The following is a 143159-nucleotide window of genomic DNA, read 5'->3' as shown; positions in this document are numbered from 1 at the left end:
ACATACATTAAAAGCACTTGAGAACAGGATGATCCCTTGTTAGACCTAAAGTGGGGACATTGCTTTACTTCTGTATTCGGAATTTGTTTCATAAAGCAAATAATATATAACATCCTCATTCATTTTTCATACTGCTGCTCGTAAGGGTCACAGGGGTGCTTAAATATAATTTCATCAAGATTATTTTTACCTCAATTTTTTATCTGCATGAGCGGGACCTTGCACATTAAGCTGCATGTCTCCACCATTATTATAACATTTGTGTTTTTCCATCATTTGAAATTTCTTAAAGCTCCTCCTGCAGAAATTTACAGTCTGCCTTGTAAAGTCCCCCCCCAACAAACACACACACACACACACGCACACACACACATGCTGTGAGGTTTTAAGGATTTACTATCATAATTATCTTTATTATTATGGTTATTAACATCATTATTGAAGTTATGTGTACAAACATCATCCAAAACCGTTGATTGTACCCACGAAACCTCTTTTTCGTGGTTAATCATTCAAACTAATCCCTCCCAACTGGAAAGAAGTCCTTTTTTCATTACTTCTTCATTGAAATATTAGTTACGCAAGCAAAGACACCTCATTTCTTACACAATGGAATATAAATAAATAATTTCCTTTTGATGTCATGGCTGACATTTTATAAGCAAAACTTTTTTGACATGCAAATAGCGCAAACTCCTTTTGATTCACTTCATTTTCGCTAATGGAGATGGAAACTTTGCTGAATTGGAGTGACAGTGCAGCAGTTGTGGAAATAACCTGCAGCCTGGAAATAAAAAGCCTGTGGCTGATGATCATCTGGTAGCGATCAGTGCCTGGAATATTTGCTGGACTGTTCCCGAAGTATAACTATCTACCAGAGATACTCCATCTGGCTCCTTACTCTGCTCCAATACTCTTAAACACCGTATCTGTGTCTCAACTGCCAGTGGTCCCCTTTGAGTTGGTGTTTGTGGTGCGTGTGTGTGAATTCCTGTGAAACTGTCCGTGATTTCCAATGCAAACCTCTCAGGAATCCATTTAGCCTCAATAAGTTGACTGTAACCTCCAAATCTATGTGATGACAGATCACTGTGTAAAACCAACATACAGCTTTTCACAGGGACCCCATGCCAACCTCTTGAGTCCCGGTGATGTGTGTATTTGTACCGATGAAGGATGGTGTCAGAGCAGCACAGTGGCACTTAAGAGCTGCTTATTAGTGGCCACAAACAAGCCTCTTGTCAGCAGCTGACTGGCTTCTGGTTCGACTCATTGCATCGTCCGTAAGTATAGAGTCATAGTTTGTCATAATTTGCGGTGGCATGCTTGAAAGTAAGACTGAGACATTTGGCTGATTGAACTTTTTTCATCTGTTTGATTGTAGATCCCAACCCCTCTCTTTTTTTCTTCTTTTTTAGGGTTCCTCTACAAGTTTTTGATCCGCACGGCCAAACCATCTCAACTGAAAAAGTAATACTTGTCAAAACTGGAAGCGGAGACTTGAAATTATACGAATTCAGCTTGGAAGTAAAAGTCGGAGTTTTGGTTCCCCAAACCACAGCACTGCGGAGCTCCGATGTGCCCGGACCGAAAAATACACCTCGTATCGAAAATGCAGTCGTGTAACGACGTCTGGGTCCGACTTTACAAGGACAAAGTTTGAGGTTGGTCAAACGCGGCAGAGACTACGTTATTAAACCCACTGAACCAAAATGCACTTACTTTTGCTTCAGTGACCTAAACCATCGCATACGACCAAATGTTTTGCGCTTGTTAAAGAAATAATAACCCGTTTCAACCGAAGAGACGTTGCAGGCCATGTGAAAAAACTGCAACAATTCAGGAATTTTGAATTCCTCATGCCAGGTTCGAACAGCTGCAAAACAGTCGTGGAAGCGGTTATCGGCATGTCGTCTGGTCGCCCACAGCAGAGCGTTACCCCTCAAAGCGCTAGTCAAAGTTCGCCCCCCTCCTCAGCCAGCTCAGCATTTTGCGATGTGACCGCTGGCTTATGAGACCGGCTGCAACAGCTTGATGTCTGATAAATGTTCAGTCATGCGCAACTTCTTGCTGTAGTGCCGGATGCCGCGGCGCTATAAGGCCCAAACAGGGATTACCGGGGTGGGATTACTGGCATTTTTCCGGCAATGACACAGATCAAGTGACTTTCAATGTAGTCATTTATTTTTACATCGGCGAAGGAGCAACCGCCTCGTCTCGTGTATTCAAAATTCAGCTTCACTTGTGCAGTTTTTATTTTTTCAACTCGACACCAGAAATCGGCAAGACACCGAGCGTCGACACCCGGCAGTGGAGTTGATGGGTTACGATAGCAACAATCCTTTTCTTTCATTCCAATGTCTGAAGTCAGACAAAAAAAAAATATGGAAACCAAATGGACTCTGTGTCTAATTCCACTTGAACTTCTCTCCCTGGCTCCCTGTCTCTTTTCATGTGAGCCGCCACATCAAATGACTGGGCTCACCTTCCAGGGGAATGTCTGAGAACGTGCATCATTAGCCCCGTGTTTGATGACATAATGTCTCCAACCGTGCGCTCCGCCGCGGCTGCTCACAACAACTATAAACAGCCGGTTGCATCAAACACGTACCGGCATGGAATGCGATGCGCTGAAACACGGCTGCCCTTCTTTCCCGTCGGGGCAGATTCGACCCGGAGTGTTTGTGTGGCAGTAACGATGGCATTCCTTGTCTTCCGTGCGTCGTTTCAACACGTAAACATGTTTAAACAAACCGCCGCGGGGCAGGATTACAAAATTGAGAAAAAAATAAAAATAAATAAAATGGTGGCTATCTTATCAGCACATTTTAGGAAGATAAAAAGAAAAAACAGTAGCTCGGAAAATAAAAGAAAAACAATAGCTAGGAACGCAGTGGGAGTCTCTGCTTATGACAGGATCAGTAGGAATTTACCTCCTGCTTTTGGAAAGTGTATAATACCACAGTGATATAATGGAGTCGGGAATGTTTGTGGCGTAAAACCTTTGCAGGCCAAATTGCAAAATTTCACTCAGATATGGATAATCTAAGCAATACAAAATGAACGGCACTGAATAAAAGTGATGATCTCTTTGGAGTCAGTTGGACAATGAGGCAGACAGAGCTGCAGCCTCTAAAAAAAAATAAATAATCATAATTTCCAAAGTGTAAGCGCAGTATTTTGTACTCACAAGAACGGGCAGTTGCTTCTGAAAAGGGTACATTCCCAGCTGGACGTGGACTTGCTAGCATGTCATTAACCTTTCAGAAAACAAAAAGGTCATGGTGAGACGGCTTTAACAAGGCAAGTATCCTGAAAAAGAAAAATACTGTCAAGAGTGAGTAGATCATGCTTGTGTGATCGGGATGTACAAATACCAGGTTGAAATATCGTGGTCTTTCTAAATCTGGACGAGATTTACCTAGTTGAAAAAACAGGAATAAAAGAACGAAAAAATAATGGACATGCATCCTGGTGCATGTTTGTATGCTGTGAGGTTCATGTTTGGTGAGGAACTGACGTCATCACAGTCAGATTTACAAACATATGAACCTTACAGAGTAGCTTATTCACCTTTTTATTGGCAGCAGTTGACGTGTTTTGTTTAAAATATCATATCAGCATTCGTTACAGTAGCATTGAAAAAAAGCACATGTAAAAAAAACGTTATTATTTCTTACCTTTACTTATAAATGAAGTCCATGCGCCGCTCTTTCTGAAGAAAAGCATTGATAACTTGCTGGTAGACGTCTTCCGTTTCTTTCTTCAGTTTTAAAAGTCTCTCTGTCTCAGTGGAAATCACTGCCAGTGAAGACAGTCGTCCTTGATCGGTCCCGACGGTATGTTTGAGTCTTTTCAGTGCAGAGAATGAGCGCTCCACCGATGCTGTCGTAGCCGGAACGGTGACCACCGGCCGAAGCAACTTTGTCGCCTCAGGAACAGTTTGAATGAGATCCTTCAAAAGTTGAGAAGCTGCCCAGGAGATTAACATTCATCCCTCACCGTTTGTGAGCTATACAGCCTGATGAGATCGGCAAAAAATAGCTGGATGGCTGCACTTGACTTACTAACTGTTTACTGTAGCTTGCGATTGCTAATTCTATTATTCTGTAGCCGAGAAGTAAGAAGGATCCCTGGGATCAGCGGTGCCCCCGACCATGAGGCACCGTCACTGTGTGCCTCACTTAACGTCTCTTTGCACTCGTTTTATGATTACGAGAAACATGTCACAGTTCCAGATGAAAAACATTAGACACCTCAGCTAAACTATGGAAATTTAGTTCATATATTAAAAGTGTTTTTTTTAATAGTGACACCCACAGAGACAGCAATACGGCCTCAGTGCATAGCATTGAAGCACAGTTAGCAGAATCATTGTGCAATCCACAGTGGGCTCAGCTGGTTACCGCATTAACGCACGTCTCTTCTTCATATTTGAAAGGTAAATGTGATTTTTTTTCAGCAATTTTGAAAAAAAATAACTAAAAAGGGTAAAGTTAAGTGGAAAATAACTTTATAATACAAATCACTGAATTAATATAATCATCTAATTTATCTTTTAATTTTGCATTTTTTCTTACCATGATGACAGGTGAGGCCCGGCCTCCCCTGCCTCTACTGACTGCACGGCGCTGATCTTAGTTTCACGTGTGTTTATCTGTCAGATGTGTGCCGTGCCACCCGAACGACTTCCATTGGAAAAAAATAATCACCATTTATTCCTGGAAGATCGCAGTGTGTGGCTTTGACCCCACCACTCTCCACCCACTGGAGCCGCAGAACGTGATCTGCACCGTTTGTCTCTGGGTGACAGATGGATCCACACTGACTCCCGTGCACTCGGATTCTGCTGCGCAGAGAAATTTCATGGGCAAAATGAAAAGAATAATGTGTGGATGATGTGGGTGTCCTCTTCAAACCAGCTGCATGTGTGTGCGTTGAGTCATACATGTGCCTTTGGAGTCGTACATATGTGTGTGTGCGTGTGTCTGTGTCTGTGTGTGTGTGTGTGTGTGTGTGTGTGTCTGGAGTTATGCGTTCTGCAGATAAGAGGCCAGGATGTGAATGTGTGGTGATTAAAGAGCAAGCTGCTATCGGCAGAAGGCTTAGCGTGAGTGTCATTGCCAGGGTGGCGTGTATCCTGCTCCTTAGCCTGAAATAGTGTGAATGCACGCACACACACAAACACACACACATAATGAATGCAGATACACACAGACATAGACACACTTTATAACTTTCTAAATACATATATTTTGAAGTCACTGTACCTGATAATTTTGTGTCCCATTAGCTATGAATAGCAGAAAGAGTGCGTGTCTGTTAAAATATAATATATAATGAGGAATATATGATATGTAATTAAAATGTGGTAAATGAAGTAACAAAGCTGTCCTGTCTCACCAGCATTGTTGCCCAGACAGCAAAAACCGGTGGTTCCTGAATTTTCCAGCCTTAAAAACCTACAAAATAAAGATTTCACAGGTAAGCACATACACACCTTGAAACCTTCTAATTTGCAAGAAAATTAGATTGATTTCAGATTCAGTATATTGGAAATTCCTGTTTCCAATCCCATTTCATTTTTGTCTCACAACAAACATCCGGGCTTTGAACCCAAAACCCGGGAACCAACGTGCATCCTGACCCCGACCTCTCCGCTAACCTTAACATTAAAACCAGGCCTTAAACCTGCCCTTTGAAGGGTGAGGTCTGATTAAAACATCCTCTCAGCCATAGTTTGACCTCAAATCATAGGTAGCAAACGTACACGCACGCACGTGCACAGTGACTTTCAGCCCTACCGGGGGCGCTGTTCACTCACTGAGAAGGCTGATGCTGCTCCAAGTCCAAAGCAGGCAGAACCCAAAAATGACCAGCATGAATGAACCCAGTCTAAAGATTTTTTTTTTTTTTACTTTTCGGTGAATATGTGTATATTATTACGTGCGCGTATGTGTGGTGACATGTAGGATGCATGCCTAAGCAAACACACACCACACACATAGCCCACCATGGTTGTTACCGGCGAGGTATCGGTTACAGGACTGAGAAATTATTTGATTATAAAATAGCATTGACTGTGTGTTCTTAGTCGCATGTGCCAACTCCTGAATATGTGTGCCAGCGAGCACGTGTGCACATGTGTGTGTGTGTGTGTGTGTGTGTGTGTGTGTGTGTGTGTGTGTGTGTGTGTGTGTGTGTGTGTGTGCATTCCACGGTGGACCCTGAGTGGATCAAAGCTGCTGACACCCCAGGCAGTGTCCTCCTGAGGGAGCCAGCTGTCAGATCTGGGATCAGAGATCAGCGGCGTCTGTCCTCCCTCACCCTGTCCACCCCTTCTCCTCCACTCTCTGTGGGGTCTGTCACAGCAAGTTAGCACTTTAGCACAGCCAGAGGCGCTGATCCCCAATCAGATTAGCACACTGGCTGCGAGTCCCGTCCAAGGAACTGTGTTATGGTTGGTGGGGATGAGGATGAACAGCCAAAGACATTTAAGAATAACTTTTCTGGACTAGAAGCAAAAGAAATCTGGACTCGGATGCGTGGAATTGCGGATGGCGGAATTCGACTTTAAATGAGTAATCATTGCATAGTTAGACGATTAATAAATATAAAACTTTTAAAAGTATAGAAGTGTGTGTTTGTGCATTCAACTGCACATTTGTAGGAATATGGATGATGCGTCGAAATGGATGTAAAAGTAGAGGTACTACTAATATTTCCAGCAAATAGTTTAAATTTTTTCCTGCATTCACCGATAAATTTCAAATGTTACCACACTATGAAGAAGACCTTCATTGTAACATTCAGTTATACATAAAGAGCATCATCATCCAAATTCAACCCATTATGGATGAAACATGAGCAGAAGGCAGCTACTGAACAGCGCCAGGGGTTCAGTGCCTTGCTCAACAACACTTCAGTAGGCTAAGAGGAGACAGTCATCAAACCAGGAGTGTTCAGTTCCCGGGTGGATCGCTCTAATCGCTTGCACTGCACTGCACCGCCCATTTGTATAGTTGTTAATTCATTTATTAATTATCCATTTCACTAATCCTGCACAGCAGCCGACTGAAGCCTATTCCAGCTGTGATTGGGTGAGAAGCGGGGTTCCCCCTGGACTGGTCGCCAGTCAATTACACGTATAGAGACGTACAATCATTCTCTCTGGTCCACACATCCAGACCATTTAGGGACTCCAATTAACCTGCAGGACATTCTGGACTGAAAAAGGAATCCGGAGAACCGGCGGGAGAGCATGCAAACTCCACACAGAATCGAACCCGGGACCTTCTCACTGAATCAGTAAACCAGTCCACCAGTCAATAAACAAATTGGAGCGTGCTGTATTGGATGATAGGGAGAAAACTTAATAGAGTCGGACCCGAGTCACGTGTCTGATGACTTCGAGCCTGACTTTCAACTCATCGAGACCTGAAAGACTTGATATTCTGCGCGAGTGCGAGATGTGGAGGAGCCAAAAGTTAGAGGGGAAAAAAATGAAAATTAATGCAACATTTTATAAAGTATTTTGTATGTCTAATCACCACTTGCTTGACCATATCAGTTTTTTTTTTTTTAAACACTTTTAAGACTACAATTTATACCGTCAGCTGTCTGCATTGACTCGACAGGCTTGGGATGCTTCTGCAAGTCAACCCATCGCTGTGATACAGGAGGAAAAAAAAAGCTAAAAATCCTGTCCTTGACCAGAAAATTGTCATCTAATAGCTGCACGAGTAGCTTCATGAACCAGGGGGCGGGGAGAGACTGGCGCTCGGCTGTCTTGTGAGAAACTCTGAACACGCGGCACAGGAAAGAACAGCTTCGGGCAACCTGACAATTGGCAAGGGAATGTTAATATAAGCACAAAGATCCATTACGAATCTGCCATATAAAACACGGCACCAGTGGTAAAAACCGTACTGTAAAACTGCCCAATTCCATTGGTCACTGGCCGTCGGTGTAACGGTGTCAGGAGTGTAGGCACCCCTGACCCGCTGCCAGGGCTCTGGTCAGCCCACCCTTTGTAGGTGTGCTGCCAACCGTCGCTTGGCAGGCTCTTTTGAAGCCCTTCTCTACGTCTACAGCGGTCAACAGTGTCAACAGTGCCGTCAGACCACATGCACATGCGGAGCCTATGAATCAGAGTGACTGCAGCATCTGTGTGCACGTGTCTTCCTAATGGGGTGTGATATGAGTTTGGGAGATTGTGCATGGGTGTGTGTGTGTGTAGCTGCCACTCTTGATTTTTCACATGCTTGTTTTTTTTTTTCTCTTTGGCTCACATTAATAACAAAAAATAAATTATTTTCTCTCATTTCATCTGGATTTATGTAAACACTCGAATACTTTGGGTGTTTTTTTTCCATGCAAAAGCGCCTGAGATATGTCCGCCCTCGAAGATTTCTGTCTCCACCACAATATACCTGAGGCGAGTGAAGTTTAATTTATGTTGCTCGGAGCATTTAAAAACACACCAAACAAGCTCAACAGCAACGTCTTGTTCCACAGACAGCGTTCCCATTAGTCTCAATAAGCCACAAACTTCACCGTCAACACTTCTCATGTGGTCTTTTCCTTTGGCGGGACCTCGTTCCAATGAAAACGGCTCACTGCTCGGGCCGTGAATTGTAAAGAAACACAGACACGGATTGCCTCGTGCCTCCTTTTTGTCCCAAGCATTACACGGGAGAAAGGAGAAGATGACAAATTATTAGATATTGTCAGGGAAAAAGAGAAGGGGATTCTGTTACTGATCTTATTTATGGGGATGCTTGCATTTTTTTCAGATTTTTTTTCTATACGACCTCTTGAAGGACCCCGTTGACGTCAACATTTACAGTCTTCATACGTGCAAAAAGTGTAACTGCGCCGAGTTCAGGTCAAGCAAACATGTGACTTCATGGCTGCGAGTGAAACACAAATGAAATGCGCTACTCCCAGGCTCCCATCTCTTTGTGTGAATAAATGTACATTAAGGATGAGTTAATGTAGCAAAAAGCCTTTAAAACAATTGTTTTTTTCAAGAATTATTTATTCCTGGTGCTCTTGTTACCAATGGTGTTAATGTCTATATTATTTAACAGTACATAAAGATGCTCAGCATTTATTAATAAGGTTAAATCATTAGATACAGTAAACAGGTTAACTTATTCAGGAAATGCAATTAAGGTGAACCAGTAAGTTTCTTGACTTTTTTTTTTTTTTACATTTTGCAACGTTACACAGATTTGATCAAGCAAAGATTAAATCTGATTAGGCTGGAATAAATGTCACATCAGCCAAAAGCCCTCGAGTGTTTATGGGATTTCTAGTAATCTGATACAATTGGTATCAGATTGTGTTGTTTGGAATGACAGATTACATGTTATTGTAATGCCAGCATCCAAAAATGATTGACCAATTAATTTTAATTTTATAATATGATATCAAAACTAGTGGTTTTAATGGCAGTGCTGCTCCTGAAGGCGTCCAGGTCAATGCAGAGGCAGAAGTGGTGACACCGGCTTTGCAACTACTGTTTTTCCAACCAGTCTCACACCATATTTATACGGGATCATATTGAATGAGTCAGTTTTACTTTTCTTTTTTTTTTTTCATAGTTAGATGAAGATGATTATTTGCAAAATCCAAAAATGAACGCATGAGCACTTCGACATAGGCCCAAGAAATATGGCAGACAATGTGGCACCTGTATCAAATACTAATAGTGGAATAACCCAGAATGATATAATATTTCATATATACATATACTTGAAAATATACTTGTATTTTTTCGGTATAATTTTTTTCTTCTTTCTTTTCATATTGATGCTTATATTATTATCAGTACTCCACGAGCAGGAGCCGCCGCAATGAAGAGCAATTTCTCCCGCGGGGATCAAATGAAGTAATTCTGATCGTGGGGTCTGATTGGACACGTCTTTCTAGACGAAATGGTCAAAATCACGTGCGCCCGCGTGGAGATGATGCATGAAATCGACTCGCGCAACACCCGCGCAATGATTCCCAGTACCCGAAGAATTTTTCAAAATTGGAATAAGGACATTGGATTTCAGAAAATGTCAAAGCTAATATATGGTTCATATACTTTAAATGTGGTTGATCTAATTGTTTTCTAGATTTCTAGAAACTCAATCACTGAGGAAGGAGATCGTGTATTAGGGTCGGGGGCGCCCAACATATTCGCTCCTGCCCTTTTGCACCTTGCACTAAAAGCTCCCCTGAGCTTTCACTTTAGGAAGTTTGAATCTCAAATCCCCTCCTCTACAAACACACACTGGGAGTCTCTCTCTCTCTCTCTTTCTCTCTCTCTTCTTTCTCCCTCCTCTCTTCTCCAAACCAAAATGACACACACTCTTGCTCTCACATAATACTGCATGCACTCACGCATATACACACACACACACAAACTTGCTGCACATGCATGGAGCAGGACCAGCCCGGAGCGCCGCACAGTAGTGAGGCGACGGTGTGTGATTAAGAGCGGAGGGGTGGAGAGACAAGGAGAGAGAGAAAGAGAGAGAGAGAGAGAGAGAGAGAACATCAACTGTCCCTCTAAAGCAGCCGGAGGAGTGCACCCGCGTGGAGATGATGCATGAAGCGAGGCTTTTCAACTGAGGACACTCTTATCAGACCATGGAATCCAAAAAGTGGAGGTAGAAGAAAGAGAAGACGGGTCCAAAAAAAAAAAACCAAAAACAAAACAAAAAAACCCAATATTCATTTAAAGGATTACGGGACACTACACGAGCGCTTGTGTCATGGTGATACCCCGAATGCTCATCTCTTGTTGACAAGAGGTCTCTCCGTTTCCCTTGGATACACAGTTTGTTTTTCTAAGTTTTGTGATTGACGCCCGAGGAGAAAGCAAGCATGCAAAACGGACATTTCAGTCACATGTTGAGGGGGGTTTGGTTGCTCTGGCAAGGTGAGTTTTTAATTCAAATATCTCCTTTCATTTCTCCTGACACCATCATCGTCCTTTACTTGGTTGATCACAATATGAAAAACATTTTCTTTTTTTATTTTTACTGTGATCGATCAATGCTTTTTGTTAACTTATCGCAAAGTTTGTGCGATTTGATGTTTCTCAAGTCGAGCGCGCCTGTCAGAGCGCAATTCCAAGTATGAGAGCAACTTGCCGGGGTGTAAATCTTGTTATTACAATATAATCGTGAGAGATTTCCTGCCCCAAATCCAAATCTTTCGGTGTATTTTTTTTTTCTTGAAGTACCAAAACAGTAAGATAAATGCAGTCGGCCGTGTCAGAAATCAGCTTAACTTAAAGAGCACATGGCAGGGGATGAAAAAGAGGGGGTGCAGAGGAAGTCATTATGTAATTTGTCACAATTCAAATAATTTTTTTGCAAAGATCAGGGAGGACTTCTGACAAATAAAAACACGTCGTTCTACCGATGTTGGACTCGTGAATAGCCGGTCTGCCCCCCCGCCGCCTGTATGTCTTCAGAGTTGGTTTCCCCCCCCCGGAGCAGGGAAGCGTGGCCCTGGAACTAATGTTGCCATTATGTTAATGGTTAGAATAACAGGAGACAGCCATCGCTGACCCTACCTCGAGGCTACTGCGTGGATCTGATCGTCCAGCCGCCGCAGCCTTGGGTGCGGAAGCGCGGCGTTTTGGCCATCAGGCCTTGTTAGGGTGACGGGCATCAGGGAGACGGACAGGAGGAGGCATCTGCCCGCTTCCAATCATCATCCGGCACCTCGGCACCAGCCCCCCTTCAATTCCTCCTCTTCCTCCTCCTCCTCCATCCCCGGCTGCTCCAGCGGTGCACTGGTGGAGGCTTTTTTTTTTCTGTGTTTTCTTTTTCACCGCTCACGTCGAGTGGAGGAGACAGGCGCGGTTGAGTTGCTGGCCTTAAACAGATGCCGTACAGAGCTGAGCAGTTCTTCATCCCAGACAGAGGAGAACCAGTTGAAAGTATTTTTTTGCCAAAGCCAAACTTAATGGAATGTAACATTTCTTTTTCAGATTACTTTTTTTTTTTTTTGAAAGGAAGGTTACTGTCATGCCTGACAAAAGTTGCTCTTTAAAAACCGTGTTTCGCGTGGAGCCAATCTCCGCCCGCTGAGCTTCCTTTGAATGCAAAGCCTGACTTAAATCCCGCAAGCTTAATTTTTTAAGGAAGACAAATGTGACTAATTCGCTGTATGAAAGACAACAGACAATATTTGAACTGAAGTGGGGTTCTGGTGGGATGGGAACACACCATCCCACCCTGTCATTACCCAAACTAAAAATCTTTGATCATATTTATTTGAATAAAATTTTGGCAGCATTATTTCTGTTTTTCCTCACGAGTCCTCCTCCAAAATGTAACTTTCCACCGCAGCCTTTCCAAAACCCACCTACTGAATTAAGGTAAAAACGACATGGCATTGGCCCCAAAAAACACTACTCTAAGTCATTTTATTCTGAATTAAATTGCATCTTATAGCTCCTAATCCAGAGTCTAAGAGCTCACTTTGAATTCTTATTGTCATTTGCAGAACTCATATTGTCGCCTTCTTTCGCTTTTTCAGAAAACTGTACCATATGTTTGATAAGAAGTCGATTTAAGCCAAAAGAACAAATTTTTGCTAAAAAAAGGACTTAGGCAATCATTAGAAGAAGGAAACGATACTCAAAACCTTCACCTTAACGCTTGTGACAGTTGCGTTTTGAGTCTGCGATCGAACAAGTGACCGGGAGGCGAGTGTTTTCTGACCCGAGTGAAAGCAGGGGGCAGCGGCGTCCGCCGGTCGAAACCCCTTCTAGATCTCTTGTCTAAATAAACGAGGACGTCGGATTAACCAGCTTACGCTGTGATGAAAAGACAACAGTGGCCCTCCGGGGCGCGCTGGCCCTCAGACAGAGGAGTAGCCGTGGAAGCGTGAGACGCTCGCGTTAAAGCCTGAAAAAAGGACAACGGTGCAGGGGGAGGGGACTCGCAGTTACAATAACACTACAGGCCTAGCGTTCTGTGATAAACCTCTAAATCAACGTGACCTTTGTCTGACTTAAAAAAACCCTGCATGTGTGTGTGTGTGGGAGGGTTGTGTGGGGTGGGGAGGGGGCGTCCTGCTCCTTGTTACGATTACCAAGAGATAATTTCTGTCAGTGGCGCCAGATCAATGAAAGTGAGGTGACTCGAGTCCTTGCTGTGCAAATCGAAATACTTACATTACAGTCTCATTATTCATCCTAAAAAGTTTTTTGGGTGGGGGGGCTGGTGTTCACTGAGTCAGGGAATTTACTAGGGAGCTGGTATTGGCCTCATCTAGGTGCATTGTGCGTAACAGACAGAGATGGGGCAGCATTGGACCGCCCCATTGGGTTGGGGTGGAATCCTCCTCCGGAGGTCACGTGGGGTCGGATTCTGGAGCCAGGCTAATGTTAGCAGTGGATGGCTAACGTGCGTGCATGCATTTCAATAATGTTGTCATTTACTCAGAGTGCCAAATTGGTAGAAAAAGCTCTATATTCAAAAATTGAAATAAAAAAAAAAAAAAAAAAAAAAAAGTTTATCTTTGCAAGAATCTTCAAAATGCAATAAGAAAGCACAGATAAGATCCAAAAGTGCCTTTTTTTTTTTTTTTTAAATATGTGTTTTTCAAGCAACAGAGAAAGGGCGCAAATCGCGGCCGGTTATATTTCTTGATGCATTACAGATAAAACTGTCAAAAAAGAAGATAACATGGAGCAGGAACATATTTTCCATCAGTATGTGGGAGGTGGGACCTTTCGTTTCCAGCTGTTTGAAAAAAAAAAAAATTCATAACCAGATTAGGATTTTGCAAGATGTTACGGCCTCTTTTGACCTGTCGTTCCTCTGCCTCTGTGGAAATGCGAGGAAAGCAAACTCACGCACTCCTAATAGTTGATAGATTAGTGAAGGATCCCTCATGGCCGGGAGTGGATGGAGGTGGAGCAGAAGCTATAAAGATGTGAGAAACGGTCTTAAACTACCTAAATCAGGAGGACGCCTCGACCACTCAGGGTGCCCTAAATAAGCAGCAGTCAGAGAAGTATGTGGAACACAGGGGATCTCCGAGCTACCATAACGCTTAATATCCAAAGAAACATACACTTGCATCCTTCACATGACAACAAACCCTCCGCCCTGCCACTGACGCCAACGCCGCTCACCCTGCTGACCGGCTTCACTCCCCTCTTCAGCCACTGACAAACACACACACAGAGGAAAGAAGCGGAAAAACAGGCGGGGAAAGAAAAGAAGGAGGAATTTGAAATCCATCCAGGAGAAATGAGCCGTAAACATCACGGCTTTTCATCGGTCGGATGGGTGGGAGGGTGATGGTGGGGGGTGGCAATCAGCGCGGGGAGAGGCAAAGCAGCAGGCCGGGAGGGTGAAGGCACACCTCCGAGAGAGCCTTCAAAGCGCGGTGTCTCACGGAGCAGAGAAATGATGGATAGAAACTGTATGGGACAGAAAAGAATAATGTTAGTCAGACTGTGTAGATTTGAGAGCTATTGTTATTCAAATGAATACATATATATGAATATAATTATATCTGTGTGTGACCGTCAACATTGCACAATTGGTCCTATCCTTCCATTCATCAGCTTGCCCAGAAAAACCTAAAAACTTTTTTTTACTCCAGACAATTTTCAAATTTTGGACTTTAAAAATAATTGGATTCAGACTTTTTTTTTCAATCTACAAACTTTACATGCGTGAACAGATTTATTTGAGTTACAGCCTTGATAGTTCCACACCAAAATTAAGATTTGGGTTTAAAACGTATTGTGTTAGAGGGTTGCGAAAACATACATGCCATGTTTTCATTGTCTTTTTTTAAAAAAAAAAAGAAAAAATCCTCAGTGGAAGCCATGATGCATTTTTGTCAAATAAACAAGGGGCGCTGAGGATTTAAACCCCTGCATTTAATCACCCCCTCTCCCTCCGCAAGCCCCGAAAATAAAGTGCTTGGATCTTCTTGTTTTTACAGGAATAGCCGAGGAGGAACACAAAGCCGTATTTTTGACTCCGGTGATGCGGATGAGATATGAGAGACGGAGGGGGTGTGAGGGCTGCCAAACCATAATCGCAAATGCAAACAAACAAACAGAGCGCAGCCCGGAGGTCCTTTATAAATGGTATCCCTTCTGCAGTACAAATCAATGCGAGCAGTGTGTTTTTGCACGTGTGTGTGTGTTGGTCTGGATACAGGATGACTATGTGAGCCTAAAGACAGGTAGATTACTTTGGCCGGTCTTCAGTCGGATGGGCCCCGGGGCCGGCGGTGGCAGTTTGTTGTGGATGGTGATGGACTGACTCACAGACGGCTGCGCTGCCTCCTTGTGGCTGGACCATGATGGTGCTTTTCTGTTAACGTATCAGTGTCACTCACGGCTCCCGGCCTTCAGCCGTCAGTCATAGCCGCATATTGTAATCTGAGCACTGAAGACGGATTATTACGGGGGACAAGACTATATCACTGCCTAACCTGTCTTTATTGATCCATGTTGTAGGTGTTGACCTGCGACCCTTGAGTCAACTTGATTTAGGGACGTAACGTATATTTACGAATTGGCCAATAAACTATTCGATGACAATTTCACGACACAAAACAAACCATCTGCTTTATAGATTATCAAAAAAAAAAAAAAAAGGAAAAGCACACACATCGTTGGATATGTGTTACAGCGAGCGCAGTCAAACATGTGTTTTCATTCTCGTTTCCTGGAGCTGAATATTCCGGTTTCACAGCGCCACGGTAACGCAATAGCTGCGATCGACTCCGGCGAGCCCGTTTTTTTTTTTTTCAGGTTCACTGATGAAAGTGTGAATTTTCGATGAGCCCGGGCAATGATCTGATTCAAAGAGGCAGCTCCGTCGGGATGATTTGTGACATCATAAATGGTTTTGAGCAGATTCTGGAGTAAATATTCAGCATACATAAGTGTTACAGGCGATACCCGAAGCCTCCGGGCCACAACACTGCAAATGAGAAGCTGAGGTTTACTTATCGTGACTTTTACTGAGCTTCTCAATGAAAACCATTGGCTTGCTTGCGTTGCTTAAAATAAAATACGATATCATCCTGATCAACTTGGGAGACCAATTTATCTTTTTTAATTTACTTTTACTGCGATAAGAAAATAAAAATAAGAAGATTTTCACAAGCATTATTTACTTTTTTTTTTCAGATTATCATTATTATTTTAACATGTCTTTTAAACACAACAAATTATATTTCCTTTGGACAGAACTGTGACACTGGACTTATTGATACTGATTAATTGAGAAAAACCATAACGTCTGTTTCTTGATAAACTAAGACAAACTAAAGGCAAAACTGAATTTCGCTTTTGAAGGAGGAGAGTTCTGGAAAAAGACGTCCAGTTGCAATCTGACATTTACTAGGAGACCTCAATCTCAAAGCTAATAAATATTTGGTAGCTGTCAAATTAGGAAGTAGAAGCTATTATTTTCTGCAAGAACAAGCTCAGACACACATTTTGATTTTTGTTACCATTTAACTAAACATTTTGTGTGTGCGTGTGTGTGTGTGTGTGTGTGTGCATGAGCTTAGCAGGGATATTATATGTTTCGTTTGGGGAACTTTTTAATCCCCAAAGATAATTCTGTCCACCAGATGAGAAAAGCAGCAAAGTCTTAACTTTAAAGAATCCATGGCAGTAAAAAATTCTTGGCCTTGATTTTTATTTTCTCTAAAGTGATTTATCGGCCCCGCATCTTCAATTGTGTTGCCATTCCACTTTGCGTAAATCCTCGTCGTTGCACTTTGAATTTCTCCCGAGAAATTCACGGACGCTTCGCAGCACACCGAACGTCTCAATCCACGTGATATACTCCTCGCATTCATTCACATTGTACTCAGATTGTTTTGGAGAAGGCATAAAATTTAAGAGCCGCCCGCACCTTACGGGGACAGGATTGGCAGATAGCATTGGGAGGAATTTCAGAGGCAATAGTGGATGAAATACATCAGTGGGAGCAATTGCAGAGTATAACTAATGATATTTGACTGCATGCGTAGGAAGCAAAATAGTCCCCCATCTCCCCTAGATTGAGATTGGGGGTTGGGTATAATGCATTACAACATCGCCTCACTTGTGGTCGGAATAGGCCCTTTTGCAGGAGAATACTTAAAACCTCACGATGAGCAATTTTGTTTTACTAAGCTCTGCTTTTATGAGAGCTCTGGTAGTAAATGCAACCATATGCCTCCATTGGAATGAGATCCAAGAGAGCGAAAAGGGGGCTGAATGACAAGTGACCTCAAGAAACACTCTATAGAAATACTTTGGCAAAAACAGAAACTCAAATATAGAAACCCAAATGACTCCACATCACATACTGGAAGTTTTGCCTCTGCGTTCGCTCATCGCGCCCCCTCCGCCCCCTCCACGCCCCTTCGGCAACATGTTGCATGCAACTACAAAGGCCGGATAACGCAAAACAGACCGATTGGACGACTTGCAAAGAGCGGGGGAGGGGGCAAGGGGGGGATTAATTAATCCTGATTAGTATTTCTGCTCAGAGTCCCTCCCGCGGGAGTGCAGCGGGGCCCGATAGGCCCGGTTCCCCCTTCTCCAGCTGCAGGAGCGGGGAGAAACCAGCGAACACGTCACCGCCGCCGGGCAAATTGCAAACATGTTTTCGGTACACATGACAGGAAAAAGCCGTATTAATCATATCAGTAATTGACAGATAGCTTGAATTTGGATTAATGCACCCTGAGTTGAAATCTGGTCTGTGGTCGGAGAAAATACATCGTAACCATCGAGAGCCTTATCCTGCCGTGTGTGTGTGTGTGTGTGTGTGTGTGTGTGTGTGTGTGTGTATCAGGTGGAGGGTTGATGCTAAAAGCTTCAGCTGCACACATGTCTGCGGTCGTGGTCGGCATATGGGAAGCATTCTGAGTAAGAGAAGCAACCGAAAAAAAAAATCCGTGACACGAACAGGCTCAATAAACGTTCATCATCAGGCTCCTCCAGAAAAATCCATCAGCAAGTCGCACACTTTTTCGTTCAAAGCGCCTATTTTCCTTGATCTCCCCGTACTCACTCGCGAGACAGCCAACTGATCTGTTGCTCATCTGCTGACTTAAAAGTGAACACTCCAAGAACCGAGTCGCAGCTCAACAGGTGAAGGTCTCCATTCGTGTATTTCTAAAGCCACGAGAGAGCCGAACGGACCGTCACACACACACACACAAACACACAACCCTGAGAACACTGTGAAAGCAAAGAAACCATGAGCTATAAGGGAACAAATGAAAAAAGCAGATGCCGATTCAGAGAGCAGACGCGCGATCACAGGACGGAAAAGCCTTGCAAGAACACACACGTCTCAGGGATCTCGGTGACTATTTTTTTTCTCACATTGCAACCACAGGGGTGCAATTAGAAAAAAAAATTCTCTTTGCCTTTGTCCCGCTTGAAACGTCCGCCCCGTTATAGCCGACGAGGGACAACGGATCAATAGACGCCATATTGCTTTCAGTTGGACTAACTTCATTTCTGTGTTTGGGGAAAACTAGAGCGAGACCATTCATCATTTTAATTGTTTTTTGACACTCACTTTATTATCGGCAGATGTTATTGCTCGAGCCGGCCGCTGCTGTCTATTTGCTATATCCGAAGCCTGGAAGCACGTTTACATAAATACGTGCTACGCATTTTTTCATTTCAGCGGGCTCACGAAAAACACACCTACGCACAAACCCACTGCCTCCACGGCCAACCAAAAATGCTAGAACGGTAATGGTTGGAGCGACAAGCCAAAACCTTCTACGGCCGACATCCTTAAACACAGCTACGTATGGTTTCTATGGCACCCACCCGCCACCCACAACAACGACCAAAATTACAGCCTTGGAGCAGATTGAAGTCATCTAGAATAGAGTTTTCATAAAAACCAGGAAAGCATGAGAATATTTCCCTCCATTTGACGAAATGAAGAGGCTCGATCGTGGCCAGGGACCTTGTTTTTCATGTTTTCATGTTTCCAATAATGAAAAGCTGTGTTCACTTAATTGGATAATCGTGATGAGTTGTTGTTTTTTTCCCTTTCCTCTCCAGTTATGTTTGTGGCCGGGACTGGAAGTAAACTGTGGGAGGTGCCCACATCCTCCTTCACCTCCCATAACCGCAATGAAAGCCGTCTGTGGGAGCCTCACTGTCAGTACCGCCATCCGCAGGACAAAGTGAGGATCACGGCTGACGTGCCCCCGAGACTGGACGGAACATGGGTGTCAACAAGGTGTGTTCCTACGGACATGCCATGAACACCAAATAATGCGCCTAAAAACTGAATATCATTGGCAAGGAAAAACTGTGTTGATGAGAATTGTGTTTGTGCTGACATTACAGCTATAAATGTTCAGAATTTGCATCGTCCTATAATTTGTATATAGTGAGGAATGCGGAAACGACTGAAATAAAATATATAATCCGGTGACAAGGTAGCGCATCAATTCCAGCAGTGGGAAAATTCCTTGATATGGTTCTCATGAAAGAGGAAAATCTGATTGAGCTCATCCTGCATGGCCTTAAATCTGTGTGCACGATGCTTTGGGATGGAGACTAACAAGACTATCCAAATCATCCAAAATTTTTTTAACAGCATAATTCATCCCTATCCTGAGCTTGAGCTTATAGATCTAAGGTATTGTTTGTGTTAGCTGTATTTATATCGATCTCCTTCTCCTAATAGCGGTTGAATTATTCATTTGGTCATTATCTATACCGATTACCGCCACTCAGGTGGGCTGGAGTCTATCCCGCCGTGATTGGGTGGGGAAGTAGGGTTCACCAGCCAATCACGGAGGCCACAGAGACATGCAACCATTCAGTCATCATGATGCAATTATTTTCTCTGATTCATTCATCATATCCAGATACAACCGTTCACTCTCTCATTCACACATTTGGGCAATTCAGGGTCTTCACCGAACTTATATATGTTTTTGGACATTGGGAGGAAACTGGAGAAGTCGAAAAGAAAACCACGTAGATGTGGGGGAGAACATGCAAACCCCGCACAAAAAGGTGCCCTGTCAGAATCAAACCAGGAAAATTCTTCCAATATATTGCTTAATCTCTGAAACACATCATCTCCAGGTTTGCACGGCTGCTGATTAAAACTACATTAAAATTATAAATCACCGTACTTTGGTAGATAGTCAGTGGATTCTTCTACTCGATTTATTCTAACGTAAGGACTTCTGTCTTTGTGATAAATAAGCTCGCCAAGAAATATGTTCTCAGATTGACTAAAAAGCTACAAATAGTGAATAAACCGACCTCTCTTTCCTCAGATGTGAAGTTCGCCCGGGTCCAGAGTTCCTGATCAGGTCCTACACCTTTCACTCCACGCGTCACTTCCAGGCCCTGCAGCACTACTACACGGACAGCGGCTGCGACGACCCCGCCTACTCTCTGACCGTCAGGGGGAAGCTCCGTCTACGCCAGGCCTCCTGGATTACCGGAGGGGGCACCGAGAGTGAGCACCACCTCAGCAAGGTGGGCATCGTGGTTCACAGCCCGGCGGCCAAGCAGAGGCTGATGTCCAGGCTGCCGACGTCCTGCGTGAGCCTGGCCCTGGGACGGGCGGTGCCAGGGAAGGTGCACGACATGTACAACACCCGGGCCGGGAGGGCATGTCTAGAAGCGCTGGGGTTCTCCATGATGGAAATGGATCTGATCAGGGTGGAGACACGGCACCATAACCATGGGGGGAAGATCCAGGAGCTCTTCTTAGGAGATATACACACCGACTGGACGCAGAGGACCTTCTACAGACCGACGGGTTACCAGCAACCACTACAGAATGCCATGGTGAGAGAAGCTTTAAGCAATTTTTTTCTAAATGAATAAATCATCTGGCCCGATCTTTGAAAAATACTTCTCTAAATTTCGGAGAAATTGATTATCATACTTTATGTGAATACCACAGTGTTTTCAAAAAATAATATTCCATCAAAGAATGAAATGCCAAGTGGCAGTGATGCTTTCATGGGCATGTTACGATTTCACCAATGATTATTAACCAATCATTCACAAACACGCAAACTGTAACCACTATGACAAGCTGTTGAAGGTCCGATGGTTCCATTTGTCTTTTCAGCACCACATGCACCCGTGCCCTGTCTGCGCCCTGGTGTATCGCTCCACGGAGCAGCGCCCCCCCCAGTTGCCCCGCAGCCCGGCGGCTTCCTTTTCCCTGCGTGGTCAGTGGGTGAGCCAGCAGTGCGAAACCAGTCCTGCCGTCCTCTTCCTGACTCGAGAATTCACCTTTGACCCCGACCTGCACTCCTGGGAGGGCATCTACCGCCACTACACCGACCCCGCTTGCTCCCAGTCCACGTTCATCCTGAGGGCCTCCGGACACTACGCCCTGGGAAACCCGTCCGCCAAAGTGTCCGGAGCCAATGAGTATGTGTTCAAGGTCACCCAGGTGAAGGTCACAGCTAAGGAGGAACACACAGCCAAGCTGCTGAACAGCACCAGACCGGGAAAGTGCGGTCAAGCGGGGCGTTGGGAGGTCGGCGTGGAGCAGGACCTGACCCTGACCGCCGGTTGCACAGTGCTGGGCATCAAACTGCCGCACAAGGAGTACGAGCTCTTCAAGTTGGAGCTGGACAACAAGAAACATCCGTTGCTGTTCATCGGAGAGAGGCCGACGGACGGCTCCAGCCCCGACAGACCGCAGAGGAGACCCACCTCGTTTCAAGCCCCCTTGGTACTCTGCGGCGGGGGGGAAACTCAGGTGTCAGATCGCCACGGCTCAGGTTATAACAGCAAGCAAGTCCAGTTAGTAACCAATGGAACAGTGAGGCTGACACAGCTGGTGTTACTGGTGCTTGGATCAGCCCTGTGCAGCTGGGTCTGTGTTTATTAAGGACGCAGTTCAAAACCAAGCCTCTCACAATGCTGAAGTCATTGCTGGACAATTTTTCCTGGCAGCACCCACCCCTCTACCCCCCCGTTATTCTTCTGAAAATGAGATGTCAGCCCCAGGGATGCGCGTCGGTCAGGAAAAGTCATGTGACGTTCAAGGAATTCAAATCTTTCTGGGAGTTTACCTATCGCATTGGATCACCAGCTAGCTTCCAGACGCTGCCTTAAGGTTCACTCCGGGGACTCTTGACTATATCTCAACGTCTACCTAAAATAAAAACATATACGAGAGAGGTCGTGTATTAATAAAAAAAAAAATCTATATAAAAATTGTATCTCGGATCAATTCCTTTCTCATTTTTCTCGTCGAACTCTGTTTTCTTGCAATGCCGTTATTCCAAATCAACGTAACAAGGCTGTTCAGTCTTCGCTTCGAGAAACGTACCCGGCAGATCTCGGGGAGGGACAATCGGTACAACTCATGCACTTTGTAGAGAACCTTACTCTTCATTGTACTGGAAGGTAACACAGTCCAAAATGCCAGTTTTGTAATTACAATTCTAATCGTTGCCATGTTCGTTGGTTCAAAAAGCCACTGTGGTGTTAAATGTTGTGTCCCCTTTTAAAACCAATTAAATGAATATTTATTTTTCCCACCATATATACTGTTCTTTTTTGATAAGGAGATATTTTGTCTAATATTTGATGCAGTTCTGACATTTAAGCAGCGACTGATTTCTCTGTGTATTAAAAAATTAACTTCCCATAACGACATCTTGTTTGATTAGTCCGGTAAAATCCAAACATGCCGGCGGATTCTGTTTATTTCTCTGCATTTCTGAGAATGTACGCAAGCACGGTTTCCCATGAAAACCAATCGGATATAATTTTGTTTATTGGTTCGTTTCCATTTTGGATTATAAACCCAAGAACTGGATGTATTTATCATTAACTCGTCATTTTGTTAAAACTGCAACAAATAACTTTGAAAATAAATTATGATTTATGATATGGTGGCGGTTAAAATGTGAGTAATTTTAAGGCTTAAAATTACAGTTGAAGTTTCTATAAAATGTGACAAGTTATCATTATATTTCTTTTTTTTTTTCTTTGTTTGTTTTATTGTGGAGATTAGGGTCTTTTTCCTTTGCCACTCTAACAAAGAGAAAAAATGGAAAAATAGATTAGTCAATTAATTCAAAATCAAATGAATAAATAAACTCAATTGAATCAATCAAAGAAAAAGAATAAAAGAAACATTTATAAATAGATAATAAAATACAAAGATAAATTAAATTACAAAATGATTAAATGAAATGAATGAGTAAAAGAACAAATAAATAGAACCATTTGCATGCAGCAGCAGACATTCCAGGGCTGTAAACATACCATAATATCAGATATGATGCCCAGGCCCAACGCCAGTGAGATAGATCTTTGCGTCACTCTGACAGTAAATGAGCCAAGAGATGCAGCGGTTGTCAGAAAGCTGAAATCTCGGTGTTATGACTGGAATCGCAGAAGCGGCTCTTGTCACGGAGAAATATCTTCTCACCTGCCAACACAGCCGTAGCTCTCTCGGCTCAGCCCAGGTCTCCGTGTCACCGAATTTAAATTGAATCATGTAGAGGTGGTGAAATATATCACAGTCATAAGATTATACCAATGTTTTTCTACTCATGCAGCGTCGCTCTATCGAGTATTATCATTAATTGAATACATGTCCGGCGTGAGTTCACCATTTACGTGAATCTTCTTTTCTTATTTTGGTTTGAAAGATTTTGTTTCCTATGAGAAAGGATATTAAACAAAAGAAAAATATTTGAAACATGTGATTACCTCGTCACAGCAGGTCAGAGGTCGATGAAGAGCAGCACCGTAAAGACAAAACAAGGACAGACTGCATGTAGAAAAGATTATCTCCAACCAGAATTATTATCAAACAACATAATTACTGAAAATGTGTATTATTGTTTTATTAAATGGATATTACACACATTTTGGACAAGCGTTGAATGCTTAATGTGCTTAGAAGAGGAGTCCGCCCAAAAATAACGAGTCTTTATCAATTTTCCCTGTTAGTTCTGACAAAATCCAAGTTTGTTTTTATCACATAATTCAGGTTTACAGAGCTAAATGCCTCATCAATAATCATTTTCCAAGAAGAGAAAAGGAGAAATAATGACATATTTTATTTGTTTTTTTCAAGTTTGTTTTTGCGTTTTACCAACTCACAAGGCACCTGCTCGCTGGAGCTCCACTGCCCACAGACTAAAAATGGAGATGAGAGATTAACTCAGTTTTGAACAATGCTTCCTTTCTCCTGATATGAGATTGGATGAATGTTTGAATCAACTAAGTTGAATAAACTGTAACGAAACAAATGGTGAATTGTTGGCGTTGATCCGCAGCAAGTCTACCACACCTCGACTGAATCCTGAATAAAACACCTCGTGATAAAATCGTGATAGGCCTAAAACCTTTCTTTTTGAGAAAGCTTATAGTTAGCGCTAGGCTAACCCCTAGTTATACTCTGCAGAGGGATATCACTTCTATCATTTCTCCCACTCTTCCTATCCTGATTTCATGTCCCTTCATCACAACAGTAACCTCATATGCCATCCCAAGACCCTCTATCGCTCTCTTCCTCTCTATCTCTGTCCTCCGCCTTGCTATGAATCTTTCCTGCCGAACCGGTCGAGGCAGAAGGCCATCCGCGTTGAGCTGGGATGTGTTTCTGCACTGATAAAAGGCCACATGTTTCCTCGGGGGGAGTGAGGGGGGGGGGGACTTCTGCAACGATGACTAAGGTGTTCCATTAAATAGGTTAATAAACAGCTGACTCGACAATTTACATTTGTCTTGTCAGAATTACACAGACTCTGTTTACTATTTAAATTTGGTCTAAGGATTTGGTCTACAACTTCTTTGGGAAATGCATTTGAATTCTTCTGACTTCTGACCTTGACAATGAATGCGACTAGATCAAAGTGATGCCCTTCCTTGGCCTTTGCAAGTTACAGAATGACAAAACACATAAGAAAAACAAAGGGATTTCACATAAGAGTCTATGAGAAAACCTAATAGGATTTCAACCTGACGGAAAATCGCCCAAAAAGGGGCGGTTCTCCACAAAGAGGTACTCCACACTGATTGGACATTACATTCAGAGGCGGCTATACTGATATAACAGTGGTAGAATGTGATTTTGAACACACCGCCAATGGTCATGAGACAGCTTTGTTGCGCTGCATGAAAAAAATCTTGACTTGAAACTGGTCAGGAGGCTGAACATATGTGCTTTAGGCTAAATAAGTGTTTTTGGCTCCACACTGTTCAGCTTCAGGGACAGAACAAGAGAGCAGGAGGTCCGAAGGCCACACACTGTTCCCATTAACTCCTGTGAGATGGCAATGGCTGCTGAGGGCCCCATTAGGTCATCCCTCATACTTGGATGGGGAATATCAGCCCGTAAACCCCTCCCAGCCAAAGGAGATTGGATAAGTGTCATTTATCTGGACAACAACGTGCTAATTCTGTCACTCAGTGGACTCTGGATGCACCCGAGTTGCGTGTTGGAGATGACGGATGATGAAAAAAAAAATTGTGGGGAGAGGACGCAGATTTTCATTGTGGTTTCTGTTCTCCAAAGTGCAGAGAGAGACTGTCGGAAAGGGAAGGAGTGCAGAGCCAGCCTGTTAGCAATCAGGCTTGTCTGCCTGATGAGTGCATACATTGAAACACAGAGGGGAAAAAAAAAAAACATAAATCATAAATCCCTCCCTGATATGAGAAGTGGACTAAAAAGGAATCACAGGCGTCATTACTTTCTGGAAAGGGTGAGAGTAGATCATTATAACTGTTTGCAGAGACCAATAGAGCTCTGCACATCTGTCGGGACGATGCAACCGGCTTGTTGCGGGTTTGCAAAATGTACTTGTCTTCCGAGTAAGATATGTGGATCGATTCCGTCTGCAATCAGATAGACAATATTCACGTAATTCTAAATGCTTCCCATTTGACATGAATGAAAAAAAAAGATGTAAATCAAAGCTATAAAACATACTACACTTGCCTCAAACCGGCAACGGGAACTATGAGATTAAATCTCACTTCATCAGTTGAGATTCCAATCGTAGCGGGAAACCGATCCTGCCGACAGAGGACATTTCATAATTATTCACCAAAGACGTCATGGTGGTCTACATTAATAAATAAAAACAGGCAAGACGTTTGACTTCAATGTCAACGCATATCTCTCTGAAGAACACTTAAAACCGACAAAGGCAAAGGTAAAACTCTGCGGAACAGTGCTTCCACAGAACATCTGTGAAAAGTCTGAGAGAGCGAGGACATCAGAATTCTGCAGGCACAGGTTTCGAGCCTGTTATTGTTATTTTGTATTAAAGCGACCACCCGGGCCAATATTCTTCCCCAGATGGAAAAGATATCTCACAAAATGCTCGTATGTTTATTTTAATCTTGTAAGTAATCTGACTGTCGAGCCGCATACAAGATTTCTCGAAATGAATTGTAACATGAAGCCGAAATAACTCGAAAATATAAATGATACACTGAGATAAGCTGGAAAAAAAATGTGTAGAATTTCCCACGATTTAGTTTGACATTTGCTGCTACTGAAATCTTGGCGATGAATATCTCGGACATACATGTGAAAAAACGAATTTTGTTGCAAATTGTGTATTTTTAAGATGTATTTTTTGCACAGTAAATTTATCCCTTCATGATTGGTGGTTCTTTTTGAACCATCTCTTTGTCCTTCTCTTTCAAACCCAAGGCAGCCCACATTGAGCTGGGTTCTCCTAGGTCTATGTAAGAAGGGAGGGTGAATGTTGGGTTCCGATGAATCCTCTTAAGGAGTGTGGTCCAGACCTATATATATATGTATATATACACTGCTCAAAAAAATAAAGGGAACACTTAAAAAACACATCCTAGATCTAAATGAATGAAATATTCTTATGAAATACTTTGCTCTTTACACAGCTGAATGTGCTGACAACAAAATCACACAAAAATGATCAATGGAAATCAAATGTATTAACCCATGGAGGTCTGGATTAGGAATCACACTCAAAATTAAAGTGTAAAAACACACTCCAGGCTGATCCAACTTTGATGTAATGTCCTTAAAACAAGTCAAAATGAATCTGTGTTGCTTCCTGAGTGGACACTATGATTTTACAGAAGTGTGATTGACTTGGAGTTACATTGTGTTGTTCAAGTGCTCCCTTTATTTTTTTGAGCAGTATATAAATGTGTATATATATATATATATATATATATACACAGTAGTGCCTCAGCTTATGAACAACCCTAATTACAAACAAAATCGGTATACGAACAGAGTTTTCGATCAAACTGTGAATCGAGCCGCGCACAAAAAAAAAAACAAACAAACAATCACCCGGACATTCAGTAGTGTTGTAGCATAGTTGCGGTCATGCATGGTACTCCACACTGGTTACACCGTTATAACACTATTTTGTGTTGTTTTTTTTTCAGTAAGTTAGCCATCATTATGGCTCCACAAAAAGGAAGGACTTTTTAAGTGTTAGTGATAGCGGTGTTTAAAAGTTAAGAATTACAGACAAAGGAAATAATAGCTAAATGTGAGAGCTGTGTTCGAGTTACAGATCTTACCAAGCACTACAACATGGTTAAGTCCGACATCTGTACAATCCTGAAGAACAAAGTTCTGCTTAAGAAAGCTCCCGTGAATTAAGGGATGACTAGGTTGATGAAACAGTTATAATTAGTTTGGATTAATTCAAGAGCTTGCCAGAGATAGCGTTAGAGAGGGTCTCATATGTGAGAAGGCTTTACTTTTGCTGATTTCGTGAAGGAAACGCTGAATAGAAGCCCTGGCAAAAAGTGAAGAAACACCGAAACGCAGTAATAATTAAGGTTACCTTTAATTCCTTTCTGTATTTATCAACCCATAAAAAAAGTTTCAAGAGAGTACGGTATGTTTTTTGGGGTCTGGAGAAGAGATCAATGGGATTTACAATGATTTCAAAGGGAAAAATGTATTTGGTTCACAAATGGACTTAAAAGGGCAAAAGAAATTCGTACGTGGAAATACTACTGTAGTTTGCTTTTTAATATATTGAAGTGATTCACAAATTAATTTCCATAATCATATTGCATGACAATAAATGTAAAACTGAGATAGATCCAGACAGTGGACAGCTTGTAAATGTCACCACCGGGTCCCTAGATCACATATCCCCCTCCAGCTTGGAGGTAAAAAATAGAAAATCATAAGATGTCACGTGACTTGAACAGGTCACACCAGAAAATTAGTAGAATGTAGATGCAGCTTTGGGCACCACTGGAGCCATGTGAGCTCCTCTCAGCAACGGGAGTCTCCTGTGACCAGAGATCACTTGATTTCGGAGACCCGCGAGGAGAAGGATCTCTGTAATTCACTGTAATATCATTAATTTGAATAATAGCAGCTATGCCAGATGTTGAAGTAGCGGTTGGGTGCATCCAAATCCAGACTCCTCAGGTCTCGAGGATGAAATACCTCCAGGGAGGTGGAGGAAAGGTGAGAGAGGGCTCAAACCCTGAAAGAAGATGGAGCTGAAAAGTTAGCAAGATACATAGATGGGATGTGATTAAACATGGGAGGAGAAGGAGAGGCCGCAGTAAAAGGTGAAAAGCATCTCTCTGCCGAACACATCCGAAACTTTGTTTAGGAGTAGATTTTTACCCCTTAATAAAGAAAGGCTGTCCTCCTCCTGGGCCCAAATAGGGCAATTCTATAGCAGTGCAAACCGAAAGCCAAAAACGCACTGCCTCAAATCCCACTTTGGGAGCATCTGCATACCGCGAGCAGGCCCCAGCTCATGGACAGCAAAGCTCTTGTGGGGATTAAAAGGCACAACGTGATCTTGCGCCTGCTCAGTTGAAGCTTTGCAGGTGAGAATCAACACTGAACACTCTATTTTATAAAGGGGGGAGCCGGCGGAGAGAAGATCAGACAGGTGAAATACGATCGCGTTTTACAGCTTTCCGTCAGGCCACATTCTGGATCAGATGCAGAGAGCCCTTCTCAGTCTCGTTGGAGTGGCCTGATAATAAGAATTTGCAGTAATCCATCCTGGGAGTCACAAAAAACTTTGGACTAGCTTTTCTGGATCTCTTTTTCTTATAAAAGACAGGAACTTTAAATTTAAGCTTGACTTTATTAGTCGTCCCAAATGGGCCGTATATGCTGCAGCAAACATGAAAACCACCTGCCGTCGGTCGCCGCGCGGCTACGTGCCAGGAAATCTGCGGTGTAGCAAAGGTGAAAAATTGTAGACTTGGAGTTTAGTTTTATGACAAAACTGAAAGACAAATCCTGATAACCCCGGGGCTCATCGCCGCGGTGATGAAGTGTTTCTGACGCTTTAAGTGCAATAACTTCACATTGTCTGAAGTTAATGTGAAGCTGCGAGTAACCCAGGTCTTCCACATCCTAACTTTGAGTTCAGGTAGCTGAATGGAATCGTCTGGGTTCATCGAGTTTAATTAGGTGTCGTCAGTCGTAAAATTTTAATTTATGGGATGTTTTTTCAAATGAAACTGCCGAAGGGAACTGTATAGTGAATAACATCAGTCCCGGCAAGGATCCCTGTGGAACTCTAGCAGAACTCTGGTGAGCACTGAGCTCTTGCTGTTTTCGCTCAAAGCCGAAACAGATCCGATAGAAGGGACTCAAACCGTCACCAAGCGTCTCCCTTCCCGATCAAACATTCTTCTTTCAAGAAGTGAGAAAGTGACGTCAGTACGCAGGTGTCCACCACACCTGGATCCAGAGCAGGGATTTGAGTTATGGTCAGTGTTTTAGCAGCAAGGAGAAGCCAACAGAGATTAATCATACATAATAAAGATGAACCAAATACCACTAAAACGGGCTGAAAAAGCAGCCTCCCTTGGAAAACAATAAATCTTTTTTTTTTAAATTTTATCACTTATGGTTTCATGTATAAAGCTAGCCCATTTCTGTGAGCGGAAGCCCGATGGTTTCCATTTCGCATCCGGCCCGTTGACTTTTATGCGTGGTTCTTAAGCTGTAAGACATTTCTGTTTGACTTTTGAAAAAGGGAAGAAAGAAAAAAAACACAATACATCTAATATGTTGGGTATAGGCAATCATATATGTATATAAACAAGCCAAGACTCCAGGGTCTGAAAAGGCTTTTCTCATTTGCATCACAATCGAAAAATGTACAGCTGCGGATCTGTAGGTTTACAGAGACTAAAAATTCAAGCACAGATTTGTTTCGACTCTGTGATACAGTCAACACTTGAGCAATCCCGAGCCCTGATTCGTAATGATAGCCTTAATAGAAACCTCATTTAAGTTTAAGCATTACTTTGTGTTTTTGATCAGGGAGACCATTTGAAACTCAATGAAGGGGAAAGAAGCAAAACAAATCACAGATGTTAGTTGGGACACAAAGGGGGGGGGCAAAACTTTGTGATATCTTAGTGCCCTAATATGATGGTTTAAAGAGGAGCTTTTCTGCATAAATCTTGTTAGTGTGCTTTTGTTGCCCAGTCTAAACTGGATCTGCGCAAAACCCAAACCTTTTAATACGACTTTGAGAAGAATGTTCCTATAGACGAGAGAAAAAAAAAAGGAAAAAAGAAAACAAGCCCTAAGGAGTTTCCTTTCAGCTAAATCAAGTTTCCAAACCACAAACAGTTCGGTGGTTTAGTCTGACAAATGTTCTGGTAAGAGAAAGACACAGCGCTGCTTTTGGAAACAGACTCAATAGAAAACACAGCAGAGGTATGTTTTTTTTTTCTCACCATATTTTTTTTCTCCCATCTCCATCCTCCCACATAAAAATCTTGCATATGCGCTCAATGTACACACATACACACACACACACACACACACACACACACACACACACACAAAAGTGACATGACATCATTGCAGTAGTACAGTTAACTTCTAAGCTCATTCAAATTTCAAGCGCTGTTCAGAGAAAAAAAAAATTCTGTGAAAATATGAGTTGCAGCTGCCCTCGTAAAAGATAACATCGGCCATACGCTGTCTGGCACGGTCTAAACAAATGGCTTTCTATTGAAAAACGTGTCATACTGGCGACGAGAATGGGTAGATGAAACCTTGTGTTTTGCCCGCAGAGCCACATCTCGGGGTGCCTTGATCCCATGCCAAAAGAGAAAATAAAATAATGAAAAAAAAAAACCTCCCCCTTTTTGCAATGACTTCACGCTCGTATACCAAAGCAACTATCAAACAGATCTGGCCTCACCGAGGAGGCGAGAACTTCTAATTTTCCCTCAAAGATTGTCCCAAGCCGGGGCATTGTCTATCAGGACATTGTTGGTATGGTACGGGGAGTCCCACTGTGAGCATATTGTTTTGCTAGAGCAGGATAGTCTCACCTGCAGCCATGAATCAGAAGATAGTCGCATCCCAGCTGTGTCCCCTCCTCTTGAAGAAACATGTAAGTGGCACAGTGGTGCAGTGGTTAGCACCTCACAGCGAGAAGGACCCCTGGTTCAATCCCGCCCTTCTTTGTGGAGTTGGCATGTTCCCCCATGTCCTCTGCATGGGTTTCCTCCAGGTTCTCCAATTTCCTCCCACAGTTCATGAACATGCATAGGGTTCATTGGAGATCCTAATTTGCCCAGATGTGAATGGTTGTACGTCTCCATATAACTTGTGAATGACAGAGTAAAAAGTTGTTTCTTTATATAATATGAATGAGAGCGGGAACTACACGATTGAATAATATCAACCAAAATGAAACAAAAGGTGCACAAGAAAGCTGTGAGACCAGCTGTGCTGTATGGTTTGAAGACAGTGGTGTTGAAGAAACGACAGGAAGCAGAGGTGGAGGTCGCAGAGAAGAAGATGTTGACGTTCTCTTTGAGAGTGACGAGAATGGAATGAGTCAGAGGGACGGCACATGTTAGATGTTTTGGAGAGAGGGTCCGAGAAGCCAGACTGACATGGTTCGGTCATGTAAAGAGAAGGGATAGTGAGTATATTGGTAGAAGGGTGCTGAGGTTGGAACTGCCAGACAGGAGTTCTAGAGGACCAAAGTGAAGATTTATGGACATAGAGAGAGGATATGAAATTAACTGGTGTGAGAGAAGAGGATACAGAGAATAGGAGAAGGTTGATTCGCTGTGGCGACCCCTGAAGGGAAAATCCAGAAACTAAAGAAAAATAATGAGAGGATGAATTTTTATTTTTCCTCTATATGAAGTTTGAAAGAGTGAATGGTTGTCTTCAGACAACTTGAGAATGACAGGTAGATTAGATTGTATGTCTATATGTGGACCTGTGGCGACCGGTCCTGAGGGAACCCCGCCCCTCGCTCAATGGCAGCTTGGATAGGCTCTGGCCCTGATTGCAAGATAGATGTTATAGATAATGAATGAATTGATGAACATAGGTGGTTTTCCATCTAAAGCGCAATCAGATTTGAATGCAGGAATGGTAGTCAGGACCAATTACATCAAATCAACCGGGAAACGTAATTCCATGTCTGAAAACCAGGCTATGTTTAACATGGCTGTCGTGAATGCATGAAATAGAGGTAACTCATACTCCTCGCGTCAAACCTACGACAAGCTCAATGTCAACATTGATCCATGACGCAGGCTGTCGCAACATCGACATTTCTTCCCAGTAAAATCTTCATCTGGAAACCAGAGCCCTTAAAGAGAGGTTTGAAATAAGAGGTGCAAAATGTCATATAATGGAAGGACGGCAGGTAAAGTCCAAGCTACTTTCCACTAATGAAAAATATAACAAACCACCATCGAAATGTCAAGACGCTCGCGCTACACGTAAAAACATCGCTGACTGACAGTAACATGCAAACATCCAGCAGGAGACAAACCTTAAACATACTTGTTGCCTTTGGGACTCGTTTTGACAGAAGCCCTCCCCCGAGAGTTATCCCTCAGTTCTGGTGGTTGTTAAATCAGGTCGTGTTTCTGTTCTGAGGTTAAAATCACAAAAATGATTGAAAAGGTTATTCCCGCCGCCGGTCTATTCTTCCAAACGGCATCGCCCTCTGCCAGCTGTCCGGTCTCCAACCTCCCTGGTGAGCTTACAAGGCCGTCTTGTAAGGAGAAAATTTACATAAAATTTGGCTCATGTAAAAGGCTGAACACTGATGCCATGAGGGGTATTCAGTTTCAGGTTTCGGGAATGAAAAAAAAAAAAAAAAAAAATGACAGAGAGACCCAAATATTTTAAACCTGTTGATGAGGGAGACATTTGAATGTGTTGCTGTCTGTCTCGAAAATGGGCGATGCCAGATCAAACAGCGGAAACAGCCGTTCCGAATATTTCTAATTTTCACCCGGTTTGTTCGTTTCGCGGGCCTCAATGAGAACCAGGATCCAGGGAAGCTTGGGAGCAATGGTTTAAGAAAATTTAATCAACTAGACACACAGTCTGGTGGCCACAGCTCATACTCTGACGTGGTTTGCTTGTGGTTGTCGAAACCTTATTAGAAGCATGGCTTTGAGATGGAAAAGTCCAGGAAAATTTAATTGGGTCTTCAGTTCGTATTCTGAGGATATTCATTTACTCTGGTTAGCGCTGGCAGGACTATTTATTCTGATGTGTTAACTTTCAGTCAAGTTGTAAAATAAATAAATAAAAAAAATAAATGCAGGGTTAGTGAGACTATTAGGAGAAATGTTTAAAAAAAAAAAAGAAAAAACGAGAAAAACACAGCTCAGAATAAAAACCTAATTTTGGCAAACGGATTCAATTCCAAGATTTTTGGAAAGTGATCAATTACTGAGGTCAATTAAACTTGGATTTTCACCTCGGTTTCCCCCGGGAGCTCGATCAGTCTCCTGCTGCTGCTCAATGAGCACAAAATGAAACAACTAAGGGAAAAAATCTGCAGGAAAAATTCAGAACACACTGAAAACAGTATTTCTAACTAAAAACACAGGCTCCAGTTAAAGATATGCGACAATGTGATGGATCTTTTGAAATTCTGCAATAAAATGCCCTTCGATATGATCAGTATTTTGACAAAGCGACAAGCCAAATGAGCCGTTTCATGAGTCTATTCACAAGTGATATCTATATATGTATATTTTTTGTAGACGTAAATTGTATTCTGACTTCCCGGGTTCTCTTTATCCTAATTGCAGTTTATGTGCTAAGATGACATTTCAAAATTGTGGAACTTAGAGAGAATTTTTGAGACTTCACAACAGTTGGAAGTCTTAAAAATTGTTTGATCAATTCTAATTGTCTCTACTGGCTTTTCACAAAATGGGATCTCCTTGATTCCTTTGACCTCTTCTACCAGGTGAGAGGTCCTCCAAAATCATTCCGATTCATTTGCAGCATTTCGAGACATTCCTCAGAAATTGATTATTTCCTACCTGCATGGAAAATGTAAAAAAAAAAAAAAAAAGTCACCCAGTCTGTCTCCGCTGCGCCGGGAGCAGCTGTGTCCCACCGCTGCCAAAACAAACAGCTGAGGAGTCGAGGCAGTGAACCAGGTGCACGACGGTGGTTTTTTTCCTGACACCAACTGTGGTTTCTGCTGCCTCCCAACACGAGGCGCAGACAGAAACACTGTCTGGTTGTTACAGATGCAACAACACAGCATGAATCATTCGGATTTCACTCCAGAAACATGGGCAAGGAGAAATCTTTAGGGTAATTCATTAGTTTCCAGCTGGAAGGTAATGAATAATTGAAATTCTATTTTAAAAAGTAGTAAACATCACACAAGACGATATATATATATGTATAATTTTTTTTTTCTGCAGTTTAAAAACATTGGCAGCCAAGAAGAGATTTCCTCAAGCTGTTTTGAATTACGTTTCTTATAGACCTGTCTTGGGCAACGCGCATGTCTTGGGCAGTCGTGACCGAATGGCTTTTTGCACTTCCCAATTTTAGTCCCTCGACTTTCCGCCCGAGTCCAAATCAAGTCAGAACTCAGTGCGGTAACAAACTTCAAGGAGGTAGTTTTTAAGCTATAATTGCAGAAATAAATCCATCAAGGATTTATGACGTGTCTTTTTTTCTCTTGAGAATATCCAATTTTTCCCTTTCATTTCTCGACCGTTGAGCACAAGACATGTCCTACCTCTACGCACCATCTGTTCTCGGTGTTTGCAACTCCATGTTTCCGTAGAGCGCCCAAAAGAAGAAAGAGAACTCCCACTGAGCTGTCGGAAGAAGAACAGAAACGCGTCTTGGGACTTCCGAGCGAAATTGATCGCTGACCAACTTTAGACCAAGTGACTGGCGATCAAAGACCTACCTGCGTCAGATTTCGTAATATGAAAAATAAGCAGCGGGGTTTCTGAACAAAATGAGGATCAATACAAAATGTGCCTTGAGCCATGAGTGCAATACAGGAAATTACATCACACAGGTCTGTAGGGGCTTTATTCATTTAATTTATTAAGATGCTACATAGTCCAACCAGGTAGGATTGTTTTATACACCAGAGAGACTACTTGACTAGGTATATTAATCTTCTCAGATAGACTTATTTCTTTATATACATAAAAACAATGTCCCGACTGCTTAGGGTGATGGTCAGAGACTCTAGGACAAGTCAGTGTTGTGTGTTTTACAACCAGGCCTGGATCAAAAAGTATTTACATGTAATACGTCTTGGTTAAATCCTCCATGGAGTATCAAATCGGTTAAATTTACTGAATCAGACCAAGGCGGTGGTATAGTTCTAAATTCTCAATCAAATGACTGCTCTTAAGTTTTCCTCTGGAATACTGAATGACATGTTCTGATATTCCAGTGGGGAATCATTGGGAATGAAGGAAACTGTCGTGATTTGTTTGTTGTTTTGATGCAGGTCTGAAATCCCCTTCGGAGAGTTTACCTCAGGTCTGCTCGGCCCTCCCTCTAAGCAGCAAGTCGTCCTCAAAGGAACCACTTAACAGAGATACAGTAAAAACACACATCTCAGATGTCCTACCCATCAGTCAGATCTTCCCCAAGTTAAGTCAAAAGACAAGGATCTTTTTTTTTCTCTTCATCATTCATTTTAGAATTCATTATCAAGGGGGATTCACTTTCTCTTTTTCGCGTTTGTTTCAGGATATAATTGCATAAAAATGTGACCGGCTCTGCTCTTCATCAGGTAAGTAGAATGGACATTGTTTTTTTTTTTTGTTTTCCTCCGTATGCAAATTTGGAGATCAAACCATTTGAGTTTTTGTCATTTCCTTTTTATTTTAGACCAAAAATAATCATAGGCTCTGGAACAGTACAATGTCATCATGTGGTCCCTCGAGGCTATAGCTAGACTGTATACTTTTTTTTCTGTCCCTCCAGAAAAAATGTAATAAATGTCATATGCTGCAGGAAGATCAAAAGGAGATACACTGTTTAAGTGCAAAATAAATCCAAGTTCAAATGCAGTGAGGATATAACATCAATGAGCAAATGAATAAAATGCTAAACAAAAACACCAAAACTGAACACATGCCAGCAGTGGAGTGAAAAAAACAAAAACAACAACCAACCGTTGAAAGTCGGCGCCGAACAGCTCGGAGCACTAAGTTGATGTCCAACATACATTTGCCCCCGAGCAAAACAGAATGTTAACAAATGTATGGCTCAGTAGGAAAAACATGACAACACAACCCTTTTGTCAGGACACTGAAACAAGAACAGTGTTGTCAGTGTCGTCAGGGAAACACATCACCCGCCCGTGCATGCACCCTCTCACTAATCTCTAATAACATGTATGCATGCTCTCTGCTTTGTATGTATGCAAACATTCTGCATATATACCACCGTCTTGGCCTGGGAAGAGCTTGGCCGAACAGGTCACACAGCGAGGCTTTCATACGGTGAACATTTACCAGGAAATCCTTCCGTAGCCGAAGCTCATTGCAGGTAGCTGCGGTATCCTTCAATGCTTTATACCCTAACAGCGAAACGACTGAAATCAAAATGATGAAACTGAACGCAAGACAGAGAAGAGAAAAAAAAACAAAAACTGATCCAGAAAAAAAAAAAAAAAGTTGTGCAAACTTACAGCCAAATGATATATTATTCTAATCATTATAAAAGCAATTAAATTAGATTCAGAAGTCCAGATGCAACACTCGGTGAACGCATGCAATCAAAAAAAGTCCCCCGTGTAACGGCTGGGGGACAGTAGTGAGCATTGAGTGACAGGTGACCGAAAGAAGTTAAAGAGAAAACAAAACGGACACAAAGGAGAGAAAAAAAAACAAAACACCTATGATATAGTGCTTCACACACTGGTCAAGGTTTCTCTACAATCGAAGACAATACGATTTTACCACGTCTCTGATTGGATGAGTCAGTTTGGTAGCCCTATGTGTAACCCCGACTGTCTGGATAATCATTCTGATAAATCCCTTCCTTAAAGGGGGTTAAGCTGGAAGGATCACCTGGATATACTGTACAGCGGTGGCGATTGCGTATACAAAGGCTCTTGCCCCTGTCATTTAGAAAAGAAACAACAATACATCAAAATGACATTCGCACAATTGCAAACTGACTCAATCGCACCAACACGACCTTGCCGGTGTTAGAAAACCCACTGGGTATGAACTGCTAGAATTGGAATTTTGTTTCCGTTTTCCCCCCTGCAAACAGAACCAGTCGTTTGTGTTCATGAAAATTCAGGGCCAGAATGATCATGTGATGATAACATAGAGGCAAGACCTGTAACAGTAGGTTTGTTCATAAGGTGAATCTTTTTTTTGTTTCTCATACGTTACTTTTGACATTTTTACATAAATGGGACTGAATCAAAACTAGTACCACCCCCTCCCCACCCGGCTGATTTGGCATTTTCTGATCCAAAAACCCAGATCCTGTTTTGTTTCATCCCCCGAAAAAGCATGCCGCGGACCAGAGAACTGTGCTGCCCTCTACAAGACCAACTTGCCCACTATGACGCCCACCACAAAGAAGAGCATGATGAGGGCCACCGTACGGATGCTCAGGCCCTCGTCTTTCTTCATGGCAGTGGAAGAGTGCTGAGATGAAACCATGTTGCTCTTCCTCATCCGCAGGCCGTCGTCCTCCTGGGGATGGGGGGAGAGAGGGGAGGGGTGATTGTGAACAAAAGCATGGCGCAGAAAAGGCAGCTGGAGTGTACAAGATAATTACCCCGGGAGTGATGAAAGTATGCAACAAATGTTGGCGCACAAAATCGAAATACAGGTGATCGGTGGGGGGGGGTTGTCACTCAGCCGCTGAGATAAGGCAGTATTTGTTAGCACTGAGAAATGGGATCTGTTTAAATCTTCTTTTGACCCAATCCTGTGATGACCTCAAAAAGGCGCCAGGCTTTAACAAACTTCATTTCCCAGCAGCGGGTGGCGGGAGGCGGGGGGGCTCTCTGTTAGTTTAATCTCAGCTGCAGGAGCAGCCAACAGTCGTTGCCTCTGGCAAAAAAAATCTGAAGGGGAGGTGGCAGAGTTGGGGGGGTGACTTGCTCTTGGCTGTTTGCTGTTTGCACATTGCACATGTACTCCTTTTTCATCTTTTCTCATGCAAGCGCGAGTGTCTGTGTCTGCTCTAACCATTACAAAGCCTGACTGTAGTGATTAATGGCACATTAATTGATTTTGCTACCTTGGAGCTCGGACTGTGGATACGAGCAGCTGCACTCGGTGTTTCTGCTCCATTAGCTAACAATTTGGATCCCGTTGATGTCACATCATTTCACCAATAATGTAAAATACTGCCAAATTCTATCAGCGTTTCCATTCTTGAAGTATTTAAGGTTGATGAAGTAGTAACTTGTCAACAGTGTAACACAATTTCCCAACAAACAAGTCTGAGAGCTTTTTGCGCAAAATGTAATCAATCCGTTTGCCTCTTGAGTGAGCACTTGTGTATTCATTTGTGTACGTATAGGTTTTTGAGAAGTTATTTGAGGAACAACAGTAAGGTAAGGCTTTGGTTGGAAATAAATATTGTTGAATTAGGCTCGACGGGGAACTGTTTGACAATAACGAATAATAGCAATAAACATCAACCAAAAATAGTTTAATAATTACGCTTATTTTAACACTGATCATCATATAGTTGAATCATAAAAATAATACACAATGGAACCTTGACTTAAAACTGCGTTACCTTACGAATTTTCCAGGGTACGAGTTGTCGCTTGGGCGATTTTTTGCTTTATGACAGGAGCCGAGATCTGAGTTACAAGCAAGCAGGATGAGAGTTTGACATTGACGTGGCTGCCGCTGTCCATGAAATGACATTTAAAAACAGTCTGATGTGCTGCCCGCCACTAGCCCAGGCAAATCATGGAAAAACTTGAGAAAGGTGTACATGATGTCGAATCATCCAAAAATGGATGGGCAAGCTGTTGTTGGTAAGATACTGTGACTGAGAACATCATCTGTGAGAAGGCAGGAGACATGTTAGGGGAATTGGGTGCAGCAGATGGTGGGAAGGTCAAGCAGACGAGGCATCAGAAGAGTCATTCAAAGCTAGTCGGGGATGGTTTGATCGTTTTGAAAAGAGGGCTGGCATTCACTTAGTGATAAAGTGTAGCGTAGTGTGCAAAATTACATTTAGGAAGGTGAAGGAAGGTGGATACCTTGAGGGAGGGGTTTGTCAGGAATTTTTTGTAGGTGAAAAGAATATCAGATCGACGTATGAGTCTGAAAATGGAAATTGAAGGTGTGATGTTCAATGTTGTAAGCGGCTACGCCCCGCAGGGGGATGTGAGTTAGATGAGAAGTAGAAATTCTGGAATGAGTTAGATGAAGTGATGTAGAATATCCCCAGAGATGAGAGTGGTAATTGGTGCACACTTCAATGGGCATGTTGGTGCAGGCAATAGAGGGGATGAAGATAGTATACAGAGATACATGGTATACAGTATAGGAACACAGAGGGACAAATGGTGAAAGACTTTGCAAAAAGGATGGAAATGGCTGTAGTGAACACTTTTTCCTCAAAACGACAAGAACATAGGGTAACTTATAATAGCGGAGGTAGGAGCACGCAGGTAAACTACATCTTGTATAGACGAGGTGACCTGAAAGAGATCAGTGTTTGAAAGTAGCTGTAGGTGAGTGTCGCCGGACAGCATAGGATGGTGGCTTGACTCAGGTGACAAGGAAGGCAGTGTCTGGGAGAGGCACCGGTAGAGTTTCTGGCTAGATTATTCAACAGGATCTTAGAGAGTGAAAAGATGTCTGAGGAATGGAGAAAAGTTGTGATGGTGCCCATTTTGAAGAACAAGGAACTTCAAGAAGTTAAAGGAATCCAGGTACTTGGGGTCAACAGTCCAGAGCAGCTGAGAGTGTGGAAAATAGGTTCAAGTAGGTTGGAATGGTCGGAGAAAAGTGTCAGCAGTACTATGTGATAGAAGACTATCAACCAGAATAAAAGGGAGGGTGTGCAAGACAGTGGTGAAACCAACCATGCTGTATGCCCTAGAAACACTCACAGTGATGAAAAGACGGGAGACAGAGCTAAAGGTCGCAGAGATGAAGATGCTAAGGTTCTCTTGAGAGTGACCAGGATGGATAGGATCAGGAATGAGTATCAGAGGAACAGCGCATGTTAGATGTTTTGGAGAGAAGGTCAGAAAGGCCAGACTGAGACAGTTTGGTCATGTACACAGGAGGGATAGTGAATATATTGGTAGAAGGACGCTGGAATTGGAGCTGCTAGGTAGGAGGTCGAGGAGGTGGTCTGGGAAGACCATAGAGAAGATTTATGGACTTGGTCAGAAAGGATATGAAAGTAGCTGGTGTGAGAGAGGAGGATACAGAGAATTGGGTTAGATGGAGAAGGTTGATTCTCTGTGGCGACCCCTGAAGGGAAAAGACGAGAGGAGAAGAAGAAGATTCTCTTTTATTATCCATCCCTCCATCATCTACCACTTTTCCTGCACTTAGGGTTGCAGGGCTGCTGGAGCCTATCCTAGCTACCATTGGACGAGAGGCAGCGTACACCCTGGACTGGTTACCAGTGGATCAAAGGGGCACAATTAGAGACAGACAGCCATTAACTCTGTCATTCAAACATCAGAATTTATTCCAAGTAACCTCCTGTATGTTTTTGGACAGTGGGAGAAAAATCAGAGAACCCAGAGGAACACAGACAAGGGGAAAACATGCTAATTCCACACAGAAAGGCCCTCTGTGGAAATAGAGACAGGGGCTTACGTGCTGAGAGGCAGAAGCGCTAACCACTACACTGCCCCTCTTTCCTGCTGTTTTTTTTTTTATACATGTTTTGTTATGTATGAAGTACATTTTTCTTATTTAAAAACAAGTAGCAAAAACAGGGGTCTGGAATGGATTGATAGAGTTTCAATTATTTGAAATATGAAAATTGAATGTGATATACGGTCAGAGAAAGGTTAAAATCATAAGATATTATTGTCTTGCTCAAGATTTTACTGCAAAGCAAAGTATTGATTGATTTTCATTGATTTTTTTTTTTTAAGTTTTCGAGTTGAGATTTGTTTTAACCAAAATGAAAACCAATTTGGACCATGGGGTCATCGAACTCACCCGGATCTGTTTGTTTTCTTCCCGTAGCCTCTGAGCCTCCATCTGCAGCCTCTTGCACTCCTCCATGATTTTCTTTACCTCACCGTCATCGAGGGTGGAGCTCATTGACTTTGGAGTCAGCATGGAGGACTCTGACTTCAGCAAGCTGGACGACATCATCTTGTTGGACTCCATGTCATGCTGTAAAGTGGGTTACGGGCGGAAAATTACAATGCAGTAAGGAGACTGTCGCTAAAATCATTCACTGATGATACTGTAAAATGTCTGGCACTCGGTTGAAAATGGATGGACACATTTAGGGAATTTCCGGACTTTTGTGCATATCCATGTATAGACACTCAAAAGGCATAAAATGCTGACTGTCAAGCCTCCCTTCTCTGTTTTTAAACAAGATCACCCAGGGGTGCCTTCTCTGAGTGGATCAAGCTGGTTTCTATCAGCATTATGTCTATCTAATAGACTCTGTGGTGCACATTGCTGACTGGGAGCCATCTGTATGTATCACACGGCTCATGATGAATTGAAAACAACTACCACGGGTCATTTTTTTCCCCTCCTGGAGCGCATGAAGCCCGAGGAATCAGCTCATATCGTGGAAAGATAATTTCTCTACAGCTGTGTGGGGTCTGAGAACAATTGCAGCAATCGTAAACCGTGAGAATGAACAAAGTGGCCCAGTCAAGCGCTGTTGTTGCCTGTGAGTGTCGATGTGGCAGGGAGGCAGAGGTGGGTTTTGGGGGGGGAAGTGGGACAAGATGGGGGGTGGGGGAGGAGGGGTCAAAACCTACAAAAGCATACACAAGCTGCAAGTACTTTTAAATAACAGCGGGAGGAGGTGCAGTCAAGTACAACCAAGGTGGAGTCATGAAGAATATCTCGTGGCTCAAATGTGCGAAGGTAGCAGTAATAAACACCACCCTATCATTAGCAGGCAAATTTGATCAGCTTCCTAAATATAAGTAACTCCACAAAGATCTGATTCCATTCAGACACTAAAAACTATACTGAAGGCAAAGGGTGCGTTACTATCAGCAATTAATGCTGACTAATACACTTACGCCAAACGTGTGGTTTATTCACAACGTCAAGCTAGTGGAGGTGGGGGGAAATTTTGACTACGTGAGGTTCCCTCTGAAATACACATGCAATGCATAAATCATTCATCAATCAATGAAATTAGTGCTATTGTGATTTTAGAATTGTCCGTTTAAATCAGTGTAAAGTTCTATCAACATCACAATATTACATTGCAGTAATATGTTTTCCATATTTGTAAAAGGGGGATTCTAACATGGCTGGAGGAAAACAACGAGATGCATTTGCGTCTTGACATTAAGAAGCAGAGATTATCATGAATATTGCAGTTGAAAAAGAAGCAGATAAAATAAAGAAGCAAATGAAAATATTTACCGTTTTTTCATTCTCCACAGGCATGTCAAAAACACACCTCAGCTTTGAGTCCATCAGCTCTTCTGACTTAGCTTCCTTCCACTGGGGGGGTACGCACATGTGCGCACATACATACACACACACATACACACACACGCACACACACAAAAAACATTATCAAAATAAGTGGACAGGAGCATCTTCTGCATTGGCAAAATAACAATGTTTGCCTAAGCAACATGGCAGATTTCACATCACTCACCAAAAGAAATCAATACAGGGAGGTCAATACAAATGAAAGATTTAGTCCCGTAACACAAATGGCCACATTGATCAAGCAGTCAAACTTCCGTTACAGTAATGGGCTATTCCAAAAAAACCCAATGGGATTAAGAAGGGTCTCTTTTTTTCCACAACCGATTCGCTCGTTTTCTGTCTGTGAGAGGAACAATTTCATACCGAATTATCTTGTTGCCATGTTAATGTCGATTAACTGCACGTGTGTTGGCCAGTGCCTGCTCGGAGGAGTGTGAGAACACAATATTTTGGCTTGATGCTTCTCGTTGTGGTTTTAATTACTGTGTGTTAGCCCTGCAGCATGAGCCGTGACCCACTCAATGAGCTCTCGGCTTACACCAAAGTCCAGTTTGGGTACAATATCTTCCTGTGTCAGTCTGTGCCGCATCTACATATAACATTAGCGGGGACGATAGATAACAGGCAGCTTAAAGATGATTTACACTTACCACTCCTTCCATATCCGTCATGTCCGGGGGTGCTAGCATTGACTGGACCATGAACTTGTGTTTGCTCTTCTCATTGGGATCATAGTCAAAAGGCTGGAGCATAACTGAAAGACAGTGAGAGGGATAAGATATTAATTCTTCACATCTGAGGAATGTGATATTTGTAAAACATGGATATGGCAAGCCTCTAACAGGATTAATTGGAGCAAGACCAATAATGGACACTTTCATGTTTACTGATATAAATGGGGTGAAAATCTGGTTCACACAGTTGGAATCTGAGGGGAAAAAGTGCATTGGTATCTGCCTGGCTCTTGGTGTTAGCAGGTATGCCAAGGTGAGTTATTGCAATCTGAGGCCAAGTCGTTTGTGTCAGATTTAAAACACAAGAATTATTCAGCACCTGGATTTACCGTGTCAGCTACCACTGCTGTTTCTTTTCTCTTGTGTTTATTTGTTGAATTTTTATGAAGGAAGGAAGCAAGAATGGAGAGGAGAATGAGCATTCCTTCTCAGCTCTTTAGGAGGTAATGTTTCATTAAGAAAACTAGTACAGAGATGCTGCGGGTCTTCCAAGGCCTGGAATCGACGAATGATCATTTATCTCCATAAGTACACACTGATACATTAGAATAATAGTACGGCTTTGTGTGTTTATCGAGTGAAATGTGATGGGGAAAAAAGGTTGCTTCTCATAAAGAAATCTCTTCAGTAGTTTTTTTCCAGAGGCGCTTCGCCATTCGGAGCCTGAATTTTCACACGTATTACTGTGAAAAACAGACTTTTACAGAGGTATTTTCTGTGATTGAGTAATTTTTGTGTGTATCTCTACATAGCAGAGATTTTTATAAAAGTTTCATGTAATTTCATACAATGAAGTGCCTTTTGCATATTTCAATGTACAACTGCAGAAAACTTGCACCACAATGAAATAGTACATTCCATTAAAAAGTCTGTCTCATGGAAAGACTCTCCCAATGTAAATTGGGAGGATTTACAAGGTTTCCCTAACTAAATAAAGAAACATAAATAAATAAAAACCTGAAAATGTATGCCAACCACTTACAACTTTTGTCTAATCATCCATTCATCCATTCATCCATCGTGCCCCCGAGTCACGGGGGCAGCAGTAAGGCCCAGATCACCCTCTCCGAAGCCACATGGCCCAGCTCCTCTGGGGGGACTCCAAGGCGTTCCCAAGCCAGCTGGGAGACAGGTTCTCCAGCGTGTTCTGGGTCTTCCCCGTGGTCTCCTCCCACATGGACATGCCTGGAATACTTCCCCCAGGAGGTGTCCAGGATGCATCCTGACAAGATGCCCAAGCCACCGCATCTGGCTCCTCTCTATGCGAAGGAGCAGCAGCTCCAACCCGAGTCCCCCCACCTTGAACCCCAACATGCAGGCGCCAAGACGGGGGCAATCAATATGCCCACACCTGCCCGGCACCTCTCATTGGGGGAAACTCCAGAATAAAAAAATAGTTCAGACCCACTTGAGGGGCCTGGTTCCAGACCCCCGCTGTGCATTGAGGTGACATTCCATGTTCCAAGAGCCAGCGTCTGAAGCCGAGGATTGGACCGCCAAGGTCCCCAGCTCTGGCTACTGCCCAGCTCACACTACACCCCACCCCCTTGGCCCATCCTTTGGGCGGTGAGCCCAGAGGAAGAAGGACCCATGTCGCTCCTTCTGTCCCTTCTGTGGGTGAGGGTCTGGCCACCAGGCGCTTGCCATCGAGCCCCATCCCCAAGCAAGGAAAAACCGGGTCCAATGATTGTCTTCATCATGAGAGGTCTTCAGAGCCACACTTTTTCTGGTCCCTCAACTCGGACCTGTTTGCCTTGGGTGACCCTTCCAGGGGCATAAAGCCCACGACAACATAGCTCCCAGGATCCCTGGCACACGCAAACCACCATGGTAAGGTGTCAGCTCACTTTTCTCTTTTTCAACTCTGAGTGTAGTCCTCAGATACAGAAAACAAAACCCATGGATTTGTCGAATTGTGCACCAGGATCTCTGGGTCTTTGAGGTTCCACAAATCGGCCCAACTGTGTAGAAAATGTACCAGAGATGATTTGTTTGTTTGTGTTACCATGACAGCCAAACAGTGGTGGCTCTCCAAACACTCCCGGGGGCAAGCTTTCTCACTGCTTCAAAACAATTTTTTTTCTGTATTTATTTCTTAAAATGACTTTAAATTTCTCTAATACAAAGCAGGTGTGGGGTTGGAGTACTACTTCAGACCATCACCACATTAGTCAGTGGTGCTATTTGATGTCATTCCAATGACTGCAAACGTATTCAAAAGCTGTAATAATGATCACTTTCTTATGTCTGCATTGAGGCCGGGGGGTTCAGAAGGGATGGCTTAAACGGCTACTTTTTTTTCTTCTTTGATGACAGTTTTTAAATAAGGGTGTAATTTAAAGAAATATTTTGGCATCTGCACCAACAATGTCTAAAATGCCTGCGCTCATTGGCTTTACTGGAAACAAATGACCTCCTAATTTCAAAGCCGGTGTAGCCATTAAGATGGTTTTCATATATGGCACATGCCAATTCTCCCTCGAGTGGAAAACATCATAGATGTAGAGAACCGTTACAGAAATCAGCAGTTCAACATCACAAACCAGAAACAGACGGCACAAACAGATTGTGAACCTCCTGTTTGAGTCAAGCTCAATTTGCACAGCAATCCACCTTTGGTCCGAGGGGACAATACCGGAGAAAGGAGGCAGGAAAGCATGCAAATTCTTTGAGCAACACAGTATAACATTAGGAGCCAAACCATGGGCTGAAAGAAACCTTTCAATGGTACTTGAAAAAAAAAAATACAGTTTAAAAAAAAAAAAAAAAAAGGAAAAAAATTACACTTGTTTAAATGGCAAGAGGTCTGTTTGACACTGGCCAATAATTCATGAAGTTCAATCACAATAATTTGGAGTCAGCATGATCAGGCCAGATGAAAATAGCCTGTTGGTTGATGATGAATGGAAACATTAGAGGGACAAGGAACATAAGAATACTTCCTTGCCACTAATTGATAATGTCTGGTGAGACAAAATTCTCTTAACAGAATCACCGGTAACGCCTTACCTTGAAGCGCTCACAGAATTCCAAACATGGTTCAGTTTCATTTTTAATGAAGGACGTATTGTTCATAGATATGGTTACAAGACATATCAAAGAAAATTATGGCAAGGATTTTATTTCCAACATTAATCATCCTTGCATTTACAAAGCAGGATGCCGAAAGTGCATTCCTGAAAAATAATAGGCATCACCCTGATTAACGGTAGAGCTCTGTAGGTATATATCAAACAATCAAACCGTGTTGTGACAGGACAATTAAATGACTCAGATTGTGCTGCGGGCTCCTATTTTCTGATGGGTCAATTGTAAAATGGTTGCAACATGCCTGACCCAGATAGACAGCACTCTAAGCAGCATCCTAAATTACACAGTCTTTATGTTGTGAAAAAATATCCTTGAAATATCCTTGAAAGGACCTATGATCCTTTCAAGGATCATAGGTTTGCATTGCCAAACATATACCTAAAGAGTATAAGCCTTGTTACTGTTTGCTTTTTCTGCTGTGGTACACAAGTGTGAGGTAAAATAGTTAAAATGGCTGATGAAGATTGGAAGAGATCATGTGTGTCAAATTAGCTACTGATATGTTTGAATAATAAGATGTCAAGTACCAGTGAAATCAGCTAATGGCACACTAATCAAACGGTCTTAGTTAACTGCAATAAACTGTTATTTCATATTGTGGTATTATTTTGCTTTCCCCTGTCATGTGAGCATGCCCTGTGAGACAAAATTCTGACATATTCCCATAAGAAAGCTCACTGGTTGTGGACACAAGGATTTTTCTAAACAGTCATGGCACACATTTTTTCCACTGGATGCTACATAACACCAATCAAGCTCAGCAACATTCCTGTGGTCAAAGCCATGTTTGACATATTCAGTTACAGCTGGGTTGAGCCTCGAATGCAGCGAGTGTATCCTCAGCTAAGCCAGCAAATGACACATCATGGGTTTGTAGGTATCCTCTGGCTGTTCCCTTTGGCTCCACTTCAAGTGAACATCTACACAGCTCTTTGTGCTTCTTTCTTTTTTGATACAAGTCTAATGATGCATTAAACGTAACATGAATTAACAATAAATTACAATATATTTGCTAGACATAAAAAAGACAAAGTTTTACATCAACTTATTGATAAAATAATAAGCACTCATTTACATCAGATTTTGTAATGTAAAGGTGGAAGTCACTGTGAGCTAATTCGGCAATTTTGACATGTAGTAAAACCTCTGCCAAGGATTAGTGTGGTCAGTGTAATACAGCAGACGCAATAGTACGTCAGATAAACTGTTTCTCGTAATGATAACGCATGCAGTCCATTTGGTGGTGCCAGAGTGTTATTTGTTTTGCAATGGCACAGGAAGAGAAATCTGATTTTCACTCTGTATTCATATACTGGATTTTTCAGGGAGGAAATTTGTTGGCTTTAAGTGCCAAAATAAGATACAAACAGCAAGAACTTATTTGTTTTATTTGTTTCTGTGAAGAGAATGTACTGTCACTGACTGGTGTTATTTGTTGTCTGATGCTCCAACCCTACTATTTATCATTTTTTGCCATATCACAAGTATTATCTCTCGGATATTGTTTTTTTTTCCCAATATGATAGATTCTTTTCCTCATACACTGCACTTATAAGGAAATAGTGATCCAACAGAGGACACGATAATGTTAGGTGTTCATTCCAGCCTGGGCAAGAATCTGTTTCATCTATTTCTGTCTATATCTAACATTTCCTAAAGTTCAGCGCAGACCAGAATACATAGGAAATGAATTTCTATAAAATAATACTCAAACACACACACGGAGCATCATCTATTCATTGGCATATACTAACTCTGATCAGTATGCAATGTACTGTATGTATTGCAGAGTTAAAGTGATACGAATAACAAATTAGAAATGCATATATTACACATTATATAATAATGGTCAGGGATGAATTGGATAGTCATAACTTGCAACTTCTTCTGCAAGGAATATGAAAAACTACCATCAAAGAAGTAGAGTACACCCATTATATACATATATAACACACATATTAGATTGCTACATATCTTTTGATTTATTTAATCTTTAGTCACTTTTTTGCCAGTTTTGTTATCTAAATGGTCCTTAGAAGTCATATAGTAGCATATTTGTCAATAGAGTTCAGTTTATGAATCCTTTTCCCTGAGTATCAGTATCAGACTAGAAAACCTGGGCTCAATAGGGTTCTAATGAGCGCGTATAAATTAAAAGAGTGTGAGAAGTTAAATATTTCATTATCTAATATGAGATCACTTATTCTATCTTTGAAGAACCTTTACACAAGCCAGAGTGTTTTAGCAAATTAATGCAGCATATCTAATTTAAAACCTCAAACTCCAAGTGAAGACTTTGATCGCGCAGTTGACCTCTGGACTCTCCAAATGAAAACATTTGGCATGTACTGGAAGAGTAAGAAAACTTTTGAATTACATTCTCATAAAATCTTTACGGGACTCAAACCGGTGACCTTTCTCAGCCTAGTAAGGTTGAAAAATGATGGTGAGTGACGGTGTGGACTGTGCTGATTTGTCGCCCACTGCTGACTGCCACCCCCCACGCCCCCAAAGGCGAGGTCTGCAGTTGTTGACACCAGATAGGGCGGCTTGTAAAATGATTCTGTGGCTGTAAATGGCAGAAGTGGCAGGGCTCAGAAACACTAGCCTGTACCTGTCTCCTTCAAAGTGGATGTCTGGGAATGATGCCTGCCAGGAAGGATGGTGGCAAGAAGCCTGGGAATTCTTGCTAATAACACAGGAGTAGTATGTGTAGCAAGAGCAGACCTTATCAAAATACTTGAACAGTTCTAATGAGCTTGTTTTAATAACTTCAGTAGAAAAGTCAATGTTAGGAGGTTATTTAAAAGGGACTACTATAGTAACAATGAGTGCAATGAATGACTAATTTTCATTATATCGTGTTATGTAATACAATATGCCATTCAACAGGAAACCTTCTACATGAATGCAGTTAAATAAAAAAACACAGAATATTTTCCTCTGGGTCCAACTTGATAATTCACTTCATCGTTCTTTACCTGAGACGTTGATTGAGGTGCCTGCATCAATGATTCCACTATTTGGCCGCACACAGTACCGGCGTGGTGCTGTTGTCTTCACCTTAAAACACACATTCTTGTCTGTAGGGTTGGAGAGCTTGAGGTTTGTGGTGACCACGTCTGAGAAAGGGCCTGGGAAGAAAGGATACATCATTTGCAACATCTGTTTTAATGTGTTCAAACTAATCAAAGCAAACGAGAGTCCAAGGAATCATAATACAATCTACCAAAGCAAGAAAAAAAATTTAAAAAGTCAATGGAAAGAAGAAAAGACAAATATACACTGTGGAGCTGGCTGCCTTTAATACAGTGGCTGTGTGGGAATAATTACTTTTCAGATATTGTACCATTAATATTGAAAAACTCAAAAGTACAGCACCAATATTCAGACAACTTAAAAAATTTGAATGAACAAAAAATCCCATTATACAGAATACAGTCAGAGGAAAGTAGCCAAAACCAAAAAACCCCAAAGAGCATGGGAATGTTAACATAAATTAGAGGACTGAGAGACTGGTCGGAAAACTTATCAAAATATGTGACATGTACGCTAACACATTCAAATGTGGTCGATCAAAGTCTAACTGGACGTGACTTTAATTATAACAATTTAAATCTACTCTCCACTTCTTGGATATTCTGCCACATATTTTCTTCATTTGAGCTGACATTTAAATAAACATAGTTTTACCACCAGTTTAGGAATTGCAGCCTTTTTTGTATTTTTGATTGGGAGTTGTCCTTAAGATAATCATTCCAATTTGTCTCTCATAGCCCCAAAATGATCTGTGTCAGCACCAAGATTTTTTCCTGTTTAATTTTTCCTTTCTTTTTTCCTCTCATATTAAACAAGGTCAACCAGGATGTTTAACCACCATACAATATTATATTGATTGCATAGACAAGTATACAGTATTTGTGGGAATCAAAGTAAAAAAATAGTGAAAAAAAGGTTTACGTTACTATTAGCACTGAATATTAAATCTTTTCACATTAACACAGGTGCATTACTAAAATCACACAAAATGGAGTAATATATTTGGAACATATCAAAAATCATCTATATTTACTCATAAGAGACATCAAAGAAATATTGTTTTCACCTACACTATGCACTGCCGACCGTAGAATAAACAGATAAGGCAAATTTAGATCAATTTGCTGCACGGAAACTAATCACAAGTAGTTGTGTAACTTTTCCATTATTTTTACACATAACCCTTGGACATAGAGAATTACATCCATTCAGACATTAAACGGCTACAATTAGACAGGTCTGGTCTCACAGCACTTTCAATTTTTATTTTGACAACAGACCAAAACTTCTGTATGTATACAGCAAGATCTTTCAACCCACCAGAGGCTGTCTACCCACAGGTTGTAAAAATGTAATGGACCATATGACACCCAAACAACACTTGTTATTCTTTGTCTGTTATACACCTAGCTTGGGATAAGGGAAATGCAAGCAACTTGTTTGTTTTAAATTAGGATAAAAGCACAATGTGTACAAGTAAATAGTGGTGCTGCTAAACTCAATTGGGCTACAACCAGTTGCAGCTCACTGGTGATGGAGGCTACATCTGAGAGATTTGCAGAAACACTTCTATAGAAAACAACAAAAGGCCAACACATAGACACACTCATTCAGTATACAAAGGTCAGCATTAACACAGCTTGGCACTGGATTTTGAGGGATTCTGGTAGAAATGCATAGTTTAGTTGATGTGTGAAAATACCTCAGCATTCTGAGGGGGAGCTGGGCCCAAGTGGCCAGATTTGTTTCTTTAACTAAAAAAAAGAAAACAAAAATCGCTTAGGACACACTAGGGGAATAACTGATCGATCAATGGCAAGAAAGTGCTAATTCATCCGCACAGGACATTCTCACTTTGTGTACCAAGAAAATGTTGGTATTTTTCAAAAAGCTCATTGAACTCAAATGGCTCAGCTTACAGAGAGCAAAGACATCTGCACACACAAGAGAGTGCCATTTGTACCCATGAGCAATAACAGTCATGCTTATGACAACACCATCAGCTGCTACCTCAAATACAGTCCAATACAAATTTCAATACTTCTATTCTTTAGTCTTTCAATGACAGAGCAAAGCTAGGCTAGGACTACTTTAATACTTTTGTCCAGATTTTGTCAAAATCCAAATGTTAGTAGTCATTGGAAGTGTGTTTTGACCAGTGGAGAAAAGGCATTATTCAGTCTTCTATAATAAAAGGCAATATAAAAAGAATATTCTGATACCCAAAACTGAAAACTGAATACCTACATAATGAAGGAGTAGCAAAATATGCAGGTTCAGCCCCATGAAGAAGTGAATAAAATTTCACTTTGATATGAGGTTTTCTTTCCACTTAAATGGTAATAGCATTAACAGAAAACAGAATGTGGGATTTAAGTATTTTTGGTTTAATACTGTAAGAAAACCCCAAAGAAATCTCAATCTGTGTATCACTTAAGCAGCTTAACAAAACCACAGTGTTTCATGTTGTTAATTTATTCCTGTTATTCCTGGCAACATTTTCTTTACTGACAGAAAACTCAAGGAACTCCAGAAACTTAAATGTACCCAGATAGCTAAAACTGGTGTAAGTCACTTCTGTATTTATGTACCTCTAGTGAGTAGTAGCCCTAATTCATAGTCAAGTGAGGCGCCATGACGAATTAATGTACAGTACGACTTCCCCAAACCTGGCGGATACAGTTCAAGTATCACACTTTGCACATGGGAGTCAACTTTCATGTTGAAAATTTATAGACTCATTAAAAACCATATTGAACAAATATTCCTCAAGCATAGGTATTTGTATATTTCGTCAATGGGTTTAAATTTTCTTTTCAAACCTTTAAGTTATAGAGAGAGAGAGAGAGAGAGAGAGAGATTATACATATGCACATATATGATAGATATTTTCTAACAGGCCCCAATGACTGTACAATCTATGGTTCCATGGTTCTTGCAGTACTTGCAGCACTGCAATGCTTAAAAGCTGCAGCAGCAGTGAAAATATTCTCAAGAAAAGCACAACTTGTGACCTCTACGTCAACAGGTCAAAAAGTGTTGACAGTGAACAGGGAATGAATGACATTTGACAGTGAACCCAGTCATTTTTGACCAACACAGCTTATCCAAATATCATTCTATTCTACTGTTACAAAGCCACAACTCAACTTGGAAAACGTTTTCTTATCAGGTTACTTTTTTAATATCTAGGTGAAGAAAACATATGCAGTTTAGAGAGGTGCTCTTACCGTAGCTCACATGGAGCTACTTCAAAATTAGCACAAACGCCAGATTCGAGATAAAGTTTCAGCTCAGCAAACATCCAGAGCAACTGACACTTCCCTTCCCCGCTGAGCAAAGACAGAGAGGAAATTCAGACCTTCACAGGGTTGGCTTGATATCTAAAGGCTTGGAAATGAAAAAGACACACCACAGACTTCTGTGCAACTGATCTACTACTTCCTGAAACTTTCTTGGGGTTTAAGATTCAATAGATGAAATGACAAATTTTCTTGATTTTCTAGATTGCAAATAGGGATCTATACATGTATTGTAAACATGAATAATATTGCCAAGGAAAACTGAATGAATAAAGATGAATAAAGATTAAATGTAGTACACAAGGATGGTAGAATTAGTTGAGGCCGGTAAAGACACTTAAATGGCAATGTAGAATGGTGGAATTTAATTATTTTGTAACACCCTCTCGACTGGAATCTAAAATCGTATATGGTTCTTTCACACAAGAAAGGAAAAGAAAACATTGGAGATATGAATGAGAACAAAAAATGTTGTGCAACAGTCCTTGGAATTATTACTATCTCAATGAGAAAAATGGGTAAAAATATCATGTGACAGAGAGATTTTTATGTTTTGGAGTAATTCAACATGAATTTCAGGTTTGCAATAAAAATTAATGAAAAAAGTTGGTCTTTACAGCTTCATGCACAACTTGAATAATAACAAAATATATCATTAATTTTATTCCACCCTTTAGATCATTATTATGTTACCAATGCATTAAGTTGACCTGTGCATATTGCTATCCTGCAGTTCTGAAGGAAGTTTTACGCACACTGGTTCAGAAAGTGTTCATGAAAGTTCATGTGAATGCATCATTTGGCTGACAGATGCACAACAAGGGCTTCATCATTTATGATTTAAAATACAATCATAAATGTTCTAAAACCTATAACAAAATTCCTTTTTAATAATTCTCCAAACCCAATGTGATGAAAAATTATTCAATCACTACTTTGCTGTCTCTTCTTTCACAGTACCACCCACTTAGTACTATGGCCTTGTATATTGTACATGTTGCTAGTGTACTTGTGTTCTGCTATCTCTCTAACTACTACTATACCAGAATTCAATTCATCTTCATTGCTTTAAAATAGGTGCTGCTAGTGGCAGCCCAGGGAGTCACTGACAGACCACAAAGCTAAAGGTGAAGAGGCCAGGTTCTGTTTTAGGAAAAATACATTGGGAGCTACTGGAGTGGTGCATAGACTTGCCTGTACCACTCCCACATTTGTAACCACTTTTGGATACAATGTTGTAGAATCTAGATCTCGTGAACCATATTCTCCCCCACATTCTTTCTCTAAAGTAGAAGAGCTTTTACAAAGATTTTTGTCCAACTCTGAAGCTGTTAGCAAGGAAGAAAAGCTATTATGATATGCAAGGCTCAAAATCTTGACTTGCTATTCACCACTTGAGTTGACTATTATGTCGTCATCATATAATGAATTTCTTGGGACACAGCCTCTCCTTTCTTTTTCCTGCTGTTTCATTCAGCATTCCTACATATTACTTTGGGGGATAAGTATGGGCATGTGATTTACAATATTGTTTTCTATGTCAAGAATGCTTTGGGTCCCCTTGTTTGTCAGCTTTGGATGGCAATATTTTTCATTCACTTTGCAGACAACGAATCTTGCTACGAGACTTTGATGCAGGTATATAAATACAATTTTTGAGAATAAAGTCAAACAACTCACACTGAATGCAAAATTGCAACTTTACTTAATAGGCTTATATCAAGTATTGCATCTGTGGAGATGGTGAAATGTCTAAAAACATGTTTGAAGTAAATTATCTGATCTCAAACAATGCTAAAGTAGCTGTTCTGTAAGCAAAACAATCTGCCCTGAGGTGACTTGCAAAATTTCAACAAACAACTTGGCAAAGAAAATTGTACTATGGCATAATTTTGACTATGCTTTGTCCATTATTTCCATATAGCAGGTCATGTGCAGATATGTTTTCGCTTTAGTAATTAACTGATCCATTGTGGATTAAGCACAGCGTGAGTGTGTGTCTACATGTGGCTCAAACATAAGCATAATGAATGCTATTATTTGTACCATTACTCTGTAATCCTATCACATAACAAAAGCTAGTAAAGTATTGGCCAAGCTGCGAGTTTTGACACAGCATGCAGCTTGACGACATGAGCAGCTGACTTTAAAATACCATTTTACCAAAAATTCACTGACCTACATAATGATGTATATCAAATGTCAAATTAATGAGATATTCTACCCAGCATGCATTTAGAATAGACAATGTTGATACACACACTTTGGTGTCCAAATCAGTGCTGAAGGCAACTAGTAAGTAAGCTAAACGTTTGAAATGTAAATTGAAAATTCTTTTCAACTAGACAATCAATCTCAATATTTATTTAGTGATTCTCCATAATTTAGCAATCATAATGATATAAAAAATATTAGAATACAGGTTTCAGTGTATCCACTACTGCAATTAACCCAACAACTGACCAATTTGTGTTTTTTTACATTAAAACTTGAGTCTATTAAAACTAATCACCTTGTGTGGCACTGTGAAACGCTTTTTGGTCTTTTGGTCTAATCATAAAAGTCTGATCATGTGCCATTCAAGAGATACTGCTGACTTGGGAGATGTCACCCTCTGACAGCACAGAAGTAGTAGCAGTAATCAATATTAGACCAGGCCGCTATAATTTGTTCTAAACTACATAAAGTAAGTGCAGGCGTTTATTTTAAACGTGACAATTCACACCGAGAATCACTGAAATTTATTTTTGCCCTAGTAGATCTTGAACCAGTGGCACAGTGGAGAGGTTGATGGGCTGTAGCAAAAGTTGTCCCGTCCTATGAGGTGTCAAGTTATTAAATGTCAACTGGCTAGCCAGAAGGGTGAGACAGCCAATCAGAGGGCGAGCTAATGTTAGCTAGCTACACCTGCTACGGATGTTGCACCTTATGTATAATGAAAGGTTACGTATTCAGAGAAAGATTAAATTTTAATATAGTCACCGCCGTTGCTATTTCTTACTGGACACGTGTTACATGCTTTACACTGCCTTGGAAGCCCAATCTGTGTGACAAGGCCTGGCTATTTTAGCCGTCGGAGCTATTCCAGCTAGCGAGGCAGCTAGCTAGCTTTGGAGTTGTCAGTTAGTATGCGTTAGTCTTACGCTTTAGTTAGTAATCTTATGCGTTCGTTTTGAGACCAGTGTCGTCCAAATGTGCGCTGAGGCTTAGTTCCCAGTTGGTTACCGTGTCCCCCTCCGAACGCCGCTGATAGAATGAGCCCCCTCTCCCTCCCTCCGGGTCCAAGCGGGCCCTCCCCCCTTACCTCGGAATTTTAGTTCGTGCTGAGGCTCCAAGAGCAGAACCTGTTCCGGCCTGGCCATATCCCAACAGCTGGAGCGGTGTTATCGCACTGCGACCAGTTCCCGACGGTTTTCCCCTAATTCAGGATGTCGTTGAGTCTGGCAAATGTGAATCAATTGGCGTCAGATATCCAGGACTCCGGTCACTTCTGCTACTCGAGCTACTGACGGCTGTTGTGATGCAGCAGGAAGGGAGTGAGAGGTAGGCTGGTGACGTCACTGCCTCTGCATAGCCACCCAACGTGGAGGGTGACTGGGTGCAGGCTCGCTCCACGTTGGGCGAATACTTAAAGAAAATACCCAAACATTTCTAATGCACGCTTTGATCAGACCATGTGCGATAACCATGTAACTATAGTACATCTACTACCGTGATAATCAGTTTCATATGGCTTACAGAGCATGCAAAATGAACACATCATGTTCATTATCACCCTCAAGCAAAAAAAAAGGAGCTCCAATTGTTGCTATCCATCAAGGGTTGCCTGGTACAGCTTGTCTTTGCCAGAATTACCTCAAAAGTGTTTTAATATCAATAACCTCCTATATATTATTCATGGTCAAATTACAACGTAGTATCCCAATTTGAAGATCTCTGCAAAACTCAATAAAAATTTCTCCTTAGTACACCAGCTATTTGGGCCAAAAATTATATTATGCTGACCACCCAAACAAAATGAATAGATTAAAAAAGCAAATTAAACAATAGCAATCCATCCATCCATCCATCCATCCACCGTCTGCCGCTTATCCTGCACTCAGTGTCGTGGAGGATGCTGGAGACTATCCCAGCTGTCATCGGGTGAGAGGCGGGGTACACTTTGGCCTGGTCACCAGTCAATCGCAGGGCCACATATGCACAGAAAGAAGCGTTCACTCATTTGGGGCAATTTTCTCTATTAACCTGCTGCATGTTTTTGGACCAAAGGAAACCCAGGCAGGCACAGGGAGAACATGTAAACTCTACACAGAAAGGTCCCCTTGTCAGAATCAAACCCAGGATCCTTCGTGCTGTGAGGCTGAAGCACTAATCCCTGCACCACCGTGCCGCCTACAATAGAAAAATATTGGTCTTTTTTATAATTACTGTGCTGATATGAACCGTGTTAACTGATTGAATGTGTTGTGAAAATGATCAATGAAGAGGAAATGGCGAAAAGTATTTAAATTTGTTTCTAAGATTGTCAAAAACTTTTATCTCTGCCTAAGTTCGGACACCTGACACGTTCAAGAGGCTTGCACGTACCCTGCTTGAGGCCCACACTAGGGCTTCAGCAGGTTAGCAGCCAAACACTGCTGTAGAAAAATCACTGATGTTCTAAATGGAATTGTGACTAGATATAGATGTGGAACTTTTAAATATTAAAGACAAAGAATTGTGATTTGATAATCTTTTCATTTTTATCGTAAACTTGAGGAGAACTTGAAAAAGAAAGGATGGCCCAACAAAAGAAGCTGTTTGAAATAGAATCCTAGTACCATAGGTGAACTAAACAGCATCAAGCCTAGGTGCAATGAAAAAAGTTTAAAGTTGTTTAAGTGCTCATGGTTCAAGTTTGTTTTTCTTTCCCACTAAACCAACCCATTCTTAAATTAACCATAGTTCTTTTTGGCAGCGAATTGTACTACAAACACTTGAATGTATTTTAGATCAGTTACTTTGTGAGTGGTTAGTCAGTGCACAATATATCCATTTAAAGCATCAGCTATTTATACAATGTGAATCATAAAGTGTGCTACAGCATCATCTGGAATCTTCTCATAAATGTTCCCAGTGGTCACAGCAGGAAAAACACAGGTGTAAACACTAAACATCGTCGATGGCTACATTCCAATAAGTGGATCAATGAGCCAGTTTGTGCAACCGGGGCGTTGGCACACCTGCACATCTAAACTGGTGTACGCAGCCATGTTTAATGTTATTAGCTGTATGTGTTTTTGATAGATTACAAAAACACAGAGGTTACAGCTGTCTGTTAGATGGTGAAATACCCCATGTTTTCTTGGTTAGGCATTGCTTGGTGGTAAGGGTAATTCAAACTATTCCAGTGTTTTCATTTAAAATAAGAACAACAACAAAAAAAAACATTCATGAATGAGATGCTTATTTCACTGACAGATTTGCTTTCCACTCTTGCACCTTTTTTCCAAACAGGTGTGTTATATTTAAACATTGCTGGTATTTTGAAGATCTTTAAATATTCTTTAAAGGTACTTAAAAGATCAACCTGTTGAGTTTAAAGCTGTACTTTCCATTTCTTCTCCAAGATATGTGCCAAAGTAATTTTCTCCAAACAACAGGACAATAATAGACAAGCATAGGACAGGCGGAGGGAAAACATTCTGTAGTGTAATTTAATTATCTCTTTAAACCCTCTAAAATCCCCAAAACTTAAATCTACAGCAAAGCATGTTTTTAATACTGACCTAAATCTCTGTAGCTGCTGATCTGAGATCTGAGCAAAGGACAGAATTTTAATATCTTTAAAAGCATAGAAACACCTTTCTGTTCAACCTGGTTTTTATATTTTTTGCATATTTATTATATATTATAATCATTTGTTTTAAGTTACAAAAAATGTTCTACTGGATTAGTCACATTTTTTTTAGAAATGTACATCTTTGTTTTGGTTTTAATCATTTGATTTAATATCCTCTCTTATATTATTGAAGAAATACTTTTTATTTCATTTGATCAACTGTTTTGGGATTTAGTTGCTCATTAAACTTATTTAAAATCTCTTTTTTTTTTTTACAATTTCCATTTTTCATCTTGCCCTGGGTTTCAGGAGCAGAATTGCTTCTGTTCCTCTTTTAATGAGATATTTTCCCGTCAAATAATTAGTCATTGCTTTGGGCATGTGTGGCTGGTTTGCTGTTTTCTTGACTGACGCACTAGAAATTACATTTTAATCGTAAAAGTTACAGATTGAAATAAGTCTGCTTGGTTGTTTGACAAGGGGATTGGAATTTTTTTAATGTCTGCTATACAGATATGGGAAAATACGATTGTTTTACATCTTGCAGGATTAGGCATCATTGTTTGGGGATAATACTTGACCATTGCTGACATGGTGAATTGTTTTGTTTGTTTTTTGGTTTAAAGCAACATACAATATTCAATATTGAAATTGTCATTTAGATTTAAATGTTACCGCATATCAGAGGCTGGAAATATCAGAGTAGGTTGAGACAGTATTTGATGGATTTTAACATGCCAATATTGATCTGTAAAAAATTCAGCTAAGCCAGTATATACTGTATATCAAGGTGAAATTTGGGCCTTTTGTGGCTTTATCAGTATCTGTCCATCAGAGTGCTGCTCGATCAGCATGGATCACATTTCCACATACAAAGACAAGCACTAGGTTGTCAACATGACAACACAGATAATAGTCAATATACTCTAAAATACCAGGGCTACATAACATAAATACTTGCACGTCTTTCCATCTCACACACAAAGAACCCCAAAAGAGGAAAGAATATATTCTTGCCAATCTTTTATTAGTAAACCAATTGACATTTCCCTTTTTACACACTTGGAAATACAGTGGCAACAAATGTCTTCAGGCATTTCGTTACAATCAATATTAATCATAGTAAAAAGCTAAATACGATAACTACAGTGCTGATGTTATTACTGTAGATATAGAGGTCTACTGTGCTACCACGGCTTCGAATAGAATATCCTCATTGATTTGGGTGCAACATGATGTTCAGTATTTACACTGAAAAAATATACATAACATAAACCAATCATATTCCCAGGTCCAGCCCAAGACTATTGGCATTTTTCAATGTAAAACTGGTACACGTAAAGTCCATCCCTTCTGTTTGCAGACAAGAGGAACTCATTGACGTCAATCCAGCCTCCATTATCAAACTTCAAAACATATGAAAGCAATGATGTGATTTGCACTCTAAATCAGTATATTACATCAACAATAAAAAATGGTTAGTAATATGTGGTGCAGTAAAATGGCTTTGACATTGTTGGCACCATGTCCCTCACTACAATAAGAACTGAGAAAACAGTCGAGACCTAAAATAACACCGATAGAACTTGCAGAAACCTGACACACTTACAATACTATTCATCATCAAGTGATTTCACAGAGAATTTAATTGTCTGCATATAAAATGTCACTAATATGGGTGGAATAATGCAGTCAGTCAAAGTACTGCTATCAATGCCATTGTGATTCCCTTTGTAATAAAATAAACGCAGAAATTATAGCAACTACTCGGTAGAAGTAACATGAAGTCAGTGGCTGCAGCTTAGGTTTGCATGGTACTGAACGTCCCCATAACAATATTAACATGACAAACCGCAAAACAGCCATCGAATCAGAATTAAATATGAACCATTATCCACTGGTGAGCCTGAGTTGAAAGGATCACATTTTTTGCAGATGCTCCACTGTGTGACCATCTCTTTCCATTTTGCCTTTCTCTATATACTATTGCACCCTCTGAGGAAATCCTCAAAAGAACGTCTTTGTTTATAATGCATGATTAATAGATAGAAAGAGCACTTAGTCAGTGTTCATAATTAATCCCACATCTGTATTTTTGGCAACCCCGGACAGAACTGAGAACTAGAGAAACATAATGGTTTGAATTAAGACAGGAATTTCAGAAGTCCAATTTCAAGCATATTGAGTATTGTGTCAGAGCTATATATATATTTTTATTTCTTTTTTCTTTTTTTAATAGGAGGTGACGGGAGTCTGTGGAAGCTGCTTTCACTGCATAAACTGCTGTGCCTGAATGAAACATGTGCAGTAGCTAAGAGTAAAAAAAAAGGATGAGGTTCACTGAGAGGTCAACATGTCGAAATAGTGCCACGTCCAACTTTGCAAATTCAGATCCCGATTTTCCCCACAAGGGTATGGTTAACAGATCTATTCGCTCTTATTATAGACAAGGTAGTAAAAATTTGGGCAAGTGCAAAAATGTTTATGGGGCAATTAAAGAATTTGGCAAGACCAATCAAAACCTCTGCTGTGAGACGGCAGTAAGGTAGCAGCCTTAGAGTCAAAGGCAGAGGGCTTGCCAGGAAACAGTTCAAGTGGGATTTAAAAAAAAAAAAAAAAAAACAGAAACAAAAACCACACACTAACACTGGAATACAACAAGCAAGAAGCTGCACAGTGTGACAAGTCAAACCCAGGGTTCTAGTCACACCACTGCTCTTTTAACCGTGTGGCACACATTAGCAACTGGGACTTTCATCAACATATTAATGGGAGAATTATCAGCATTTTCTGAAATGCTAAATCGTTGCAGAAGTGATAAGTGATGATCATAATATCCTTACAAGCTGAAGGTTGACAACAATATAGAAAAATATGTTGGTATCCTCACACCTTCAGTTTTTGGGTTTGCAGTTTATATTTTAACGAAAAAAAACAACAAAAATATAAATGTGAGAAGCCATGAACACTTCATAGCTTTTGGGTTTGCCTGCAAATAAAAGAGTGGCAGTTTTTGACAAATATCTCCATCCTTCAAGAAAACCCTAATATTTGACATTAAAGTCGTATAAAAAAATTATTGATTGCACACACTTAAAATGGACAAGTGCAGAAACAAACCAATATATTTCATAAAGAAAAACCCAAGTGACCAATAATCTAAAATTAAAAAAAAAAAAAAAAGGCAGACGTTTGGACTGAAAACCTTTTTCAGAATATTGTGATCATCTCATCAGTCAATAAAACAGGGTAAATCCATTGTGTTGGCATCCAAATTATTCCTTACAAGATCTTAGAAACACTTAGTTGTTTAAAAAAAACACACAAACACACACACACACAGAAAAGGCAATAAGTTATCAAAGTTATTTGGTGAGACTCAAACCCACTTTCCTTCAGCTTTTGGCCAAAAAATAATGCACATGGACAAAGGATGACTGCATTTTCTCCTGAAGTTCTTCAATCTGATTTGAAGTTCTGAAGCACCAAAGACTCTTTAAAGAGGTGAGAAGAATTGTTTGTGGCCCCTTCATAAACATACCCGGGTTTGAAGGTAATGGATGCTGTCAATGCTCTATAAACCTGATGTGTTTCTCTTATCGTGCAATTTCAAATGCTGGTGATGGTTGACAGTCATTTACAATGATCTGCATGATGATCTGCCGGCGTGTGTATGAAGCTGAACATAAAAGATCGGCCGATGGACGAAAGTTACTCGGGGGTCACAGGTCACGTGAGAGGGGATGCCAGCCTCATCAGCAGCACGTCCTGCGAGACTCTGACGCTTGTCGTCCCAGTTTGAAACCTCTGCCCGAAGTGCTTCCTGTTGCGTCGACGACTGGGATGCGCTTACCTGTACGGAAATAAGTGCGTTTTCATCTGGAGCATCAGGCCTTAATGGTTTATAGATTACATAAGTTATTCCTCCAGTGGTAAAAAACAAACAAACTGAAAGGAAGAAAATGCCTGTATAAACTGAAACCCTTTAAATACAATATGTAAATACAATTAAATCTTTTATAAAGTAAAAAAACAGTCTACACAAGCACTAAATAGTTTTTAAAATGTGTTTTTTTGATTTAAGTAACAATTTTGATCTTTTTATCTTATGTTACCATCTGAGTATATTCACTACTCCCAATGCACTCCACATATTATCATACTACATGTAAAGCACTGACTTCTAAAAAAACTGGTTTTCATATGAGGTTGACACTGCTGGTAGTATAAACAACTAAAACTTCATTTAAACTAAACCAACATTTTTTAATGTTACAATTTTGAATCTATTTTTTTTAACAGTTATTTTTATGTCTTGTCACATCTTCTGTCTAATTCCTCTTGTTTTCATGTTTCACATTGTATTAATATTTTTTTGATGAAGCACTGATATACATCCTTTTGTTGAAGTTTACATCATTGTCAGCGGTCAACAATGAGCATCATGTTATCCTTCAGCTTGCTGAGACAAAAAAATGACCAATATCTTTAAAATACTGGTTGATGTTATTACTTCTGATTTAATGAAACACACTCACTTATCTCTATAAACACTTCATTGATGTTGATGGCATTTTTGGCGCTGGTTTCCACGAAGACAGCATGAATAGAATCGGCATAGTCCTTGGCGTCTTTTTCTGCAACTTCCCTATGACCATTCAAAGAAAAAAAATGTATCTGTTGCAGTATCGACAAATAGAGTTTTGATATGTGCCTGGTTAGACATCCATCCGCCACAGTTTTTCTGCAGCTAATGGATGGGAGACTGCCCAATTTCATGAATGACATCAGTATGTCAACCAAATATGTACATCCTTGCTTCAAAAAGTCCATAAAAATATAAAGGATGTATATGGTACACAATGATTACTAAAATTTTTACAGACTATAATTAATTATGGACAAGGAGCAATTTTGTGTGTTTGTGGAAAAAAAGGTTTTCATTCTTATTCTTTGCCATGAGTCAGAAATTTCCGTGCACTGAAAGAGATTTATATTTTTTGCACAAGGTGCGCAGTATGTTGCACAATCCATATTGCACATGTCCCATCATTACACCAGCTTTGCTCATTACGTAAGTAACCTTAAAGTCGGCCTCACCTGGCATCTGCTAGGTCACATTTGTTACCCGCAATGGCGACCACTATGTTGGGAGGGCCATGCTGGCGAAGCTCTTTGACCCAGTTCTTCAGCGTCTGGAAGGACTCCTGGTTGCAAAAAATGTTGAAAAAAAATGAACAATAAAAAAGGAGCATGCAGAGATATTAAATCAAATAATTGATCCTAGGAAATGTTTACTCACTCGCACAGAGATTTATGGTGAACAGAGGTTTATGGTAAACAATACACTTTGTTAAAAATAAGTTACATAAAAATATAAAAAAAAAACCAAAAGGGCTTTATCTGCATGACAAGACAAAGTTTGCCAAGTCTTAGGGCCAAATTGTGAATAGCGGGAGCTTTAAAAAGTCAAGAGGCCTGTTTAATACGCTGCCAGCTATCTTCACACTCAATTGATCGGTTCCATTTTCGAGGTTTTTCATCCTCTTTAATGTGATTTTTTTTAAATGGAATCTGACTATAATGGGACTGCTCTGCTTGAGACAAAACAGGACATTTTCAGGTAATCATCATAGTCGTAGCCAACAGCAGTAGGCATTTTTCCTTTTACCTTTTTTAGGTCCTTTTATGGACCCAACAAACTGACATAAAATAAAAATCCTTAGACACCACCTTCAGTGGGAGCCTCATGTTGCTGTTTGATATAACTTCTAAAAACGAAAGATACTGCCATTTAATAATTCAGGCTTGGACGTCTGCTGTAAGCCTTCCCACAGATTTCTACAGATCACTTTCCAGAACTGTTTCTGGACATTTTCAGCAACACTCTATCAGATCTGACAGATGGGGATTGTTCCAAAGCAATACATTTCCCCTCTTTCAGAAGTGGTCAGTCTTTATTGGGACAGCAGGTAAAATTGATTTTCAATCTACGAATCATTCCATTGATTAGATTTAAACATTTTTTTAAAGAGTAACATGCAAAAAGAAAGGTGAAAAAGATCTCTTGAAACGAATAACTAATTGGTTTTCTCATAAGCATAAAAGAACATCTTTTTTTGAGGTGTGGAAATATGACTTTCATTTTCAATGAAGACAAACAATGATACCACTCAATTGCAGAATAAACTGAGAGGGGAGAAAATAGGAGCATGTCAAATAATTTCATGGATAACACAAGATTCTCCAGGAAAATGTCACATTATCTCCATTTCATTAGTGTTTTCCAGGAATGGAGAATGAGGTTTTTGCAAATCTAACTTTATTTTCAGGACACGTGGGAGCCCGGTGTTGTATCTGTCAAGTATATTTTTGATTATTCACATTTCAAAGTATTCTGTGATAATGCAGTATTCTTTTACATTGATTCAAGGATCCTCTGCTAAAACATTTTGGGGGCCCCTATCCCACACAATGAAATCCCCTGTGTTAATGAATGAGTTTTTAAGAGTTGCTAATAAGTGCATTTCCCCCTGGTTCCTTTCCTTCAGCTACACTAAGTAAACACAGGCAACTGTTGCTTGTAGTTTATATCTTGAGGAGTTCTAAGCATGGTAAAGTAGCTCACCAACATTTTTTTTTTCCAATTTTTTTTTTTCGTGTTGCGGACAAGAACCCCAATTTCCCACAAGGAAACAAAACCACTGTACTGGGAATATAGCTGGTGAGGAGAGAAAAAAAAAGGGGGAACAATACCTCTTTTGTGATGTCATAAACAATGATGGCTGCGGCCGACCCTCTGTAGTACATCGGTGCCAGAGCGCGAAACTATGTGAAGACAGGGAAAAGCTGGGTCAGCGGTGATAAGTAACGCTCAATACCATTTCTTCGGGAGCGGGAGGAGACAAGATGTTCAGTTTTGGACAAGAACAAGCTGGTGACATCACAGGATCTGCGGCATCAAAACCATGTGAAAATGAACACGGCGTTCGGGGTACAGAGCATGTCTCTCCATTTTTTTTTCTCCATTTTCGGCCAGGAAAAGGAACCAAAAACATCATTACCATTTAATTGTTCTCATATATTTTTATACCCCATAGACCGACAAGCAAGTATCAAGGCTTTTCATAGATTATGGCTAATCCATTACGCAGGCATCGACTTACAGTGGTTACGTCACTGAGCTTCATTAGGCACAGTAAAATCAACTGTAACGAACTCGAATGCGTCATCAAAATAAAGCAAAGAAAACAAGAACAATATCACCCGGTTTTAGGAGCGAATAACCGAAGTAGTTCAATTCAATATTGAAGGAGAGTAAGTCTTTCCACCAAGACTTCACACATGTGGTAGCCATCAAGAGAAAGATGAGCAGAATGTGTCAAAGACTGTTAATGTTTTGACATTTATGGAAAACTATACATTTGATCTTAACCCGGTGCATCGCAAAGCCCTCGCTTAAATCGAAAAAACGTGTGCGAAATTACTAACGACGTGCTTGGGAGGCGGAGGTTTATGATTTTTGCCAGATTTTTTGGTGTTTTTTCCCGGTAAAATACTTTCCAAAGCATGGTATAAACCTGGTTTGGGCTCTTAGCTGCCACAGAATTTTAATAAATGCTGCTCTTTATAACACAGTCTGAAGGGGACAATGAGGTTAAATCACACTTCAGCATCAATTAGAGGTATGTGAGCAGTCAAGGTTTCCATGGAACTTGTCAATTGCCAAGTAATAGAAATACAATTATTAGTGGTTATCTGTGTTTTTACAGTAAAACTGCAGATTTACTCTGCTCACTGTTTAAATCAATATGCTCTCAAAATTTAGATGCATTAACATCTCATGACCAAACTTTCTTGGTTCTACAGGGACAGGGGAAGCAATTCTGTTTCAAAACATTGATAATAAAAAAATTAAAATGAAAAGCTTTTTGAAACCTTACAAATGTAATGACTTTTTTTTTTTCTTCCAATTTTTGTTGGCATTATCTTAAAATCAAATACCCAAAGCCTTGGCAACCCACTGATATCTTCAAGGCTAATAGAAAACTGCTGATGTGCTGAGAATATGCATTCATAATTCAAACACTTCAGCAAATTTGAGCCTTAACTTTTGACAAATATGCCTCCAAGTTGCAAAGTTGTGATTGTTTCCCATGCACAGTTCTTAAACTGCGAAAATATTTTGGCCTTTCCAGCTTAAGGTGCTAGCTTTTGCTTCTCGTTGCAGAAATTAAGAATATCACAACCGTGAACCAGAAGTTTTCCAATATTTGTTTTACAAAAAAAAAAAATCTCAATAAGATCATCACTTGTAATGACCCTGCTTTCACGCCGGTTCTATTTTCCTTTATAACATGATGGGATAAAGTATCAATCTTGAGGTGACGCTGTTAACTCAGGAAAGCACACATTCCACATAATTATAGTTGTTTCTGGCTCAGATGTTCACCAATGGGATTCCAAATTGGGAGATTTGGCAGGGACACTGAAGAGATTGCTGTCTGTTTCTTTGGCTAATGTTGAGCTGCAACACCGCCAGTCTTGTGTGGTCTATCTCTGCCTTAATCCAAAGCGCACTCACAGTGAAGCCAGGTGTCTGGCCACATAACAGTCCAGAAAATAGCCACAGCAATGCCCAGTAAAGTGTTGATTAATTCCTAAAACCGCATGCAGGGCGCAAAAACAAAAATTAATTCTGCCATTCCGCTTCGATGCAGCGCTGGGGTTGTTTGTTTTCGGTGAGAAGAAACAGTCACAGGAAGAGGCCCCGAACGGGCTGTGTATAGGTGGGCTCACGCAGGCTCTCTAGGCCTCATCTGGTCAAGACATACAGATTGTGAAATGAAGAGGACACAAAGCTTCCCGTGTGTGCCTCTGTCACCCCCACCCGTGTGCATGGGCTTGTTTTGTGTCGCCCCCTCTCAACTCGGCGGATTTAACTGGCCAAAGCCGTGCAGAGGTTAGCAAAGTGGCCATGAAAGGCTTCAAAATACCACAGCAGCTTTGTATGAAAACAAGCACCCACGCACATGAGAGGAATGTCACTACTTTTCAACTTACAGATGTGAAACACTTGGGAGAGGGAAGTGTTTGGGAGGGGGGGACTAACGGAATAACACAATGGACATAAAGTAAACACAAAAGAATTCAAGGAAACATTTCACTACTATTTGAACGAAATGAAATCGAAAAAAGGGACATCCTGATGTGTAGTGGCAGTGACGAAGACATTGTCGCGGCCAAAAACTGCATAGAATTCACTGGCTCATCTCATCTTAAAACAGGACTCCTTTTATGTCCCCTGGAAGCAATGGAGAAGCAGAGACCCCAGGAGGATGGGGAGGAGGAGGATAAAAGACAATCGGCGTCTTATCTCACCTCTCTGGAGAGGAGAACAGCGGGAAGAAATCATTACAGCAGCAGGGGATTGTGCAGGGGAAAAGGAGAAGCATGTTAAGATAATGGGAAGTAAAGGGAAGGAGTAAAAAGCGAAAGCAGTTCCTCAAGCTGCAGACTTTGATTTGGTGTTTGGATGGTTTTCAATCTTAAAAGTTTGACTGAAATATTAAGAATGCATTTCTCACTTCAATGCACAATTATGGCTCAAGTCCTATACTTAAGCCATCAATGTCATCAAAGCTAAATACTTCGAGACCACGAGTAATAAGTGCTGCCACACTACATGTAAAGAAGTAATACTCTTTATATGACATAATGTTTAGAGTAGAGAGGAAGATATAGAAAAGAAGAGGCAGAGCAAAGATGACGCAGAAGAAGCAGAGATATATTATAAACTCCCTTTTCAGCTACAGGGGCACAAAGGGAAGGTGATGTTCAGTTGGCAGTGCAACCTATAGAAAAGTAAATGTTGCCCCCTATCAGAAATAATGCTTAACTGCACTTTCCTGAGGAGGGGGGGGCCAGGGTGGATCTAATGCAATTTCATCACTTCCTTTCAAACAGACCGATAAATCAAGTCATGATCATTGATTATTATTCTGTACTCAAACTGACTCAAAGTCATAATCTATTTAAAAAAGAGAAACAAGCAAAAAAAAAAAAAAAAAAAAAACATTCTAAAATATTCATAATATTACTAACCCGCTCCTGTCCTGCTGTGTCCCAGATCAGGAACTTGTGTAACTCGTTTTGGTGTTGCACTGTCTTGGTCATGAAAGACGCCCTGATAGAGAGAAACAGCCTTGTCACCAGTTGTAAGCCATTTATTTAATGACACTTGAATCTTAATTTAAAAACACACATGCCCCCCCACACATACACACACACACTCAAAAATGTGGAAATTCCTTTGTAATTTGAAGGGATTACATGATAAGGTAATAGTACAAAAATCTAGAAAAGTCATATTCATTATCACAAGTACAACTGATGATTTTCAGATTAATTTCAAATCAGTTCTTTTGTTAATGTACTGGCAACTGTTAGATCTTTAAACACTCGAAGGACAAAGATCATCACAAAATGACGCATTCAGACCCCTCCAGCTTATTTGATAAGATCTTCAGTCTAAAATGTATTAAATCCTGGGTGCCCATACTTTTTTTGGCTTGGGAGCTACTCTTAAAATGACCACGTCCAAATGATCTACCAGCAATGAGTATGTGTGTGTGTGTGTGTGTGTGTGTGTATGTATATTTATATATATATATATGTAGTGTGTGTGTGTGTGTGTGTGTATGTGTGTGTGTGTGCGTGTGCATATGAATTGTTTCCCTTGCATAACAGCATGAACATATATGGCACAATATAATTGTGTACATTTTGGCCATTGCCTTACTATGACATCTTGCACTGAATGGACTCCGTCAACTATCAGGCAGCCCAGCCTCTAACACACTTCCAAATCAATCAGTCATGGTGGAACGGTATTTGTATTGAGGTCTCGGATTGGCTGTACTGTATGTCAATCAAGCACGTCAATGCCGCAGTGGGGATGGATGATAGGTTAACAGCTATTTGTAATGACACGCGATTTATCCACGCTACTTGTACAGTTGCATTTTCTGCGACTCAGAGTCTTGTCATTTTTTACATTGTACAGTAGAGTTTATTTTGATAGGCAGGGCTACGCGATCGACCCATGTTGCCTTTGTGATCAAGCAGTAGATCAAAATGTGTTGGGCGCCCCTGTATTAAATCAATCATTTAGTTTGGTGACAAGACTTGAAAAAGCTGGAATGGGTTACTTCTGGCTTCTTTCCTTTTTAAAAAAAAAAAAAAAATTCAACTGTCTGACCATTTAATCACTGTCAGTAGACTAACCATCTGATTTTAAACAGAATCAAATAGGTCAGATTCATCCCTTGAGTGCTAAATCATGACAGGAATTACCTCCGGAAAGTTTATGCAGTGGAAATTACAGACAAAAACAAGGTTACTTACCCAATAGTTGGGATGATGTTTGGGTCAAAGCTGTCCTCCACAAATCGACAAACAATGCTTGACTTTCCAACACCAGTATCCTGCAGAGACGAACGAACAGTGTTCCTGTGGATCTTAGCAAAGCTTTAAATTACATTATCAGAAAACAAAAGCCAAAAAGTGTCCTGAAATTATGGCAGGACCTGAAGTTTGGCCAGTTGTCTGACTGAATGGGAGTCATGACTATCTTCAAATATATGGTTTGGAATTTTGTGGCTTGTTTTCCCATATTCTCTCTTTATATAAACTGTACACGTTATGCCAAGGTAATATAAATTACCTAACAATTTTCATTGAGAGACTCACTTCCTTGATTGCTAACAATGGGTAACATGAACGGCGTTGCTACAATAACCGACATGCAACTTTAGAGAAGTAAACTTTCAATTTGGAGATCATCTGAAGTTTGCAATTGCAAAAATGTTTCAATTAATTAAAGCCACCCTGTAGGTGTGGCATCACAAACAGACAAAAAATTGAATCAAAGAGTTTTCAGATTTAAGGTTCTTGGCATTTTACACTTATTTACTTAGGTTGTGGTTGAGCATATGACAAATGTTTGGATGTCCAAAAATATTTTCAATATCATCATTACATTGTTTGAACAACAGTACATATCACATATAACACAAATATTACTGGATTGACAATAATCAAGTTTTAGATGTTCAGTTATAATTATTTTATCATTTTATTATTCTCATCTTAGGACACTACGGACAATTACTTACATTCATTAACAATTACTTGGTTTGTAAAACAGGAGGGAATATGACAAAAACATTACTCCTGAGGAGTTAATTTGAAGATAAATTGTGTCATTGGACTGACATAGAACATTTCTGAAGATTTTTTTGCATGACTAACATTTAAAAAGGTGTACTAATTTAAGGAGATGTAGGGTCGTTAGCATGCAGCTAAAGTAAATGGCTAACATTGGTACAATGAGCAGGGAAGGCATGTTGCCGTATGCAGACGTTAATTTATACAATAACTTAAGGACAGAAAATCAATAATAGCAGACTCCATGTACTTGGGTCACTGATCGTGTGTAAAGAGATCCATCTATCGAAACTACGAAAAGGCAGATTCCTTTGATGCCACAGGTATGAGTAGCTTGCGAATCGGATGGTCCAAGGACAAGTGTCTTTTGAGAAAATCATGCTAACTTACCCCCAGAAGACAAACTTTTAACTCTCTGAGCGCCATATCGATTTCCTTCCTCAAAGCTAATTTGCTGTAATGACAATTGACAAATATTGTCTTCTGACTGTTTCGTAATCTCCTTAAGGAATTCTGTGTTTACAAAAAATGTTAATTCGTAGTGGTCACTGGCAGCAGCATCTCAGGAAAGGAAGTGTCCCTCCCTGTTGGCGTTAAAACGCCCGTGTTTGCCGCATAATGATCATTGTAAACAAGTACTTAGCTAACAGCGAAGCCCACACAGCCTACCGTCGCCATCTTGAACCATGGTACGTGGTCACGTGACTATCCCTGCTCCCTTTTTTTTATTTTTTTTTAATTTTTTTTTTTTACTTTTTTCTTTTTTTTTGGCAGATACACAAAGCGTTCAGGCCGTGCTTATTTTCAGTTATGTCGAGTATCTTTGCATCTTAATAAACTATCATTTTGGTTACTGTTTAAAACTACATTTCATCTGTCAATACAGTATTGGGGAAATACTTTCAGGAAGTGCTTTCCTGCCTCGTTTGAGTGACAGCTGTGCGGTGGTGACAGCCCACACGGGACGGCAGCCCGCAGAGCCGAGCCGAGACTCAAGATGGCAGGTAATGACACTCTTGGCATTTTTAAACTTCTTTTGATGATGTTGAGTTACTTGCAAAGTCTTATTGCTGCATTAGTGTTAGAAATCGCTGGAAGAAGATGAAGACGCGAATCCCTCTTGGCGGCTTTTGTACTACTCACAAGCGAAGTGCTAGCTAAGGCGAGCCAAGTCAAGCGCAAGGGACGGACAGACCGTGTTAGCAAACTTAGCAATTATAGCCAGCCTGCTAACAAAAGCTATCCAGTGTTGTCGAAATGGATGACTCCGCGGCGCCCTTTAAAGGCAAAATGTCCCTGTATGCTCACAAAGTTTTTAAAATAAAATTGTTTTCACGTAGACTAGACGCAAGGGATTGGTCGTAGCCGTGTTCATCATCGAACTGTTGTCATAGCAAAGGCTAGCGAGTTGACCTAGCTAACGTTAGCTTCGGTGCTAAAGTCAATTTCTTCCATAAGCTGATCAAATCCCCCTTTATTCGATCATACAGGCCATATGTTATTCTACGCTGACGTTATTTGAAGGCGATTCGATTAAAAAAACATGTGGTTAAACTCTTTTCTTGAAGCAGCGCGTTAACGTATGTTTTCGAGAATAGATTGCATGTAATATTTGGATCACATTCCCCTCGTTGCCCAGTTGTAAACACTGGTCTTAGTCCTCATACCCAATGTTTGTCCATCTGCACTTATTTCGGGGGGCTCTAGAATTACTCGGGGACTCCTTTCGATTGTTCTGCTGTCCTAAATGTTTGAGTCCGTGGATTCCTCTTGTTTCGCTTTGTACAATAATCACTCAATTAATTTATTTTTTAAAAGCACAATTGCGTGTTAACTTGAATACTTCTCTGTGTGTTACTGCAGTGAAAGGTAGAGCAGTATGTGTCTTTATAACAGACTGTTTCATTATGTATCATTTACCAATCTCATTTAGCATTTGTCTTGTAGTTTCAGTATAAACATCTCACACTCTGAATGGTAATGTCAAGGTCTTAATGAAAGCCACTGGTTAGTAATTGTCTTAGGGAAAACGATAACAGTTTGCCACAAATTTTTCACAATAGCGGTATAAGATTTCTACAAACCTTGCCCATTATGAAAAGACGTGAATGTTGGTGTAAGAACAGTATTCCCTAATTCTACAGTGATCTCCAAAGTCACTCATGTCAGATTGTTTTGGAAGTTATACAAATCTTGAAAAAAAAAAAGAGAGAAAAACAGCACCAAAAACTATTGTTTGGTGCCTTGAAGTTATGCTCCTCTCTGTTTTTTGAGTTCTCAAATTTAAAATTATCATAAAAATATGTTAATCTGAATATGGATGCGCAGTGCTTCGAATTTTTCTCTTTGGAGTGAATCTCTCCCTGTGCCAGTTAGGGCTCTTACAGTTCTCTGGTTTCCTTCCTCAGTCCAAAATGCTGTAGGTTAACTTACAACTCTTGGATTGCCTGTAGACTCGAACATGGAAACAGTTGTCTGTCTCTTAATTGGTCTTTCAATGTCCCTTAATCAGGCTAGCTGTCCAGGTGATTCCTCACCTTTCTCCAAATACCAGCTAGAATTAGCTCTAGCATCTCTGTTACAGTAAATGAACGACTGAATGAATAATTCAAATTTAAATGCTATGTTTATTTAAGTTAAGAATTTGCCCCAAATATCAGCTATGTAGTCCTGGCATAAACTCAACATTATTAAATGCTTGTACAAGGTAAAACAAGAGGGTTTTTTGGGTTACTTAAGAATGGAAGTATGTTGATTTCATGGTTGCTACCATCAATTTTTTGAAACCTTGAATCCAATGTCATGCAAATGTGTTTGTTTTTTCAGGTCTATCTTTATACTTTGAAGATGGGCATGATGATCTGGATGATTGTGAGTACTCAAAACAGAAACATTAAAAATCGAGAATTATTTCTGCCTTACACCTTGATTGAGAGGTATATTAATCTTGCCAGATCCCTGTAAGATTTGTTAGGTTGAGATTTTTAGTTTTTGTGGTTCCCGAAAGTTGTGAAATGTTCAGCCCTGGGTAAATAGCCGCACCCTTCTGTTTTATTTTTTTATTGATCACTCAAGTAAGGAGGATGACAAACATCATTAAGATTCAGTTGCTGGAATAAATGCCATCAACATAGAAGTGTGACTCATTTATGTTTTTTTTTGTTTCATATGATTGCTAATGTTTGTTTTAGAGGTCAGGTTTGGTTTTGCGAACTCTAAAATTAACATTCTTTCCTACCTGCAGTTGGATTTGATGACTACGGTTCAGAGTGTGATGGTATTCGCATTACAGCCTTCCTTGATGCAGGACAAGACAACCTAACACCTCTGGGTAGACTAGAGAAATATGCCTTCAGTGAGAATGTCTTCAACAGGTAAGTGGAATTCAATGCTGGAGCCCTTAACGCAGCCCTCCACAAAACAGACAAAAGGATGTTGGTACAATGAATGATACGCAAGGCTGCCCTAAACAAAGGAAGCTTGTTGGGAGATACTTTGTCAAGCTATGTGGTGACGCAAACCTGCCACTCTGCTGCTCGATTGCCTCTTTAAATTTCTGTATTTATAAGTAGTTGTTGATGCCACACAAAAGACCATCAATTTTTCAACTTGGTCTAGAGGTCAAGAGCTGCTGCAGTTTTAATTAAAAATGAATATTCTATTTAAGCTGCTGTTATGTGAGACATTTTCTACATAAAGCTGTTTCTCTGCTGGTCATGTAGCAACACATGGACTATTTTATTTTTGTCAACAACTTTGTCTTCTTCTTGAGCATATTCTATTTAAAGGGACTATACTAAGCTTTGCATACCTATTATAGAGAAGCATAAGCAGGAAATGTGGACTGTATATTTTTGACATTGTGGTTTCAAATATATCTGCAAAAATGGTAGACTAGGCCTTCTTTGAACAAGTAATGGCAAAGGATTTTCTTCCTTGAGGGTATTTTGACTCACTGAAACATCTGGATCATAGTGGGACTTATCAATGAGGAAGAATCTGGTGGAAAAAAGTGCCCTTTATGAAATGCTGTTCAGGTGTCACCAGATATCAGTTTGAACTGTTAAACAATGATTACACGTTCGCGTGAAGTACTTGTATTTTTTTTCTTTTTGCCTATAATATCTAACATCATTACTAGGAGATGAGGTGTTATTGTGCCAAAATTATATATATATCTCTTGAAATGTAAAGGAGTAAGATGGGGGTGAATTCTTTGGCCATTTGGTATTGTTGTTTTATCTGATCATAGTGTTAACCTGTATGTGTATTTTCATTTTTTGGGGAATTATAGTTCTTGGTATGAGCTATGTGTTCAAAGACATTTCCATAAACACTCCTACTTTCCTCACGTAACTGTTTTATTTCCTGATGTTGTGCTGATCAAACTCAGCTTTTTGCCGTCATGTTGGCATTTCTCTGCAAGAGTATGTGTAATGTACTTGACAGTTCTGTCATGGTTACTTGGTACCCTCGCAGGTATCGGCAAGCAGTCCCTAACACAGCTCTCCTGTTGCTTTCTAGGCAGATCGTGGCTCGCGGGCTACTCGATGTGCTTCGAGAGTTCAGCGACAATGAAAATGACTTCATCAGCGTCATGGAGACGGTGGCCAGAATGTCAGAAGATGGAGGTAGACCACTTGCATAGTGTCTATTTAGCTTGGTCTTACATGACTTTTATGTTTCTCTTTGGAAAACTCTTTCTATCATATCAAGTAAATCAAATGTCAAAGGTTAGTTCTTTGGAACAATTGTTTATTTTGTTTTGTAGCTGACAAATATTTTTTGTGTGTATGTTCTCAGAGCCCACAGTGAGAGCTGAACTGATGGAGCAAGTCCCAAACATTGCCATGTTTCTACATGAGAGTCGGCCCAATTTTCCTGCTGCTTTTTCACGATACCTGGTACCAATTGTAGTCAGGTATCTCACTGATCCAAATAACCAGGTAGGCCTCCAGATTTTCCTCTTGACTACACTTTCATTTATTCTTTCAGATCAATTTTCAAGAGGAGCAGTCACTGTACTTGTTTCTGTGGTATTTGCTTTGTGCTCTAAAGTTCAGCATCTTCTCAGAAACACAACAGGTTTTTTAAACTCCCTCAACCTCACACATTTTCCAGGTGCGAAAGACCAGCCAGGCGGCGCTGCTTGTCCTGTTGGAGCAAGGCCTCATTTCTAAGGCTGATATGGAGACCAAAGTTTGCCCAGTTCTGCTTGACCTCACGGAACCGAGCAGTGACGATGACTACAAAATTGAGGCAGTCGCTGTAAGTATTCCCCCATATTTGACCATGGCTACTTATTATGATCGCTAAAATGTGAGAGCCAAATTGGAGAAGAAAACAAAAAAAAAAAAAAAAAAAACACTTTTGTGGTTGAGTTATATAATTTTCATGTTATTGTAAGCAGACAAGCACAACTGGTTTGTTTATGACCTTATGTTCAGACAGCACATTCAGTCAGGCCACCAGTATAATTTACTGTATGGTTTTAAGATTGATGTCAGCTGAGATTCTTTTTAAAGCGTGGAAATTGTAGTTTCTTAACACTAAGTCAAATGTCATTGCACAATCCATTTAATCTGATTCAAATCAAATTTTCTTAATTCAGGCACGGCCTCCTGAGGCCAGACTTAACCTCAATCTCATTTTTCCTGATTTCCTTTTCTCAGTCCTTTCCTTAACACTGTGACTTTATCCTTCAGTGGCACTTTTTGTTCTCGTTTTAGTGCCTCAAATGTTCGTGTGACCGTAGTAATTCCACCACCCGCTCTCTTACAGATCATGTGTAAAGTTGTCACCATGTTGAGCAAAGACACAGTGGAGCATCTATTGTTGCCACGTTTCTGTGACCTATGCAGTGACGCCAGGCTCTTTCAAGTTCGCAAGGTAAACAAGTTCCCAACCACTTCATTTCCTCAACCTTAAGGAGACTGTCTAATTTTTCATGAGATCCTGAATCTGCCTGGTTGTTTTACAATGCATCCCAGACAGGACAAATAAGCGTTTTAGCTATTCGAATTACGTCACGGGTGCTTCATAAGATTAATTTAATAGCTGTGCAAGTCAGCCTTAATTCTGTTCTCTGCATCAGCCTGGTCCACACTGCACTGTTGTTTTCTGTGTGGAATGTTAATTCCCCAGCAGCACCAGTGCCAGTGAGGGAAGGGAAGTTAGAAGTTTAAAAAGGTGGTAAAACACCAGTTTTCCTTCATGTTCAAACTTAATTTCATTTTTTTTTTGTTAGATATTTTTGTTTATTTTGATCGATCATTGAATACAGAAGTTGGTGTTTTCAAGGATAAAAATGAAACATTATGCCTCAATTTAAAAACAAGCCAAACTTAATTAACCACCAGTTTCATCATGTCATCATGTCCTGTTTTCCCAACCAAGGGCAATGGAGTGACAAGGCCCTGTTTTAAGCTCTGTTATTTGTCATTTATTTGCCACTCTGGTTTTTCCTTATTGGCCTGACTAAATTTTCGATGTTATATTGCAGGTCTGTGCTGCCAATTTTGGAGAGTTCTGTTCTATTGTTGGTCAGGAGGCCACAGAAAAACTACTGGTATGTACTCTGAAATCCCCTTGACCCAATGGCACATTCCAAAAATGACAGCACCATTTACTTTATGTAAACATGGCCTAGTATTAGTTTCTTTCAAGCTTGTTCTTTTTACTGACTTCTTAAAAGACAGTCCCCTCAGGGCTTTTGTTTACTTTTCATGCTCTAGAACATTTGCAAGTTCGTGAGACGGTTGCGTAACTTCACCGTTGGTCACAGGTCGCTGTCCATGAATCCATAAGTCGGTCAATAATTTCCTTGCACCTCTGCTGTTGACAGATGTTTTTTCTAATTTGCGGGTTCAAGGTTCTGATTCTCTCCTGCTTTGTTGTGCAGATTCCCAAGTTCTTCGATCTATGTTCAGACAGCCTATGGGGCATTAGAAAAGCGTGCGCCGAGTGCTTCATGATGGTCTCCAACTCCACCTCTCCGGAGGTGCGACGTGCAAAACTGTCCCCCCTGTTTATCAGCCTCATCAGCGACCAGTCTCGCTGGGTAAGACACGGAAATGGCAGCATACACTTTTGAAGACTGTATTCCTGCAATTGTATATGGTCAATGGCATATTTATCCATTTAACACGTCTTTATAGTATTGAGTACAATGGTAAACATGACAGAGTATGTCTATTCGCAATTTGTTACATGTTGAACGTAATGTGAATACATTGTATCTGCTCTTGCAGACAGCATTCTAGCCTTATATGGTGTTGACAGTTATTAGCACATCGAGGCATCCTAATTTAAAATTATTCTTTTTTTGAAATGTGTGTATATTGCAGAATGACACATTGGCCTAAAATGCTGCCTTTCATCAAATTAAAAAAAAACAACTTATGTATAGGAATAACATTAAAATGGCCAGAACATCATTATTTGTCAAAAGGTTGTAATCTTACTAGAAGGAATATGGAAACCCGTGAATAATACTAAATATGATAAAATTCAATTGATTACAAGCTTCTTTGTTCATGTGAGTGGTGCTGTTTTGGTGGTAGTCTGACCACTGCTGAGGAATCTGCACATTTTAATTTTTTTTTATTTTTTTAAATCTCTCTATATAGTATCTCTGGGGAAGTTTTTGTGGCTCTTCTCACTCCTCTTCATTTCACCACTACAGCAACATTCCTGTCAATATTACGAGACCCAGACTTTTTTCTTACATGTTTGTTATGACAGATTGTTGATACAGAAGTCAGTTTCTTCACTCTGTCACCATCTTTGCCCAAAGAGGAGAGAATGGTTCCACAGATTTGTAGTATGTGAGAAAGATTTTTTTTAATTTTTTTATTAATGATCGCAAAATGAGATGCTGAATACTTCCTGACACTTTTTTTTCAACTTTTGCATACAAGGCTAGTTTTTCTCTTTCCAACCTATTTGACAGATGCAGGCTTGTAGACAGCTGTAATTAGTATTGTTCTGAACACACACCTGTAAACGCAAACATACCATGAACAACATTGCATTAGTCTTTTTGAAACCTTGCAGTCTCCTCACTTAGTTGATATTAAAACAACCTCATCAGAGAAGAAAAAGCGCTTCAGGCAGGACTAGACTGATGGAATCATGTTGACAATGTTTGCAGCAACCCAGCTTTTTATCATGTTAAGTAGTCCACTGTAACAACAACCCAAGATATAGGATTTAATTTTGACCACTCTTTTATAGGATACTACACAATTAAAAACACCGTTATGTCCACAAGATATGTTTTGCATGGTTGAAGTCACAGACATGCATTCTTTTTTTTTTTTTTCAGGTGCGGCAGGCCGCCTTTCAGTCTCTGGGCCGTTTCATTTCCACCTTTGCCAGCCCAACCAGCACAGGTCTTCACTTCAGGGAGGACGGAGCATTGCTAGAAGTTCCTCGGTGTACATCAGACAAGTAAGACCGCAGGGTCAACACTGACCTTCAGCTCGACACCTCCGGTGCCTTTCTTTTCTGCCCAGCAGATCTTTTATGTATTTATATATTGTAGGCGGTATTTTTAAAGTCTATGTTTAAATAAAAGTTGATTTGATGATCCTTTTTTATTAGCGCTAATTTGCTTTGTTGCATTGATTGAACAATAGATGGAGTTGGCATTCATGCAAGCGTAGACGCAGCTTGCGTCATCTCACTGGTGAATCATGACTGTTACTCAGCGGGGTGTGATCATATCTGAAATCTTAGGACAAAAAAAACCTGTCCCTTTTCCTTATAGTACATATTAAAGCAAAAGTTAGATACCGAAATCGATAAATCTCTGAAGTTCAGAACTAAGGAAGCTTTTTGGATGAGGGGTGAAATGTGTTCAAGTGAAAAAATTGAAGTCTAGTTTCCATGACAAGAGGATTTCGACTACAACTAACCATTAATTACTTATGAACTAAGTTCATTTTCAGTTGAGTTGCTGGTTAAATATTTTAAGAAAAACGATCAGTCTTAAAGGTCACTTTGGATTTGTATGTTCTTCTATTTCCTGCACACAAGGAAACCGTATGTATTCATATATCCATACAAAAATATTTAATGTGTTATGTTGTTTTTTTGTTCCAGTGACTGCTCCTTGAACTCCCTGAACTGCTCTGATATTAGCAGCTGTCACAAAGAAAGAGCCATAGCTCACACGCCTCCCAATCAGGACGGCCGTGCCACGCCGTCCCCAGAGCACGTGTCAACAGCTGACAATGAAGAAATGCATTTTGATGACTACCACACACCAACTCCTAGAGAGATGCGCACAGGCTTCATCTCCACCATAGGAAACAGCAACAATGGCCTGGCAGCCGCTAACAACACCAAGAACACAAGAGAAAGCGCACAGACCGATGAGAACTTTAATTCTTTCCACTACTGGAGGTCTCCTCTACCAGACATCAGTGGGGAGCTCGAGATGCTAAATTGTCAAACGATGGAGGATGTGAGAGACACAGAAGACAAGAAAAAGGAGGAAGGAAAGCCGCCAGAAGACAATTGTCCCGAGTCCAAGTCCAGCCCTGGTAAAACTACAAGTGACCAGATCCAGATGGTCTTGGACTGTTTGCAGCCTCACATGGACGACCCTGACGTACAAGGTGAGACGTGACCAGCTAGCAATGGATGTTCAGCTCATTTCGCAGCCACTGTGGTTGTGTGTTTATTTTGGCTGTGCGTCACTATGTAAACTTGAGCTGTGCTTGTCCGATCCTCCTCCAGCCCAAGTCCAGGTGTTGTCAGCGGCCTTGAAGGCCGCCCAGCTCGACAGCCCGTCAGATAATAACCTGGTGTTAACCCAGCCGGATTTGCATCCCGAGGGCAACGCCGACAGCCCCTCTGTCGAGAGTAAGTCAGTGGAGGTCCAGGCAGAAGCTGAACCGAGTCCCACGGAAGAGGAGCAAACGGTGGAAACCCTTTCGACCTCAGAGTCATGTCCAGTCCAGGAGCAAGGAGACGAAGAGACGCAAACAGAGCCACAGGAGGACCAGGAAGAGACTCCTCCAATCTCTCCCGTTCTAGTACGAGACACCCCAGATAATTAAATGTTTCCAAGTCAGATAGCGTGATTATATTTACTAAACACATTACTCCGGACATGACCTATATTTCATAATAGATGGTGTTTGCTCACTTTTTCTTACACATTGGGGTGACTGAGATGGACCTAGATGGTATCTTACTGAAATATAAATTTTATAATATGTTTGATTTCAACGTAAACAAGCTTAGATAGACAGTGTAGCCCTAACAAGGATATTACCCAGAATGCAAATAAGGTTTTTTTTTTTTTTTTGGTGGTTTGTTTGTTTTTTTTTTGGTGGTTTGTTTGTTTTTTTTTAACTGACCACTAAATGTCGTGTCAGAATGTGCCGCTGATGTGTTGACATGTCTTTCCCCCAGGAGTCGGAACTCATTGAAAGTGTGGAGGAGGAAGAGGGGAAGGAAGAGTCTGCTGACAATCGATTGTATGAAGACAAGCCTAAAGTGCAAGTCAGTCACACCGACGACCGTACATCCTGGAAATATTGAAAACATGCGCCCGGGCGATAATTGCTTTTGCGTAATTTTCCTGTTTTGTGATTTTCCCCACGGCATTTCGGTCACCAATCCTATTCATCTGCTCACCTCCCAGAACGTCATCCCTCAGCAGCTGTTGGATCAGTACCTCTCGATGACCGACCCTGCCCGAGCGCAGACAGTGGACACGGAGATCGCAAAACACTGTGCCTTCAGCCTGCCAGGCGTGGCGCTCACACTGGGCCGACAGAACTGGCACTGCCTCAAGGACACGTACGAGACTCTTGCCACTGACGTCCAGGTAAGGGCAGTAATATGGAAAGCATGTGGAATTGAAGATTATCGTGTATTCTGAAATGGGGGGAGGACATGAAGATAAGCAGAACTCTCAAAATGCCGCGACACAGAAACGTTGCCGTACAAACATCTTGACCTGGAATGTTAGCTGATTTTTAAGTTCCTTGACAAGTCCAAACCCCGGGCTGAGAGACCTGTCCCAAATGTGTTGAAAGCGTCTCAGTTCCAGGGAAGCATCTGAGTTCCAGGTCTGATGAGGACATGATCCAGTTCTAACTGTTGCGTAATTTCAGTAAAACAGCTGTGGTGACGAAGTTTGTTTTTGTTTTTTTACGCCAGAAAACCAGTCACAGGATTTATTCAATGTTTTAGTGAGGTACTGTGAGCCCTGTGCCAAGTCCTTAAACTCACATGGAGTGTCACAATCTTTTTGTGACGCCTGTTGCACACGTTCAAAAACCGAACCCCAAAGTCGCTCTCTGTGCCCTACCGAGTTATTTCTTTTGGCTTGAACAGTAATATAGATTTACTTTTCTCGAAAACTTAACGTGGCTGATGTCGAAAAGTAGAGTCTAAAAGTGAAATATTGCTTCGTGGCTTCATTCCAGCACAGACTATCCATGTCTGAGATAATTTATTTTTTTGGATGGAATCATTTTAAGACCCAGTGAAAAATAACAGTAATAAAAATAAAATATAAATATGTGAAGGTAATAATATGAGTCACATGGAGAACATGCAAACTACGTAGAAAGCCCTCCGGTCGGGATTGAACCAGGGACCCTTTTGCTGTGTGGCAGAAGCGCTAACCTCTGCGTTTCAAAATTCCAAATAAACTCCAAATCTTACAAATATCTGTACGGTTGTTTTTTTTTTTTTCCCCACCCAGATTTTTAGCTTTAGTTATCCAGATGTTTTGCTAATTGATTCTTCATGGATTTGATCAAATCCTGTGTGTGTGTGCATGTGTGCGTGTGTGTCCTGCCATTTTGCAGCCTCACTATATCGCAGATTTTTAACTTTTTATATCTAATTCTATATGGATGATTATTGGCTGTACCATGGGTTTTTGCGGTATGAATAAGTTTTTATAAATTAATTATTCTAATTATTTTTATAGTAAAATAAGTGTTTTGTAGGTTGACGACCAACCAAAGCATGGTGTTCTGTATCCTGGGCTCTGATTGGCTCAATGACCGTAGCATCATTCTATGCATCTCCTGTGCATAGCATGCATTCAGCATCTAGCCTTGTTCATTTCACATCGATGTGCGATCTTCATTCCCAGCGTTACTCTGCAGTGTTGTGTTTGTGTGAAATATCTTAAAATGAGATTTTCATTTAACGAGGCTGGTTCAGGAGCGTAACCCCCCCGCAACAGATAAGAGGCTACTGTATATAGATATATTCGTAACTATTATTTTACTTGCCTTCTACTCTCCCTCTCTCAGTGGAAAGTACGGCGTACGCTGGCCTTCTCCATCCACGAACTGGCGGTTATCCTAGGCGACCAACTGACGGCAGCAGACCTTGTGCCCATCTTCAACGGTTTCCTCAAAGACCTGGACGAGGTCCGCATCGGCGTCCTCAAACACCTCTACGATTTCCTCAAGGTGAGATTTTTGCTGTCGTTTTGCTCGGCATGTGATCAACCTTTGCAACTATCAGCGCTTGAAAATACTAAACAAAATTGCTCCGGACAGATTGCCTGGCAACATGAGCACAAAGAAAAGCACGCAGGGTTCCTGACAGGAAACTATAGGAACTGCCCTCTTATATGGTGCCTGTGTGTCTTTTTGCAGCTGTTACACGCAGACAAGAGGAGAGAGTATCTGTACCAGCTGCAGGAGTTCATGGTAACGGACAACAGTCGCAACTGGAGGTTCCGATATGAGCTGGCAGAGTATGTCCCCTTCTCCCCTGACACTCTGGATAAAAAAAAACAAAGGAACATTTTTTTTTTCTTTTTAGATCCCAATGACAGTTTCCCTTCTGTAACTGTTATTGGACATCTGGTGGGGGGGTAAAAAGAAAAGCCAAAGCAATGTGTGAAGGGAGTCTTTTGTTTTCATTATTTGATTTATCTCAAATGTTTTTTTTTCTTTTAATTAATCAGTCTATTTCAGTTATGTGTACATTCTTTTGGTCGGAGTCAATATCACGCTTTCCTGCTCTGTATCGATGATCGTCTGACTTTGCTATATTTAATTTAGCTCTAATTTTTCTTGAGGCATTTGTCTCCATGCACGTACACAAATCGATATATTTCTCTCTGTATTCCCTTCCAGGCAGTTGATCTTGATCATCGAGTTGTACAGCCATTACGATGTGTACGACTACCTCAGGCAGATCGCGCTCACGCTCTGCTCTGACAAAGTGTCAGAGGTCAGGTGGATCTCCTACAAACTGGTGCGTGCCAAGCCCTAATCCAACAGCAAGTTTCGAACGCGTTTTTCCCCTCTTGGCCACTGATCAAGCATTTGTCCTCAGGTTGTCGAGATCCTCCAGAAGCTCTATGCAAGCGGGGCGGACGATCTGGGTCTGAACTTCATCAACGAGCTCACCGTCAGATTCTGTCACTGCCCGAAGTGGGTGGGACGGCAGGCCTTCGCCTTCATCTGCCAGGTCAGTACAGCTTCCGTCCTGTCAACTCAGCAGGGACCATTGAAACTGAGCTGTTTCCACGTTTGTCAGCCCCCCCCCCCCCCCCCCCCCCCCCCCTTGTCCCCTCCACTCACTGCTGTTGATTTATTTTGTTCAGGAAGGAGGCAGAGGAACAAAACGTACACGTTTGACAAAGAGACTTAGTGATGTAGTTAAAAAAAAAAAAAAAAAAGCACCGCCACAGTTGGGAACTGGCCTGTCAGGGACCTGTTTGTCAACTTCTAAATCTGATGGTAGATTTCCCTAGATTTCCCGTGTTTCACCCGCCTGTCTGTCGTTTCCTCCTCCTTCTTCTTCAGGCCGTGGTGGAGGAGGACTGCATGCCCATGGAGCAGTTCAGCCAGCACCTCCTACCCAGCCTGCTGAGCCTCTCCTCGGACCCGGTGGCCAACGTTCGAGTACTTGTAGCCAAGGCCCTGCGACAGAGTGTCATGGAGAAAGGTAGAATGCAACTATGGGACGTCCGTTTCTCATTCTTGGCAAAGTAGGGCACCAAAGTTCATAGCTTTGAATAATAAATTCAGGCTCAAATAATGTTAACACTATGAAAATTTTCAAGATTTTTTCCAATTGTGATCAAGCACAACAACATATACTCAAACTTGAAGAGTCTAACATACATTTTACTACCAGTGAAACCTTTGCTTATGATTTATTTTCTCAAGATAAGAGTTGATTTTTATTTTTTTTTTGCTTTCTGAAACGAGCCAAGATCTGGTTTACAAATGAGCAGTATCAGTGTTTGACACTGCCGTCGTCTGTGAAGCTGCATTTAGAGCACGAAATGAAAAACTCCCCGACCTCCTCCGCCAAGGCCACGAGTATATTTCTGCACATTCTTTTATAATGTATCATTTTTATCGATTATTTGGTATTTATAAAGTACACTTTTCTTATATAAGGAGTAACAAAATAATGGCATTTTAGTTCATTTCAGTGGTAAAATTGACTTTGGTAAATGAGCAAATTTAGCTTCGAGCTCTGTCATGGAGCAAATTAAACTTGGAAGTTGAGGTGATACTGTGTAACTCTTGGGGAATCTATAGGTAAACTGTCAAATTCTCTCAACACGTTTCAAATTCCTAGCTGGATGTTTTAAGCCTTTCTTAGTGTTTGCGTACAGTTTAAGATTAAGCAGGTTGCATAATTTAAGTTAATTTGCCGATTTTACTTTGTACGGAAACTAATAAATGATTGACTCGGCTGACGAGCAAAACTCGTAGCAAAATTTAAAAAGTGCTGATATGTACAAGGTTCATGTATGAAAATTCACCTCCTGAATGCAAATTCGTCTTCCTTACATTATGTCCTTAAGATATGACTTTTCTGTATTATAACTGTTTTATGCTTGTTTCCAGCATACTTCAAGGAGCCGTGCTGTGCCTACTCTGACGAGCTGGAAGAGACCGTAATGGCTCTGCAATCCGACAAGGACCGGGATGTCCGCTTCTTCGCCAGCCTCGACCCCAACAAAGGCTTGATGGACACGGCGCCCTTGATCTAACCTCAGCTCCCTGTCCCCACCTTCAGACCCCCTCAGCCTGCCTGCCTGTCTGCCTGTATGTCTGACTGACGCACAGTCGGCGTAACCGCAACACCAGCACCTGACCAGAACCGACAGCCGACCCGCTGGGCAGAGCTTCAACGGCGATCACTTTTGAATCATGTCGGATGTTTGTTTGTTTTTCGTTTTTTTTTTTTTCCTCGATCAGGAGACACCGTTGTGTGTGTACTTGGGCGAACCAAGCCATGCTCCGGTGGGGAGCGAAATGTCAAACATGCATACTTCTCAGAGGTTTCAGAAAATGAGCAGGACTCAAAAACTTTCGCCGCACCGCCACGTGGGAGTCGTATGCCCCCACCCCCTGCCCTCCTTCCCCACTAACGACTTTTGACTCGATCTTTCACCAGTCACGACTTGTAAAAAAAACAAAAAAAAACAAACAAAAAAAAAAACTACAACAGGATCTCTCCAAAGCGAATTCTAAGTCTGATTATGAAATTTGCCGATTTCCTTTTTTTTTTTTCCCCTTACTGCTTCTTCTCGTTTTTTTTTTTTTTTGTTTTGTTTTTTTATTTTCCCTAATGAACAAACAGGCGACGAGCGCTGCCTGATTCTGACGTGTGCACTAACTCAGGGGGAACTCATGAACCTAAACAGCATTAGCTTACTTGACAAAGCAGCAGCTCCCGGATCTCAGACGGGATGGAGATTAACAAAAAAAAAAAAGAAAGTGCGGTCTTCAGCGACAGACCGACCTAACAGAGTAGCTCTGCTGGTGCGTCTCGCCTTGTTTCCTCCTCACATGCCTCCCGTCTTGTTTTTTGTCTGGGTTGCTCTCCGGACTCACCCTTCTCACCCGCCGTTTCCCCACCCGGTCTTCTCATGGCCACTGAAACCACTACTGCACAAAAGGAACGGCGACCCCAACCCCTGCCACTCGTCGTTCGCCCTCAATTCAAACCATATCAGCATTTTTTCTTCCACCATTCCCCGCCTCCTGGTATGTTCTCCTTACCAAAAAATGTGACACAACGCGTCTCCACATGCAGCGGGAGACGAATGAAATACCTCCACATGGACATGGCTGGCCAGTGTGTGTGTCGTGCATTTGGAGGGACGCCGAACGGGGATCAGAATATTTTTTTTTTGTTTTTCTTTGAGCATACTCACCCGAAACATCTAAAACAAGGGCTCCTGAGGACGCAACAAAGAAAAACTCAGAGGAGGAAGGAAGCAAGCACACTGTTGGATTATGCATGCCCTCCCCCAAACCTCCTGTTTGTGTACAGTGTATTCCAATTCCTTAAGGTTGACCTAATATTGAATTATGTGACCATGGTAGCTTTCAATGGGTCTGGCCTACCAGTTGTACAGTAGGATAGAAGAATGATTATTTACCTGTCTTGGTGGAATTACTTTTTTTTTTCTTAAGAATGAGGTTTGTCAGAATTTCTGCAACCTTTTTTTTTTCTTTTTTGTACAGCAGCTCAAACCTGTGGATACAGTATGTGTTAACGGAACCAAGGCCAGTTTAGTAGGGTTTTTTTTACCCCTTCGACGCGTGTGTGGATAATGGGAGCACTCACCAAGTCACTTTTTTTGTTCTTCTGTTGTAAATGGTAATTTTTTTTTTTTTTTTAACATAGACGTAACTTGAGAATTTAAACTGACTGTGGCGTGTGCTGTGCATCTCAAGTCTTTCTTCCTTGGAAAGGAGAGCTCACTGCGGTAAAGGCAGTGCCCACTCATCTCGTCTGTCTGCGATTTGTGTCCATCTCATTTTTTTTAAGTAGTAGAACAGTTAATATATACATTTTATGAAATTATTTTTCTTCTCAATTATGCACCACTGTTGAAAGATTTTATATCCTAACTACAAAAATTTACAACCTTTGTAATATTCAATGGTTTCTTTTGAAAAGACATTTTATGTAATGTTATTTTTAGTACTCTGTAATTAAAATGCTAAAAATGAGCTTGTTTTGTATTTTATTCCTGGTTAATTTGTGATACTTTTGGCTAATTTCCCAAATAAAAAAATTTTCAGTGATTAGCGAAAATGCTTTTGGCCTCTTTCACAAGGAACCGTGTGTGTGTGTGTGTGTGTGTGTGTGTGTGTGTGTGTGTGTGTGTGTGTGTGTGTGTGTGTGTGTGTGTGTGTGTGTGTGTGTGTGTGTGTGTGTGTGTGTGTGTGTGCGCCCGCACGCGCTTGTGTGACGACCTCAACATGCCCTTTCATTTCCACCGACAAGACAGTAATTTCACAATATCCAAAAGCCTGTTTTTCAACATCCATGTATCTTGGATCAAAGGTACGGAAATGCAGCTTTTTTTCTCTGCAGCTTTTACAGCATGAGTGTTAACTTCACTTTATTTAAATTAACAAGCCAAAGTATAAACTTTTTTTGTTTGTTTTTCAAAACTAAAGTGGTTATGTATTAACTGCTTGATTCTAGTTTTTAATTTTACACTTGTTTCTTCTCTATACAGCACTTTGGAAAGCAATTTATAAATGTATTATTTTATGATCGGAAATTCAGAGGAGCACTTTCTTTCAGAAGAAATGGCAGCAATTTTTTTTTATTTTTTGATACAATTGGTTTAGAAATGTGAGAAAAGTTTACGAAAAACAGATTTTTTTCCTAAAAGAATAAAGTAAACTTTTCTGCTTCGTTGTGAAAATCACTGATGGCTGCTCACAGGTGAGTTTGCATTGGTCCAGAGCCTGTAATAGCAATGAGATCACTTTGGTATGCCAGTAATTAAAAATATAAATTACTTTCATTTATTTTAAAAATGATTTTTATAGTCTAATAAAGTAAATAACTTCTCTGATAATTATCAAATGAAGTATAATATAATAAATACTATAATAATAATAATAACAATAATAAAAATAAAATTTAAAAAATGCCCAAAATAGTCTTGAAAAAAAAGCAGAGATAAAAATATGTATTTAATGAAAAAAAGTTCAGTCCACTCAAATTACCTAATCTTTTTTTTTAAAAAGCAGCAGTTTCCTGTCCCACGCTGTGTTCCCGAAACTCTGGATGAGCTTCATGTCACAATGTCTCTCCAGATGCTCCGTGGCCCGTTCGCTCATGTCCCCGCGGATCTCCAGGGTCTTAAAGTGGTCGAAGTCTGAACGTCCGAGCTTCCTGAGCCGCCGGGCTGCGGAGCGGTAGCACTTCCAGGGCTGCGCCTCCAGCAGGAGGTGCTGGCTGACGGAAGCGAGGCGAGAGAGCAGCTGCAGCAGACCCGAGTCTCCATGGTTTAAATGCACCCACATGGTGACAGCCAGACAGAGACACAGGTGGAAGCGGGAGCAGCCATGCTGGCGGAGAAAGTCATTCAGCAAGGCGGGGTCTTCGGTAATATCCAGAGGGATGAAGGAGATGCATCCCGGCAGGGGGTTGGTCTGCTGAGCCCGCTGAATCAGGCTCTCGTCCAAGTCAAAACCCAAGAGATGAACGTTGGCCCCATCTGATTCTTCACTCACATGTTTCTTCACCAGGTGCTTATAAAAGGCTACACTTAATTCCTGATGCACACAGGGGAAAAAAGCAAACAGATGTCATGACAAGGGAAATGGAGACTCCATGGGCCTGCAGGTAAAAAGCATAAATTGAAGAATTATCAGTGGCAGCCAAGAGACTAACACAGACATGGAGAGAACATGCAAACTCCACATAAAAAAGGGTCACTGTCAGAACTGAACAAGGCTGTGAGGCTGAACCACAGTGCCAAGCCTTCATCGAGATGTTTATTTTTCAAATTGGCTTTAACACTTTATTTTTGATTGAAAAATACAAGGACTCAATTGAGACACATTTGTGCATAACATTCAATTTACAAAAAAGCCATCATTTTTTTTTGTCATAAAACTTAAGAAAAATGTATACATTTTAATTTCTTTGGAAAAAAACGATCGGAATAAAAAAAATATTTTTGAATAATTACATGTATTTTCAATTCAATATTGAGTTCTGCGCTTTTGTGCATTTCTGGCCATGACCACACGAGGGAAGCAACGAGTCATCCAAAACACTGCAGAACATGTGAATTTACGTACGTGTGAATTTTCAACCAATTCGTGGGTATTAAATAATAATAAAAACATTCACTCATATACAATAACTTTCTCTCCCTTTTGCGAGGGAGTCAAAACTCTCACTGGGAAAATAAGTCATTTACAAGTATCGGAGTCTCGAAAGCGTACCCCAGAATTACATCCCACGTCCAGCACCAGTGTTGTCTTTTGGTCGCTGTAGCCCAAATCCTGTAGGAGTGTCGCAGGAATCAAACCGAGTCGGTTCTCCGGTGGGTTAAACGTATAATAGTTGATAAAGTTGCCAAAAGGGGCGGCGCCGGGATCTTTGAATTCTCCGGGGTTTTCGTCGACGTCCACCTCGACGCTTTCACATGTGGCCATTGTACCTACACACGGCTTCCTTCCGGGCGTGGCTATAACTGCGTCATTACACGCCCTCTTTTATTATTTAGCTAACGGTTAACATTTCCAGACTGGAGCAAACGAGCGGACTTCACCGAATACATTAGTTAAAGTGTTAAATTAAAAGGAGTACGACAGCGAAATATTAGCTGCGGCGCTGCTAACATAAGCTAACCACGGAGCTACTTATTAAGGTGTGTTCCACCCCGGGCCACGAGGGGGCGTCTAATACGTCTCTCACCGGAATTCGTCCAACGAATAGAAAACGGTACTCTGCGCTTCCGTAGCTTACGGAACCAAAGGTTAGCGTCAGCTACCATCCCATACTCACCTACTGACATTGAACGGTTTTCGAAGTGCGCCCAGGATCTTCAACGTGAACGGTAAGATAGTTCACGACTCGCAATTTAAAAGAGGAAGTGATGCGTTTTAAGGTCGATGGAGCGTCTTTATCGTTTATCTCGAGTCAGACGTAAAAACTAGCATCGCCAACCTCTGCCTTGTCACACTTTCGGTAGTGAAAGGTGTCATTACCTGTTGCCCTAAGTTTTCTTCGTTTCTCACAAAAAGAAGCAAATTATAAAGTTGTATGAAGTGCTACAAACGTGTTTGAGCACAAGTTGACCAATTGTTCAATAGGACGTACTTTGCTAGCCGCTACTCATGTGTGTGTTTTGTGCAAACCACTCATTCTCAATGCTAACTGGTCGAGGCAGAAGGCTGCCCACTTTCCCCCTGACACTGTAAGTGCTTTTTCATGGGGAAATGTTGTGTTTTCGTAAGTCATTCTAAAGTGTGATCCAGACTGTACTTGACATGGATAGGGTCATCAGACAACTCTTGTGATTTGGTGCAAGATAAATTATATCTGACTCAACTTCAAGTTGAGACGATTTATATGGTCTCATTTTCCAGGTCACACATTAACTAATCCATAACATTCATGCAATAAACCTTCCCCTTTTCAGGAAGGTTTATTGAATTAATGAGTGGTGTTGATTTCTTTTAAAAGCAGGTTTATATGATCATCAAAAAAAGGAGGACTGGGGATTTTGATTTTTGTTCCTGAACAATTCCTATCGTGGAGATTTACCACTAATTTTCAGAAGTCGTGAACATTTTTCTCTCATTCAATAAGTCACAGGGCCTTCTGCAGCCTCCAACAGGAATTAACATGCTGTTTAATTTTTGGAAAATATCAGCTTCCTTAAAAGTGTATTCATTTCTTTTTTATGTTATGTGATGTACTATAAACTTACTTTTAACTCAATCCTTCCTCCATGGTTCAATACTAATTTCTCCAGGAACATCTGTATTCCATACATATTTTTAGACCTCATATGAGATTAATTAAAATTGAATGTTAGGTTTCTGTCAATCGTTTTAATTAAAGAGCCTGGTGCACATCTGCTCACTGCAGAAAGTATGATCAAAAAAGCATGTTGGGATTTTGCACTATACAAATGAAATCCTACTTGACTTCATACTTACCCTGAAAGTAAGTCTTTGTTTTTAACTTAGGACCCTCGTCATGGTTTCTGGAAAGCGCCTGGCTGACATTGGCTATCGGGCATTTTCTGCCTCCATGATGCTGCTGACGGTCTACGGGGGCTACCTGTGCACCATGAGGGGATATCGCTACATGCAGAGGCAGCAGCAGCTAAAACTGGCGGCAGAAAACCAGGATCTTGAAGTCATAAAAGACTGAAGAACTGATTTTTTTTTTTGTCCAGCCCTAAATTATGAAGATGTACATTCTTGTGTGGACTTTTTCAGTTTCAGGATACGGAGGAAAAAATGGGGAAAATTCGTAGAGGATATCATGTGGAACCAGAGCCTGTGCAAAGTCTGTGTTCGCAAGTCAAAATAAATGCCACTGTTTGAATCATATTAAATGCCTTTAACCACAACATAGTGCAACACTGTTTCAAGACAAAACTGCCATAAGATAATTATCCTTCAACAACAGAATATATTTGGAAATAACCTGTCAAAAGGCACTCAAGTAATAAACATTCAGTATAGTCCTCATTTCTGCATATCTCTATCGGCAGTGGTAAACACATTCAAACATTTTGGTCGCAGAAGTATTAAAAAAAACAAATAACTCAGTAAAAACAACAAAAAAACAATTTAAAGGACAAATTCACATTAAATTACAAAGGGCAAAAACAACTTTGGAGTAGTTCTTGTCACAGGTTTTCCTACTTTTTGTCGCAAGACACATTTCACACATGGCTTAAAGACATGTCTGGTAGCAGAAGTGGTTTCCCCGCCCGCTGTGATCCAGCATGAATCTAGTCCTTTGGAAAACCGAAAGTTCATCCGACCAATAAAACTGGGGAGAGAACATGGGAACTCAATGAAAACTCAGCACAAAATAACATCCCGCGGTTTTGAAGGAAGGAGGCCATGTAAGTAACATCCACTGCGGATTTCTACACACGACCCCCCCCGGGCTGTTGCGGGTCAACTTGTGTCTCTGTGTCTGTCGTCAGTTCACCAACGAGGGGTCTGTGACACGATCCTTGCACGTCATGGGGGAATGTCTCGACCTGGCTGGAATGAGGAATGAACTGGGGTGGGGGGTGGGGGGGGGCAGCCTTGGTGTCACCAGGCACTGTGGTTCTGAAACCGGGGTCTGGTAGTGGCACAGTGGCCGTTGGTGCCGTTCTCCCCCCTGGGAGTCTGTGTGGACGTCTTTAAGTCGTCGGCGGGGACAACCATCTCTTCTTCCGAGCTGCTCTCAATGTCACTGCGGACGTCGTTGCACACCTGTGTGGCAGAGGGAGTGAAAGACACTGGATTGTTATCGACAAAATGTAAATAGGAAATGAAAAACTATCCCTACAGAGAATCTAAATTTTTAATTTAGGCAGTTATAATTTTCTCAAAGACCTCCATAACAAAGTGCAACCTCGGGTGAATTTTGGCAGATCAGATGAGAAAGGCCTTAAAATCAGCAGTTCGCACATTTTCATTTAGACATAATATATAATGCAATCGATATAATAACCATCTGATCGAAAAGGGGAAGAAAAATCTGGGAAATAAATTGAAAGAATATTTTAAAATCATCGCCTATTTTTGTCCTGAAGTTTCACTGTGATTTTACTCTCTTCTTATTGCATTCGATCATCATTTATTTGAAAATAGTTTTTTATATTTATACGCCTTCTAAAATGTCCCGTCAAAAGCAAATTTCAACCACAAGGTGGGGTTGTGAGACACCTGACTGTCTCCATGTCCTAATTGGTGTTGAACTTTATGGCTAAAAGAACTGAAAACAATGAATGGGGATGAAGATGGAAGATGACGTCACAACATGCAAAAAATAAACAAAAAAGGAAATTCTGACCGGAGAGAGACTTACAGCAAGAAGCGGGGAGGTAAAGCTGTCAAACGGACAGAACGAGCAGAGAAATGAGTGTGGTGGCGACGGGGGACGAGGAGAAGGAGCAGGAGGAAGAATCAGAGGACAAAGACAGACAGAAATACGGGATCTCCCTCTCTCATTCCAGAGAAGGAGGAAACAAACAGCGTCTGCAGAGAGAAAGACAGAGTCAGGACAGCTGGAGGCGGCAAACTCATCGAGGGCTACTGCGGCATCACGCCGCACTTTCTAAATATCCCTGATGACAAACAGATGCCTGAACAGAGGCCTCCTTGGCAGTCTCGGGGTCAGCACGTTCGGGTAAAGCTGACCTACAACAATGATTGGACGTTTGAAAACGTCACACAACACACCGAGTGAGGGGGGCAGGGGGCTCACTACTGTGCCCACACCCAGGAAATAGGAAGGATAATGAAATATCCATTATTTTTCTGCAGTGAAATAAGGACTTGCAGTGTTTCACTTTTGGAGGTGTGTGTGTGTGTGTGTCTATATATATATATATATATATATATATATATATATATATATAAAATCCATGAGAAAATTTAAATTTGTTTCCATTTCTTTCCTTGAATATGTCGTGAAGCGAATAGTGAGTTGACTGAATCCCCAGACTCCTGTCTTTAAAGCTGCCATGCAGTTCCCAACCCAAGTGCTTAAGGTAATCTAAATACTTGTAAAAATGCGACAAATACTATATATACCAGGGACTATCAGGTAGGGGATGTGAACCACAGACTATGGATTAGATAGCACTGAAAAGATAATGCTGAGAATGGCCCTTTGTCATTGCTATTGTCACTCTGTTTATGTTCTTGTCCTTATTGTTGTCGTGATGGTTTTGTTCTCAACCTTGCTGTCTTTTTTTTTTCTCTCCAATCTGATTTTCTGTTCCTATCCTTGTAGTTGTTCACTCCGCTGTCTATTTGTGAATGTCTTTTGCTATCTTTTAATTGTCTCTCTATATTTATACCCATCTTTACTGATACTGTGATTGTTATGCTGCTGTGACAAAATAATTTCCAGCCCGCCTCTGCTCATTATACTCAATAAAGTATATCTTATCTTATCTCAAGATTAACAAGACATTACTCTTTTTTTTCTGTCTGAAAAATATACATATGAACATTTACTCAGTAGCCATTTTTGACAAAAATACTCCTGATCGTTTTCAAAATATCAGATGAACCGGAAAGATATGAACTCCTGGAAAACCGCTACACTGGGTTGCATGAAATCTGAAATCTTGAAGAAATGACCTAAAACTTAGTAGTACGTTGTTTCAGGATCAGGTTCCCTGATACACACTCTTACTGTCTCTGCTTCAAATTACAATGGTATAAATTATAAACAGCAGCCTTTTATTCCAGCCCCTTTAGATCCATCGGAGCCATGTCAAACTCCATGGGGGGAGGAGGGGGTGACTTTGGTCTCCCTGGTGACCCACCTTGCCTCGCAGCATGGCTTTTACAGCTATCCGGGCTATGAGGTAGGACCAGATGATATGCAGCACTTGGAGCACCAGCAGTAAAGAGTTGAAGAGCCACCAGGAAGGAAACGGCCCAACTATGACCCAGCTTTCGAACATTGTGGAGTTAAGAATCCTGAAAAACGAAAAACAGGGTAGGAAATCTTTAAGTATAAACCGTGGCTCTGTTCATGATGGGGCTGAGAAACCCCCCCGGTGAGTGACGGGAGGCTGTCATCAGCTCCATCTCCCCCGGTGCAGCGTATGGATTTCAAGCCAGCTCCCCGCCCTGGCAACGCTAGCTATATCGCTCGTCCGCGTTGGAGACACTGAATCTCGCTGCTCAGGTTACGATTGTGTGTTTCTCTCTTGAGGCCGAATGTCCGGGGCGCAGTTGAGAAACAGCCGCTGTCTTCTCCCTCACGGCGGGGATGTCGTTGCGCCTGGTCGGAGGTGATACGAGTCATGGGGTCAACGCAGAGGCGGGGCTGGAAAAGGCCTCGTTGGATAGTACAGGCTAAGTGATCCCAGAAAAATTTTGCATGATGAAAATTGTGCTGATATGTAATGCATTCATAAATTATCATTCATGATCAATTCAAAGAATTGTATATGAGAAAAAATATTTTTTTAAAACAATCAACTGTAAATTAGTTACATTGGTTATCTGTTAAATATTATGATAACACAAGTGATAATTATCAGATTTTTCTAAAAAGAGATTTCACCTAAATTACAAAAAACATAAAAATATGATTGAATTATTTCTAAAAAATACATTCCCTTGCTGAAACAACTGCCTAAAATGCAAACCTAAGCTGTTTAAAAAAATCAATACGTTCAAAAATAAATAATAAATGAAGGAAAAACTGCAAAAATGGAACTTCCCAGGAAAAACACCAAAAAAAAACTTTTTTGAAATTGTTTTGCTGAACTGCCAATTCGGGCATTGCAGGTATCAAGAGCTGACTCACCATATTGGATATATAACAAGTCTCGTAATGAAGAACGCCACACTGAACACGATGAAGAGGAAATCACAGAGGCGCTGGTATTTCGCATAGTTGGCCAACTTGGCTGCCTGTTGGAAATAAAAACAGAGTGAGTCAAAGGAAACAACCTATTTTTCTGAGACAAACCCAGCAGGACGAACCTCAAGCAGGAAGTCAGAGGAATCATGGACGCACATCACCAGACTCCCCACCCGAGCCATGTTGTTGACGTAGGAGAAGCTGATCAGGCCCACCGTGGCCAGGTGGTGGACGAACATGATCAAGAAGTCCTGCGATCGAAGGCAAGACAAAAGCACAAGCAGGTGCACGGTGTGTTAATGAGCTGAATTTTTAAAGGTAAAAATAAAAACACGTGAGAAAAGACTTCAGGACGTGATCACATGACAAGCAAGATTACATGTTAAAGATTAGCAACAAAAAAAAAAAAATGAGACAGGTCATGTGAAAAGCAAAGGCTCTGGGGGAGTCATGTATTTTATATTTCTATTCATGTATTTACTTCTTTTATATATATATATCGAGGAAGAAGAGAACACAGGAACCTTTTGTTCTGTAGAGACAATTTCACAGTGAGGAGGATTTAATATGCAAAAAGACAAATTCTGAGGGTGAAACTAACATCTGAGGGAGGAAGTATTAATTGAGGACCTTGTTACAAGCGGTTTATTCTCATCTTTAGAGTGGACCTAAATCAATTACCTATAAACAGAAATATCCCGCGGAGGTAATGATGTATAACGTTAGCTAGATGATCTCATTGCAATCTGTTTGAATAAAGGTGTTTTCTTTGTCTGAAAGCGGCAAATCCTGTTCTAAAGAAGTGAGGCAAATCACCAGGAAGTACTGGTGGCCGCAGTGAACATTTGCACCTGACAGTTCTGTTGCCCAGGCCGACAGGAGCGGGTTGATTTCATTGCACTGAAGCATGAGAGCCTGTGACTGTGTCACTGCAATATCTGGTTCTCACATAACGGAAATATTTTGAGCCAAAAGAATGTTTAATTTTGCTAATATATAGTTTCATAGAGTCAAATGGCACATTTGTGTAAACTACTTACTATAAACTATATGCCAGGTGCCATCGAATCTCAAAAAGCTCTTTGAAGCTGAGCACCTTCAATTATGAAAGAAAACATTAGTTGCAGTGCTTATGTACTTTCTTTTCAAATATCAGCCTTGCCATTCATATTTTAGATTCCAATACTAAATTGACCGACAAGTGACAACATGTGAATGTCAGCAACAGACTCAGACAAATAAAATACATATTTGATCATGAATTTAACTCCAGACATCTGAGTCTACTTCCCTTTGACGCATTTCTTTCTCTGCGGTCAACAGTTGAAACAGAAAGAAACAGAGAGTAGCACAAACACGCAGATCTCAATAAAGAGAAATAGGCTAGTTTTCCAATTTTCAGCCCTCTACTTTTACTTACACACACACACACACACACACACACACACACACACACACACACACACACACACGTTCTTGACCAGGTTTGCACACTGCAGCAGGGATTATAGCCCACCCCTCCATATAGATCTCCAGATCCTTCAGGTTTCGGGGCAGTTGCTGGGCAATATGGCAATACGGACTTTCAGCTCCCTCTAAGATTTGATTTTCTATTTTTCGGGTCATTGTCTTGCTGGAAGACCCAGCCATGGCCCACCTTCAAGGCTGAGGGAAGGAGATTGTTGGCCAAGATCTTGCGATACATGGCCCCATCCATCCTCCCCTCAATTACGGTGCAGTCGTCCTGTCCCCTTTGCAGAAAAGCATCCCCAAAGAATGTTTCCACCACCATGCTTCACGGTTGGGATGGTGCTCTTGGAGTTGTATCCATCCTTCTTCTTCCTCCAAACACAGTGAGTGGAGTTGAGACCAAAAAAATCTTTTTGTCTCATCAGATTACATGACCTTCCATTCCTCCTCTGGATCATCCAGATGGTCATTGGCAAACTTCAGACGGACCTGGACATGTGCTAGCTTGAGCAGGGGGACCTTGCTTGCACTTCAGGATTTTAATCTATCACAACGTAAAGTTTACTAATGGTTTTCTTCGAGACTGTGGTTCCAGCTCTCTTCGGGTCATTGACCAGGTCCAGCCGTGTGGTTCTGGGCTAATACTTCACCTTCCTCATGATCATTGATGCCCCGCGAGGGAACATCTTTCATTGAGCCCCACCGAGGGAAATTGACCATTATCATGAACTTCTTCATTTTTCTAATAATTGTGCCAACAGCTGTTGCCTTCTCACCAAGTGGCCACAATTCTTACTGGCTGGTAGGTGATCAAATACTTATGTCATGCAATAAAATGCAAATTAATTACTTAAAGATAATATAATGTGTTTTCTGGATTTTTGTTTTAGATTTCGTCACTCACAGTTGAAGAGTAACTATGAAAAAAATTACAGACCTCTGCATACGTTGCAAGTAGGAAAAGATGAAAAATCAGCGGTGTATCAAATACTTGTTCTCTACACTGTATACGTGTACACACACACACACACACACACACACACACACACACACACACACACACATATATATGTCTATTTAAACCTCTCACTAAAGCAATTGATCTTTCAGTTTTACTTTGATGAAATTTGATGATTGGTCATATGTAACATGAATATTTAGGTCATTGTATTATTACAAGAAATAAGACGTTAGTCTGTGAGAATAGAGGATCGTGGGCAAAAACACAAATACATTAATCAGACCAACTGAATAAGGTTAATATAAGACCATAAGCTAGTCATTATTGAATGAAAAACAATGCTGCTGCTTCGTGCAAGGGGAAATGAAATGAAGTGAAATGCCACAAAACAAAACTCCCAACTCTTAGCACTCTGCTACTCGGAGGAATTTCTCTAATTAGAACAGATTTAGTCCTGAACTATCCCGCAGTCACATGACGGCGGGCACCCTCGTGCTGGAAGTACAATGCCTTCACAGACCAGAGTGCAGCCGCCCCCTTCCAACGAGAAATCAAAAAGAAAAAACAAATGAACATGTGATCCCGAGATGACACGACTCCGAGAGCTTCTAACAGAGTTCATTCTGAATGTGAGGCGACCAAAGCGAGGCCTATATTATGTGCACGCGCCTGGACACACACCCACCCACACACACACACACACACACACCCACACACACACACACACACACACACACACACACACACACACACACACACACACACACACACACACACACACACACACACACACACACACACACACTGCAGCTGTCAAATGAGGAACAAATGAAGAAGTTTTTTTAAAATCAGAATTGGGATCTGGTGCGGTCTAACCAAACACACAAGGCCCGTGATGTGACTCTCACCTTCCTCTTAATGTCCGTAAACTGGGAGAACATGAGCGACCAATAGAAAGCCAGCTCCGTCACGTAGTAGTGGTACAGTCCCGGGGTCATGGCCTGAGGGGAGGCAGAGTCAGTGGTTTGGTCTAAAGGCGCTGCTGAGGTGATCATGAGAAATACTTTTTCTTGACCCCGCGGCGAATCTTGCGCATGTGATGATTGCTTCGCGGCAATGTTGTGAACGGCCGCAACCAACATCCAGGCTCAGTGGGTCACCGTGGCGACCTCGTTTGCTTATGCAATAGTCATGAGAAGCTCTAGCACGTGTCACGTCTATAACGTGACTAAGCCTTGATCGAGACTGTGACCAACTTACAAAACGAAAAAAGCAGTGCTTTGGGGTTATGTTCTGGAGTCTTTACTTTCCTCCGACAGTTTTGGAAAGTTTTGGACATTTGGGGGTAAAAAGTATTCCTGGGCTCTGAGAAACATTGAAGGAGACTTTGCCTTCAGAACGACTTTTGGGGGACACTGGCGTTGTTTCCACTCTTGTGAAATTGAAAGAAAATGAAGGATTGAGCGAAAATCAACTGAACAGCCTTGGAGTTTCCTTTTTTTGGAAACAAACTGAAATTGAAATAACTGGGTGTCTTTCAGCAACCTGTGAGTTTTATTTTCAGTTGTGAGTCAGAGAGATTCCACAAGGAAATCCAATTTGTCGTAAAAGGCTGCTATCTCTTCGACTAAACAGACATGGATTCTTAAAAATTTGCATATAATTTCAAGCACTGTCATATTGAAGAGCAACTTTTTGACTGTATGATTTTGCCTGTGACGCCAACCCCAGCACAGGCAGAAGTATCAATACCAATTCAAAGAGGACTAGAAAACCCTTTTCTTTATTTCTTTTTTTTTGTTAAAAATATAGGGATAGAAAAGACTTGCTCCTCTAATGGCGCACATTATTTTTACCGTGAGTGATCACACTATAGAAATTATCAGTCACAAAAGAAAATGGATGATTGGACGCATTGGCTCCATAGCCCCCCTGGAAATTCTATCCACCATCCTCCGTTTGGTTGAGATTTCAATGGACATTTTAGCAACGGATTACAACGGCTGTGGCTTACCTGATAGGGGTAACCGTACCAGCAGTGCCGTGTGTCGGTCAGCCAGGGGGTCTGCGACAATTAGCACAACATGAGGTCGGCGCACACATACATCCACATTCATGAATAGCTGAGACCAATGCTGAAGAGGAAATGGGGCTCACCTGCATCAGAAACTGGAAGCCATAGATAAATATGCACAAATAAAATGTAAACCTCCACCTGGAAGGAGATAGGAATGAGCGAAGATGCAAAATGGCAGATTTACGAGAATAGCAGATCTTTTAAATATCTGTATTAGCTCTTGCATTGCCTTCTTCTTTTCTTGAAAACTTTTCTTTTCTCCTCCTTAATGGCCAAAAATGGTCTTCGGAGAGAGAAAGGAAATAGAAAGAGGTCAAAGGTGAAGACCTCAGACACTTAACCTACATGCTCTCGCAGAACTTAGTGTGTGTGCTGGGCTTGTCCTGGTTCCTGCGGTGCCTGAACCAGCGCTGGACCTTTCGCACTTCCCAGTCCAGCTGTTTGGAAAGGCCGTCCAGATGCAAGGAGTCAGGACTCTGTGAGGGGATCACAGGGAAAAACAGAATTAGATTGAAAAAAGCCCACTTAATAATGTTGGTGCTGAGCTAAAAACACTGTTGACTGAGATTTTGCATCCTTGATTTTTGTTTTTTTCTGGCCAGTAAATAACTTTTTTTCCAGGGATTTTGAGTGTTTTGCGAATTTAGTGAATTTTCTTATATTTCTAATTTGACAACGACTTCCCTTTCTCAGCAAATCGAATTTAATTTTTTCCAAAAATTAATCCAGAGAAACGCCACAGTGATTGAGATCAGAGATTATCCCTGGAAAATCCACTTTAAAAATCAGCGGGACATTCGAGAGAGTCAGTGAGAATGGCTTAACTATCTGCGGGGAATAGAGTGGCCGTAACGAAAAAATTTGCAACAACTTATACAGAAATCCTCCCAAAATAAGCAAGTTCTAAGATGTCATACTTCATATGAGGTGAAATGTACTGTATGCATACTGGATGCATATCAGGAAACAGGAAGAGGCTGAATATCAAAAATACAATTTTTTCCCCCATAACAACCACCCTGGAGACCAACTTTTAACTATTCTCTAAGGGTAAAACCGTAAATTCAATTAATTGTGTTGATGACAGTAAAATATGTTCCAATATTCTTTTGCAAACTTACAAAAGAGCCATTCTGCTCATCTGGGAATGTTTATTCAGACTTAAGAGGTTAAGGAAAATAATATCATAAAATATAATGCTATAAATATATAACTAGTATTATTAACATATAATACTATTAATATAATACACACATTAAAAAATAACATCTCGTCATCTAAACATTCAGGTCATTGCAAATCATTATCAATATTATCTTTTTTTCCTTTTAGATAAAATAGGGGCCTCACTTAGACAATGTGTAAAAGATAAAACCTCACAATAAACATTAAATACAAAATGTGGGACTTTTGTTTACTTTCCAGGCAAGTCGGACAATTTCTGACAAAAATGGCCCCACTTGATATTATGAGGTAGCCGCTGCTACTGCACCACAGGCCTTTTCCTACAACGGAATCGGAGTTGACCCAAAAAAAATCTAACACTTGTTATTGCACTGTTAGTAACAACAATATGATTTAAAAAAAGAATAATAAGTTTCCATTCCCCTTATTGACTGGCCTGTAAAACAGTCTCTCTGAAAAGCTGTAGAACTTGTCCTATTTGGTGCTTAAAACGGGAGGATATAAGAAAATGAGGATTTAGCATTAAATAAAAAATATAAAATAAAATTCTATTAAATTAAAAAAAATAAAATATCATAAAACAAAATAACACTCTAGCATCCCCATAACCCTGAGTGCAGGATAAGCGGAATATAATAAATGAATGAATGAATACCATCATTTCCAAACTATAAGCCACTACATTTTTCACATGCTTTGAACACTGCAGTTTATTTATGTTTTTTTGGGGGGTAACAAAATCCATACCGTCAAAATATTTAGCCTTGTCACATCAGACCAATGAAATTACTGTGAAATTCTGATGCTGTGCAATTCCAACACTAAAGAAGACGATATTAATGGATTTAGCATGCAGGAGGAAGACGAAGATAGCGATCAGCTTGGGTATGACAAAGTGGTAGTCAGAAAATGGATGGATGGACTTTTCCTTGTGTTATTTATTATTAATCTTTTTCATCTGCCATGTTACAGGCACTGTTTAGGGAAAAAAAAACAAGTAAGTATTGGTAGATGTATTTAATAAAAAATTAAAACAAATGTGTCTGTGCAACATCTTTCTGTGTAAATACTTCATGTTGCAACATGGACACCCGCAGCTTATAGACAAGTGCAGCCTATATATGTACACATATAGTAACTGATTTATTTTTAGTTGATGGGGATTCAGGTGTGCTCAATGGTCCAGAAATTACGGTACATGAATAAATAAAATGAGTTTTGGCATGTTAAAATATTTTCTAGATGACAACAAATCAACATTTTGGAACTGATATGATGGAGAATATTTTTTAATGTAGCATGAATGGGTGAGGGTGAGGGTGAGTTGATGGGATGAGAGAGGGGGCAAATCTTGGTGATGGTAAGCATTTTAAAAATAAAAATTAACAGAATAGCTGAAAATGTAAAAAAGGTTCATCTAAAGTGCGGAACTATTTCCGCACTGTAGTAGATAACAGAATTAGATAACAGAACAATACGCTTGTGAAAATAAGGAAAACAAACCTTTGTGATTGATGTGAAAACTTTCTCCAGCACTGCATTGGGCTGAGCTCTTCGGCCGACACCCGGGTGAATATGGAGGCTCCTCGCACAGGTACCAGCAATAAATCTGTGACAGAGGTCAAGAAATCAGAGGCGTGTGGGGGGGTTCCTCTTGCGGTTAGAGCTTTCAGATTGGATGTTAACTGCTCCTTCCGGAAATCTGAGGGCAAGACACGCACAACATGAATTTCAAACTACCAGGCAACAAACTGCTTCAAATTCCCCAGTGGTTCCGTCCTGATGGGAACACAGTGACCTTAAGTCTACCCTGCCAGTGGATTCGGATTGTGACCTAGCTGTCGTGTTGAGCGGGGAAGGAAATTAAGAGTTTGGCTGGACTGATGTTCATCTGACCAGATGTAGTGAGCACTCCAAGCATGCTCAGGGACGAACTGATACCTCTTAAAATGCGTGTACGTGCACTATCCAGGTTTATCGCCCTGAATTACCCACTGTAGGTGACAGCGGCCCTGATTACTATCTGCTTAAAAGGCTTTCCGACACAAACGATGTGCGGATAAACTCCAGTGTATCCACCCAAACAGGATTCCTGCGCTAAACCGTCAACCAGCAGCGTGCAGAGGTTCTGGTGATGCCAAGGGCATTTCTTGATAGTATGCCCTAAGTAAGACTCAAGTATAAGGCCTAATAAAATGATAAATATTACGAGAAAGGAAAACATTTTGAAAATATAAACATATATAAATATAAATATAACATAAATATAAGCATTCAAAATAAAAACTGAATAAACATTTTATGCGATTTTCATTAGGTTTTTTATGCGATTTTCATTAGGTTTTCCCCAATGTTTTTTTCACCCCCAAGCTACTTCACATTTAAGCACTGATAGGAATTCTTTTTTAATGCTCATTAAAAGCCAGGTTGGTCAGTCACTCCTTTGACACAGAAGACTTTAGATATGTTTTAATCAATTACAGTTCTGAAAACAACCTTTCACAGCTGGTGACTGAAAATGCGATTGTAAGCAGGAAATCTGTTTGAAACGCACAGTATGGGGAACATCCTACATAAAAATTGAATTAAATATCACCGTCAAATCTATAAAATAAATGTAGTTGCACCCCTCATGCTACTCACTGACCTGTGAGGGTAAAAAAGTAATCTAGATACACAGAAAGCTGAAGGGGGTAGGGGGCGTCATCCACGTTCAGTTGAACAGCATTTGAAAGATGCATGGTATGTCTTCAAGCGCAGAAACTCAAACAGGAAGTCCAAAATTAAAACAAAGTATAATAACTGATTTCTATGCGGAGGTACCTTTGAGAGTTTAAACTACATATGATTGGAGACAGCTCTCCGGGAATGACCCAGCCACTTAAATCAAAAGGAGAATATTAGTACAGTCATGGCCAAAAGTTTTGAGAATGGCACAACTATAGAAACATCTGGCAAACACCTAAAAACCCTGAAGGAACAGACTTTGTGAAAGTGTCATTCTCAAAACTTTTGGCCATGACTGTAGAATACGGGTAGCGATGTGCTGCAGAGAGCAGTACGCCCAATTGTGTGGAGTGGGTCAAAGTGGAGTGATTAGATAATAGATAATAATAATTTATTGATCCCCATATGGGAAATTCGATTGTCACAGCAGCGCAGCAATAACAATTAATGTTAATATAAATAAAAGATATATAAATTATATATAAATATAAATGCATAAGAAGAGCTTAAATAAATTAATACAAATTTGATTTCAACCAGTCAGAATCTCAAAAGGAGAAGAGGGACAGTTTCCTCTAAACCCCCCATACTTTAGGATTTGCAAGACTCAAAGATTTTAGTCATCAAAAAATAACAAAAATTAAAAAAACAGGTTTACTGAATCTAACAACTCTGTTTTGAATCCCCATAATCTATTTATATCTGCAAACTCACTGAATAGTAAAGCCCTCTTGGCGTTCGCTGACTCATGAAATCCAATTCAAACACAGTTAGAGGATGTGTTTAACTAATCCAATCGGAGATCAAGGTTAACAAACAATTGGAAAAACAAAAGAGGAGTTTTCATTTAGACCTTGTTGTGTTCTGGTGGTGAACTTCATCAATGAATTAAACTGAGGAAGCCATTTTTTTTCAAAGATACTTTAAAAATATCTGAGATTAAATTTATGCTCATTAATAGAAATATGATGTAGGACAGAAATATAACAAAAATGTTTTGTTCATATGCGCAGTTTGGCATGGGAAAACTCATCATTTAATCCAAACATCATCTGTCACCCAAGAACCTCAAGAGTCGTCGTCACCTCTTTAGAAAATAAACTCTCATCAGCTGTTTATTTAACTAAGCCTGAGCAAAAATATCAAAACCGGCCTGCGCTCACAGCTCCATACCTAGGAAAGATGCAAAAACAATAAAATATCACCTGGGGCTGCATTTAGCCTGAAATTTAATCTGGGTTTTCCACATTATTGTGCAACACGAGGGTAAAAAAAGAAAAGACATGTACAAAAGAGAAAGCATTCTTTTAAGTGCCCCTCGCACTTCTTGCCTTCCTTGTTCTCCAGTATCACCACAAACCAGATTTGCAACTCACTTCTCCCGATGGTGTGGAGATTAGAGCGGTGAAAAATATGCTTAAGAAAGTATGTTTGTGTGTGTTGGGGGTGTGGAGTAATTTTTACAGCTCCTTATATCTGCCAATTTTATACTAACAATGCCTAATATATGATATTAATATTAACATTAACATTAATATTGATATTAATATTAATAATAATAATATTCTCCTCCTCCATTCAGGGGTTACCAAAGCGAATCGACGTTCTCCATCTAACCCATTCTCTGTATCCTCCTCTCTCACACCAACTACCTTCATATCCTAATAATAGTATTATTATCAATTACTTATATTGGATATTTTTTCCAAAGTTGTGTAAGTGACCTATAAAAGGGCAGTTTCACTTCACACAAAAAAAAAGAAAACTTGAAAATATTCAATGAGAAGTTTTATGATAAAGGGTCAAACGATGAGAACATAAGAATAATGCCTGCAGGGACCAGTTAAGTTCAGCATTAAGATGTCGGATGTGTTCTCGTGCACCTGGGGCATGTGGTGCTTCAAAAGCTATATTTGACAGATACCCGATTTGCAACTTTTGACTGGGACTATCTGACCATTTATGGTTGCAGGTCTCTGAACCCCTCACTCACTTCCTGAAGGATTTACTGCAGGTCCCACTGGCTTGAAGTGGGATCCAGAGCGGGCCACACTGTCCTGCACTGATATGGTGGTTTACGAAAGACATAAAATATTAAAACAAAGTAAAACTATAGTAAACTATAATGTGAAACAAGACAGTTCATTGTGAGAAAATGCTGAATGAGCTTCCGGCCTGTTTTCGGTGTGGCCAAATATGACCGAGCACCGATAGTTGGCCAGCGAGGAGCCGTTGCTGAGGTGTTTATGCTGTGTTCACACTGAGCCAGTGGCCTGCAGATGGTAAGCCAGACTTGGTTTTGTAGCCAGCAGTAACGATGGACAGCGCGAGTCCCAAATTTAAATACCGGTACTTTGTCCTTTGTTTCCAAATTTCACAATAGATGTTACTGCCAGATGATAAATACCTCCATTAAACAAAGAGGAAACAGAACCAGGGGGAAGGTACTAAACAGTAAAGACAAATTCCTTTTGACATTATTCGACTATCACGTTTTCATTTGCATTCCTAAAATGGTGTTTCCTGTAGTATCACCATATTGCCAACGCACGCTTCTCCTGTCGCAACTCGCTGTAAAAACACACTTTCCGAGGTTACAGGCCCAAGCCTGCCATCACATCAGCTTTCCAGCAGCAGCAGCAGCGGGAGGCAGAAGCGAGAGGATTGTCTATTTTTGTCAAATGTCAAAACATCCCTGCTCCTCCTCAGGACCCTTGCACTCATGCGTACACAAAGCCTTCCCTCCCCCCCATTTGCAGAGAGCCGGACCCAGGAGCAGGGGGGGGCGTAAACACAGAAGCTTGTATATGTGATGTCTATGAGGAGAGAGGATTGCATCGCGACCTTGACGCTGCGCTGGGAAACAAAAAAACAAAAAACTTTCCAGTCCTAGGGCCCTCAGCTGAGGTATCAAGCTATTCATAGCACAGTGATGAAGATAACCGCGACTTACACTGCACTTGTGAAGCTACAATGTATTCTGAAATTAGCAGCAGAGTATGTCAAGGAATGGACAGTTATAGCTTTGTTAAACCAACATTTCACTTGCAGCACAACCACGTCCTGAAGGGCTCTGACAGACAGCACATACGGGGTGGATCAAGCGGTAAGATAGCACTTATAATCACAAACAGGCACACACACAACTCAGTTTGAAATTCCCAAAAATGGCGGACCCGGGAAAGGGGATCTTGGGATGCATGCAAAAATATGCCCTGCTCCTGCTCATATGAAGTAATCGCCTCGGGCAAAGCAATGATCAAGACCGGACAAGAAGGAACTAGTATGGAGGAGGCGTGCCGCGTTGAACTGAGGACGGGCGTCACAAAAAGGAACTGCCTCCAGGTAAGAGGGATCCTGAAATAGTAATGAGCGAGAGCGGGGTAAAAACGGACCTGTGCCTTTTGAGGAGAAAGAAAAGTTCCTCTCTGCTGTTACAAATATTTGCACAGAATGACAGAAGGCAAGTAAATGGGCACGTATTTGAAGTGTGTGGTTTTTATTTTTATAAACACACACTATAGATTTCTGAGCCTCAACAGCCAGCAAGATAACCTGCCATGTTCCTTCATTCTCAGAGGAAACGTGATGAGTCAAAGCCAGCTTATGGCTGAAAAGACCAGTATACCACAATGAATGAGGGAGTACCTGTTGGTTTTGAACATTTCAAGGTTTAGTCTTTCACAGTGGTGTCATACCAAGAGTATAGGAAAAAAAAAAAAAAATCTCAAAAAGTAAAAATGGAGTGCCCAAATGACTTTAGATTTCCTGCTAGGCTTTCAAACCTTCAGAGCTGATCTTCCTGATACAAAGATCTTTAATTGCAACAGGCATTAAATTAGTCATTTCCAAGCATCAGCCGGCAAATAAGTATGTTGCTCTGGAGCCACTTACATACAGTTAAAGCCTTATCCCTATTACAGAAAAAGTTACATGAGTATTAAAATAGCGGACGGTATTGCTGCTACCAGCTTTGCGGGAGGAGCATTTCAGAACGTGCAATATCTTGGTAAGAACATTGTGGCCTGTTTGGCTTCTGCAGAGAAGAGAGTGGCAACAGACTGTGGCGTGACTTTTCTTTTTTTTTCCCGGGAAAAATGAATGGAGTCATTAGGCAAGGTGGGAGGAGGGTGTGTGATAATGTCGCCTAACGTCACGTGCTGGACAGAGACAGCAAAAGGACACAGATGTCCTGACAAATTCCTCAGCCGCTCTCCTACGAGGCCTCCAGTGTGTGAGAGTTACACACACACAAAAAAACTACTAAACCGCAACTGGGTTGAACAGACTTGGCCTGATGACATATTAGGATGGGCCAGGTGTCGGGTAGAAAATCTGCTCTCGAAAGCCCAGAGGGATGGAGTCTAAACCCCGTGACATCACGATGATCAAGTCAAATTTGGACCCTATTATTTGGTCCTCTCCAAGACGGAGTCAGTGGCAGGAGGAAGCAGGTTGACAGCTGCTAATATTGTATCAATAACTGGGATTAAAAATCACCTTTTCCACATGTCCGTTCACTGCGCGGACAAAGAAATTCCCCCTATGGGGATCAATAAAGTTTATCTTATCTTATCTAAGTAACGTTCAGTGTGAATATTCCCCATCAGATATCCAGCGTTGTCCTCCAACATCCTCTTTTGCAAATATTTATCATGTCATTTTGTCATTTTCATACATAACAATTTAGGGTATTTGAGGCTGGGTAAGGCCACAGGTACTAAGGAGGCATTCCGCAAATGTTCCATTCAAATACTTGTGCTTGTATATTTACAACATCATGGATTTCTACTGATCTGTGACAAGCGCGGCTTTCTGAAACCAGTTCGGTGACAACCTGTGGGTAACAACAAAATAATTGTCTGAAATTAAATTGCAGACATTTGATGTGACAACAGCATTTTTTACTTGACAGCGGCAAAATATCTAGAAAACCTATATATCCAAGTGGTACTTGAATGTATCATAGGCTGCAAGCAGCTCAAGAGAGCTGATTGTTTTATCCATCCATCCATCCATCCATCTTCCCCTGCTTATTAGGAGCTGGTTTGTGGGGGCAACAGCAAAAACAGTGAGGCCCAGACCTCCCTCTCCCCCGCCACATGGTCCAAGCTCCTCTGGGGAAACCCAAAGGCCAGCCTGGAGACATAGTCCGTCCAGCGTGTCCTGGGTCTTCACTGTGGTCTCCTCCCAAATGGATATGCCCGAAATACCTCCCCCAGGAGGCATCCAGGATACATCCTGATAAAATGCACAAGCCACCTCATCTGATTCCTCTCTATGTGGAGGAGCAGTGGCTGTACAGTGGCTGTCAGAGCTCCTCTCAGATGACCGAACTTCTCCACGATCTCGTTCTTTTGGTCACTACCCTCAGCCCGTGACCATAGGTGAGGGTGGGAACGTAGATCGACGGGTAAACTGAGAGCTTTGCCTTTTGGCTCAGCTCCTTCTTGCCACGACAGACCGGTATAGAGCCCAATCACTGCAGACGCCGCACCAATCTGCCGGTTAATCTCCTGCTCCATCCTTCCCTCACTCGTCAACAAGACCCCAAGATACTTGAACTCCTCCACTTGGGGCAGGACCTCTTCCCCAACCTGGAGTGGACATTACACCCGCTTCCGGTTGAGCACCATAGTCTCGGATTTGGAGGTGCTGATTCTCATCCTGGCCGCTTCACAATCGGCTGCTAACCGTTCCAGTGAGAGCTGGAGATCATGGCTTGAAGAGGGAAACAGAAACTCATCATCTGCAAAAAGCAGAGACTTAATCCTGCGGCAACCAAACCAGATCCCCTCGACGCCCTGGCTGCGCATACAAATTCTGTCCATAAAAGCTATGGACAGAATCGGTGACAAAGGCAGAGTCCAACTCTCACCATAAATGGGTCTAACTTACAACCGGCAATGCGGACCAAGCTCCGACACCGATCATACAGGGACTGAACAGCTAGTATGGCAGGACTGGTACTCCATACTCCTGAAGCACCCCCCAACGGGAATGCCCATGGGACACAGTCGAATGCCTTCTCCAGATCACCGGTGGTGAACCCCCTTGTTAAAAAAGGGGAATTCAACGGGGCTGAGGAGGTCTCGGAAGTATTCCTGCCTCCGATCCACAACATCTCAAGTTGAGCCCAGCAGCGCCCCATTCTCACTGTAACCAGTGTTGACATAGCACTGCTTCCCCCTCCTGAGCCACCAGATGGTGGACAAGAATCTCCTCAACGCCCACCGGAAATTGTTCTCCATGGTCTCTCCGAACTCCTCCCACACCCGAATTTTTGCCTCGGCAACCACCAAAGCCAAGCCACATGCGACGTGGCCTGCCGGCACAGGTCAGCTGCCTCCGGAGCCCCACAGGCCAGAAAAGCCCAATGGGACTCTTTCTTCAGTTTGCCGGCATCCCTCACTGCTGGAGTCCACCAGTGGGATGGAGGGTTGCCGCCCAACAGGCACTGGCTACAGCTCTGGTCCGACAATGGAATCCTCCCTAGGGACGTGGTTGTAGTTCTGCCGGAGGTGGGAGTTGAAACTCCTGCTGAGAGGGGACTCTGAAGCTCTAGATGTTCCCAGCAGACCCTCACGTTACGTTTGTGTACATAGTGTTTGTTATGGACAATCCGTGCCGAGCACAGAAGTCCAATAACGAAACACTACTCGGGTTCAGATCGGGGGGGGGGGGGGCGTTCCTCATCCACTGAGGTAGCATTCCATGTTCCAAGAGCCAGCTTCTGCAGACGAGGATCAGACTGGAAATGTCCCGCGCTCCAGCTACCACCTGGGTCACACTGCACCCGACCCACTAGGCCCTTCCTGTGGGTGGTCAGCCCAGGGAAAGAGGGACCCATCTCATTGCCTCAGGCTGTGCCCGGCTAAGCCCCATGGGTGAGGGTTCAGCCACCAGGTGCTCACCCCGAGCTCCGCCCCCGGGCCTGGCTCCAGGGATACACCCCAGTGACACGCGTCCGGGCAAGGGAAAACTGGGTCAAATGACTGTCTTCCTCATGAGTGTCTTCTGAGCCACAGTTTGTCAAAAGCGCCCTGACCATGCCGGACAGCCTGTCGACCAACCAACATCCTCTGCTTTCAAAAAAAGGCCCGGAAAATTAATTTCTCTACCGCTTACAGTGGCTTGCTCCAAGATGTTTGAATTGACATAAAACCCATCTCACAAGGGTCAGATTTGGCTCAATGGCCTCACTTCTATATGGTAAGTGAACAGAAAGTGGAAGCTGGCGAACAACAAAGCATTTGCGTGTGATGGTTTTCATACAGTATCTGTGCAAATATACCCTCATACCAATAAAGTATATGTGTGACAAGCAGATAAGCTTAGATGACCACTGAACCTGCTGATAACTTAATAGGAATTCAAAGCAGAAAATTATGAAAACATTAAGAGTTGAATAGTATCAGCAAGAGTTGGTGGCCTTTTATTGTAGCACCAGGGATATTGGATTACAATAAAAACTCCACAGTTACAGAGTACACATGCTCATATTTCCCAAATCTTGGTCAAACCACACACACCGTTTGGTATTCATCTGGTATGAACGCACATTCAGTGCGTGGTATCACATTTTTCCCGACACTGTACCTGACCTCTGACTGACTTCACCACAGCAAACAAGAAGCCTGCCATCGTCCTGATAATCATCAGTGCAAGAATGAGCTTTTTTTTTTCTCAATGCCCAAGACTTTAAGAACAAATCCCTGCTCTTCATTCTCTCCTTCAACAGATTTACAGCCGTCTTAAGGATGTTGGTGAAACAAAAACCCTGTTTTCTATTCCCCTTTTGCTAAGGTCTCCAGAAAACCCCACCCAACCACTATCCCAGCGAACATTGCAACCCCTGTCAAGCAATCGGGGCACTGTAAAAAGCAGAAACTGTATAAGTTGGGAGTCAAAATGCAGATATCTATGGAGGCTTGGGTTGACACAGTCTGCGCACAAAAAAAAAAAAAAAAAAAAAAAAAATTAATCTATATGATCAATGGCTATAAGTCCATCAGATGGCACTACTTTTCTTTAAAAAAAACAACAACTCATCAAATATAAACTGATGTGAACAGTGTTTTCTGACATAGTGTGAAGCTGAGAGGTGGGTCTACACGTGAAAAAAAAATTGCATTGTATCTAGCAATGCAGCAACACGTGACTGTGACCCAAACCCGCTGGTGGGCGTGGGTTTTTCCTGCCAGCCCACTGTCTAGAGCGCACATTGAACAGGGTCAATTACCACAACCCTTTACACACAACTTTCTTGAAATGAGATCTGACAAACGCAACTGCACCTTGCGGGCCCATCACGGTTAATGGGAGATATTGAGAAGATCTTGTGAAACCTGAGGGAAAACATCACCCCTCTCCCCCCCAACCCTTAGCCCCCTGACTTTTGAAAAGTCCATTGCTTTTTCCTCACATCAATCCTAAAGTGAGGAACTAAATATTATATGGAGATCAGCCGGGGGGGGCATGTTAAAGGTCATGCAAACACACATATATAGTCAAACGTTTTGCAGGAGGATGCAACGTTTTAACCAGAACTTAATATAAAGGTGTGTGTTGTGGCGTGGTGGTGGGAGGTTCAGAGTCCTCTAAGGTAGTGAAACTAGAAAAGATGAGGAAATTAACTGCCGGGCAAACGAGGTGATAAACACTACTGGTGCTTCCTCCTGCTAGCTACCCATCACTCGGCAGCAGCCAAATCTCGACTGTTAATTAAAGAAAGAAAAAAAAAAACTTTTCCTCTTTTTTCAAGTAAAACATATTTTATGGGGTGGGGTTATTTCCCGTTCACTTACGAGACAATACGAACCTCTCAAACATTATCCGAACGGCGAAAATTCCCAAAGCTAGCGGCAAGGCTGTAAACAAGTGTCCGGCTTTGGGATACTCCACCCCGGGAGGCTGCTCTGCCAAATCCGCCCAGGTTACGTTGTGTGGCAGCCAAAACCTCTCGTTCCAAAACCAGGCTGAAAAGGCAGCCATGTTCCACTGTGGGTATTTCCGAGAAAAAATATAGTTTTTTTAATGTTTGTTTGTGTTTTTTTAAAGAGAGGGAAGCTAAGAGGAACTTGTTGAACGTCTCCCTCCACCCGGGGCCGCCGAATGATGATTTGCTACACTCAACTTTACCGCACCAGAGTCAAGAAGCAAGTATTAGACTTCCGGGAAGAATTTCAAAATTAAAAGCATTTGAACAGTCTTCATATCAAACTACTTGATTTCCTTGTTTCTTGAGACCTTTTTTTATTTTCGTGAATCAAGACTTTTTCTCCCAGAGAAATTCAAATTCTAATTTATACCAGATTATTGAGAAACTTTTCAAAACTAAATGATATATTTGTCTTGAAACCCTACCAAGCAATCATCTGTGTTGCAAAGCCATCCAAGTACATTTCAGACTGTTTACTCAGACGAATTAATTTTTAAAGCTGTGTAACATTTCGATATAATACACTCTACAGTTACAGTCTGTATAAGTCAGTGTCTAATTTTCTTATCATGTGTACCTGGGAAAAGTATGTACTACCTCTAGAAAAATGGACTGTATAAGTGTGTGTGTGTGTGTGTGTGTGTGTGTGTGTGTGTGTGTGTGTGTGTGTGTGTCATTCGCAAGGGGAGACCAATTTTCTTATCATGCACACCTAGAAAAAGTATCTACTATCTCAAGAGAAATAATCTGTACATTTTGATAAAACTGTATAAATAATCAGCACTAAATAACTAAAATGGAAGATATTATCTAGAGGTAATTACATAAAACTATCCTGGAGTCCCCTTTGTCAATCCTCAGAACTTCGCCTGTATTATCTATATTTTGATTTCATCTGTCAACTCCAGTGTCCCTCAACAGAGAAAAACTAAACAAAACAAAACAAAAAAAGGCAATCGTGGTTTGATTGTCATTGTTCGGACTTGAATTTGGACATAGCAGCCGACTTTTCATTTTCGTTCCCTTTAACTTTGAAAGTAATAGTTGAAATTTTCCTATGTTTTCTGTCCATCAACATAAACTTGACAGATCTTGGCTGCCGCTCTGAGACGAGGAGCGGAATTGAGGAAGTGAGGGGAGCTGGTGGATGGCCAACGTGCTTGCTTCGTCCCCAGACCTTTTAGATAACCTTTTTTTTGTATTTCGCAAAATATAAGTTGTTTTTCCCCGCTGATCTATGATCCCAAGCGTGTAACAACTAGGCTGTGGGCAGTGATGCGCTCTTGATTTGCGTGACAGCACCACCAAGTGGACAATTAAGGTACCGCAGCTCCAAACTTGAGAACTATCCAACACCATTTCCAATTAGATCTTAGGCGTTGTTATTTAACTCCTTAATGGGCCCAAATGCTGACAAAGAAAAAGAAAATAATCCTAATAAAAAATGAAATTCCTCCTATAATCACCCATTTTTAAATTGCTACTATTAAAAATATGCTACCTTGCAAAAATATGTTTATTCATAAGTCTTATACCATAGAAATATAATATTTCAATGAGGGGCACCCCATCTGCATTAATAAGCTGGGCTGTGGCAGCTGCACTACCATCTAATTATAGATGGACATTTGCCCCTTTGGAGGATGTTATTATTAGAAATCTCACAGGGCAGTTGACTCAATAACTATGCAAAGGATTCCAGTGAGTGAGTCCAATTTTAAATAAGTGGTAAATTATGTAACGTCATGGTCGACTACACTCCAGAGCAGCAGAGCTTGTGAAAATGAGGAAATGTAGACATTTGAGGGATAAATGGTTCCTGAAAGAGCGGTTTAATGCACACGTGGGTTTTCAGGTTGATGATACAAGTTTGAATGTTCAGTGTCAGAGGAACGAGATGACCATATCCTCCTGTCTTTTTTAGCGGGCTGAGTTGATAGCCTTGACAACATTATATTAGAGGGAATTAAAAGTGGCCGGATCCATCACCATACGGTGACATATGGCTGCAAACAATCTGCAATGGGATGATTAAAAAAAAAAAAAAAAATCAATCAAGGGGACATAAAGAAAAATGGCAAAAGGAACGTGTTGAGCAAACGGGTGCGTCCTGACTGCCATTACCACGTTTGTGTTGGACCTGCAGTTTGTGAAAGGTTGAACCAGACACCTTAGGAAATGGTAAAGGTGAAGAGTTTAGAGTGGCATCCTGACACCAGCTCGGTTCTGGTTACAGCAAAGAAGCGGGGTGTGTGACTGTGCTGCAGGGATCCTGGAGGCATTGCACTACTTCAAGAGACTGCACAATTATAACGATTTTTTTTTTCTATAATTCATTAAAGTGAACAAAAAAACAGAATAAAAGTAGATGAGATGCATAATTTATTCCTCAACACATCCCGTCAAGTAAGCGGTTACATATTGAGAGGAAGCTCGTCACAGTGTATCCAGTAGTTGATTAAACATGAAAAACATGTCAAATAAAGTCCATGTTAAGGCACTTTTTCCTTAAAAAAAAAGAAAAAAGAAAGAAAAAAAGAAAAAGGGGGTCTTGCCCTTTATGGCAAGTAGTGGAAAATAATCAGAAGCGGTAAAACTTGAAGTATATTTGTGATTTCTGCAGTATTTTTGGACTGCACGTTGACAAAAAGTAACCTGAAATAAACTGTTAAAAGATAGGGACAGTTCACCCTCATAAAATGCTAAAGCAATTTTTCCTCTCAAATGAAAGGATTTTTAATCGTCCGCCATTCTGTTTTACTCCATAAAAATATAGATATCTATGACTGTCTGTGTTAACTGTCCCTTTAATGTAACATAGACCTATGCAGCAGTGCTTTGGGAGTCGGAACCTTCACCTCATTCACCTCCTCTGTACTAATCCGGGTTATGTCTCAGTCCCCGGTGTTCTCTTCAGTCTTTGCTGAAATATGTCCATCGGTCCCCGAGGCCGATGCTCTCACATGTGCTCCGGGTGGTTCTGCAGGCAGCTGATGAATTCTTTGACCGGGTGACCATTAAAGCAGATCTGGTAAACGGCGGTGAAAAGAGGAAATCTGCAGGGAAATTAAAATAATGCGTTACGAATGAGCAGACATCTGACATGATGGTGAATGTGCTTATTTGATTCCCTGTAATGTTTACGACTGAGGAGATCAAGACCACCTTCATTTTGCTAAATTGAATGTAGCAGCCGAATGACTCATCCGGGGCCCGGTGCCCGCTAAAGGGACCGGAGGCCCAGAAAATCCCAGCAACATCGTAAAAATTTGTTCTTCCCATCAATTCTCATGGTTTTCATCCCCAAAGCAACGGCTGATTCATTTTAATAGAGAATAAATCAAATTTTTTTCCAAAAAAGCAGATATAAGAAGAGGGGGCTTATTCCCTGTGCAAGTCCTCGTTAAAAAAACAAGAAAGAGATACATTTTAAAAATCAAAATAAATAAGATAGACTCACTTCTCCACCATGTTTTTCTGTTTCAGGATCTGGTGGACTTCAGTTGCTGTGGCTGGACCTTGAAGCTTCTGACCGTTCAGCAGCTCATTCTCTAACTGCTCAATAGTCTGGAAAAAAAACATGATTAGTTAGAAGTGTAGTCAAGGTTACATCCAAAAGAAGTAGAGGTGTATCAAACCACTCTCTCATACTTTGCCCGTTTTGGCAAACGCCTCTCCGATCTTGCGGTTTCGGCCACCGTAGCAGGTAGTGATGAGGTCGGCGACGCCGCAGCTCTCCAGGAAGGTGGCGGGGGAGACGGGACACTCCGTGCAGAAAACCCTGGCGAAGGCAATCATCTCCATCAGGCCAAGGCGGATCACGGCCGCCTTGGTGTTGTCACCGAAGCCCAGGCCATCGCAGAAGCCTGCACCGACAGCAACGATATTCTGTGGAGTAAAGCCGCACTATAAGTGGATATCGACCTCTACATTTAAATGGTATTTTTCTGTGAAGTTATAGCCCACAAAATATCACTTCCATCAGCTTTGCAAGATTTAAAACCGATAGGAGAAGGAAATAATTTCATGAAATGGGATAACCGACCCATTCGGCTTTTCACACTATCAATATAAGCATTTTGTTACCGTTTTTTTTTTTTAAATACTGTTAAAAGCATTAAGCTGCCACCATTAGTTTGTGTCCGGGCAGGCAGCAGCTGACCTTGAGCGCTCCGCAGATCTCCACCACATCCGACTCCGCAACCACCGTCACACGGAAGTTGGTGGTCTGCATGAGGTCCTTCAGCATGGGCCCATGATCCTTGTTCTTGCACCCTTTGACCGATGATAGAGTAAAAATGTTATTTAATTCTATTGGTAATAAATGAATGCAGTTAAGAAAATACTTTATGGATCCCCATGGGGGAATTCGGGAGAAATTACATGGAGATGTGTTGATACAATAAAGTATTATTGAGAATATTTGTTAAAAAATATTATGAGTAGTTTTCTTATTTACAGTTTAAGATAAGTATTTTTTAGCTTTTTTTTTTTTTTTTTTTTTTCAAATTTTCAGTTATTTATTTTGAAACGAAAGTTTACGTTTGCATAATGAAAAAAGGTAAACCCATGTCGGTATCAAACACGGTCGTACCGATGGTGGTCTCACAGAACTTCTCCTCCGCCACCTCGTTGGCAATGTTGGCTCCCATGAGAACCGTCATGCTGATCCCCAGCTTCGCTCGGATGACCTCGGAGATCAGCTTCAGGCCTTCTGGACCCGCATCCACGCCCTGGAGGCCACAGACGACCGTCGAACTCACGCCTGGCCGCTCTGTCTCGCCCAATGAGACAAGCCCCGCGCATTCTTTTCAGCGCATCATAAACAGTGCATGTGTCAAGTCCTACCTTGATGAGCGACATCCCCACAGCGTCCTTCTTGATGTGATCTTTGATTGTGTCGCACACCCTGACGATGAACTGGTGCGGGACCACGAAGATCAGAATGTCGGCTCCTTTCACCGATTCCGCCAAGTCTGGAACAGCCAACTGATGCCGTAGGAGAGAGAGAAATCTTACTGAACACAACTGTGGAGATAACCATATATTCATATTCATAATATTCATCACGGACGCTCACCACATTAGGGGGCAGCTTGTGACCGGGCAGATACTTGACATTTTCATGGTCAGTGTTGATTATTTCCGTGAGTTTGCGGCCGCCCACCTCCTCCTCAAACACCCACATGTTCACCGTGGTCACGAACTTGTCGTACTTGGCCGCATTGGCGCCCACGATCTTGGCAATGGCGGAGCCCCTGTGGACACGGAGAGCTGAGACGCTTGTGTTTCGGCGCACAGAATACACCAATGGACCAATGGAGAACTTTATGCTTTGGAGTATTTGTCATACTTATAGTACTTTTACTTCACCATGCTTTCCCCTGTGGTTCTTTTAACCTTTCTGTGAATTATCTATTAGTGCCTCCTCCTCATGTGGCATTTTGGACTTTGTGGTTACAAGCGAATATCCATTGCTCTATTCCAGTGGAATACTCTAAATTGAAGTCCCTCTGCGGACAAAATAAGTTTTCCTTCATGTCTCTAGTCAAAATCGAAGCTTTGGAAATTTCTCCGCATTTACTGGAAATACAGAAGAATCGAGAAGATGTTCCTCACAATCCTGAGCATTGTTTCTCGTCACGTCAAATAAAAGTACCTGCAGATTACAGTTTGGGAACTAGGAAAATTTGTTTGACTGGTTTTAATCTAGGCTCAGTTTAGGAAACCGACGTCCAAAATATTTTGTGGTAATCGTCAAGTGCAGGGTGAGATGAGGAAACCCGACACTTCCGGGTAACAAACACACAGTTAAGCAGGAGACGTTTGGAGCCCTTCCACTGTGAAATAAAGATATTGTTTGCATATCATGTCTCTGCACTCTCGCATACCTTTCCAATTACTTTCTATTTATATGAACACCTTTTGCACTTCTGTAAAGCCCCCAGGTCAGTTTCACTACTGCACTTTATAAAGCCTCATAGCTATAGATATTTAAAATATACTTTATATTCAATAAAAGCTCTTTCACAACTTGTGGTTTCAAAGTGCTGTAGACTGGATAACATTTGCCCATTCTAACACACACTCACTAGCCAGGCCGTCAGGAGCAACTCGGGATTCAGTGTGATACAGTGATACTTTGACATGCAGAAAGGAGAACCCGGGAATTGAACCACCAACGAGCCATTAATATATCTTGGCTTTTTTAATGGAGAAACCATTTTGATAAACGTCCTTTTCTCCACTTATTAGTCCAAAGAAGTGAAGAAGTGAAAGGACTTATTAGTCCAAAGAAGTGAAGAAAATTTTGTTATTATGTTATTAGGCAAATATTAGGCAAATAAAGTTGTCCAGGTTGCACCACCAGGTGTATTTTAAGGTCTAATACATATATATATATATATGTGTATATATATATATATATATATATATATACACATATATATATACGGTGGCCTTAAATAACCCCCAATTTTACATGCATCCAGCAAACTACAGCAAACTAAGGGCTTGGTTTCCAATTCCGTGATAGGAAAAGGTTAGGGGTCTTACGGACTCTGTAATCTGTGGCTTTCTGCATCAGATAATCTAAGATTTAAATGACAATTAGAACCAATGACAAAGAGAAATTGTAATTTCCAATTTGACACTTGCGCCTCCGACAATGGAGGAATCCAGTGATTTCACACGTTTTATTTTTGTTGTTTTTTTTTCCAACCGCGTTCCCAGACAGAAATACTCCAGGTGACGTAAGAACGACAGCCACCTGCTCTTTCCCTCACACTATTGTCCCGTTAAAGGACCATTGGAGAAATCGGACAGTCTGCCCCCCATCCAAAACACACACACACACACACACACACACACACACACACACACACACACACACACACACACACACACACACACACACACACACACACACACACATACACACTATCTCTCTTCGCCGCCCCCCCTCCTTCCGGATGGTTCAGTAAAGCAGCAGGACAGTTGGAGAGCAAGATCTTAACACTTTTAACAAGTTCATCGAGCGGTGAAAACGAAATTCAAAAAAAAAAAGTTTGCTCTTCTGGAGGAAGATCTTGATCTTACCAGTTGCCGGAGCCGATCACACACACCTTCTTCGCCGCTGCCATCGTGAGTTCTCCCCCTCCGACCTCCAAGACGAAGCTGCTGCCGCGCCCAGATGACAGGCTGCAGTCTATTTGTACCCGACACACGGCTGACGACATACAAACACACACACACATACGCACACACACCCCTCCCCTCCTGTCATCGCCCGGGGATTCCTGTTTTGATGACAATGACCCTCCTAAGGCGTCTCCGCTGGTCCCCCAGGGTCCCAAGAAAGGAAGTTTTTCCCCTAGAAAATGATAAATAACTTGCGCTGAATTAACAACCCCCCCTTTTATCACTGAAATGTTAAGTATTTTACGCGTTTAATTTTCAAGATGATGAAGATGAAGGCATTTTTCTTAACCTAAAATTCCAAAGGAACCGGTGAAAATAAGCTTTTTCATTTAAAAGCTGGGAAATAAAAAGTTACACCGAGTTTGAAAGATAAATGGCATTTCACAAGATTTGGTTCTCGCAAGCTGAATGTAGCCCAGATGTAATCACATTTCACATTCCTGAGCACCTGGCAGCCACTGGGACATGGATATGTCTTAATACAATCTAGAATGTGGATTTTTTTGTGAATTCTTATTCCTTCTGCACATATAACAGAAAAAGGTCCCCATGAATAAATTGATCCAATTGCTGAAATTGCTTTTGTGATCTTATTCCCTGTCGTGTTGCATTGGATCCCTAATAAAGAATTCATCCAAGTTAAACACTGTCAGTTCTTTCTTTATCTGTGATAGAAGTGGGTAGGTTTATTATCCAAAGTTTAAGAAATGAATTTATAATATTTTCCTCACGTGTATACCAAAGAATGTTAGATTCAAAACTAAAAGTAAATAGCAACTACATTATAATCCTTGTAAAACCAGGTTTCTGATTTGTAAATAAACAGAGAGGGAGACTGCACAGCTTTACAGATCCTTTATTATAACATAACATACAGAAAAATAGGTTTGGTCCATCAAAAAGGTTGCAGATTGGATAATAATTGTCCCACCCGCTCACCCCCCACTATGCCTTTTTTTTGTTAAAATCCAGGTTCCCAACATCCTTCCAAATCAAACCAACTGCCCAAACCAACCTTAGTGTATTCTTGAGGTTCATTAAATGGACACGTGCGAGCACTTCTCAGCCGTGAGTCACTTAACTTAAAACGGGGAAAACAATAAACCAAGAAGATTACGTCTTCGTTCGGCACGGGGGGAAACAACGCCGTCCGCATGCCGCAGTGAAAGGTTCGTCAACCCTTCCCAGGAGCCAGGCATCATGGATACCAAGCAGCGCTCTAAGTTACAGCGTTGTTTTGTGGAGTACATTGGCCGGGCTGAAGGGTTCCCGGTGGGTTAATATAAATATCGTTTTCAACCACCTGACAAAAGTTAAGAAAAAGGTCTTGCCAGGATGAGACAATTTTTACTTCACATCCATCAGATTTTTTTGTCTGCTCAGTATTTACAAAACTACATAGACTAGAGGTACTCATACTAGCTACTTCCTTTATAATCTGTACTAGTTGACAAGACAAGTACTGATATAATACATTTTTCAAAACAATGATCAATGATTTAAAAAAAAAAAGAAGGAATAATGGCACTCTTAACAAAACCTTTTTAGCTACGACAATGTATACTTTTCAAATATGTCTCACTCTCTTATACCAGATTGTGGCACAAAATGTTGAAACTAAATGGGGAGAATCGATTACAAACACGATCACAACCAATATCGAACGGTCTAGCATCCAGCGGCTGGAGGAAAAAAAAACAAAACCCAACTGTATATTTACTTTCCAAATCAGGGGGGAAAAAAAAAGAAAAAATGTCAGTCAACACATTCTTGCTGATTCTATAGAATTTTAGCTGAGGGGACAAAAATACATTAAGTTGCTGGATACAATCTGCCCTCAGCCTTTCATTTGTGTATAATCTCTACTTTTGTGTGAGCACAATATAACAAAATGAAAGGAATGTTTCCAAGTAAAAGGCTTAGACATGCAAGACGAAATCCATTGCACTCAAGGAGCAAATGTGTGACGGGGTGAAGGGGGGGAAAAAAAAGGAGGAAGTAGCAGCCTAACTGCTAGAGTAGTTGAGCTGCGGTTGAAGTTAAAAAGGGTGACATCCTAACTGAGAACTGAAGCCATCTAGTATCTACTTCTCTCGAAGAACAGCTCATCTCTTGCCTATCGGCTTCTTTAGGTGTTCCTGATGCCAAGCGCCTGCTCCAGCTCCTGCCGCCTCTGTTGGACCTGCAAGGAAATTTCACACGGTGAAGATTTCATTTCGTTAAGGACATTCAGAACAGCAGCAAGCTTCAAACAGAGTGTTTCACGGAGGAAGACGGCTAAAGTTGGGGTTTTCCCACAACAGCATGTTTGTGTACAACTGAAAGAGATGCCACAAATAACTACAGATAGCGGGTCAATGGCTGACAATCAAATTGGCAGCCATGAAAAACATGAGAACACAAACTATTGCTGTACAGTATGCGAAACTGCACCTAATTTCTGCCATGTAGTTAAATGGTTGGTCTGTACCCCAGTAAGAGATATTGGCAGACACAGTGGAACCTTGACTTATGGGTTTAATGGGTTTAACTCAAAACTCACTTCGCTCGTATGTCAAATTAAATGTCCCTATTGAAATGAAATAAAATGCTATTATATGTCCCAGCCCCCTGTTTGGTTACATGTTCAAAATAGGAAAAATTTACTTCATGAATAACAAATGATGTATAAAAAATAATGATACATAATAAATGAGAATCAGAAAAAAAATTGTTTTATGATGTTGAATTTTGGTTGAAAAGTGTTTTACCTTATTGATCTGACAAAGATGCTGGCGCGGGGGAGAAGGTTGTGGGACTTTTCATGTAGTGCTCTGTTGCTTAACTTACGCACTACACACCCACTGCTACAATTTCTTGCTAATTATGACTTGCAAATCACGTTACACTTTACCACTAAGCAGCATTCAGCGACAGAGTGATTGCTGGTCCTCTTTCTAAAATGATCAAACAATCCCTAACTGGATACAAACGTCTTCAGATGTCGTGTCCATTGACAATTCCCGATGTATGCATCAAAAACCTAGAATTGTGTCGTGACGTCTCACAGTATTTTGCCAACAACGTCTCCATCTCTTTGTGGACAAGTCGACAACGCGCACACCATGCTCATATTTTTCCATGACTTTTGATGGGCTACCAAGAGGTGGACTGTCTTTAAATGCATTTCACAGACCGTGGTATCAAACACTCATCCTACTCCCTCATACCTCAAATCTCGACTCATGTCATAGAGGAAAATAAGGCTCTTATTTTGGAAAACTTGTAAGTTGATAATCTTGTTAATTCGAAGTTCCACTGTGCAGTAAATACCCTCAAGCCAATTGCGCTTGACTGTAGTGAATAGAAATAGGCACAAATATGACCCTTTTTAGAATTTTTGGAAAATGAAGTGGAAATCTGAGCCAAAAAATCGTACGGAAATCAATTAGGAAAAACATTTGCTGGAGGATCAACGGTGAGTTTCACTGTAACATGCAAGCAATGCTTTTCTTTATAATAAATAAAACAGAGGCAAGAGGTGATTTAAGCTGGGACAAAACAGAGTTAGATGCAAAAAAAGGATATAACACTGCGCTACATTTCATTATCAGCTGACACCTGGGACTATGAGTTTTCGATATCTCTGAGGGACTGCGAAAATCCCAGCCAGCGGGCAGTCCAGAGTGATGTTCTGTTGCAGGAACATCATTCACCAAACTGAATTTTTGCGCCGGCTCCTCGTGCAGAGTTGGTTCCCTGTTTGAGCTGAGATATTTTCCTCCTTGGTGCAGGGGGGACATATCGCTCCTTGAGTGTCTAAATTGCAGTGTGAAGTCAACAAGAAAAGTGTTCTGCTTCGCCTGCACGAATTCCACTATGGCTAGAATAAAGATGTGCTACAATCTGCTCGCTCATTCACTCAGCGGAGACAGTGCAGCTTTGCTGTGCAGACAGACTCCTGGGTCTTAACTCTTGCCACGGGTATCATTCAAAGGAAAGCAGGCTTGAGAAACACTCCCGAAATATGTCATTGCATAGAAACAGACCAAACCCAGAGACGGAAAAGGAATTGAAAAAAAACAAGCAGGAAAAGATAACCTTAGAGTAGAAGTAGCGACACACTGCCTCCTGTGCCCACGGCTGGTAGTAGAACTCGGCCCGCCGCTCTTCTTCTGGGTTTCCTACCACATCAGTCATGGTCTGGTGAGAGAGAAGAATGGGATTTGAAAAAGAACAAAAAAAACCCCACCACCTTCAAAAAGGTCTATCAGCCTGAATCTTGACCTTGGAAGATTCTAGTGGGACTGCAATCACAAACCAGGCACAGCAAGTGAGTGTCAAATTAATCGGAGGAAATACTGCAGGTGGGGAGAGCAGGTTTGCAGTTGATCGGCTCCCTAAGTGGTAAGAAGGAGGGGAGCGTGCGTTCGGCCACGTTATTGAATGTTTCTTGCTGCACCTGCTGCACTGCTCACTCCCCTCCAAGGTTACACCCGAGGGAGTGCCAGGGGTTTGTGTTTGTAGAGGAGCTCCTGAGCATGACATCCTTGAGATTTTTGGAAACAACTTCTCTTTCTAGTCCGAACTTGTACCTTCCCTCAATGTGACACCCCAAACCCAAGAGAGATCTAACATTATTAAGCTAATTTTTCAGTTTGAGATATTTCTGAACCACCAAATCAACCAGGAATCGATCTTTATTTTATTGTTTCTAGTTAAACTAGCTCAGTTTTTCTGTTAATTAAGAATGAAGGGAAACATTTGCCTATTTGTGAGAAGGTGGTGGTAATGGTGTGGTGATTACATTTCCACTGATTGAAATGATAATTTATCAGTTGGGTGTTTTTGTGATTTCTGATCTAATTTTTGCTGTATCACTATGTAACAACAGTGAAAGTTGAGATTTATTTATATTTTTGTTGTACGACTTGATTAATCCTTGATTAATTCTAATTAACAATTACTTGTTAATGGGAAAATAAATGTACTGAAATCATAAGGCAATATGTGCTTATAGATTTTCCAGGTTAATTTTTCAGTTATTCTTCAAACTGATTTTGATTGTTGGAGTGGAATGCCAATTGCCAATTTCATACCAATGATGATGGTGGAAGCACTCACCTTGAGGTCTCTGCACTGGGACTGCAGCCAATCATTGATAAAGCCCTGAGGATCTCTAGCAAAACTCAGCATGAATTCCCTCTGGGTCTTCAGCTGGTTAATGGTCTCAATGGTTTCGTGGATCTGTGGGAAAAAAAAACAAAACAAACGAAAAAAAAAAGAACACAACAACAATCAACTCAGGCTGGTAAAGGGTGCAAATCTGATGCTATGGTCGGTCAAAATCTGTATAATTTGAGATTAAAGAAAGGCTTTATTTTCCATAAATCATGACAGTTTATCATTAGCCAAAGGTAACGTCGCTTAAAAATTAAAAAAAAAAACTATTCATATGATAATCACCCCAAATGCTGTTTGTAATATTATCGGTTAAAAATCAGTAAGCAGTCAGTCGGTCGGCACTGTGAATTCAATTTCAAACATAAAGTGCTGTGTGATGAATCCATTAAGGAAGTTCAAAGTTAGTTGCTACTGAGTTTTGCAATGACAGCGGGAGGAAAGGACTTCTGACAGTAGCATCTGTTTGCACAGGGGACTCCAAACCTCCCCCCCGTATGGCATCACCTCAAAAGAACTATGAAAGGGGAAGGAGATGTCAAAAAATGATTTTCTTGGCCCATCTGCGCGGAATTGAAATAAGTGTCCTGAGAGGAGCCTGTGAGTCCAACTGATTGGGTACCCACTCCAGAACTCTGCTCTTTCTGTATTCTTCCACAAGCTAGACATCAGTCGAGCGGCTAAGTATACAAGACTATTGCTAAAATCTGCGCAGGTAAAGAAACCGGGAATGATTCACCCGAGGACCAGTTCCTCTCATGCAACCAGTCCCATAAGAAGGGAACTAGTCAATACAACAGCAACAAATAGAAAGTATGCACTTCCTGAACCAAAAGCCTGTTCCTTGCTTATAGTTGCCTCAGTGCCTTGATCGCTAAACAATTATTACACAATCGGCATGTGTGAACAAAGCAGGGCAGGGGTCAGGCTGAGGGGAACAGACTGCATCCCAAGCGGTCAACTCAAAAATGAAAATTAATGGCACCTGTCAATCTCATGTTTGTATTTAGATAGCTAAAGAATGGTTGTAAGCTTTATCTATATATTAAGGCCAGTCCGTTGGAGGTCACGAAGACCTGACTGACCCTTAAAATTCACTAGTAAAATGCAATCATGCACATGGAGCAACTGAGAGCAGGTGTCATTAGTATGCTGGTCAATGTTTTGGCGTTCGCCGCAGGGTTACCTGGCTGTTTCAAGACCATTATGGTCCAGAACATACAGCTTTATTCAATCTCAAGATTTGGTTGCAACATGATTTTCAGAGAATTCAGAGAATTCATAAAGCCCATTTTGTTAGTGACTGCTGAATTTCAAGTCACATTATGAGCGTGGTGCTTTTTCCTAAAACCTTGTCAGATGGAGTGAGTAGCTGACATAAGTCCAGCTTTCCAGGGGAAATTTGAATGTGAAAGGGATCAAATCCCCAACAAGAGTCTTTATCTCCCAGGGAAAAAAAAAAGAGAGTTACATCCTTTGAAAGAACAGCCAATGGGCCACAGTATGTACCTTGTTGTCCAGCCCGGCTATTTCCTGCTGACTGGCTGTGGAGAGCAGGAAAGAGTTCATCTGGGTCTTCAGTGTATCATCCACCTCCACATCAATATCATAGCAAGCAGTCTTCTTTTGGTCATTGGGATCCACACTGATGATGGGAGCACAGTGGATTCACCAGTTTTTACATTATCATCTGTGGTCCCTAACCTTTTTTGTGCCAGGGACTGGTTTTATGCATGTAAATGTTCCCACGGACCAGTTAGAGGTGCAGGGGTTCAAATGATAAAAACTTTGGTCAGTTCACAGTAATTAATCTGAATAATATTACACTTTATATTCGGCAGTTATAATATTAAGTGCGGCAGTAAGGCAAAGGCGGAAACGGTCATTTTTCAAAATAAGATCCCGAAGGTCTCATGAAAAAACTGTTAATTGGTACCAGGACCGGTGGTTGGGGACCACTGATCTACACCAGGTAATACAATCAAAAAGTAACCGAGTCAAGATGGCATGCAAAGCACCCATTACATTGATTGCAATTCTCTGCATATGTAATTTGCAGGGCCATAGCAGTGTGTTTTATAACTGCATTGGCCAACTTACCTGATCACATGATTAATGATGATGGGCTCCGGTGGCATCAGGAGTGCATGCAATCGCTGTGGGATTTCAGAGAACTTCATCCGCTGGGTCTCAAATATCTGCAAAATTTAAGCAAGCTCTTTTTACTGCAGCAGGTACAAGGACAAAATCCGGTGTGAAAAGATTCGGGGGTTTGGAATGTGCACACAGTGCTTTGTGTACAAAACTATTTTGTTTGCTGCAGGGTTTAGAGAAACTACGTCAGTTTTGTCAAGGATGAAACGACTTATTTATTACCTCAAAGAAAAAAACACTGCAGCAAACTCAATGGTGGTGTGTCAGATTTTCTCACGTTATTGGGTTTTTCTCACTATCATCTATGTTTGATATAGAATTTTTAAAATTTGATTCCTAGAAAGGCAAAACTAAACATGGATTAAAAACGTTTAAAAAAACACCATGACAATATAGAGTTTTACATTTTTTGGTTCAAAAAAATACAACCTCGACAAGAACAAATTGACCTGAATTTGTCTTTGTTTTTGCATTGACCAGCGACGGTCCAGTGTCCTGTTTATGTAAGCAAAGTGGGGAACACTCAGGGGCAGTGACTCCAAATTAGGACTTAAGTGGGAGAGGAATGATCTGTGCGACGTCAAGAGCGGGAAATCCTCCAGGACAATTGTGTGGCTGTCAATGTCTATTCTGATTTCTATGCATCAATAGCATCCTTCAGTCATTGATGATATGTGTAACTCAAAGCTTGTTCTGACCTGCTGCAGGTATTTGTCACAGTTGATGAATTCTCGTTCATGTGGGTCTTGAAGCTTATGGGTCTTGACGTACTGCCACAGAGCCTGGATGATGACGGGCCTGGTCTGGGTGTGGATGCCCAGCATTCGAGCCAGCCGGGGGTCCAGCTTGAACTGTGGGGGCTGTTTGATAAATAGAAATATCGGAGGGGAGAAAAAAGGGGGGGAGGTCATGCCAATCCTTTGAAAGAGTCTACAGAAAACTCGAGGAGGCCCCGGATCAGCATACCTGGTAGTCAAGCATAAGCAACACAGTGCAGCGAACACCCACATCGCCTGGCCGCTTCACCTGGAAACCATCAGTCTCCTGGGTAGTGGCGGTTCTATGCCACTGGAATGGTAGAAAAAAACAAACAATAAAGAATTTTATACACACACTTACGCACGCACGCGGCTTAACAATTTCACTTTTCAAAGAACAAATCTAAATGCACTTGAGAATGTCAGAATACATTTTTAAAAGGAAAAAAAGCAAAAACAATGTAAGTAGAATGCAGGATAGTTGATCAAAATTAAGAATCCTATTCAAATTCTGTAAATATTTCAATACTTTGAAATGTTGGCAAATACAAATGTATTCACACCTCCACAAGATGATTATCTGGTCCATAAAGGTCCTTATCCAACTCGATCACCAGGGATTTGAAGAAGGAGGAGAACTTTCTTTTTTGTTTCGTGGCTTCATACTTGGAGACAGCCGTCTGAAAAAAGAGATTATTATAAAAGTTGTTTTTCCACAAAAACTGTGAAGAATTACTATTTTTAAAATTAAGTATTATTAATAAAATTATTCATGACCAAGCCCCATTTTATAGACACCAGCCTTTTTGAAAACATGGCTTCAGTCCTCAGTTTTTTTGAACTATTTACACAATTTGTCGTTAAATTAGTGCCGAAACTCTGATATGCATAATAGTTTTCCCTCTCTCGTTGGTACATATTTCTCCCAAATAAAATGTACACACAATAAAATAATTTAAAATTCATCACAGTCTTGTGTTATGGATTTATCTGGTTCTACGATTAAATAATTGATTAAAGTGACCAAAAATCAGGTGAGGGCTCCAGACATCACCCGCAGGTGGAATTACGAACTTTCGGTCTTCAGGTCTTCATGAACGTACGGACATGAAGACAACTGTGACTAGTATCAGGTCTAATTTGAAAATATATGAACAAACTGACTGACTTGGACACAAAACACCATCCATATCAAAAGCAATGGATTTAGTAACAACAGGAACAATGTCTACTGCCTCCTACCGCAACTGGGCTGGACTGGGCAGGTATGGCTATAGGCTAAAAGTAGCCCAGAGATTCAATCCAAAAGCAATATTTGTGAGGCTTACATCTTCCAGTAGACGTCCTTCAACACGAAGCTCCCATGAGGCAACAGTGCCCTCTCCGTCCTCAGCGTCAGGCTTTGCAGGATTGAAAGTGTTAGATATGAAGATCCGAAGCTTTCTTTTTTGCTGCAAGACAATTAACAGAAACGTTATTTGGCAACAAAACCCCACAGATCTTCCATCGGTACAAAGAAAAAACAAATTCTGCTAGGTATACTATCCAACATCAATACGTATTTAGTCAACCAGCACAGTTAGCAGCTTGGAAACAAGACACATTATTTGTAATCAACTAGAAACAAATGTCTTAATTTGTCTTAATTTAGCCATCTTCATCAGTTGATGTCTGGCTCTTTGCTCTGGCCCTGAAAATCGACCCCACGCCAACTGCACTGGAACTCTTAACAATTTATATCGATCAAGCAAACTTATCATAGACCCTAAAAACAACTAAATGTAATTGTAAATACTGGGGAACTGATTTAAAGATGATGGATGGTGATGAAATACTTAGCACACGACAACAATTAATGTACGAGTTGAGATAAGAAAAGAAGCAACAATACCTTAATTGGCCTCTTGAGGGCCTCCTGAATATCCAGCCTCTTGCGCATGATGGTCTGATCCAGCTTCCTCTCAAAAGCCAGTAGATCCATGTAAGCCTGAGACTCTGGGACCAATTCTCTGATCTGGGAACGAATGGGGGATACCGCGAAGATTAACGGCTCAGCTATTTCACATGCAACAGACAGCTTTCATCAAGTTTTCATAAAACAGCATTCATCAGCAATTACAGTGCTATTTTCCTGACTTGTGATTCCAGTCATGTGCCGCATATAATGTAATGGCTACATTATAATTTCAACATTTATGAGACAACCGCAGTTCAAGATGAGAGGGCAAAATGGAGTACTGCAAAAGGATGAAAGTATCGTAAAGAGTCATTTTTGTTCATTTCAAGAGTTTTCATACAAAACCAAATGATACCACTGTACAACAAAAATTAAACAGTCAATATAAGAACCCTAAAGGGTCATGGCTAATGTAGGGAATAATGAAAGATTTTCCATGTCATTACACTCACCCTCTGAGGTAGAATTTTATCAGCCATCTTCTTCTTCTTGGTGCTGTAAAAATAAAATAACATTGATTTTACTGCAAGCCAGTGGTGCTACCATGAAAACATATAACAGCAAGTTGACCAACTCGGTCTTGAAATTCCGTGCTGTCACTGGGATGCACACATGCAGCAGCAAAGTGGAGGCACATTAAAAACGGTGTTAATGTTTTTAAGACACCTCTGGTAGGGGAGCACTTTTATAAAATTCTATTAACAAATCTTTCTGTTCTATGACATTTACTGCAATGAGGGTCAGCAGAATCATTTTGGTGATGAGCACAGTAAACCAAAATTAAACTGACTAAACACTTTACCATGCATTGAAGCTTGTCACGACATGGGCTGGTTTTAACTTGTTTTAATTGGGGATTTCCTCCAAACTTATTTTCCCCAATTTGTTGAAATTATCTGTGGGAGCTCAGGGAGCTGATCTTAAGAACAAGTCTGAGAAAATGTGTTTTTCCCAAGATTTTGTTATTTTGTTCTTCAGCTAACTAATTTATCATGTAAATTAACTTTCTGATAGGGTAAGAGGTAAACATGAAGCACGGCACTGTAGAAAGACCATGCTTTCATCAGTTTTCCATCTGTTCTGAGATTTCTTAATTTTCTGGTTAATACAAAATACACATTAAGATTTCTCTTTTCTAAATACGTCTATTTCTTTAGCCAAATTTAAAAGACGCCCCTTTTTTTTAAGACCAAGGAAACTTCTGAACAGAAGATAATGAAATTTATCATTAATTTGATATGGTTTTTAATAAGCCGCCAGTGTTTGCTTCAGGGGAGAACTTACTGCTGATTGCGGTTCTGCTGCTGAACCTGTTGGATCTGTTGGGGGGCTGGCCTCTTACGGGAAGGGTCCATCACGCCGGGCATCCCAGGTCGAGACACGGGGCTGCTGCCGTATCCTGGGGGGCCCATGGCTGGTCCCTGTGGGTTCATACGGCTTGAGGGGGGCATACCCGGTCTCTGTATACAAAAATGACAATAAAAAGTAACAATTCAAATTATTGGGGGGAGAAAAAAACAAAACAAAACACTTGACAAAACCACTCAAGTCATAACTGTGAAACTCCATAAAGTGAAGTTAGCCTAGCTTAGCATAAAGCCTAAAGTCAGAACTGAGTAACCCTCTCGCCCTTTAAGCCAGAATTTCAGTTCCAGAACAGCTGAACACTCTGCAAATTGACTCTTTAAGCCTCTGCACAGTGAGTTACAAAACGGAAAAACTGTAATCAGTGGGGCTCCGATAGCACAATTCGCCATAGCAACAGCTAAACAGAAGCAGGACCTCCATTCTAATCCTGAGGGCATAAAGAGTTTTTTGCCTGAATATGTCAACAGTTCACATTTATCTTCAAAAAAGCACAGCAGCCCATTAGTAACAGTGGAAAAAGGGGTGCATATTACGTGATCAGTAATGCCATTTACCAAATCACTACCGAAAGGTGAAAATTTTAGTTATGAAATCAACAATGAGTGATATGCAAAAAACAGAATTTCAGGTACCAGATAAAATGAATGCTGAAAGGATGTAATTACCAATTTTGACATACTGCATCATCAACTTATTTTACACATAGCAGAATCCATCGAGCTTCTACTTGTGACACATAGCTAACGGGATTTATCTTCTAATGGATTTTGGAGAATGGTGCTTAAGAGACAGTTCCCATTATACCAATTACACATATTCATGATCACTGTGGTAACTGCTAATTCTGTGCCATGAAACTAAACAAAAAAGTCATCCCTTTTGAAAACCAAAGTCTCAAAAGGTGAAATATAAAATACAACTACAAACAGGAGTTGAAACAGCAATCTCAATAAATTAGAATTGGATGTTCTATTGAAGAATTACAATCCTGATTTAGTGATGTCTTAACACAGGAAAAGCCCCAGGTAAACCATCACAGACTCAAAATGGGCAAAAAATGACTCCACAAAGTTGTCCAGATCATCAAATTCCCATACAGTGATATTTGGAGCCTGTCAGTTGTTACAAGAATGGCATTCCACCAAATCGCATGCAAAAAAAAAAAAATCAATCAATACAGAGCAACCGCAACTGCCAACTCACCAAGCCAAGCACTAAGAACTCAAAAAGACGACTTCTTGTATCTGACAGCATGTGTGCAGTGGTTGAGAAGAGCGGACAAATGACAAATCACTTGATTGCAGCTTCAGGCAGGCAATCCAATAAATGACGAAAAAAAGATGAAGGAAACAGTCTGCCTTTCAGCTCACGGTGGAGGAAGAGAGGACTAGTAATAGACAGTGACTTGTCAACAATATGAGCATTGGTGAATGTCTAATGTGCTCTGCCTTTTTCCACACAGTGCAGAGTGTGCAGAAAGGAACTGCCCACACTCAGCTACACATTACAGCTGTACAACCTTGGGTTACCTGAGAACAACCAAGAAAGCCACTCTGACAATGCTGCGAAGGCTGCCTGTATGAGTGAAAGGCATAGGACCTTGGTGGAAAAATAAAAGTTACATCCTTTCACTGAACTGTGCTACTAGTTACCTGTAGCTAAGCAACAGCCGTGGACATTTTTCTATCAAGAATTGAATAAAAATATGGAAATTCATGCCGAGTGCATTAAACTTTTGTGTGGCCAAACATATTGTGATTCAAAATATCAGGCTTATATTCCCTAAAAGTGTTGATCTGGATTTATTATAAAAGATAAAGCAATCTAAATTTGGTTAATGAAATCTTTGACTTTAAAAAGATCAGACTGCAGAGATGACAATGTAATTGTAAAGATAATTATCCACTCTAAGACACTCTAAGACTATAAGACACACCAGCCAAATTTATAATGGAGCAGACAAAAAACATACAAGTCGCACTGGACTATAAGTCACATTTTTGGGGGGAAATGCATTTGATAAAATCAGAGACCAGGAACAAACATTTCACCTTGAAAAGTAAGTTACGGTTTAATGACTGAGCGGACATGCCCGACGATTTACTGGTTAAACCTCATCTTTATTGGAACAATTATAAAAATTAAGCAACAGCGGCTCTACTAAATCTTCTCCATCTCAGCACTCTCTCTCATCCCAAAACACATTCACAGCCAGTAGGAAATTGCACGACTCTGAATATTCCTTTAAACAGAGCCGCAAGGTCATTACAATAGTAATGACAGTAGAATAGAGACCAACAGGCTTCAAAGGTGTCTGGCATGTTAACATAACATTAACAGTTCTTCAGATAACTATAACATGACAAGTTTAAAAAAATCTCGATCTCACACCAAACTAAATCCATTTAATTTTTCATGCTTGGTGTCACTTCTGAGCAAGTCCAACAACTCTGGAGGTAGACAGTGCACCTCTTCCTCTTCTGCTGGCTGTTTTTAGGACATCGTTGTCCATGCTGTCATAGAGAGGTGGTTGTGTAGCATGAAGCGGTAACACCAAGAAGGTCCTTCCTTAAAGTAATTTATATTCATTGCCTTGGTAACTGCCTAGGCGTGGAGACATAACTGCACCATTGACAAGCTTCTATTGGCAACACGTTGTTCAAGCACCCATTTGGGAAACCTGTTCCTTTAGCTGTGGCCATCCAGCGTTTAGCCCTCGATTAGCTTTTTTGTTGTCTTCATTGCAGTGAGGAGTATCCTCTGCTTTTCGCCAGTCCCTCACTAGTTTCTCACTCACTCCAAACTTTCTTTCTACTGCTTGACAACATTTTCAGCTGTATATTTTGTCACTTGCAGCTCTTAATCTGCAGAATATGACTTTCCTTATGGGGGTATTTGAATTCAGTCTCTCAGTTGTCTTTATAAGTTGATGATAAGTAGCAGATACTGGCACTTCAGCCTAGTGTGCACTCTTGCCGCCGTCAGTGTGAAAATAACAAACGTGAAATTATCGCATATATTGTAATATATAAGTCGCACCTGAGTACAAGTCACAGGACCAGCCAAACAATAGAAAAGTGTGACTTATGGTCAGAAAAATACGGTGACAAAAGTCTTTGATCTCAGCACGCATTGTCAATGATGGCAGATGGCACTGAGATATTAACACAACAAATATTATTAGGATGATTAAAAAATATCTATAGCTATTTCTATATACCTCAGAGGATTTTTCCAGTTTTGAAAATTATATATACATTTAGGTTCTTAACAAGAGCAAAGGATTATGTTTGATTTTAAAATTCAAGTGAATTACATTTCATGTAAACAGCAGTGGCCTTTCTCAGTGAGGGTGTGGCAAACATTGTCAAACACAAGCAATGTATCCACTCACATTTGCAAGGGCAAGTTAGCAGCTATTATTATTTTCCATTTCTGTTGTTTTAGAGTATACTTGCTATTAACCACAGTTCCCACTCGTTTCTTGAAATTATTTTCCAAGACATTCCGAGCTGCATCAGATCACACCATACACTTATGTGTCACCATGCGTTGTAGTAGTGCTCTTTGTAGAGTGGCACACTGAATTGTGTATATGAACCCGTACTACTGCTAGCAGGTAACACTAGCTACAAACTTCATCTATCGCTATCTTCATTTGAGACGGCTCTGTGGAAATAAGGAGTCCTAACTAGCATCGTCTAGAAGCAGATAAGTGCTGTGTAAATGTTGCCCACTTGAAGATAGCGTGACTAGAGACGTGATGCGTATAACTTAACCCATTTTGTTCCCTCATAGCAGAGGGAGGAGAAATGATATTTCAGAACAACTTGGGCTTTTCCATGGAAAATGGGCCAATATTTTCCTAGAATCTTTTCCAGGACTCGTGGGAACCCGATTAACTCTTATGCCTTGTAAAAGTGTGACATTCAGTGAGGAGTTTAAGACTAGACACTGGGAATTTTGTCAGGAAATGTATGATGGGGGTGCAGTTTCAATCACTGAAATTCTAACAAATGTAACTATAATTTTATGTTATAACAAAGTATCTATATATATATTAAAAAAAAAAAGAGCTCAAAACTAGAAATCACTACAACCATTAACAGCCTGAATTTATTGTGAGCCAATGGATTTAAAGGAAACTTCTCAAATTAAAAACTAAACTATACACAAAAACAAAAATCCTGCTGCTACTCTCTCATGCGGTCAAATGTCAGTCAGTATCTGCATGCACTTTCTAATTCATACCTGATTGTTTAATCTTCACAAGTAACATGTAAATGTAATTGTGCACTTTAATGCTAATGTTCACTCTATTATCATCATTATTATTATTATTATTTTGTTAATTTCATGTCACTGTGGGATCGTGAAAAACATCTTAATTCCTCAGTATGTCCAATGCATGAGAGGAAATAGACAATAAAACTGACTTAAAAAAATGGTTAAAGACCATTTGAAGTTGTGATTCCAAATAGTATTGGAGTACCTACAGTACAGTCAACATTTTAAAAGTTTGAAACAATCTAGAGAAGTTGAACTAGACCTGCAAAATACAGTGGAGAAAACAAGTATTTAATACTCTGCTGATTTTTCAACTTTTCCCACTTGCAAAGCATGCTGCGGTCTGTAATTTCTATCATAGGTACTTGTCAACTGTGAGTGAAGGGTCGTTTTCATGCTGGAAGACCCAGCCATGGCCCATCTTCAGGGCTCTTACTAAGGGAAGGAGGTTGTTAGACAAGATCTTGTGATACATGGCCCCATCCATCCTCCCCTCAATTCAGTGCAGTCCTCCTGTCCCCTTTGCAGAAAAACTTCCCCAAAGAATGTTTCCACCTCCATGCTTCACGGTTGGGGTGGTGCTCTTGGAGTTGTGTCCATCCATCTTCTTCCTCCAAACATGACGAGTGGAGTTTAGACCAAAAAGCTCTATTTTTGTCTCATCAGACCACATGCACTTCTTCCATTCTTCCTCTGGATCATCCAGATGGTCACTGAAAAACCTCAGACAGGCCCGGACATGTGCTGGCTTGAGCAGGGGGACGTTGCATGTGCTGCAGGAGTTTTATCCATGAAGGCGTAGGATGTTACTAAGGGTTTTCTTTGATACTGTGGTCCCAGCTCTCTTCAAGCTATTGACCTGGTCTAGCAGTGTACTTCTGGGCTGATCTCTAACTTTCCTCATGATCATTGATACGCCACAAAATGAGATCTTGCATGTAGCCCCTGACTAAGGGCGATTAAGAGTCATCTTGAACTTCTTCAACTTTCTAATAATTGCGCCAACAGTTGTTGCCTTCTCACCGAGCTGCTTACCTATTGTCTTGTCGCCCATCTCAGCCTTGTGAAGGTCTAAAATTTTATCCCTGGTGTCTTTACACAGCTCTCTGGCCATTGAAACCAGTTCAAACTGGTGAAGTTAATACAAGTGGAGAACAGGAGGGCTTCAAAAAAAAGAGCTAATAGGTCTGCGATAGCCACAAATCCTACTATGTCATGCAATAAAATGCAAATCAATTACTTAAATCATACAAAGTGTTGTTCTGGATGTGTTACAGATTCCTCTCACAGTTAAAGAATAACAATGATAAAAATTACAGACCTCTACATGCTTTGCAAGTGGGAAAAGCTGAAAAAAATGCTTGTTCTCCCCACTGTATGTAAAAAAAAATACAATTAAAATCGAGTATATAAATGAACGTATGCAAATGATTGCCGGTTGTACGGTGGAAAGTAGCATGGCAATGAATCAAAGTTGACTTACTGTGAGAGCCGTTCGGGACAGGCTCTGCTTCAAACAGTAGAGCATACTCAGACTCGATAGGCTGGACGATAGCAACTTACAGCATTTTGTTTACTTCACAGAAAGGAGTCCAACCTTGAGCCGCTTCTGTTATCGCTCTTTCCACATTTTTTGTCCACAGTAGCGGAAAGCTAGGCTAGCGATTTTAGAGTCTAGGCGAAATCATTCAATGGAGGCTAAGATGCGTTGAACTACAACAGACACGTAACCGGGTAGTAAATCTTTACGTCAAGTTCCACCAACATTTGTTTAACGTTAAACGTTTGTGAAATTCATTGAAACCCCCAAACCCAGGCAGGAAACCTCACAGTTTTCAGTTAACCTAGCATGGAGAGGTTAGCACATTTAGCTATTTGGTTACAGTAAAATTGGCTAAATAGTAGCAGGCGGGACGACTAGCACACTGGAAAAAACAAGTCCCCGGACGTTTGCTGAAGTGAGCCGTTGAATATCTCTAAGAAGTAACCACTTTTCCGCCCTATTGCCAAATAGTATTAACTTCAACCGGCGCCTAAAGTGACGAGTAACGTTAGCCGGCAGTAACAAAGCCATGGTGGCTTTGTTCTAGCAATCATGCTAGCTTCTGCAGGAAAGATAGAGCGACAACGTTAGCTCACCGGGTACCCAGGCCCTGGCATCGGGGAGCGGTACATGTGGTTCTGCGCGGCTGGCGAAGGTCCCATTCTTCCAGAAGGTGTCCCGGGGCCCATGCCTGGGCCTGCGCCCGGTACCGGAGGTCCAGGTCCCATTGATCCGCCACCGCCTCTCGTTGGTTCTGACTGAAACCCCCCTCTGGCCGCCATCTCCCGTCCGGACGTCGCCGCCAGTGGATGTGCTCAGTGATCAAGTATCGCGAGAGTGAGACCTAGCGCAGCGTCTCAGACCGAGATCTCTTTTCGACAGCACCTCCCGCTGCCTGTCTCTGATTCTGCATCAAAACAACGGCGAGATCCCCCGTGATATTATTTATTTATTCATTTATTCATTATTTTTTCTAAGTTTGCTTCCACCGAAATGCAATACAAACACTCAATAAAAATAACATTTGTAAAGAAGCTAATAAGAACTTACAAGTTACAGTCTCATCAGTGGCAGTTGCTTGTCACTACTAATTGTATTTTAAGTCAGTAAAAAAGTAATTGATGATTATTCTACATTTGACCCCAGCTGGAAAAAAAAAAACACTTGAATCAGTTACATTTTAAAACCTTAGTGAAACAGCAGCGCTAATCAGAATCATAATGAGAATTCTTTTATTGACTTCCCCAGGGGGCGATTGCTTTTCGTTTGAATTGAGCTCCTGCTACAGTCAAGTGTGGAAGAATCAAAAAAGAACTCCATATAGAAATGATTAATAACATAACAAATAAAAATAAATAAATAAAAGGAACATTAAAGATCGAAATAAATAAATGAAAATAAAGTTAAAGGTATGTAACATATATGTAACATATATATAGGGGTATTTACAAGTACATGTATATGATTACATGTAGTAATTATGTGTGTAAGTAGGGGTTGTTGTACGGTAAAACATTTATTGCACAGAAGACAATGGAACTATTTCACATATGGAGAATTATTGCTCATGATGATGCCACCGACAGCCAACTGACGCCATTTTGACTTTACCTTATTGCAAATAAATATTCAAAAGACTAAAAAAGTAGGAATTGAAACAGGAATTGCAAGAAGTTTGTCTTTTCAAGGAAGTTCTCGAGCACATGAATCAGTTACATTTGAAAACCGTGAAACAGCAGCACTAATGATAATAGTTAAATAAAGATTTGCCTTAGTACTATGACATTATTTGACCTTATGGCAAAAAACTACTCAAAAGACTAAAAACGTAGGAATTGAAACAGAAATTCCAGGAAGTTTGTCTTTTCAAGTAATTTTCTCAAACAGGTGTTTTGTTTGATCCAAGAAAGAACCCTTTTAATATTGGGGGTCAAAGCCATCTCACAGAATATTACAAATGTTGCAATAGAGGCCCAAAAACTACTCACACTGAAAGTCTCTAGTATGGCACTGTAGTTTGGAACACCATGAGAAACTACATCCTTTCATATAATGTAGCTTTTCATTTAATTACACACAGTTTACTTACTCCCAGCACTTCATGTTACATGCGTGACCTGCATTTACATCAGGATTGAGTGAGACCATAACTTTCAGCAAGGAAACTAGAGAGATGAAAGTTCTCTCATATGTATACTGCAGTGACCCTGGAAAAATAAAAGGGGACAGAAGTCATAGTCTTCAAGGCAATCAAATTGTAGTTGGGTTCACCACAACATCCTCTAACTACAGGTCAAGTTTACTCCTGAGTCACCTCAGCCAATTTGACTGGTATTTCTGGTTCACCAAACATTTCACAGACAATTTTACAGATCCAACCTCTGTATTAATGGCAAGCTTTGAAGAAACAAGTTGAATCCTGCCTCACATGTTCATTTAAATGGAATGAGACTTGTATGAAGTGAAGGCTGCTGTCATTAATGGCGCCACAGATATGTAAATCAGAATTAGCTGATTTCAGTTTTCATTAAAACACTAATCAAGCAGTGATTGTTATCTGTTGGTACTCATTAATTTCTCTGGGAATAGCACATAGACCTCCGGGAAGTCTTCGCTCTCCAGTTCTATTTCATTTTATCAATGGGTAGCTTAAATAACAAATCACATTCAAAGTTTTCACAAAACTTTCTTTAGAGGAATTTTAACCAAAAATGATGAGTAAGGTTATACCTCAGTTATTTAGATAAGAATGGGTAATGAAAACATAAAAAAGACTAAAAATTTGGTTAAAATAAATGAAATAATCATATCTCAACTTTCTCTTCTGCAAAATAAGAAATCATTTAATTGTGCTTTCAGTCAAATATGTGTGGGACTGAATGAATCGAATAGAAAATGTCCCCCTTTGTCTGTTATATAAACTACTTTCTTTGACCACTGGTTTCACATCAGCTCCTTGTCATGTTGGTTTGATATGTTAACAATTCTTTAGAATGCAGTTCATTTTCTTTTTACCCCCATATGCAGAGTGATGTGACCAGGCAGAAAAAATATGAAACATTTTCTGGATGAACAAGTTAACAGCAGCAAAGTGTGAAGCAGTAGCAGTCCTGCAAGTCACCTAAAAAAGCATGATGTTTTTTTAAACCTCATTCACAATTAGTATGGAGCCAAAACAACTTAAGTGCTCAGGTGGAAGGGGGAGCTGAAGAGCAAGGAGGGAATTATATTATATTCTGAACACAGTGTGGCAAACTCCTCATTGATGTGGCTCATGAGTGTCATTTATGTTTCATCTCCAAAATGATTTTTTATGTGTGGGTAAGATGACTGATTGAGTTCATCTTTCACAGCCCCGGACGGCACACAGATAATGTTCTGGTTCACACAAAACCGAGGGACGCATCACACGGACCTGGGTCTGAAATCTAATACAGCCCCCCTTTCTTCACTGAGAAACTTGACTGCCCCATAATTATTAATCCTCTTAACGAACTGAATGTAACGTGGAGCCCAGCGGAGACGGGGCTGAGGCCTTATCTGTGTCAAGCGGCCGAGAATCCTAATTGCGTCGAGAGATATGACAGGATAGATTTATCCGAAGAACATGACTAATCTAACATGCTGGCAAGAGAGAGAAAGAGGGACAAGTCGGACTGTGAATGTTGGTTTGAAAAGTCCCTTTTTTATACACCAGGCACACAGGGTGTTGAGAGCGTTCACTGAGTTACTGGTAGCGGTTAGTGTTTGTAGATTAGAAAAAAAGCAATCTCTCACTATGAATTTCCCTGCCGATGTGTATGAGAGGGAGAGAACAGGCTGTAATGGAACAAGCCAAAAGGGAGCGATAGCAGCTGTACAAGTCTTAGGTACCAACGCTGATTTGAGCAGAATACATCAACATCGGTTAACAGCGCTAAAATGGTGATGAGGAGCAGTATTTCACCAAATACCTTTGTCTCGGAGAAACGTTGCACTGCCGTCCGTTGCTCTCCATCGTCATACTCGAATCTGACAAAAAATGAATATAAAAATAATGAAATAAACATTTTTTAAATCAAGCAATATAAATTATCAACACTATGAGGCCTCAAATCATATTGGTTTTGGGATCTGTCACTGATCATGATGGCATATGTCGGTATATGTGAGAATATGTGTATTTTATATAAAGTTACGGCGGCACGGTGGCGCGAAGTTTGCGTGTTTTCTGTGTGGGTTTCCTCCCACAGTCCAAAAACATGTAGGCGACTCATCGGCATAATTTGGAAAAATGGTCCAGATGTATCTTGCTCTATATTTGTCTCTGCGATCAACTGGCGACTGCGCCAGGGTGTGTTCTGCTTCTCGCCCAGTGACAGCTGGCATAGGCTCCAGCATCCCTTTGACCTTAAGTGCATAAAAAGCGGTAGATAATGGATGGGTATAAATGTATTTATATATCCATATAGGCTCACGTGGTACTTTCTGAATGAGGCACATATGGGTCATGGTCTCTGTGTTGCAACACATTCACTGTCTATTGTTTATCGCTTATTTATCAAGTGTCCTTATAATTGACCTACGTCTTTTCTATGTACTAACCCACTGTGGACAGCAAAGTAAGAATTACATTATACTGGGAAACATGTTTATTTATTGTGCACATGACGATAAAGACTTTGAATCCTTGATTTTTTTGAAACGTGAGCTGACGTGACCTGGTGGGCGGAATGTGGAATGTGTTTGAGGTTAAGCACAAAATGCAGATATCAACTGTGCATTTAACACACCCTTGAAATTTGTTAACTAGGTGATATTAGACAGATACATAGTTGGAGCTGTAGTTAGTATGCATGCCTATATTTGATGAGTAAATGCA

At 41.0% G+C, this 143159-nt stretch overlaps 9 protein-coding genes across 13 annotated transcripts; 3 read left to right on the top strand and 6 right to left on the bottom strand.

Moving 5' to 3' along the window:
- The first annotated feature begins 10590 nt into the window (after positions 1-10590).
- apcdd1l (adenomatosis polyposis coli down-regulated 1-like) lies at positions 10591-22670 on the top strand. Its single transcript, XM_086148830.1, has 4 exons — positions 10591-10936; positions 19082-19262; positions 20320-20839; positions 21129-22670. Exons 1-4 carry the CDS (start codon positions 10882-10884, stop codon positions 21900-21902), a joined length of 1530 nt encoding a protein of 509 aa, XP_086004956.1. The 5' UTR covers positions 10591-10881; the 3' UTR covers positions 21903-22670.
- Positions 22671-35315: 12645 nt separating this feature from the next.
- On the bottom strand, positions 35316-56623 carry LOC147232768 (vesicle-associated membrane protein-associated protein B/C-like). Of its 2 annotated transcripts, none has more exons than XM_086149820.1 (6): positions 56410-56620; positions 49746-49898; positions 43591-43694; positions 42866-42946; positions 41456-41635; positions 35316-37987 (listed from the first exon to the last, which is right to left on the bottom strand). In XM_086149820.1, the coding sequence occupies exons 1-6, from the start codon at positions 56465-56467 to the stop codon at positions 37832-37834; spliced, it is 732 nt and encodes a 243-aa protein (XP_086005946.1). In that variant the 5' UTR covers positions 56468-56620; the 3' UTR covers positions 35316-37831. The 2 variants fall into 2 exon arrangements, with proteins under 2 accessions (XP_086005946.1, XP_086005947.1); XM_086149821.1 differs by lacking the exon at positions 35316-37987 and adding an exon at positions 39034-39114 and having other exon boundaries at positions 56410-56623.
- A 3311-nt stretch (positions 56624-59934) lies between these two features.
- Positions 59935-71952, bottom strand: rab22a (RAB22A, member RAS oncogene family). Its single transcript, XM_086149822.1, has 7 exons — positions 71545-71952; positions 70333-70412; positions 69031-69112; positions 65683-65754; positions 64027-64133; positions 63465-63574; positions 59935-62779 (listed from the first exon to the last, which is right to left on the bottom strand). The coding sequence occupies exons 1-7, from the start codon at positions 71578-71580 to the stop codon at positions 62682-62684; spliced, it is 585 nt and encodes a 194-aa protein (XP_086005948.1). The 5' UTR covers positions 71581-71952; the 3' UTR covers positions 59935-62681.
- Positions 71873-88221, top strand: ppp4r1l (protein phosphatase 4, regulatory subunit 1-like). Its single transcript, XM_086149814.1, has 20 exons — positions 71873-72158; positions 73981-74025; positions 74399-74528; positions 75679-75785; positions 75958-76100; positions 76276-76422; positions 76936-77043; positions 77657-77722; positions 78056-78214; positions 79481-79605; positions 80260-80777; positions 80899-81197; positions 81580-81669; positions 81812-81997; positions 83445-83606; positions 83796-83896; positions 84282-84402; positions 84484-84618; positions 84957-85098; positions 86016-88221. Exons 1-20 carry the CDS (start codon positions 72152-72154, stop codon positions 86159-86161), a joined length of 2937 nt encoding a protein of 978 aa, XP_086005940.1. The 5' UTR covers positions 71873-72151; the 3' UTR covers positions 86162-88221.
- Positions 88222-88716: 495 nt separating this feature from the next.
- bcdin3d (BCDIN3 domain containing) lies at positions 88717-90687 on the bottom strand. Its single transcript, XM_086149819.1, has 3 exons — positions 90381-90687; positions 89151-89702; positions 88717-88886 (listed from the first exon to the last, which is right to left on the bottom strand). The coding sequence occupies exons 1-2, from the start codon at positions 90591-90593 to the stop codon at positions 89151-89153; spliced, it is 765 nt and encodes a 254-aa protein (XP_086005945.1). The 5' UTR covers positions 90594-90687; the 3' UTR covers positions 88717-88886.
- cox14 (cytochrome c oxidase assembly factor COX14) lies at positions 90631-92524 on the top strand. The gene is made up of 2 exons (XM_086149823.1): positions 90631-90997; positions 92136-92524. Exon 2 carries the CDS (start codon positions 92146-92148, stop codon positions 92320-92322), a length of 177 nt encoding a protein of 58 aa, XP_086005949.1. The 5' UTR covers positions 90631-90997; positions 92136-92145; the 3' UTR covers positions 92323-92524.
- On the bottom strand, positions 92501-114051 carry cers5 (ceramide synthase 5). Of its 4 annotated transcripts, XR_015106393.1 has the most exons (11): positions 113752-114051; positions 103707-103812; positions 101364-101494; positions 101099-101156; positions 100956-101006; positions 99850-99942; positions 96633-96761; positions 96454-96560; positions 95459-95615; positions 93988-94157; positions 93253-93389 (listed from the first exon to the last, which is right to left on the bottom strand). XR_015106393.1 is itself a non-coding variant. In XM_086149815.1 (10 exons), the coding sequence occupies exons 1-10, from the start codon at positions 113922-113924 to the stop codon at positions 93225-93227; spliced, it is 1170 nt and encodes a 389-aa protein (XP_086005941.1). In that variant the 5' UTR covers positions 113925-114051; the 3' UTR covers positions 92501-93224. The 4 variants fall into 4 exon arrangements, 2 of the variants coding, with proteins under 2 accessions (XP_086005941.1, XP_086005942.1); XR_015106394.1 differs by lacking the exon at positions 93988-94157 and having other exon boundaries at positions 92501-93389; positions 95459-95922; XM_086149815.1 differs by lacking the exon at positions 93988-94157 and having other exon boundaries at positions 92501-93389.
- A 2185-nt stretch (positions 114052-116236) lies between these two features.
- LOC147232762 (glycerol-3-phosphate dehydrogenase [NAD(+)], cytoplasmic-like) lies at positions 116237-121124 on the bottom strand. The gene is made up of 8 exons (XM_086149813.1): positions 120970-121124; positions 118952-119129; positions 118720-118860; positions 118466-118604; positions 118034-118146; positions 117523-117759; positions 117332-117438; positions 116237-116927 (listed from the first exon to the last, which is right to left on the bottom strand). Exons 1-8 carry the CDS (start codon positions 121107-121109, stop codon positions 116831-116833), a joined length of 1152 nt encoding a protein of 383 aa, XP_086005939.1. The 5' UTR covers positions 121110-121124; the 3' UTR covers positions 116237-116830.
- Positions 121125-121911: 787 nt separating this feature from the next.
- On the bottom strand, positions 121912-139119 carry smarcd1 (SWI/SNF related BAF chromatin remodeling complex subunit D1). The gene is made up of 13 exons (XM_086149812.1): positions 138895-139119; positions 132385-132560; positions 131553-131595; positions 131035-131157; positions 130472-130594; positions 129707-129823; positions 129352-129453; positions 129084-129245; positions 128332-128429; positions 127741-127876; positions 126175-126297; positions 125152-125253; positions 121912-123253 (listed from the first exon to the last, which is right to left on the bottom strand). The coding sequence occupies exons 1-13, from the start codon at positions 139078-139080 to the stop codon at positions 123200-123202; spliced, it is 1545 nt and encodes a 514-aa protein (XP_086005938.1). The 5' UTR covers positions 139081-139119; the 3' UTR covers positions 121912-123199.
- Positions 139120-143159: the final 4040 nt, after the last annotated feature.

Source organism: Fistularia commersonii, chromosome 7 (assembly GCF_037954325.1).
Source record: "Fistularia commersonii isolate RoL2024-O1a breed Wild chromosome 7, RoL_Fcom_v1.0, whole genome shotgun sequence".
Taxonomy (NCBI): domain Eukaryota; kingdom Metazoa; phylum Chordata; class Actinopteri; order Syngnathiformes; family Fistulariidae; genus Fistularia; species Fistularia commersonii.
This window is presented reverse-complemented; position numbering and strand designations above follow the sequence as displayed.

Bases quoted from the DNA above. Each gene is read 5' to 3' on its own strand.
- rab22a (XM_086149822.1), bottom strand. From the start codon at position 71,580: ATGGCGCTCAGAGAGTTAAAAGTTTGTCTTCTGGGG. The intron at 69,113-70,332 runs GTAAGTAACCTT...TCTCTCTATCAG, and splicing joins AACATCATCCCAACTATTGG to GGCGTCTTTCATGACCAAGA. The intron at 64,134-65,682 runs GTATTGTTCCCC...TTTTGCAACCAG, and splicing joins TTTATGACATCACAAAAGAG to GAGTCCTTCCAGACGCTGAA.
- ppp4r1l (XM_086149814.1), top strand. The intron at 79,606-80,259 runs GTAAGACCGCAG...TTTTTGTTCCAG, and splicing joins CCTCGGTGTACATCAGACAA to TGACTGCTCCTTGAACTCCC. The intron at 84,619-84,956 runs GTCAGTACAGCT...CTTCTTCTTCAG, and splicing joins CCTTCGCCTTCATCTGCCAG to GCCGTGGTGGAGGAGGACTG.
- LOC147232762 (XM_086149813.1), bottom strand. From the start codon at position 121,109: ATGTCGTCAGCCGTGTGTCGGGTACAAATAGACTGCAGCCTGTCATCT. The intron at 118,861-118,951 runs GTGAGCGTCCGT...CTACGGCATCAG, and splicing joins ACAAGCTGCCCCCTAATGTG to TTGGCTGTTCCAGACTTGGC. The intron at 116,928-117,331 runs GTGAGTCTATCT...ATTTCCCTGCAG, and splicing joins CAGAAAAACATGGTGGAGAA to ATTTCCTCTTTTCACCGCCG.
- LOC147232768 (XM_086149820.1), bottom strand. From the start codon at position 56,467: ATGGCCAGGCCGGAACAGGTTCTGCTCTTGGAGCCTCAGCACGAACTA. The intron at 42,947-43,590 runs GTAAGTGTAAAT...GTACCCCCCCAG, and splicing joins TGACGGATATGGAAGGAGTG to TGGAAGGAAGCTAAGTCAGA. The intron at 41,636-42,865 runs GTAAATATTTTC...CCCACTTTACAG, and splicing joins CTGTGGAGAATGAAAAAACG to CATGACATGGAGTCCAACAA.
- apcdd1l (XM_086148830.1), top strand. From the start codon at position 10,882: ATGCAAAACGGACATTTCAGTCACATGTTGAGGGGGGTTTGGTTGCTC. The intron at 10,937-19,081 runs GTGAGTTTTTAA...TTTCCTCTCCAG, and splicing joins GGTTTGGTTGCTCTGGCAAG to TTATGTTTGTGGCCGGGACT. The intron at 20,840-21,128 runs GTGAGAGAAGCT...TTGTCTTTTCAG, and splicing joins AACCACTACAGAATGCCATG to CACCACATGCACCCGTGCCC.
- cers5 (XM_086149815.1), bottom strand. From the start codon at position 113,924: ATGGCTGCCTTTTCAGCCTGGTTTTGGAACGAGAGGTTTTGGCTGCCA. The intron at 103,813-113,751 runs GTTCGTATTGTC...CCTCTGTCACAG, and splicing joins GTTCGGATAATGTTTGAGAG to ATTTATTGCTGGTACCTGTG. The intron at 96,762-99,849 runs GTGAGAGTCACA...CTTCGATCGCAG, and splicing joins TTACGGACATTAAGAGGAAG to GACTTCTTGATCATGTTCGT.
- bcdin3d (XM_086149819.1), bottom strand. From the start codon at position 90,593: ATGGCCACATGTGAAAGCGTCGAGGTGGACGTCGACGAAAACCCCGGA. The intron at 89,703-90,380 runs GTACGCTTTCGA...TGTGTGCATCAG, and splicing joins ACGTGGGATGTAATTCTGGG to GAATTAAGTGTAGCCTTTTA.
- cox14 (XM_086149823.1), top strand. From the start codon at position 92,146: ATGGTTTCTGGAAAGCGCCTGGCTGACATTGGCTATCGGGCATTTTCT.
- smarcd1 (XM_086149812.1), bottom strand. From the start codon at position 139,080: ATGGCGGCCAGAGGGGGGTTTCAGTCAGAACCAACGAGAGGCGGTGGC. The intron at 129,246-129,351 runs GTATGCTGATCC...TTTATCAAACAG, and splicing joins TGCTTATGCTTGACTACCAG to CCCCCACAGTTCAAGCTGGA. The intron at 125,254-126,174 runs GTGAGTGCTTCC...CTCTCTCACCAG, and splicing joins CCCAGTGCAGAGACCTCAAG to ACCATGACTGATGTGGTAGG.